The following is a 135,761-nucleotide window of genomic DNA, read 5'->3' on the forward strand; positions in this document are numbered from 1 at the left end:
CTTATAGCAACAAATTAGATGGAATTTGGCTAGCATTCTGCACGTGCACAGTCCAATCATCTCCATGTTTCCAGTTTTGAGTATTTATCTTGTGTCTTTATTAGTGTTTGAAAAAGCCCTAATCAGTGCGCTAATTCAATTCCCAAGAGGCAGTTGATGAAAATCCCAGGTGATCCCAAGTTTGGACATACTAGAGGCAGAAGTGAGTGCAGAGAAATAATGTGTAGGGTGCTAGGGAAATAATACACATTAGCAAATATAACATTGGAAATTCAAACTGCTGGCTAATACATCTAGGGAAAAATAACTAAAATACACTTATTCCAGAGGACAACAAAAAAAAAGCCTCACAAAGACTAATCAACAACTGCTGTTTTCAACCCTTTATTTTCTGCAGCCCCCAAAGTTTTCCACTACGGCTTCAGCCTCCTGTAGACCAGTTGTCAGCAGGCATCAATACATTTGCTTTTCTTAGTGGCATGTCCCCTTGAAGCCACCCACCAATGTGGAGGTCCGCGGTCCTCTGGCTGAGAACCATGGATCACTCTGGCAGCAGGGAAGGGATTTTTCTGAAGAACTGAAGCCACGATTCTTCAGATTCTCCATACCACCTACACCAACCTAAGGAGCAGATGTGGTGACAGCAGCCCTCAGCCCTCATCACACTGCTCCAGGCACAGGGTCACCCTTGAAAGGACCCTCAAAAGTCCAAAATCCCCCGCTGCTAAGACCGCCAGGCTGTAACACAGGATTATAGTTCTCGCATTGTGGAGACAAATCCCCATCACAGACAAGGTAGATAACAGTACTCCTCTACAAAAGTCCGAAGGGACTATTCGTGATATATTATATTAATTTCAGAGTACTTTGGTGCTTGAATGATGTATATCTAGTGGAGACAGTTTAAGAAAAGAACGACAGAAATGATTAAGGGTTTAAAGCTGACTTGCGAGCTCAGATTGGATGGATCTGATATATGTGTACCTTGGCTGAAAGTGACAGCTGAAGTGGAGCACGAAATAGCTGTACAAGTATCAGTGTGTTAAGCACAAAGAAGATGATGTATTTATTGCATTTAAAAAGCAATTCACTAAAAGCAGTAAGAGAGATTTTTTTTTTTTTCCCGAAAGGAAGGGTTAGATTAAATACTAAGCAAATCCTGCTGGCCCGGAAGTTTTTTACTGTGCTGAATAGTGTACCAAGGGACTAGGGGCATTTTAGAAATAGTATAAGATGGATCATTTTGTATAAGATGGAGTTACTTTCTAATGTAACTCTGGGATCAGAAAGATTAGGCAACCAAGTAAGATGCCCTCTGCCTCCAATGCCCAGCTAATGACTTTCCTCACTGCAAGAAATCCCCTACAAAAGGGGATTTTTTAAGATGCTTTGGAAGGCTCCTCTGCAAGGTTTTTCACGTCAGATGCCCTCCCAGATATTGTCCTGTTGGAAAGGGGCCATGTTTGCTTCTCACTTGCAGAAAGTCCACTTCAAATTTGGCAGAAACAAGAGGGCCCACAGGGAAATCACAGTAATTCACACGCAGCTCCCAACTCCTGGCAGCATGCCTCCATTGAAACCGTGCAGCAAAGACTCCCTCCTGCCAGACACATCAGATCCCGGGAATGTGCAAAAGCAATTCTTAAGCTTAGATCTTTTAAAGAGATTAAAATACAAGGTGCATTTGGGTGTGAAACGATCCAGGAGATGGCAAAGGTAGTCGACCTCTTCCACATTGAGACCTGCTGTGGAAATGCCTGAGCATTCTCAGCTACATTTTCAAGTAGATTCAACTTCATCATCTTCATCCTGTAACGACTGGATTGCAAAAGCCAGTTAATGTTTATAGGTCCACATGTTTTTGTCTTCCCGCCTGCTCTAGTAGAGTGACAAAACTGTTACAACCTATAATTAATTCCAGAGGTTTCATTTATTATCTCTGATTAAATTAATGCCTGTGTAATAAAGAAGATATAAGAAGACATATACACTATCAGGAGCAAGTGCAATTAAGCTACAGGCAACACTGTAAAAACACGTTAGAGGTTGACGCACAGTTTTATGCAATAATATTTCATGGCTTTTTCCCTGTCAACAATATTGTAATGTGCATTTTTATATTTCAACTGGCTGAACTCATTCAAATACTAGGTCTTTTGATGAACTATTTAGGATAGAAATGTCCAAAATGTTTTTGCTGCTGATTCCACTTCTTGTTTTACTTCCAGCATCGCTCCCTGGCTTCCAGTTGCAAAACTCACTTCTGCAATTCAGGACTGCCAAACCTCTTCTGGGAACCACACAGTTACTGTGACACTGGAGGGGCTATCACATTTCAATGTGTTTGACAAACATTTCCTAAGAAGACAGCCCCTCTCAGGACATGTAGTTAAAATAATACATGCACGTGGTTTAAGGCAGTAATTCTCCAACTTTTTTCTTGTCCCCTTCTTGTCAACTTCCAGTTCTGCAAAACACTGGAGGGAAAACCAGTCCCTTAGCCCTATACTCACATACAGCAAATCCCTGCAGAGCACGCAGGTGCTAAGAGGGGAAACCAAGGCAGGGGCTTCATGGCCACTGCTTGCAAAGGACAGCAGAGGAGTGTGACCACGACTTGGCCTGCCAATCACTTGACACCCTCCTCCAGTGCTTAATAATTCTCCTGCACTCTACCAGAGTTGGGTCACGCCTGCTTTCCTCTCCACCTTCGGTAGGTGCAGAAGACCTCTCTTCATCACAGCTTGCCCAGCCCCACTGGTAATGACCCCAGGAAGCCGAGAGGAGATGCTGTTGGTGACTGCTGGCATGATGGAAAGAAGAAGGTACTTCTCATATTACCGCCCAGGACACCATCAGGGGCCTGACCCCTTGTCTCACAGGCATTTTCATTCTCAAAGACATAGACGTGGATAGACCCCATCTTCTCAGAACTTTTATATATGACCCAGTTTGACATTGAAATAAGACACTAAAATTATTCTGGTACAAAAGGAGAGGAATGCCGAGCCCTGTATAAGAAACCGCATTTCAAGAATACCATTTATTTTTGGCATGGCATAGTTGCCATAGTGTAGTGGGAACGGAAGAGTTGGCCTCCTAAAATGCATTGGCACTCTTTAAGGAGAATGAAGCAAGCAGCCAGTGATTTTGATACCTTTTGGAATGTAATGAATTAAACTCGGTGATACAGGATCTTGAACAACAGAGCAAATTAGCAGTGCCAAGAACAAAGGTGGCAGAATCAGAGGTAAAGGTGCAAAGGCTCCGCAACCTGTGACAAGGTGAAGAGCAGAGAGGACAAAACTTCCTAAACAGAGGTTCTGACCTGCCCATTTTCTAATTGCAATTTTCTGTAGAGCAGTGGTATTTCAGCAGAGAAAGCAAATGACCTTGATAGGAAAAAGGTATTGCTGCACTAACGCACTACTGAAAGCGTAGCTGCTGGCATTCGCTCGTGCTAGGCAGTCTCAAAGGAAGCCTGAAGTGGAGTGGCCAGTGTTAGCAGCGACTTCCTCCAGGGCTGTTTCCTGATCCAAAATCCCCATTCTAATTCATCTTCCAAGATCAAAAAGTCTTCAGGAGTTCAGCAACACTTAGGTGATTTTGGAGGCGGGGGAGGGGAACCCAAACCACCTCCAAATTTAAGCCAGCATTGTTTATAGTGCCCCATCTTGTTTCTGTATGAAGATGGGCAGTGGTATTTCTACTGTAGCTGTCTTTTCCTGGATCTGGGTACAATCTGCCTTTGCTGAAAGCATGGCCTAGAAAGCTGGCAGAATTTCCACTTTGCTTTGCTGCGCTTGGAGCCAGAGGTTCTTTTTATTTTAAAGATTTCCTTTAGGTGCTTACCCTGTTTTTCCTTTGAACACCTATCCCCTGGAATATCGTCTGTGTAGAGAGTAAAACCTTTTTGAAATCATGCAATAACTGTGCCTTTTTCTCAGTCAGAGATGACTCAAGGCACACAAGAGTTGCAGAACAGAAAGACATGAAAGTATGTTGTCTCATTAAAGTTATGATGGTCTCCATCCTGCCTATACGCAGCAGGGTCTGATGCCATACTCCTGTTCCATGGGATTTCTCATAACCCTGCGCACGCAGGGACCCTACAACCAGCTTGAAGCCACATAAAACTCTACTGCTTTCCATTTTTTCAAATCCTGCCCACCTGTTTGGTAGCTGTGGAGGAGTCAGCATCTCCAACCATAGAGCTTGCCACCGCATTACCACCCGAGCCGCGTCGGGGTGAGCGTGCCAGTGGTGCCGGGGCTGCCGGTGGTGCCGGGGCTGGGCAGAGCGGTGCGGCAGAAGGCATAGGGAGGAATCACCGCTCCTGCTCACCTCCTGAGGATTTGAAACCACCCACGGGGAGCTGCAGCTGCAAGTGTGGCAAAACTGTGTCACAGCACAAACCTGATTGTCACAGCAGTGTCAGTGCTTTGAGACAAGTTTTAAAATGTGTATGTGAGTGCCTTTGAGGTACCCTTTAAGATAATTTTTTCTGGCAATTTTTTATTCATTTTTATGCACTGGGGATCCCCAAAGGAGGATTTCTGTTGTGATTCTTACATCTTCCCACTGATCTGCTATGACACTCAGGGTTATGCTGAGACTGTACTCAGGACATCATTGCTGATATTGCTGGGTAGGAACTGTGCTGCACATGCCTAGGACTGGGTTTGAAACTGCTCTCCTTGATCAGTACTGCATTTCTCCTTCTACCTGACTGCTACATTCTGTGTGAAAGCTCTGTGATTTCCTCCTGTTTTGGCTGCTGGCTAATTTAAATGTGACACCCTCCATTTCTACAGAATTTAGAGGCTTTTTCACCACCCGTGTTTTTGCAGGTAGGCAAACAAGATGTTAGTCTCTGAAAAAAACATGGCCACAGAACAATTAAAATTGGGAATGCATCATTCCAAAGAAAATAACTATAACTCTCTCTTCCTTTTTTTATTATACTGCTATAAACAAAATATATTTTTTTTCTTCTCTAGACTACCAATTCATATGGTTTCTAATAAAGTCCTGCGTTATTCCTCCCTCACTTCAGCGAAGCTAGTGACTACATACACGTCCATGATTTCTATTTGTTTCAGGAATAAAATATTCATCACACACTTATAGAAATGCACCCAAGCCATCCACCTAGTCTTTACAGGAGATGTAGAAAGATTTGGAAACATGCTCTGCTTTCCTTCCCATTTGCACAGATGAATGGGTTTACTTGAAGTCTTTTCTTTTAATCTTTGTTTTACTTTGCCCTTTTTGTGTCTTAAGCCCTCAAAGTCTTTGTTTCCATTCTTGTTGTGGTGCAATAGTAACAAATAAAAATGTTTTTACATATCTATTTCTCTCATAAACCAGTCTTTCTTTTACATGCTTTGGGAAAACCCAACCAGCCAACAGAGCCTGAATTTTCAGAAGCTAGTGCTGCTTTTGAATGTGCAGTTTTAGACCTAGCTTTGCGGGAGTACTCAGCATACAGCTGACAATGATGGCAACTGTGAAATCAATCCCTTTGGAGTTCTGGTGCTGAGCATCAAGAGGAGCTCTTAAAAGTAGTTTCTGCTTTTGAAAACTTTGGACTTAAGCCAGAGCTTTCATCTCCTTATCTATGAAAATGGAATACAGCTTAAATACCTCTCCAACAGCTCATGAAGGTTCATTAATGTTTATAAAACACTTGGAACTGAAAAGCACCAAGTATTACTGGTTATTTATTAATTCCCGCTGTCTTGCACTTTCACATTCCTTTCACATGTCAAATAAGAGAATTCTGTGGGCAGCAGAACCAGCAAAACCTGTAACAGCCTTCCCTCACTGTAAGTCTCCCTGTAGCCCCATCCCCAGCTCCCCATGTTGCCTTTACATCTTCAACGCCCCCCTCCCCGCAAGGCCTCCTGTCTCCCCTCCTTCCAGAGTGGCCCGGGACTCCCTCCCAAGGCCTCCGTGCTGGGGCCGGCTGGTCTGACACATCCGCAGGGTGGCCAAGAGCTGAGAGCATGAAAATTGGTAAGACTTGAGAGACCGAAGAGCAAAAATGAGGGCAGACTCCACGGTAGAGCCCTTCCCCCTGCCCCAAGCTTCACGCTACTGGAGCTTGTACGGCTCCATCTCTTCCAGGCCTCTGCCCCTCTCTCTCCTTTGGCTGAAATTAGCCACAGGTTTAAGAGTTACTGGGAATGGCGAGGCTGGTATAAGACTGTGTAAATACAGAGTTGGTTTCTTCCTTTGTTGATCAAGTAGACGTTTGAAATGCTCTGAATATTCAGATCGTAAATAAACCGCACTGAGCAAACTCACTTTTTCCTGTTGAAACCATTTATCTAAGTACAGTATTGACATTTGTCCGGTGCTTTTTACAAGGTTGTACTCACAGTGGTGGTTGTATGTGAGTTGATCAATTCGTGGTACAGATTAAGTCTTCTGAGGGACACAGTGGCTTGTCTCAGAAGTGCTTATGTTCTCCAGGAACAAGACTCAGGTCCTTAACAAAAAAACATTTTCAGAAGCATTTTCGTGCTGTCAGACTACAGTAGCTCTCAGCCTAACTGCCCTGTGCCAATGTGACATAAAGTTTACTCTGCCCCGGCACGGCCTGTGGAAGCTGCAGTAACTCCTTCTGGCCAGAGGAAGGATGTTGTAAACCGAGGAGCTTGCTGGGGCATGCCATCTTCTAAAGACAAAGAACATATCTGCAAAAATACAGGAACATGTACATCCGTATAGGCACTTTGTATACCTACGTGGAGAAAACCGTGAACTAACAGGGGAACCGAAATTAAGCTAGTCGTGTTAGTTCCTTGCCCTTTTTTTGACTGAGAAGCAGCCCTAGGACTCGGAGGACCTGACGCTTTCAGTTCTGCCCCACACTTAGAGCTCTGGCAAGTTAGACCTCTGCCCGCTTCTCGCTATAGGATTTACCCTGGCTTACATATGTGGGTGTGGATACCCAGGCAAACCAAACTTGCCTGAAAGCACACATTTGATTCACAGTTCTATATGCAAGTCCACGTGAGGAGTTTTGGGAGGGTGGCTAGGACTTCAAAGCACCACCGGTATAAACTACCTAAGGAACTGCGTGCTGCAAAAAGACGTGTTCGTCTCTCCTCAACCCCTGCTCACAGACGTTCCTAGTCCATTTTTAAACTACCAAAAATAAAATACCTCTGATTCAGCATTTTCTCCCTTGTGTCCTCTCCAGCTGCTGCCCAGGCATGGATCCTGCACCAGTGAATGAGCTGTTCCTGTTTTGGATGGTGATGTTATTTCAGAAGGATGCACACAGAAGGCTCTGGCCATGAAGGGCATTTCAGCAGGGTCTTTTTTAACCCTTACTTGACGGTGATAGTTCCTGGCAAAGAAATGGTGCTGCTGACGCACTAGAAGGGAGACAGCTGTTGTTTGCCTCAGCCCTCGCCAGCTGAGGTCTCTGGTGCCACAGGGTTGTGAAATTGCATCAAGATCTAGAGTAGGGGTGATGAGCAGCAGCTACAAAGTTATTGGGTAGGGAAAGCCCTGTGAAGAGCTTGCTCTGACCCACACGTGCTGTAATAAACCAGGGAGGGGGGGCAGTGGATGAATGGGTCATCACTAGTAACCGGGAGATGGCTGTACCAGGCTTAGGGAACCTTTTTCGTGTTGATTAGACAACTTCTAATGCTGTGATAGTAAGATGTTTGTGCTGTGGTTGCTGATGCCAAACCACAGGCTCCGGTGGCTGATACACGTGAAATAGAAGCTGGCTGAAGGAGAGTGCACTTTTCCAACTACACTGACTGCATGCGTGTGTCCTTGGTGTGATCTCTGCAAGAAATGCAGGAATGATTGGCAGTCAGGGACACAGAGCTGCAGATGGTGGCTGGTCATAGGGAAACATTTATGGACACGAGCATGGGATGCATAGTGCATGAAGCAAGGATCCCAGGCAAAGCTAGGTTTCCCCTTTGGAGAAGGGACTCAGTTTATTTCCAGTAATATACTTACAAGTAGAATGTTTCTGCCCATTATTACATTATTTGACCCACCTCACCATCTTCTGTCCTGGCATGCAAAGTTATATGCTGAGGTCACATCACCTGATGGGAAAAGAAAGTTTAATTATATATAAAATGCCTGCAGAATGGTTTCAGTTGCTGAAGGCAAAATGGCCCAGGCTTCAAACTTGCTTGGATGCCAGTGTGCTCCATGCCATTTGGGTTAACACAGCACTCTGCACCTTCACAGCTTCTGTGAGGGTGTCAGTTAAGGATGCCAGTCTTCTGTGATAGGCAGGGACAGCAAGAGGAATCAGGGGTGCCACATGGTCTCGTATCTCTGTACTGCAAGTGGCATGCTTGTGTGCTTGTGTGCATCACAGTTTGTGTATGTGAGTATGAAGAGTTTCATGCTGTAGGTACTTCTTGACTCTTCTTCTGTCCTCATGCACTCCAAGGCCAACCACATTCAAAATAATTTAGGTCTGTGTCCAAGATCACTAAGCATTTTCAAGAGATGGGGAACCTTTATTCCCCTCCCAACAGATTCCTGCCCTGTCATCTTATCTAAGGAGAGAACTGTATTCTACTCCCTCTACTAAGAAAGCTTCTTTTTTTTGTTAAGGGCGGGCGGGGAATTTTCTTATTTACATAGTTCATCACAACAGGGTCACTGCTTTTTTGGTATCTCTTTTCTCTCATCTCCACCAATTAGCCTGTTCCGAATCCCCTGCAAGACAGTCGTTTCCACTCAGATACAGATTTAGGCTTGAAAGAATTTGGGAAACAAGTAGCGCAGGTTTGATGAGGAAGGGTAGGGCAACTGAAGAAAAGGCATGTCACCAATACTGGTTTACATACATTTTTAGGGTACTGACTTGTTGGAATTCCCAGAGCTGTGACAAGAGACCTTATCTCTTTGCTAAAAAGATGTTTAAGCATTATCTGCTGACCAGCATATTAGTGAATTGGGAAGAACTAAAGAAAGCTTAGTCTCTTAAATAATCTTACCAATTTCTCCATTAAAAAAATCCTCAAACATCACAATAAGGATGTCAGGAGGGCATTAGCAGATGTCAGACTCAGTTGGAGAAGCTGTCTGAACACCAAAACTGCTTCTGCTTTTAGCTGTGTGCCCTCCTCCCATAATGTGGCATCATGCTACATCTCTCCAAGGTGTTTACGCACTTCCGTTGCCACTGAGACTTAAAATACAGGTCACTGGGGACAATGTTGTGATGCTGAAATATAAGAGAATAAATCTGTGTCACAGTAGAAACGTGAACTCATGTTCACTAGGCTTATAATATTAGCTTTCTCTTAAGACTATTTTCCAGGCATCTGGACTATTTTCCAGACAGCACTGCAAACACAGGTAGAGTAGATAAATAATTATGCTACATACTTCCCTCCAACACAGAAACACACACGCTGCTCAGGACCGTACCTTACAGTGGAAAAGGCAGGTGGTCAGGCAGCTGGGGACAGGCTGGGCTTCTCCCTTGGCCTGAACCTTGGTACATTCGGTAGGTAAAAGTTTCCCACCGGTGACACTGGAAAAACTCAGAGACTGCCCACAACTTTTAATATGTGGGCAAATCTGCACTCTCCATTTGAGGCAGCACACGCACTTGCAAAGGGTTTATCAAATGACTCGTTAGATGTGAACTTGTCCCTGTTTCTCCAGTGCATAATTATTCTCCATGACAGGAATTACCTGGGGAATATCTGTCAGGTAACGGCAAGGACAGTGTTGACCACTACTCTAGCACTGGCTTTGCATTTCTTTTCCACCCTGTTCCCTGAGCCACCACTGAGAAGCTCCCCAGAACATGACCTCAAAATTCAGTCCCTTTGGGATATAAAGAAAAACCCCAAGCGTGCTCTGACCCCTGCCTCCCACATGTGCAACAACCCCGCTCCTTCCCTTCCCCTGTGCCACCTCTCTCTCCCCGCCCCCCAAAATGCTGCCAAGTACCCAGGAGAGCCCCTCTAGAAGTACCTCTGAAATGCCACCCCAGTCCCTTTTGTTCTTCCACCTTCGGGAGACAACATGCATCATGGCAGTGTTACAGCCACGCACAAGGTGACTTGCCAGCGTGTCGCTGCCTACCCGCTGAATTCAACCACTACTTAATTCTCCAGTGAGGAAACTGGTCAGGTCTCTCCTCTGGCCCAGCAACTGATTTTCATAAAACTCCTGTGCATTTAACACTTTTGAAAGAATTTTGCCTCTCTGTCAGATCTGGCTGGAAAGATTAATGGTCAGAAGTTGATGGGGGAAGGGAAGGGGGGAAGGGGGCTGATTTGATAGACAGACAAATAGACAATGTGATTGCATCAGTCTCATTTCCTTAGGAAACTGGGCTAAAAATAAAAGGCTTTATTTGCCCCTGGGAATAAAGCAGAATGTCTCTCACATCTTTACAAAACATTTGTTTCTATGTATACTTATAAATAGTCAGGATGGGAGAGGAAGTTTGCACTGGACTTTGAGCAGAGAATTAAAAGGAAGAGCAGGAGGTGCGTGAATTTCAAAACCTGGGATCCTTTTAGACATTCGACAGCACAGCAATGAATGCAGGGTCTTGTACACCAACGCCACGTTACCCACGTCTGTACATTGTTGGCCTGCAAAGCAACTGCCCGTTGGGCAGTTTTTCACACCACCACAGAATGAAGGCACTTCTGCACCGATGATGGATGATGTGCTTTAGACCGAATCCTTCGTGCACTTTGAAGTCAGCAGACTCTCACAGGTATAACTGAGCAACATGGAAATTGCTATATTTGATCAGATTTATGGTCTAGAGATTCCTGTCTGATCGTGATCAAGACTAGCTACTTCAGAGGAAATACTCCCCAAAAAGGTCTCATCCATCATTAATAGATTGTGTAAGCTGAAGAAGCACTTATACTAGATATTTCCATTATCTTTGAAAATGTCGTATGCCTCCTTACAACCTTGGCCTCGGTGATGGTCTGTGGCAGTAAGTTCTTTTTATGCACACTGTGTATAAAATGCTTTTTGAAGATTTGAATTTACTGCCTTTTGGTTTCATTGAACTGGCAGCATTGTGGACTTGGACTTTTATAGTCATACCTAACAGGAGAACGGTTCATACCGAGGAGCCGAGGGGGACTTCCCTCATAGCGGGTTGGCAGAACAGAAGCGGTTGTATCGTCCATCTCCTTTGCTTTTGCACTACCGTTTAGTTTTTGCTTCAATGGCCTATGCAGAGAAGCCCCTTCATGTCGCTAGAAGCAGTCCTTGTCCTGAAGAATTTAAGTTTAAAATACGGAAGACAGCACAGTCTGGGAAAAAGGGATGCAATACACCGTTGGAAGACAAGAAAAGGAACATATATCTTGCCTGCAGGTATAACTGGGGCTCTCACCAGGACTTAGCCGCAACTCAGCTCCAGACTTGATCTCGCTTCCCCCAGGGATTCAGCACGACTTTAGGGATGGGATTGATCTGTCCTAACTTAGAGGTCAAAAATGAGACATCTGAGCTGATCATTCTACAATCCCTCCGCGGTCAGCCAAGAGAATTAGGTACTTTCAGGAGACTGTTCATGTATCCTATCTTAAATAAAATGATAACAGCCATTTCTTCTGTCTACAATGATATGCATCTGAGATTTCTTCTCAGACTGGTTTAAAACCCATGCTCCACTCTACTGCTTTCAGCAGAGTTATTCATTACTACCACCATCTATTCAAGATAGATAGACTATATTTTTCCCATTTCCAAATTTGTCAACCAAATGAAGATGGTCTTCTTGATCTTCTCTGTCACTAGTTAGAAGTCAGTGTCTCTGGTGTGGGAAGAAATAGAACTCCACTTACATTTTAATCACAAAAGATGTGCCTATGCCTGTCTTAGGTACCTCTATTGTTAAATAGTTCTGAATTTCTTAGGTAACCTCTGAGAATAGTGTGTCTTAATTTTAGCCTAACTTGCACACTGGGAACTACTACTAACTCAAAAAGCATCTTAGACTTAAAAATCACTTACATATTCTCAGAAATATTCTCATGATCTTGAAAGCAAAGCACAGAGATTGGAAAAAATATGAACAAAATGGTAATCAAAGCAGCTGGGGTTTTTTTTAAGCTCAAAACCAGAAACCCTGTCTAATTATACTCAACTGCAATAAAGTCTGAGTCATGACTCGTCAGATGATCCTCTTGGTTGATGTGGTTACAAACCAACATCTGCACATTGGGAAAACAAGCGAACTGAAGACCTTACAAAAGCATAAGTCTTCCTTGTTTCCCTGGTCCTTTGCTTTTCTCTCTCTCTGTATTACCTTATGTTCAATCTACCCACAGGGCAGAAACTGTATTTCCTAATATCTTGATAGCATCATGCACATTTATGTTGCTGTACAGATAACTGATGTGTAAAGGATATGAGTGATGCTGTGAAAAGCCAGAAGGGTAAGTAAGGTTAATACTTGATGTAAACTTGACTTGTATTTGTTTGTTATAAACACTCCCTGAAAAAAAACATGTCACAGCACTGGAAAAAGAAGGTCTTTACTTTTAACGCAAGGAAAATATATGGCTGGTGCATCCTGGCAAGGCTGATCTTAGTTTTATGTCCAAGTAGCCACACATGTAGGCTAGACAGGGCACTGTATGGCTGCTTCGCATCTTGCTCATTGCCTTCTCAGAAACCTCTCCTGAAAACAGTACTCTCCATAGGATGCAACTACTGAGTCATCAGAAGGGAACTGTTATCTCATTTTACGTTGACGTGTATGTTTGTGGGTTTCATTTTTCTTTTTTGTGTTTCTTAGTCCACCCACTTAGCATGAGTGAGGGTGTCCCATAACTCAGCTGTCTCCTATCTAGAGGGCATCCTTGGGCAGTTTACTTCCCTACGGAACTAACAGGTTGCATTCTCTGACAGCACTGACTGGATCTGGATCATTAATATCTCCATCGTGACCAGAGCAGAAAAGCACAGCTGTGTCTGGATACAGCGATTTCGTGGTTTTCCCTTTTATTTCCTTGTACCAAGGATTATGGCTTGCTTGTTTTAAGACACTGAAAATTATGCGCTTCTAATGTGGCTGATCGCAACAAACAGATTGCAGGCAAGGTGGGGAGACATTCAGTAGATGGAGATTGTGGAGTTTTTTTAGTATACAGATATTGTGTTGCATTTGCCTTGTCTTTGAATCACATTAAATATACACACTGTTAAAAGGCTATTGAAATGTTCAAATGTCAGTGTTTCAAATGAAAATCAATAGCATGCTATTAGGCTCATTATATTGCTGTTATGCATCATTAAAATGTATTTAAAAGCTTTCAGCATAAAACAGGAGATGGGATGAATAACAAGACTCTTTGAGCATGTGCAGTGTACTTAGAAGGCAATAAAGAGTCAGGCACAAGAGAAACTTCGTAGGCAGTCGGAAAGCAAAGAGCTCACTGGGTGTTTGAAACATATGGGAACAGGAGAAAACGAATGACGCAGAACTCTGAGGAGACAAATCAGCGGAGCTGCACCACTGCTGGAGGAAAACAAAATCGTCAAACATTTTTAAAGATATTTTTAAAAATGGGACTTTGCAGTGTGAGGTTCTCTCTTTGCCTGGTCTATATATTATCACTATACCGCAATGCTCAGTAATGCCCCTAAAAATACTACTGACGTTTTGCGTTCTTGCACAAAAGGATTCTATCAGGTCCTAAAAGCACATTTAAAAATTAGCTTTTCCAAGCATCTTTCTGGTCAAATGTCATGTGGAAAAGTGTCACGTCAACAGATACTCTAACCTACTTCTTCCATATCTGAAATAGATTTCTAATGAGAAACTTTTGGTTTAATATTTAAATATGAGTGTGTATGTTTATACATGAATAAGTACATACATATACGATTATATACATAGGAGAGAAAGAGAACTTCCTTACTAAATTTCTGAAATTTCCTTTCTAAAGGGAAAGAATGGGAAGAAGTGACTCTCCCAATGGCTGGGAGTTTAAATGGGCAAGAGGGACACAGATTTCCAGTCCCTACACACATGTATTTTTATGCTTTTCTACCCGATTGTCATTGAGCACATGCTTGCCTTGTTCCCGGAGCAGGACTAGAACACGGGCTGCCGTCCTGCACCTCACCAAGCACACTCTCACTAAAACCATCAGACCCCGCTTTTGCTCCCTTTCCCTTGCAGCGAATCTTTAATCCCTGTAAACACAGCAAAGCAACTTCAGCCAGAGGAGATGAACGCTCCCCTCTGCTCCTAACAGCCATAGCCTGGGCTGGAGTTTAAAACTCTGCGGGCAGAGGAAGAAAGACAACCTGAATCTCCCATTTCCTGGACAAGAGCTCTCTAATCAGCTCTGAATTATTGAATGCTCTTTCAGAAGGTGGATTTCAAATTTGTAGCTTAAGCATAAAGTCCTTCCTCCTGCAATTTTATCTGCATAGGTAAAGATTCAGCTGAAATTGATTTTGGATGAAAACAGAAACATAAAGCATAAATCAAGTCATCGAGCCAGGGAACGGAAATAGTGCCATTTGAGTCAGATGTGCAATTGCATAGCTCAAATTATGAATGCTGAGTGCTCAAATTAAAGTTCACAGTGAAGAGTTCCCGAGCAATGCATATACTGAATGTTTTCACACAAAACACGTGCTCAGCTATTTTAGAATTACAGATGGATTTAAAAAAAATCCCTGTCTGATTAAATGGTAAGAAAAAAGGACAAATGAAGGTATCATTTTGCTTCAAATCATTTTTTGAGGAAAAAATATTTCTGAGTTATCAGGGAAGGGTTTCCTAGTCAGAAGAAGGGTCTACGTAAAGACATATATGCAAATAGCCATACTGTATGCTGCTTTTACAGCCAACATGGCCCTGCTGGAGCTTCACCATTGATTTTATTTGGGACCAAAGCGCCATCTCTTCCGGAAGTGTCTTAACACTCAAGAAACCAAGTGAGTGGATTTAACATTAATTTACATGTATGAGCATCCGCCATTTGAAAACTGGCTTAAAATGCAGAGGTATCACTAAAATTCACAGCAGTTAAAGAATTCAGCAACAAATGTTTATTTCTAAGCCAACCAGTGTTCAGCACTTACGAAGCCGTTCATGCTATGATATTTTTGGTGTTTCTTAAGTGCTCTTCAAGCTGTATCCAAGAATCCCTTGGCATCATTGAGGTCTGCCTAACAAGTGAAGATGTGTTCTCATACAGTTACTCAGGAAGGCTTTTAGGCATTGTTAGTGTGCCAATATTGTTGATTACTCCAGCAATAACAAAATCTGTTTCTGCATTGGTGGTCCCATCTTGTGTTTTGAATTGAAGAGATGAACTAGGAAGAAAAACATGCAACGGTCACTAGAAAGATACACGTGAAGAGATGCGTACAAAACACACCTACTCCTTCCTCTTTCTGATATGTTGCTATTTAAAATACACTGTAGATGGGATGGGTCACTTAAGTTATTATGGAAAGGAATTTGTGTACAAGAGAGACGTCTCATGAGAATAAACAGAACAATCTGGAATTGCTTTAATTTCCCCTTTGACTTTAAGGTGTGATTTAATTCCTTCCCACTGTGTCCTTCCCAAATGAAATGTGGGATAAAAGATACGCTGGTGGGAGTTGTTTCCTAAGTATTCAGCCTCTTTGCTAGAAGAAACTCACTTGCTGCAGAGCAAGTCAATTCCATACATCTTCTTTGCCACTTTTTCTTTCTCCTTCCAAATGCTGTCTTTTTCTATGGCTCCTTCATCAGTAGTTGTTTTCCTAGTGCCCACAATGCAGTTTGTGTTCCTTGGCTGTCATCTAAAATACCACAGCAAACAATAAGATAATCAATTTTAATAAGGAAAGAAGGAAAAACAACTTCTACAGTTAAATTACACGGCCTTTCCCTTAGCTCAGGAAATCAAATCAAATCAAACTGAATGTGCTCCTTTGGTCGTGGATCTCATTTTCCAGTAACAATTACAATTTCTCAAAAGCTGGTGTTCATGTAAATACTAAACCAATTGCACACAAACAGTCAAATCATTTGTAAAGGTTTATTTGTATTTGCAAGGGGTTACCTGCCAAGCTAGATTGTCTGTGTCACTTTTAGTTTGGAATCTGTGCATCTGTCTCAGCATATATGAGCCAACAGGACAGAGTTAGGCAAGGAGACTGAGAGTCGGTAATTTAAGTATAGCCCCAATCCCCTTATCCCTCTTTAGGAACTCAGAGGATGATTTTTACTGAGGTTCTTACTCAAACCCGAACATAAAGAATGATGGGTATATTTTATGCTTTTATTGACCATTTGATAGCTATTCTATAAGCTATCTGAAAGAAATGGGATATGCTCAGCCTGGTCCCAGAGGAGCTGTTCTGCAAAGGCAGAAAACTCAGCCCTTCCCTTTACGCCGCGAGACTGCGCTGCGGTGATCTATCTCCTGCGGAATCCGACCCCCCCAGACCCACTGAGGTAGCTGGGGCCCCAGCCTTCCTCCTCGAGTGTAATGTGATCCATTTCAGAAATCAAATCTGGCTGAGAACTCGTGTATTTGAGTCTGCACTAGTATCGCATACTCTCGCTTCTTCATTATGCAAGTTTTGAGCCCAACAATATCCAACACACTCACATGCCCACAAAATACAGCACCCTGTGCAGTTACAGAAACCCTCTTTTGCAGCACATTTCCTGCACTTTCTGCCCCAGGAGTATTTTACCCCCATCTTTTTCTTAGATTAAGTTTTTTGCTACCCTGAAACGGCGATCTGTTTTAAAATCATTGTGACTTCCGAATCCCCTTTGTCAACTGATGCTTGTGCCCATCCCACTTCCTATAAAGTACTCCATCTTCTCAACTGTTAGCTTTCCTGCTCTTACCAGAAACATTTCAATTTGGATAGAATAATTTCAGAGGGCTGCATTAGCCATATATGAGTCACACAATTTTTTTGCCATCTCAGTCATCGGGGAAAGTTTTTATTGCTCTGAAGTCCATTTCTGCAATTCGACATCCATTATTCCAGTAAGTACATCATCCAAGAGTGGTTTACATTTCTGAAAGTTATAGGAAAAGAAAAGGCAGCTTCTAACCATGTTTCTTCTTTTTGCTCTGCTGTCTTCAGCAGACTTTGTTATTAGGAGCAGGCTGTATGAAAAAGACCACCTGGACAGAAGCACCACAGGTCTATTTGACTGCGGGTTAGCACCCAGCAAACCATCCCTCAATTTAAGGCACAATTTTAGACGTGATCATTTCTAACCATAAACTTCATCCCAAAAACGAACAAATACAACTTTTGCCAGTACACCAGAAAATCTGCTCGTCAGTCTGAGGTCAATAGATGAGCACACCATACAAAAGCCTCAAGGAAGGAGGCTATAGGAGAAAGCTAAATGAATTCTTTGCATCTCTACATGGGATCTTGGAGACGTTCCCAGACAAGAACCTTTACTGGTGGGGTACAAGGGAAGAGCACTGTCTCACAGTGAAGTGTTAGTAGGAGATGTGAAATGAAATGCATAAAATGAGTCACTATTCATCACCAGGATCAGATGGGATTCACCCAAGAGATTCTTATCAGCTGAAGGATGAAGATGCTAAACTGTGAACTGCGACGTGCAACCTGCTCATCAAAATGGTCTCAGTATCAAAGAAATAAGGATGGCAAGTCTGATACCAATCTTTAAAAAGGCCATGGAGATAATCCAACAAACTATAAACCACCAAGTCCAATTTCTGTACTGAAAAAATTGCATGAAACTACAGCAATGACCAGAACTTGTGTGCACAAACGTGAGACTGAGGAGTAACCCCCCTGTGTGGGCGTAAAGGGACAGAGGAACCAGTCTTCCAGGGTACATCCTAAGTTTCCTGCTGAGAAAAAGTCATCCAGGACTGTAAAAACAAAAACTGGCAGGAAGGCGCTGCAGGAGATGTTCATAATATTAAATGACTGAATTAAATGGCAGTGAAAGCAAATAGTTGATACCTGCAAAGTAAAATACTGCAATGAGGGTGGGGTGGAAAGGGAAGGAATCCTTCCCTTTTGTAGTCGTGGGTGCTACCTATCTATTCCTGCCGAGGAAGCTGTCGAGGACAGTTCTGTTACAGTGTCAGGTTCACGACTCAAAAGAGCAAACAACATGAAAAAGGAAAAGAGAAATAAACAGGACTCATACGATACAGGTGTATAAATCTATGGGACACTCACGGCTTGAACACGGGATGCAAGTTTGGTCCCTCCTTCTCAAAAAGGATACGGCAGAAGTAGGAAAGAAAGAGAAGGGCAACAAGGATGGCAGAACGAGGATGCCACAGAAGGGGACATGACCTTAGAGACGAACAACCGAGGTAAGACATGATAAGAGATGCACAGAATGATGAGCACTGAGCAGAGTGGAGAAGGAAGTACTGGTTTGCACAGTACCGTTCTTAAACTGCAGAACTCACTGCACACCAAACATATAAATGGGTTCATAGAGCACTTGAGTTGAGCTCAAGGAAGAAAATTTCATCGGGGCTGGGAAACACAACAATGAGCATTCAACCTTCGACTCGGGAAGCACCCAAATGGCAGATGGCCAGAAGCACACAGTCATGGACAAGGCGCTGAGCTAGATGGAGATCACCCTATGCTTTTGTGTACAGTTACAGACGTTTATAGCCACAGCTACTCACATGAGTTTCTTTCGTTTAGACCAGACACTCCTATCAGGAAAACGTAGTTTCACTTCAATACGCTATCACTCTCTCAAGTCTTTTACACACTTGCATTAAACCGTATCTCCTAGCAGGTTTAAAAGAGACCCAGAAAACAGCCACTTGGGCTTCTTCCACTCTGCAGACCACTGACATGGTTTCACCTTCCCAGTCTATTGCAATGGTTCTTCAACCCCACAGAACCAAGCCTCTTTCTCTGACAGGAACAGAGAACTACAATTTCGCTACAGGTCAGCAAGACAGAGGGGAAGACAAAGTTGGCCTGTTCTCTATATCCTCAGCTCCTCTGTAAACTGAAGTGTCTTCTCATAGACTGAGTGTTCAAGTCAGCTGATAAAAGTTCATCTTTCTACCTATTTACACAGAAATCCATATAAGTTATGAGGAACCTTCTCCCACAAAGTCTTCCTCTCTAAACTACTGAGCTGTCACATTATTTAACTGAAGATATTCAACTTCTCTCTATGTATCACAAGTAAGGGTGGAAAGCTCTTGTTCACGTCCATGCTTTCCCAAGTTCTCCAGCTAGCCCTACTGCACACCTACACAGATTACTTCGTCCACCTCCAGATTTGATCTTCCTCCTAAATCTTACAGTTAAAGTCCTTTCTGCAGCTGTTAGTAAATTCTAAATTGGCCCAAACTTCCAAGGACTGCTTTGTTTCCTTGAATCCACTGGCCGCAGCAGGAAGCTCACTGGCATCCTCTTCCATCTGCTTTGCTATCCTAGCTGTGTATCTTGCAAGCAGACTCTCACTGTGATCCAGTCAGCTGGTGACTCGCTGCTCCGTCAACGAGGCTTTCAGATCACACCTCACATGTCTGCAGACCCTGTTTTTTTTCCCAGAGTCATCATTTTTTAACATCAGTATATGGATGTGAAGCCTTTACGCCTCTCAGATCCTGGTTTCTTTCCCATCAATAATGTGAATTAAAGAACACATCTATTATTTGGTCTATATTCAGAACACTAGCTTTCAGTTTATATTATGTTATTGTATTATTTTTATATGACTTATATAATTTATTCAGTTTCTAATTGAATCCCATCGCTTACACCAGCATGGCTAACTAGAAAGCCAGGGTCTTCTGGGCCGGGTGACTCGGGAGGAGTACTGACACGAGAGGAACTGGCCAGCAGCAGCAGTGTCTGCTCTCAGGACTTTCCAAGCCCTTCTTCTCTCAGCAGGTACCACAGAAAGCTCTTGCTCCAGGCCATGCCCTCAGCACTTCGTCAGGCTGTGCCCGATGTGCCCGTGAGCCGCTGTCCCTCAGGACGCGCTTCCACAAGACAGGCTGCTGAAACAGACGGTGGCACCGGACGGGGATGCTCTTCCACCCCCGACCCCCAGCCACACGCTCCTGCGGCTCGCTGTCCTTCAGCTCTGCCGAGAACCCCACCAGCGAAGCGGACAGCTCTCGGCTGGCTCACGGTAGAAGCAGGCGAACGCTGCCCTCCAGGCCGCCCTTTGAGCAGGGCGGGGGCGGCAGCGGCAACGAGAGGAGGCGGGCAGCCCCCTTCTTCCCTGCCCTGCCCTGCCCTGCCCTGCCCTGCCCTGCCCTTCCCTGCCCTTTTCCCTTCCCTTTTCCCTTCCCTTCCCTTCCCTTTTCCCTTCCCTTCCCTTCCCTTCCCTTCCGTCACCAGAGGCGAGGCGAGGCGAGGCGGCCCCGGCTGCCGACTGAAGCGCGGCCTGGCCGCCTCCCCTCCTGCCCGTGGCTCCCAGGGAGGAGGCCCGGCCCCCGCCACCCCGGGCCCCGCCGCCGCGGGCGCCACCGCTGCCTCCGCGGGCCACCGGGCTCCCCCTGCCGGCCCCAACGGCCGCCGCGGAGCCGCCCGGCGGCGGCAGCCAATCGCCCGCGCCCGCCCCGCCCCCGCCGGCCGGCCGGGGCCAATCCCGTTCCGCCAGGCGAGAGCGCGGACCGGACGGCAGCTCCCCGCCGCGCGACCAATCGCGCGCGCGCCTCCGCGTCGCCCCGGCGCCGAGCCGGAACGCTCCTGTCGCCTTACGGCCGCGCCGTAAAGCGGGGCCGGCGCGACAGCGGGCGCGCGCGCGCGCGGCGTTACGGCAGCGGGGAGCGGCGGGGCCGGGCCGGGGCGGATGCCCGGGGGCGGGGGGAGCCCGGCGCCCGGCACGCAGGTGGGAGCGGAGGCGGGCGAGGCGGGCGGAGCGGCGGGCGGCGGCGGGGGGCCGGCGGGCGGCAGGATGAGCCTGTCGCCGAAGGAGCTGTCGAGCCTGCTGAGCATCGTGTCGGAGGAGGCGGGCGGCAGCACCTTCGAGGGCCTCTCCAGCGCCTTCCACCACTACTTCGGCAAGGCCGAGCACTTCCGCCTGGGCTCCGTCCTCGTCCTCCTGCTGCAGCAGCCCGACCTGCTGCCCAGCCCCGCCCAGCGCCTCACCGCCCTCTACCTCCTCTGGGAGATGTACCGCACCGAGCCGCTGGCCGCCAACCCCTTCGCCGCCGTCTTCGCCCACCTCCTCAACCCCGCGCCCGAGCGCGGCGGCGACGAGGCGGAGCGCACCCCGCTCTCAGGTGCGTCCCGCCGCCGGGCCGGGGCAGAGCCCGGCCGGGGAGACGCCGCCCCGCCGCGTCGGGGCCGCTGCCCCTGCCCGCTCCCGGCTTCCCGCCGGTGCCTTTGCGCTTCCCGCGCTTGGCAGAGGCGGTGGGAGTTGTTCATGGCGAGCGGCTCGAGGCTTGATGCCAGACAGGCCGCTTGGCGGGAGCGGAACGCGGGACGGTGTTTGGGGGAGAGAGCCGTTGCGAGAACCTGGAGGTGATCGGAGGCTTTCGGCAGCTGTAGAGCTGTGAAACAAGCCTCTTAAACAGCTACATGAGAGTGAAACGCTTTTTCCCGCTTCAGTAAATGCAAGCGTGACAGCGATGGGTGAAAACATTTTTTAAAAGGTTTCTAAAAAACCCATTTTTAAAAAAAGTTTAAAAAAAAAAAACATTTAAAAAGTTTCTTAAAAAATTACTTTTATAACTTACAATATGAATTGCAATGTCTGGCCATATCTGATAGCTCACTAGTTGTCTAAATTAGAAAGCATGTAGATAAACCGCTGTGACTGACTGATGTTGCATGTCGAGATGCATGGTACCCAGCAGTATAATGCTGTATTTCACATCACTTTAGGAGCTGAGGAGGTGGCCGTTTTGTGTGCGCTCACAAAGACTCTTCAGTTGCACTGCTCTTGCCATAAATAACACATTAGTCTGCGTTTTATTTTTGCTTGTTCTACGTGAAGCATATGGAAACCATTAATGCTACTGCCTTAAAAAATCGGGGATTGTTTTCCATTGTGTCTCCACAGGCTTCTTACCTCCCATAACTCCTCCAGAAAAATTCTTTCTGTCTCAACTGATGTTGGCCCCCCCTAGAGAACTGTTCAAGAAGACTCCTCGGCAGATTGCTTCAATGGACGTGGGGAACATGGCCCAGTCAGTGGATATAAGTGGGCTTCAGCTGGCATTAGCAGGTAAGGAAGATTTGTGGCTGTGGTTCAGTTATGAATGGAAACGCTAATTGTAATGTGGCTGTGAGTTACCCGAGAAACACTCTTGTCTATCCTAATTATGAAAAAGGTTGAACTGTGCCTTAGGGTCTTCAAGCCCATGTTCAAGCACATAAAGAAACTTCAAGCAGAGATTAGGCCTTAACTGTTTTATCCTACTTAACAAGCAGCTTTTTAAGCATATACATCACTACCTTCAACATGAGAACATTTTGCAAGTATAGGAAGATTTTCATCTAAAGCTTTGTGTTGGTTTTTTTTTTTCTTTTTTCGGGTGGGTTGTGGGTTTTGTGTATTTTTATCCCTTTTCACTCTTTGCAGTATTTCTGGTATGAGAGAACATAGCATAACTGTCATGCTGTCACGTACCAGTACTTCAGCTGCACCTGGCAAATTGGCTATTACAATTATATCTTCAGTTTTATAAAACAAAGTCGGATCTTACAGCATTAGCTCAAGAGTGGGCAGGTGGTCTACTTTTCCTGGATTGAAAAGAAAAGCCATGTGATGCTTATCCTTTGACAGGAGAAAAGGAGCAGGAACATGATTGTTCTGATCACATTGACTGATGAGTCACATCTGGAGCTAATCTGAAATAGAAAATATTGTTGGCCACAAGAAGCCAGTTTGGACAGCAAAAAATAGTGGTTTTTTTCCTAGGTACGTGCAAATTGAGCTGCTCGCTTGAAAATGGACCATCCCACTTCTATATCTGTACAATGTGGTTTACTGCTCTGAGGTCAGGCACTAACTGGGCTTTCTCCGTCCCGCGGCTGTATCTTGGTATCATCATTTTTTCTGTAGAACCTGTCACTGGCTTGTTTACAGTGTACAAACGTCCTCTGTTGTCCCCCTCAGCTACTGTTTCCACACTGCGGGATCTTTTGAAAATGCAATTTGAGTACCCTAACACCCTTTCAAGGGGGAAACAAACCCTTCTGGTTCATCCTGTCTGTGTTTTCTAGAATACTTCTTTGAATTCAGATTTTGTGAAACTTCAGGTAACTTGTGATTTTTAGCATGAGGCGTACGTGATGCCCTAAAGAAGCCTGGAGTTTTTTCATTTGTTTTTATTTGTTTTCCCCTTGGTACTGTGTTTGTTTTCTGAACAGTTTGTTCTCATTAAAACTAAAACACGTAGAGAACCTCAAAACTGTAGTTGTATGGATGGGTACTCTAGGCCATGCATTTTAATTTGTCCTTTATTTAAAATAGAAGACACTGGTGGCTTAAAGTACAGTCTAAAGTCATTAATGGGGCTTTGCAAAATTAAGCCCTGTAAGATGTGCTTGTATCATTATTTACATAATACAGTAAACATGCATAATTGATTGCTTATGAGCAGTTGTCGGAGTTATGTAACAAAACAAGCTGCATCTGAAAAAGCTTCATGCTGTCTTTCTCAGGCTTCTTGCTGTAGCTCCCTCGAATAAACGTCTGCTTTCTGTTCACTTTCTTAGAAGATAAATCTTTTGCCGGTTTTAATATTGTGATGCTTCTTGACTGTCTATTTGTCATGTTTCAGAAAGTCTGTCAATTTTTCAGACGTTTTCAGTGTATTTCTCCTAATGATTTGGTATGCGGGATGAAGCTGTGCCGCTGGCAGTGCATAAATACTTGTATTATGATGCTTAGATACAGTGTTTAAGGGGTGCATTTACACCCTTTCCCCCCCACATTTCATAGAACATAGCAGTTGTGAGACTTGGTGGCCCTTCAAAATTGTGGTCCCTGAGGTCAATTCAGGGCTATTTAGAGCAGGATGATTTTGACTTGCTTTAGAATACATGTGCAAAATCAACTTAAATAATTTAGAAAGAATTAATTTTTTTCAATCAGTGTATCTATACCAATCTTTCTTTTGTAAAGGGAGGAAAAAGTGCTTGGCTTGTCTTCTGAACTTGAGCTCATTGTGGCAATTCACTTGCAACTGTATGGTGCTTTCTCTGGGTGTGTTTTTTTTGTTGGTTTTTTTTTTTTTCCCACCCCCGTTTGTTTGGTTTGTTGTTTGGTTTGGTTTTTTTCCCCCCCAAAAGTAGAGTGTTGAAATAGAGCATCTTGGGAATGAGTATTAAAACTTGCTTTGTTCTCTTCTCCCTTTGGTCTACACAATGTTCATTCAAGCCTCGGTCTCTCCCTATAACTTGGTTTTGTTCATCTGGTGTGTTAACGTATAAAAAAAAAAAAGTCACTTTCTCCTAGTTGCAGGGATGGGTCTTCTGGGAAAGTGCTTGTAACTGTCTGCTAACCCTTATTAGATTTAGGAGTAACTGACCTGTATTAAAGTTTGTAATACATTGTAGAGCTTTCCTTTAAGAATCAAAGAAAGTTTCTTTTTCCCTGTAAAAAGAAAAAAAATGAGCTCCATAAAGGAACCTAAGTGATTGTTTTCAGATTAATTTTTCTGAATTTAAATGTCTTGGTTCAAGATGCTATGTTCTTTCCTGTTAAATCAGCATGTTCTAATTCTCGCTTCTGCTTACCTGAAACTGTTGATCCAGCCCTAATTCTTGAAACAGTGAGGGTGAGCTTTTGAGCGTCAGTGCATGTAACTGAGGGCTCATGCAGGCTTCTAAAATCAGTGACTTGAAGGACTGTATCTTAAACTTTTATATTTCTAATTAAGCATCCTTAATCATTTGAGATTATGGGGATACAAACACATCAGTGATTTTACCAACGGATAGATTTAAGTTCTAGACTATAAATAAAAAGACTGAAAAAAGATGCCCAATATTTTTTTTTTTCTGTAGAACTTCGTTTGTTAAACCAACCCTTCTGTTCAGTGGCTAAATAAAAGGACTCACAAACTGGAGTTTGAAATAGTTTATAAACTCAAAGACATGTTTTATAAACCAGCTCATTTGGACTTTGACTTTAAAATTGTTTGGCCTTTTTTTTTGTTTTGTTTTGTTTTAAAACAACTGAAAGGTATGCTAGTTGTTGCCTTTAACAGAAAAACATGCCCTGCTGTGCTGCTTCAGTGAGCATATATGCAAACGTTTGCATGATCTGAAATAATTGGATGAAGTAGGAGAGAAAGCCAAAAAAGGAATTAGCAATGGGTGCTGCTTTGTTTTGATGCTTCTTTTGTCACTCACAGTTTCAGCGTCTCTCGTGGATTTGGTTGGAGTCATATGAAATAGTTCATACCCATGGGAAGCCAGGAAGGGCCAGCGTACTTGCACAAAAATGAGCAAGCACACTTTGCTTGGAAGTGATAGGGACAGTACACTAAATCTGACAGCACTACAGTTAATTAATGAGAAAAAGAAGCAGTGTTTAGTTTCACGTGGAACTTGAAAAAGGGATTCCTTGTGTGGTACCAACAATTTTGGACTTCAGATTACTTAAGGCTTAATCTGCTGCTTAATGCACTGTGTGGAGGAGGGGAGGAGTGTAAGGTGGTGTTCCGTAGCGGGTTTTTCCTCTGTTTTTTGTCAGCTGGGGTTTGTTTTGGGTTTTTTTGCCAAAGGATGGAAAACATGATCTCTCAAAATAATACAGAGAATATAGAAGATCAGCCATTAAGTCCTCAGATACAAAAGAGTGATAGATTGTGACAGAAGAACACCTAAAACTCTGACAATGCAAGTATTGAGCCCCATAGTCTTCAAGTCTTCAGCTGTATGTACTAAATTTAATATTATTTTAATGTAACCTTTTTATGTTCTGTAATTTGGGCTTTAAAGGGACACTTTCAGCTCTTCTCAGGTTTGCTTTAATGACAACATATATAGAATCACGTAACAATTAAACTCCCATCTTTTTCCACACAAGCTCTTGCTGTAGCTTGACAGCGAATGCAAAAGCAGCTTACGCAACGCCACTGAAATGTGTTGGATAAATTTGAATAGCTGACTTCAGGTCTAGCGTGACCATTATTGTGGTGGAGCCTGTAAATGTATCTGTCTGGATTTTTCACTCCCCGGCTCCGAGAAGTGATTGCAAAACTAGATATAGCATGTGAACTCTTTCAGGAGTACCATGTGAACCTACTAATCTGCTTTTAGATGCAGATTACATCAGTTGCTTACCTTTTCTAAAGCCAAGACTGCATTTCAGATTCATTTCTATTTCTTCTCTATCCTTGCTGCATACCTCTGTCCCTTGCCTGTCAGCTGGCACTCTGAGTACTAGCTGCCTGATACAGTACTAAATTTCATGTTGATGTTATCTGTTTTTTTTAAGCTAGTTCTTCTCTAAAGCTGCTTGTTTCTCGTTACTTTTAGTATTCCAGGCATCTCTGTTTCAATTTTATGCTTTAATATTATGGACTGTCCCTCTTTCAGAACGTCAGTCCGAGTTGCCAACACAGAGCAAGGCCAGCTTCCCCAGCATTCTCAGCGATCCTGACCCAGATTCTTCCAACTCTGGTTTTGACAGCTCCGTTGCCTCCCAGATCACGGAAGCCTTAGTGAGCGGACCAAAACCTCCTATAGAAAGTATGTGCATTTTCACATCTTTGTTTCTGTAATTCATGATATGCTATGTTGTTATACTTCTCCAGATGAAATGTAATGTAATTCAGAAGTATTTTCAAGGTATGAAATGGGAATGAAAATGAATGAAACAGTGCAAAACTGTGTCAGGCTGTTTCCAGATCAGACTCCACAGTGTTCACGTTTCCAGACTTTTAAAAAGTCTGGAGCCTGTCTTCAAGCTGTTACCTGTGTCATCTGTTGGCTAAAACACTGGGTCTGATGCCCCTCAGATCTTAGTCCCCTACAGTAAGGTCTGGACTGACTGTTAACGCCTTCCAAGGAAGCAGTTACCGTGGAAGGAAAAAAGACCATAGAACCAGTAACCTAGTGGTCTGAATCAAGAGGAAAAACGGGCTGATATAACAGCATCACTAAAAATCGGAAATAAATGTTTTTCTGGGAGGCAAATAAGATCGTAATGCTGTTCTCAGTGTTAAAATAGCTTGAAGAAATGGGGGCTTCGGGGGTCTTCTTTTTGTACTGATGTAAAACTGAATACCTGAAGCTTAAACAGCTGTTCCCATTGTTGCCATGTTAGGTCACTTTCGACCAGAGTTTATTCGACCACCGCCTCCACTCCATATATGTGAGGATGAATTGGCATGGTTAAATCCAATAGAGCCAGATCACACAATTCAGTGGGATAAGTCAATGTGTGTTAAGAACAGCACTGGAGTTGAGATAAAAAGAATCATGGCAAAAGCTTTTAAAAGTCCCTTGACTTCCCCACAGCAAACACAGGTAAGTATCACGCACTTTTCTGTCTAAAATGACTTTCTAACAAGCTGTCTATTAACTCATTTATTTTAGAAAACTTGGGTCACTTTAATTGATCTGTGTTTGGATCCAGGAAACTCCAAGGACTTTAAACTGTAAAAACCCAAGAGTTTTGACTTGGGTTTGCATGAAGAAGGAAGAAATCATTAAATTTCATAGCATTGACTGGATATATTTACAGTTGATCAATAAGTGGCACCAATATTTTTCTACATGGAAAAATCTTCTTTATAACAAAGTTGTTCATGCTTCTGTGGAAGCTTTTGACCAGTAATTATTTCAGAAATGCAAACACCGATTTCCCCCCCCCCCCCCCCCCCATTTGATAGTATTACCCCTGATTTCAGGGTGCTTTTTTGATAATCATTATGCTAGCACTATAAAATATCCTTTTTTTGCAGAACTTTTTTTGACAACAATGAACGTGAAATTGAGGTTTCTTTCTGCTGGACAGGAAACTAAAGAAGGCTGAAACTTTTCATGGTTTTTTTTTTCCTCCCTTCCTTGCCAGCCATTGATGAAAGACTACTAAATGCCTTATTAAAGGTTTTATGGCACAGTTGCCTTTACATGGAAATTTTAAAGTATACCTCCCGTGTCTTTATGCCTAAATCTAAAGGGTTATCATTCTCCTGTAGCTTAGATGTATTATAGCAGTTTCTTCAAGCAGTAATGTGGATAGTTAAGAAAAAAAAACCTGAATCTTTTTTTTTTTTTTTTCTTTACAGCTCCTTGGAGAACTTGAAAAGGACCCCAAGCTTGTTTACCATATTGGTCTCACTCCTGCCAAATTGCCAGACCTGGTTGAAAACAATCCCTTAGTAGCTATAGAAATGTTGCTGAAACTGATGCAGTCTAGTCAGATAACAGAGTATTTTTCTGTCTTGGTTAACATGGACATGTCCTTACATTCAATGGAAGTTGTAAATCGGTGAGTACTATTTCAAATCGAAGAAGGTTCCCTTAAGTATGTAAAGTAAATAACTGAAGAGTTAAGTGATTGTGAGGCTGGCCGCAGGGCTGTATTTGGATACATTCCAAAGACTACCAAAAGTAAATGTAACTGAAGAAATGACTAGTTGGATTACAGTGAAGGAAGAGTATCAAACTGTCATTCCCTTTTCACTTTTTCTCCATGCTGTTTGTGGTGGTGTGTTTTTTTTTTTTAATACTCTTCTAATCAATAAGACTTAGTGTGCTCTGATTAATCCTGCAGAGGAAGAGAGTGCTGTGGATTTGTTGCTTTCTACAACTGCTGGACTGTCTGTTTCTTTCATAAAGGCTTTACTTGCTTTTTAGGTAGTTCCTTATTGGTGGTGCCTGTAGTTAAAGAAAAAAACTGTTATTTTAGTCCAGACTAAGTTTGTAAAGTTAGCTGTGGGTTGGTAATAAAGAATGGAAGCTCTCGAACATCTTCAGTGCCAAGTTCAGAGAACGCTGCCAATTTGTAAGTTCCTTTTTGCAGCAGTGCTATTTTAAAATATTACTGTAATGTTAACAGCTTCGTATTAGCAGTAGCAAACCTGCAACTTAACAGGAAAAAACCCACAATTTCCCAGCAGAAAGATGTGATGGTGGAGGCATAGATATTACATTTTATATTAATTGTTTATAATTTATATAATAATTAAATATTTTGTTTTAATTGAAACTAACATAACTTTAATTATTTATAACATGCCATATTTTAACATATTAGGTATGGTAAAAAGCACATCTCTTGTGCAGGTGCTATGCTAGTTAATCTTTCAGTCCCTGCTGCAAGAATGGAGAGGCTTATTCAAAGAAAACACTGTGTTACTCTTTAATATTAGCAAAGTGTTTCTACTTTGAGAAGAATGGGGAAATACATATTGTGTTGTGGATAACTTCAATTGGAGTTGATAATTACTAGAAAATCATTTTATCAAACTGTTAGATATGTTCAGCTCAAAGTTATTTAAAATGGTTATCACTTAAGGGAGTCTGTCACTGCAATCTATAGTATGCCTAAAGTTTTATTCAGACATCAGGTTCCTGGTTAATACGTACATTTCACTAGCAAGTACGTGTCCTATGTCCCAGGAAGCTGCAAGTTTAGTTACTGACTTGCAAAAGGACCAGTTACTGGATGTGTATGGTTTTGTCACTGCGGTGACTGTCGCCCGCTCTAACGGGTCACAATCCAGTCATTCCTGATGAAGAATTCACATTCTTTTATCGTATCTTAAAAATTAGTCTCATCTCCAGCGTCTGTCTTCTCTTTCAACTGAGGTAGCAGTTTTGTTTTAATAGGACATCTGGAAATGTTAATTTTGATCCTTCTTGAGAAATGCTTGTGTGAAAGATAGAAGACTACAGTGGGACAAAGGGCAGTTATTGCGAGAATCCTCCACAAAACGTTAATGCCACACAGCTAATCTGCTTAAACGCAACTTGCGTTCTTGATGTGGCTTAAGCAAACAAAAGGTAGCATTGTTAAATAGCCATCCTGCTTTACGTTCATGCCCTGTCTTCATTGGGAATAACTTCTGCATATAGGTACAACCCATTTTCTTAACAGAATGCTAGCCCCTTCAATGGGAAAACTTCTCAGACAGCTAATCCCCACAAGCTACAAGAGTACATCTCTCCCCTTACTTTCTTCCATTTCTTGGCAATTACTGAATGGGAACTACCAAATCAGCCTTGTTCAGCAGTCTCTTTGCAGCAGAGTTGCACCTTAAATATCACTTGAGGAAAGAAACATTGCTGGAATAAATCCCTCCCTACTGGTGCAGACTCACAGCAGTTACTGCCCTGAAGTTGGGCTGATGGTCACAACATGGAGAAATAGTGGTAAGAAAAGAGCTCTTACTCCTCTCCAGGATAGCTACACCACCAGTCAGGCATGCTGGTTGTCCCACAGCGTAACTACCATAGGAACAACTTTTCTCAAACTGCAAAATGACTGTTAGTGCAAACAGGGAGACACTGATTTTTAAGTGAAATAAGACAAAAACTTGAAACTGAAATGTCTAAAACGTGCACTGTTTGCCCTATTCCCCCCCCGCCTTCACTACTTGAGATAGGACTGTGATTAAGAGTTACTTTGGTCAAATTCTGTTGTAATTTCATGGCAGTTTGGCATTTAGTGTATGCTGTTATCTTGAGAGCTGTATTGCTTTTTCAATTAAGAAACAGTGGCAGCTCAAATACTTTAGTAGTCAGTACTGTTAAACCACAAATAGGTGTGCTTTGCTGTTAACCCTTAAAAAATACACTAATGCCATTCTTTGATGCAATAGTTCTCCAGTTCTTCTGTAGTAAGAAGCTTCTGAGATTATCGTGCGTCATTAATCTCTAGTTAACATTTTCATCTAGTCAGGGTCTCTTATTTGAGCTGTAGATAGTCATGTTATTTCGGTTCCTGGGACTAAAATTTGGATCTGAAGGAACTAAGAAAACTGATCTCTTGCCCTAACAAAGGAGTTATTCCGGTTGTGTACTTAAGGAAGGAGCTCAGCATCTAGATTCAGTACCTGAAATTCAAATATGAATAAGCAAAATTGTATTGCAGTGCTTACTGCAGAAGAATCTTGGTGCTCGGACAGCTTGGGGGCTTCATCATAAATTGGAAACTAGTATCGTTTGTGTAATACATAGCAAATATTTGTAGGTGTGTCAAATATACTAGAAAGCAATCTAACTCAGCTTCTATACTGTGTCAGAGTTAAAAAAGTGTTTGACTCTTAATGAAGAAATTTAAATGATTAGAAATAGGTCTGTGGAAGCTGTCAGAAATTGGCTCTGTATGACATGACTAATATCACAGGTCTAACTCATTCGTTTTGCAACGGAATCACTGGATTTATGGCTTCATAAACCACTGGATATTTTTAATTCGAACAGGCTTACTACTGCAGTTGATCTTCCACCTGAATTTATTCATCTTTATATCTCCAATTGTATCTCCACCTGTGAACAGATTAAAGACAAATATATGCAGGTGAGTACTTTAGTAAATTGGTTAGGAAAAAGGGTCCCATATATTGCTCTGTGTAATATGCGCTGAGATTTTATAAGGCTGATGATAGCATTACGTTATTCTGTCTCACTGCTTCTTTATTTCAAAGGCACATTTTTTTTTTCCTAACGCACTATGCAGTTCTTTATAGTGTTTAACAGATGTTTCTTCACCTTTTTACAAGACTTCACAGGTAATTACTGTTTCCTGTTTTTTCTGTAGACATAATACTCTTCTCCCTGGCAAAACTGCAGTTTTATGAGACTCAGGTCCTTACACGCAAAAGGTTTATCTGTCACGCAGTGTGCCTTTTCTTCACCTTCAGTATTAGTTGTTTGCCTTCTGCTTAGTTGTAAGCTTCAAGTTTCTTTTTTGTACAAGTGTGCCCACCGCTTCCAGACCTTTGAGGTAATGTTACAAAACTCATGTGGAAGTCTTGCCTTTCAATCATGACTATTGCCAACCCACAATAGCTTGCAGGTCTCCTCAGAGACCTAAAAACCCGCTTTCTGTTTTTCTACCACCATACGCTCTGCTTCCCAAGCCTGTCATACTTCTCCAGTACCAGCACGCACGTTGTAGCCACTTCAAGGATCTTTACCCCCTGGGGAGGTTTCCACACCTTTGGCACACAAGGTTGTCTACATGCTGTGTGAGGTACCTCCTTCTGTACTAAACTGATCTGCTGCTTTCACCAAGTGCCCAGTAGAACTTGTTTTCTTGTTGCTACGTCATTGGTGAAAAACAGTTCCGTGTTCAGTTTACCCGAGGCTTTGTGAATCTTGACCAAGTCCTGCTTCAGCTTTTTCCTCTCAATACTGAAGACTGCAACCTCTTTAGTCTCTCGCAACAAGGCAGCTGTTCCTTTCCCTTAAGCTTTTTCTGGTGTCCTTCTCTAGCTCTACTACATCCTTAAGCTGCAGAGATGAGAATTGTGTGCAGTACACAGGGTATGGGTGCAGCGTGGTTTTAGATAGCAGCAAAAACTCTGTCTTTTCTCGGTACCCTTCCAGATGATGACTAACCATTTGTTATCTTTTGGTGGCCACTGAGGCTTCCCTGCTTTAGGACTCGGCCAGATACACGTGGGTGGCTTGATCTGTGACCTGCTGAATAGCCGTGCCTATTGCATTTGGCAGCAGAATAGGAAAATAGCAGCAGACCTGGGCTGCAGCTGAGAATATGCCCACAGAGGGGGGCACTGTGCTCAAAGGGGCTGCTGAGAGCATATAGCAGCTGTGCTTCAGGCACACGGGGGACAAAAAACAACAGCGTCAGGAACACTTACTGATCGCCAAGTAGCGTGCGAAGCTTGTGGGATCTAACATTTGTTAATACTGCATATGAGGCCTCACAGCAACTGAGACACAAGACGTTGTGTTTGAAAAGCATGGTACAAAACCACTCCTATTGGAAGTGAAAGAGGCACGATCCTCAGAGTGGGAGTCAGCCAGCATCTTGCATTTGTACTTTTGTTCTGTTCCATGTTCCTCAGTTATTACTCTTGTAACTTATTTTGTGTTGCAGAGAAAACGTGGTGCCTTTTGATTGCAGTGAAGGAAATAACTTGTTCAGTTTCTGAATTTTCTTGGTATAGGTAGCAAATTTTGCAGCAGTAAGCTCAGTTCCTGTAAAAATAGTTGGTAAGCTTATTGTCAGTGTCAATCTAATCTAAACTACTTTGGACACTTAATCTATCAAGTCCCCATAGTTCTCTCTGATAAACATCGTTCGTGTACATAGTTGCTTTTAGATAAAGGTTTTGGTTCACCTCTTTCTCACAATGTGAACTATGAGACCACTTCAATGATAAAGATCTGCTTTCGTCCTTGAGAAAAAATGTATAAAGCAGACAGTTAGTGACTGGATCCGTGTATGACAAATTGCAGGTGCCAGTTGCTAGGTCTCCATTTCACAAATCCCAGCTGTTCTACAAGGTGTTACCTAAGCAGCCCTTAGGAAGGAGAAACACTTCCATGATCCCATCTTTTCACTGGAGCAGGTGGAAGATCACAGCTCACAGCCATGAGCTCTGAAGTGTCGTCTTGGATTAGGTGTCCCTGCTACTGTCTTTCCTTCTAAGATAGAGCAAGAGGGTCGCCTGCTCATTTGGCGAGAGAGCACTCCCCACAAAGCAAGTTTGGGATCAGTTCTGCTGCTGTCACTTCCCAGCTGGAGTGCCTTAATCGGTGACTGGGGAATTTTGAGATGTGAAGCTTGTTCATTTTGCTTCATGGTGGTGGTGTAGTAAATAAGACTAAGCAAGAGGGGTGACTCCAGTGATGACATCATCTTGGGCTATGATCTCTTCTCTCTGACTTTAATCAGAGATTACATAATAAAGACATTAAGTACAGTGCATATGTAGATCTGGTGCTTCATTTGTGCATGGGATTGATCTTAAGCAAGCTCCTGTATCCAGAAGTACTGTAAAGCAGAGGAGTCAATTTTTTTAAATACAGTAGCAGTGTGGGAGGTAGAACAGTAGGGGCAGCAGGTACAAAGCTCGGGAACAAGATTACTGCTGAAGCTAAATTGATTTTGAAATGCCTCAGTTGTACTGCTGAGGGCCAACAGTCCTTTAACTGACTTGGTTGCAAGCATCTATTTGGATTATGAAACCATATCTCTTCTGTTTCAGAACCGCCTGGTACGTCTTGTTTGTGTCTTTCTTCAGTCTTTAATCAGAAACAAAATTATTAATGTACAGGACTTGTTTATAGAAGTGCAAGCTTTCTGTATTGAGTTCAGTCGGATACGAGAAGCAGCTGGCCTTTTCAGATTGCTGAAGACGCTGGACACTGGGGAAAATCCATCAGAGACAAAAACATCAAAATAAAACCACTGCGTCACTGGCAAAAAGAAGAAAAACCCTGCCAGTGTTCTATACCAATCACTTGTATATTTTAAACTTAAATCACTGGATTAATGATGTAATACACTATAAATAGCAGTTTATGCATTTAAACAATAAATAATGCTTTTTCTGATACACATGCTTGAGTTTGTGAAATGTGTTAGGCCTTACACTTCTGCTATTTTTGACTATGGGTTAAGCTCTGGATGTCGTATGCATATCCTGAACTGCAGGCTCTAATTCCAGAAGGGATGTAAATGATACTTGCCACTTCACAAGAGATTTAAATATTAATCTGGCACTCACTGTCTTTGCGTCCAAAAGTCAACTTGCATCAAAGTAAGTAACTTTGGTTCCTGCTTGCCCTTTCTTTCCTGTTTAAGACCTTCTAGAAGCTGGATATGACTTCTAATAATGCGTGCTGGTTTTGGTGAGTGAGGGCAAGTCTGTCTTGATGTCTAGAAAAAGCTTAAAGGCTTATCTTGACATGGCAGAAATGAAGTGTTGGGTGCTGTAGGCTCAGAGCGGTACTTTCTCTTCTCAAGATCACTGAATTTTTCCAGAATACTGGCCTCGTACCATCAGTAGTTGAAGTACTGCACCTATGTTGTGCTTGTGAGTGTTTCACTGAGGAAAGATGGTCCCATTCCATAAAAAGCTGTCATGAGCCTCTTCTCACTTCAGAACTTGCATAGGCAGTTGCTCTGTGGCTACCCAAATTAAAGCAGCCTCTTCCTTCCAAAGCATACAGTCAGAGTACCGCTCTGGTGCTAGATGCCAGGTGTTGGGGAAACTGAGGAAGGAGTCTGCTAAAGTATTATTTTAAGCTGATGGTAGAACAGCTGCTGTTATTTAAGCCCTGAGACTAAAAAGGAAAAGAACTTGAAATGCTAGCTAGTTCTCATTTAATGCTGCTTTAATAAATGAAAGCTGGTTTAAATCTGCACCTGCTTCTCAAATTTTTATGAAGCGCAAGATCAATAATCCAAGGTCAAGACTGTCTTTTACCACCTTCTTTCCAAGTAATTTAAGTTGCTAAATCACTTGGATTGAAAATCCCATTGATCTCTCATCTCATGCAGCATCATCTGTTGCTAAGAAGTCCTGTGAGAAGTGTCCTGCAGTCATCAGGGGTTAGACTTGCATAGCTTCCCAGAGTTAAGATGTATTAGGCCAACTAAAGGAGCATTTATTTAAGGTCTGTTCCAATTCTAGACATTCTGTCTAAAACCGAAGACGCTTGCTCTAAGTCATTGTTAGCAGCAACAGTTAACCTAGCTTGTGCGCTAAATTTGTACCTTAATGCTTTACATCTACTAAAGTTGGAGTACAATTTGACTATTATCTTCTATGTCCTAGTACCCCTCTTCAAAAACATGGTTTAAAAAAAATACTTTATATAGGTTTTAGGCTTTTTTTTGGAACTTACCTAGTACTACAGCTTATAACAAAGTAACAGGCTCCAGCAGAAACCTGAGTACTGCTGCTTCAAGGCATTGCAATCTAGCTTATGATTTACAGAGTTACTTTAAAAGAATTTAAGCCTTGCCAAAAAAAGAAGTAGGCTGCTACTATGATGCCATAAGCAAAAGCCTAGCTGTTCTGCCTCTTCATAGTACTTGCTTGAGTTGTACTGACATACGTAAATCCCCACTCCCTGGATTTGTCCTCTAACTAGAAAAATTATCAGTTATCAGGAAACAGTCTTATGATTTTTATCACAGGCACTTCTGTAATGTATTTCTATACTTGGGAAATAGGCACAGCCTGTTTATTTTGGAGCCCTGTGCATTGATGAAAACATTCAAACTTGTTACTGCATTTGCTGTATGCTGCTGCAGTGCTTGCTTGTTCGGAGGAAGCTTCCCGCATTCCCTGCTGTGCTGGGCTGACACGGCAAGGCTGTGGTAGTGGCGGGGCTGTACGGTGGCCTCTGTGAGGAGAGGCCAGGGCTACCCTGCGCCAGACCCAGCTGGGACGGGTGAGCCCCTCAGCCAGGCTGGGGGCACCTCTGGTAACTCCATGGAGAGGATCCATGTTGGTGGAGCAGTTCTTTAACTGCAGCCCACAGGAGGGACCCTGCACTGGAGCAGGGGAACAGCAGAGACCAAGTGTTATGTGCTGACCACAACCCTCCTTCCCCTGCCACTGCTCACAGGGGGAAGAGTCAGGAGCAGAGGAGTAAAGGTGAGCCTGGGAAAACCAGGGGGAAAGAAAGGTGAGTTTAGTTTTCTCCTTGTTTCTCCCTATCCTACTCCATTTTTAAATGGCAATAAATTAATCTTCATCAAGTCAAGTCTGTTTTGCCTGTGATGGTAACTGTATCTTGACCCATGAGTTCTTTCTTCCCCTGTCCTACTGAGGAGCTGGGTGGGCATCCAGCAGCCAGCCAAGGTTAATGCACCAGACCCAGGTATCAGTTACATGGGGAAAACCTCTACAACACACAAAGGATCTCCCCCATAGCTACCCAGCATGAAGTTAAGCTTGGTTTGTTGCTGTGCTACTTGAGTTGCTCAGATCTATTTACATACATGTAGCAAAGAAAACAAAACCCTCAAGCTTCTCGGACAGTGCTTTTTAAAAGGTCTGTATAATTTATTATGGAATTTGAGCTTTTAGCCATTAAGTTACAACAACAATGCATAACTTGACATTCTTACAGTTGTACATACACAATGGAAAAGACATAGCCCAGTGCTTAATCCAAACAATGCAACCAAGTTAGTACAAGGTTACCATAAAAGACAGTTGACTGTGAATAGTTGTTGACAGACTAGCAAGTTCAAATGGTTCTCTGCAGTTATGTCTATAGTAGAAGTAACTGGCTTCAAAGTTTTGGACTTCAGCTTCAGACTAACAAAACAAAGTCAAATTATTTTGCTCTTCTGAATTAAGTAGGATATGCTCATTTAAAAATGCAGTATCATTACCATGTATCAGATGGCAAAAAGTAGCTTCAGGCCCAATGGAAGTATAGTGGACATTTTCCAGGCAATGCATTCTTCACACAAACACATGCAATTATAGAGACATTCTACTTTTAAAACTTTCTCAAATCAAGTTTTGCAATACAGCAGGATATCTGAGGAGAGAGATCAGGACCCATACTGAACAAAAGCAAAAGCCTTCAGCTTGATTTGTGCATGTTTAATCTACAATTCCAATTCCCAAATCTTCACATATCACCTATGAGAGAAAAGAACACATCTAGTAAAGATCAGTCTCAAGGACAGAACACGTTATAATTTTTACAGCCACCCTGGTTAAAAAAAAAAAAAAATGCTGCTGCCATCTTCCATTTCAGGAATTGTGATTCACTGAGGCCCTATTATAAAACTGAACCCCCAACTTACCCAAGGGGAGAATCTTGCTCTTCCCTCCTCCGCCCCAACTCCTCATCCTCTTAGCCCAGCTCTAAAACCCAGTCAATTGCACAGCAAGGACATTCCGTTTCCTAGCTTGTCAGAATACAGCTTTGATAGATTTAATTTAAGCTGAGTTAGTTTATCACATACTCTTCATCTGAATGCGAGACAGAGCAAACTAAATGGAGCAGAAAAGGAAACCAGAAAGGACTGCTCCATCTCTCCTTGTAACAGCAAGCTTTTACGTTGGTCCAAGCCATTGTGCAAAGTCTCACCCAGCCTGGTGGCTGAAGGGAGACCTACAGAAGAGAAGGGTCTCTTGTTAAGCTGCCAGCACAATTTCATTCACCCTGCAGCCAACACCCAGAACTCCACTCCCTCCAGGTTAACCCAACGAGATATTGCCAGCTGACTCCTCCACCAGATTTCAGTACATTCTTATTGATCTCAGTATCTTTGTCCAGCACAGAAACACTGCATTCAATGCCAAGTGCTGAAAATCAAAACCATGCAACCTCTCCACTAAAAAAAAAAAAAACCCAAACCAAACAAACCTAACAACAAACAACCCCAACAACAAAACCAAAGCAAACAAATAAAACACACACACACACACACACACACAAAACGCAAAACAAAACCCAAAAAGCAAACAAAAGCCCCAAACACCCAGTTAACCATCCCCACAATATCATCATTACTGGTTTGATTCAGGGTGCTAAAGGCTCTGTTGAGCATGAATTCCCAGTTTTACTGAACACTTGGGATGTTGATGTGTAACAAAGAGATACCTTTATTACACATTGTGGCAACAACTGAAAAAATATTCCACAAGTTCAGAATGTCATTGTCAACCCACTGGTGTATACTTCAAAGTACAGTTGGCATTGCTGACAGCAGTTGCATGTCTAGACAGGAGAAATCTGCTTTTATGGGGCAGCTAAATAATTGGCCCAACCTGTTGTGTCATATCTGTTGCCATCATAATGTGAACCCAACACCTTTCACTTCTGATCGAGCTCATCAAAACCTGGAAGTGTAGATACTGCCTCTGCCTCAGGCATCCTCTGAACCATAGGGCCTAAGAAGTGGGGTAACCATCGCTACACACTTGCTGGGCTCATCTCTGCACAACTGCTACTGCCTAGTCTTAGAGAAAGCCTAGCAGGCCAGGCAGAAAACCAGGACAACCACTCCTGAATCAAGAAATGTTTAAAAAAAAAGTCTTTGCATGTTTCACAAAGTTGCTGCAATGGTGTTTCTCTGTGCCAGTTACACCCTGGCAGAAGACTGGAATTCCCAAAGTATAACAGCCCAGCTTTGGCAGGAATAATACCAGTGCCCAATTTATTAAGTCGGCATGGATTAAAAGTATTCTCACGGTAGTTAACTTATCCTACCAGTCCTCTGGCATACCTCCAGAATCTAGCACTGATTACTGGCAACAGGTTACTGGACTACACTGACATACTCAGAGGGGTGAGGGGCGGGGGAAGGAGCTCCTGCTCTCTAATCCAACTTCCCTAGTACATGCAAAGGATCTCCTCCAAGCATCGCTTAGAGCCAAAGAAGAATCCAGACTAGGGGTAGTTAGTGAAAGAAAATCCAAATTTTCTAGTTAAATTGGTACTTCAGGTAATTAAACTGTTAACATGCATTTAGATCTGAAATGTCTACCGTTCATTTTTGCCTGGTGTCAAGTCTGAAAGCTGAAGCTAGTTTAAACAGTTATTTACTGTCAAACATATTCTTCAATTTGGCATTTGTAGACTATTATTAATAAACTAAGATTTCTGAGCAAAGACGGCTTCTGGTCTCACTTTAAACACCAGTCCACTTTGACATGTTCATAGCTCCTTTTTAAGATCACTTGAACTTCACAAGTTTTCTCCATAACAGTAACACCAGAACTAACAAAGCCATACCCATGAACATGATACCAATAAAACTCATCCTATAACAACATCCCCTAGTCCTGGCTAGAGATTTTCCCCAACTGATTTATTCAACATCACCACTGGAGGGCTGTCCACTTCATGTGGGCACTGTGCTTTAGCTTTGTATAATCATACCACATGAATGCCTCTAGTAAGAAACCCTCTGCCTGATTTCAGCAAAATCTGACAAAGAGACAGAGGTCTCAGACAAGTTCCTGCATGTTTTATGAAACATGCACAGCTAGGAACAGGGAGAGATTGGGCCAGAGGGGCTCAGAGGAACCCACAACACATACAGCATCAGCTCCCACATTAGGCAGGACATAGCCTAAGAGGAGGCAGATTAAAGATTCTCCAAATGGTAGGGAAGGGAGTCACAAGGCACCCATCCTGCAAAAACATTCATAGCAGGGAGAGACTCATTAGTTCTGACCTTCATATAAACTTTTGGTAGTTAAGTGCTAGAAACTAGACATACCAGTTTCATCCAATATAGTTGGTCTAGAAGTCTGGGAACCCATATTTATCTATAGCTGCTTACACTTGTTTACTCTAAAAGTAATTGATTTGAGTTATAACAGTAGGTGGTAAGCTTAACGTTTCTAATCCTCTCCTGCTACTGTTTTAAGCTCCATAGATCATCTCTTTCCTGTCCTGTACTTTTTAACCTACCGCTGCTTGCTAATGCATGTCAGCTTTTTGACTGAGGTCAGACTAATGATTCGCTTCGGAAGATTTTTGTCATTGTGCTTCCCAGGAGAGCAAACTGCTTGCTGGAGGCACTGCAATTCGGCCTTTTATTGTCATCATTCCTCAGCAGCACAGCTGGCCCTACGAGACCTAACTGTATCAACGATGAAGAACGCACCAACCAATTCGACTGAAACAACTGTAGCCACGCTTGTAAAAGGCTGAAACGAAACTGATATAGTGCCAGCATCAGAAACATATTCCAGGAGTCTTCATGCTCAGATATTTTTCTAAGCAGTAGTTTAGTTACACTTCAGATTTTATAAGCACACTTTTCTATTCACAGGTTCTTTAGCTTTTCTTCCAGCTTTCTGCCAGATCTCAGCTTTGATTCTTAAGAAAGGCTTTTGGTTTCATAGGTATTACATAAAAGCTGAAGTACTTACCACATTTCTCCCCTCCAGCATGAATATTGCGCTGCAGGTATCAGCAAGACACAATCCACAGACTGACAAGACTTCTCTTGGTAACGCCTTTTGGTTCCTCCTTGAGCTAGAGTTTAAACCCTCTCAACATTTACTACATCAATGTTCAGTTTTGTGTTAAGGAAGAGGGAGAAGACTTAGATTTTAATATTGAAGAGACAGTTAAAAAGGCAGTTCTGGAAATGTTGATAAGCTGCTTTTGGAGACATAAATGTCCCTATACATTGTTTGGTTTAGTTGTGGGTTGTTTTTTTATTTGTTCAATTTTGGAGATGGTTGGTCAGTCATACTCCATTCTCGTGTGCTTCTTGTAAGATAAAGGCATCACAAAAACTTGCACCTGCTGGTGACATCAGAACTACAACCTGACAATTTTCCAGTAAACCTGTAAGTTACACTCCTACAGGGAAGAGGCAGATTTATGTTTGTTTTTGTTTTTTTTTTTTTAAAGTAGGCATTAATAGGAATATTTTGAAGGAAATTTAGGGTGAAACATCTGCTCTGCAAAGTAGAAGTTCCCATTATATTTCCCCAGCTGAAACCTCTCATTTCTGGAACATTCATTCTAAAATTAAAAAAAGTTATTGCTTCTATTGAAGCTCAATATAAGTTAGAAAAAGAATTGCATATTTTCTTAAAAACATTCCAAATATACATTTTAAAAACAAAATGCACTCTAAAACAAATGTCTAGTAAAAGACACTGCTTTAAGCAACCTGTAGTAACAGCTTTACAAAAGAAAATTGAGGAATGTAGCATATTATTTATAACATGACAATGCTAAAATCCTAAACAATTCACTTAACACTCTTAATAAGTAGTGTTTTAAATATACATATTTCTTTACAAAACAGTTTAGCAATTCCTTATACCACTTACAGTATATAAATATTTGAATAAGAGGTCATAATGGGAGATGCCAGGGTTTATATTTACTCTCAGATGCTTCAGGTTTCTTAAGTGTTTTACTATAAGGCACAATACTGCTAATCTAAAAGAACGGAATAAAAGCTAATGGCAAACCCAGTCAAAACTCCTAATGTGGAATATCCAAGAGAAGAATTCCAGCATCTCTATGCAAAGGAAAAGAAAAACACAAAACAAACCCAAACTTTGTAGATCCTAAGAAACAGTTTCAATTTGTACATAATGAAGTGGGACAGGATGGGAGCAAGAATAAGAAGGAATTAAGTAAATTCTTATAAATAGACTAATAAATATATTTTAGCCATAATTAGCCCTTTACCTCTGTTCTACTGAGTTTAAGATTGGAAGAGGTAACCAGTGTGCATATACCTAAATAAGTCTACATGCTGAGCACGTGAAGACCACCTAGCACAACCTACTACTGCCAAATTCAGTATAAAAGCTAGCAAGATGGAGAAAGTCTCCTGTTCTCTCAGCATCCACTCTGAGCAGAACACATTACAAGATCAAATTAGTATTTGTTACATGTAAGGAAAGTTGCAACTAGCAGTTTTTTTAATCACAAAAAAGGATATGCAACATATCCATGAAGTTATTTGATTCTTTCAAGGTTAGATTATGTCTTTTCTAAGAATATCCACCTCCAATTACAACAGATCAGAACCTTCAGAACATTTTAATAGTTGTAGTCTTGTAAGTGTTCTTCATGTGTACATACTGAATGTAAATAGTGCATCCAAAATATTTATCTGTTACACATTCTACATTGTTTTCACTGCCTAGTCTTCGTCTTTGTTACAGCCCTCTGGAACACAATGACATTGTAACAATGCTTACAGAAAAAGGGTTATTGCATCTTTTTTTTAGGATGAGACATCCAGAGGAGATTTTATAAAATCCTCCTGTGTACAAAATTCTTAGTTATTAGCCCTTTTGGAACACCAGCTAGAAAAGTTTGAAAGGTAAAATAATTTACACTGTTATTTTTTCCATTAACTAGACAAAAGTCCATACTAATTAAATAAAAAATAATAGTTCTTCAACAGTCTATCCAAGGTATCTTCCATGAAGCAGTTCAGTGGGCATTTCCATTAGATAGATGTTCTCCATGCCGGTTATTACTGACATCCACATCTAGAAGCCAGGAATTAGAAGAAAAATTGTTTGTTGATTTACCATTTTAATACATTTTATCTGTTACAACATTAATCCAAGCTCTGGCAACAAATTTCATATTCCTATATACCTAAGGTTCTCAAGGTTCTCTGTGAAAGTAATCCTCCTAAGGCACCGTTTACATCTCAAGACCAATTTTCTCCAGCTCAATAGAATTTTCTCAAAATGTATCTGCTTGTATTTTCTGAACATCAATAGTAAGTGACACCACTCAGTCTGGTCCACAGTGCAATACTACCACTACTAACATCACTTGGAGAATGGCTTCTTCTAATGCAATGAATGGCATTAAGGATTGTCAAGTGATAAACTAAATTATTACTTACCAAGTAATGCTGTGGTTTCACCTGCGTCCTCTTTTAAACTGGTACATTGCAATACAGATTCATTAGTGGAGGAAGCCGACAATTCGCTTACTTCATTTCTGTCATCATCTTGTAAAGCAATACTCAGACTTCCAACTGAAACACTGCCACTTATTGATTCAGGTATTGGAACTTCAAGTACATCTTCAGGGTCCCCCTTTAAAAATTAAATATATTTAACCGACACTTTTGTCTACCATTAGGCATCAACATTCCTCCACGTTACTGCTTTGTAACCTCACCTTATTGGAAAAAAGACCATTTTTTTGGCCTATTACCTATGCGCTCATGGGTACAGTGTTGAGCAGTGTCTACTTTCAACGTTACTGTCTGACTGCAAAGAAACAAAGCTAAGCAAAAGAAAAGCCACTTTCTGAAAGACGCTCCAAAGCCAAGAGCAGCAATGGCAGGAGTCAACCCAGCCAGCCTTTTGGATGGAATATTTCAACACTGTAGCAACAGTATTCCTGCAGTCTGGTTAGGAGCAGACTCAGCACATACAGAGTCTGTGCTGAGCAAACCTATTGATCCTTTACGAGTTTATGGAAGCCGCTGCTTTTCATGATAGAGTTGGGCAAGCTTGGAGTTTTTTTTTTTTTACTGGGATGAGCAAACATTTGACATCAGAACAAACTTCCCTCCTCCTCTACCTCCAGCCTAACTTTATTCTGTTCCAAAAATGCAAATATGCTGGCTTGTCACTTTGCAGGAACAAAACATCTGCAGCACAGGGAAAGGAATTTATTTCACCTATTGTATAGCATGAGCTATTTCTGATCCATTCTGAAAGTTAATTACAAGTCCTACATGCACGATTCTGTTCCTAAAATTAAACAGACTACCTTCATTACGCTATTGCTATTGATATACTGGCATTATTTATACATAAGCAAGTATACTGCAGTATAAGTGTGGGCTTCAGTGAGTATTTTTCCCCTCCTCAAACAATTAGCAAAGGCCCATCTTAAGATTTAAGAAATTCTAGGCTGATCCTTTCTTTAGCACCAGAGCAACGTATTTAAAAATGTACTGAATTTTAATAAGCTATAGCACTGCTACCATTGAACACAAGACGCATGTGATATTAATCTCTAGGTGGGGGGCATTAATGATTTTGGTTTCCAAAACTTAGGCAGTTAAATAAGCACTAAAACTACAAGACTCAACAATGCTCTAAATCAGTCAGACATGTTGAACTCCAGTTTTCTTGTAAGAAACAGCATAATGCAGAATTAGACTGCTGAAGTCTGCTCTTTACAAAACAAAAGCCAGGTAATAGGACTTAGTGCCTTCTTTCTACTTTGAGCCTTTAAAAAATTTACGGAAAACAAATACTTCAGATGCTTCAAAACTGAATTGAGCCTTCAGCCTCTTTGCAGAAGGTTTAGTAGATTTCTATAATAAGGCTGCACATTCTTGTCTGCAGTTATGTCACTCAGCAAGCACACTGCTGAACGAAGCTGCCTTGCTCTTCGCACTTTTTTTTTTCTCCTCACATCAGTAAAAAATTCACACAATCACTCTACAAACTAGATTGGGCAACCTGGATCAGGCTGAAAACTAAGCCAGAAAAAAAATACTGAATGATTTCCCACATTACCAGCTTCAGTGGGACTTGAATGATCGATGCATAAGGAAGACACATTTCCCCCATTCTATTAGAAAAAAAGAACTGGGCTTCTGTATTTAATATAATCCCATTCAACCTGATTTCCAACATTCATTTTGCCTAACAAGTAGAGGAGGTATTACTCCTCCTGATTAGGCTTGGTATCAGTATCCTCTGCAACAGCATGCATTCAGGGAATAAAAGTGTTCTGAAGGTTCTAATATTTCAGTTTTCAGACTGTATACAAAAGGATATATCCTTCTGCAAGTTACATCAACTCCAGGAATTGAAAGGGAGCAAGAAATAAGCTGCTAACATAACAATATTACAGTAATAATAGCTATTTCACATGACAAAGATTGCAACCCTTGGGTGAAGTCTGACTTAATACACAGAAGTGCCACAATCTGGTGTATATATACATACATATAACATAGGCAAGAGTATTGTCACCTTTGACAAAACAAGAAAGTAATTTATGAAAGTCTTCCACAGATCTGCTAAGTTTCTGCAACAAAATAAGACGAAAGCTAGTCAAAACGCAGACCTAGTCTATGAAAGGAAGGTCCCTGCAACCAAGGAACACCCCTATTTTCTAAATATCTCTACAGATCAGTAGAAGAGAACTACATTCACGCCTATGGCATTTTAGTGGAACTCAAAACTATTTATCAACAGTGACCGAGTAACCTACCGCATGTGTCTTCATCTCTCTTTTCTGGTGCTGTCAGAAAGAAATGAGAGCACATCATTTTCTCCACTTAACCAATTTCTGGTGAATGTCTTTAGGAAGGTTCTAAGTACTGGCTCATTTACAGGGATAAAACACTGGGCATATGTGGAAGTACACAAACACTTGATACAGAAAAAATTAACATCTTCCTTTGAATCGCAGTTCTCAACAAGATCAAATATATGCTCTAGATCTACTGAATTAAGTTATATTTTTGCAGGTTGGGCAAACTGCCTCACCTCTGCTTCAACTGCCTTACTATCAACAGCTGGAGATAGAAAAAATTGGTTGTCACAGAAGAGTATACAGACGACTCGTAAGCTGCTCGATACACTGTTTAAGCTCTTACTCATAGAATTCCTTTAATTTTTCTGGTTCTCACTCAATTACTCTTGCATCTTTGCCCAGCTTCTTCAGTCTTGTCAAGTAACAACTGCTCTCATTCTGAACAGTACATGAGGTCTTGCCTCCTGCACTGTACTTCTACCTTGAAGATTAAAGTAAGTGTGCAACATACCCAGTATCCCAAAGCTTTGATAACATCTAGTTTACACATTGGACAAGTTCGGTGGTCCAAAAGCCAAGGGTCAATGCACGTTCTATGGAAGATGTGCCTAAAGAAAAGAAATGCCCTTTAGAACATATCATGAAAGCCACATGCTACTCCTTCAAACAAGGTGCAAGTTACTAGAGTAAAAAATAAACCCATTCCTTTGTAACCTTGACAATTAGGTACTGCTTAATTTACTAGGACAGACATAGTTCTGGAAGCATCTTCTTTCATGCTAGCTTTCTGAAATAAGAGATTTTACTAACCACAAGGTGACCACAGAGCTACTAGGTCCACAGTGTACAGTTCTAACTTAATACTAAGAAAGCTCTACTTCACTCCTACACTTCTCCCAATTGCTCCGTCTTCCTGCATAGATATGAAGTGCTACAAGGTCTTCCAGCGCCCTTCAACATGTAACAGGCCATACAAATGGCACAGCTTCAGCTCTGCCACCAGAGTTTCAGAAGAGATTCTAGAAAGCTCATCGCTTATTTCTTAGGGAAGACACGCTAAAGAGGAAACAATAATTATGGCAACTTACTTGCACGGCAGAATTCGGACAGTGTCTTTCAGTTTATAGTTCTCAATGCACACAGCACAGTTTTCCACATCCACATCTAAACCCTAAAGATGACAACACATTTAAATGCATTACATCCATATTTCATTACAGAACAAGCTTTGTGTAATAGCTAGCATCACGGAATGTAACACATATAAAATGGTTTAGCAAATAGCATCTCCCTCATTTAATTCAAGATTCCATCAAGAGGTGATTTGATCATGTGATACCAAATATTGAAAGCAGCCAAACTCTGATTTTCTAAATTAAATAGCTACATATGGTACCTTAAGTAATTTGTTAAGTCTCAAACATTGGCTTTGCTCACAGGAACACAGTAAAATTTCAGTTTAAATTAACTATAGAATAAAGAAATTTTAAAAGACCTCGGCTTAGATGAAAGTGCACAATCTAATTCTTAACTGATGGTCCCGAACACTTGCAAGCGCTTAAGTAGGATGAGACTCTTGGGGTTGAATACTGCAAATCTCTTCTTCCCCAATTTTTTTCTTTTTTCTACCACATCCTAGCAGATATCCCTTGGTAGCTAGAAGAGAACTGAAGCATGCAATTTGAGATGGTTTTTAGAACTCCTCTCCAAGCTCACACCAGAGAGACAGTCAAAACACAGTATTTCCCCACTTGAATTTGTTTCTTTCTAAGGCTTAAATATCTTTCCTAACAGGTCTTACTGCCTTCTTGAAGCCGTGCTTATAGTTGCAGTACAATTATGATGCATATCTCCAGATACAAGAGAAATAACTCAATGTTAATTGGGTTGTGTAAAACATAAGTATCAGAAGAACAGACAGTGGGCCAACTTCTTCCCTTTCATCCCCCACAAAGTATTTTGTGTTTACTGCTTACTGAAGCACTTCAATTTCATTACCACAAACACTGAAATGAATTAGTACTGCAAGCAAACTTTCAAGTTCAAGGCAAGTTTTTCCCTCCTATACATGCTATCAATTTACATAATTAATAATTTGATTTACTTGGAAATTTAAGGTAAGACTTTTTTTACATAAGCAAAGTTAAGACAAGTATTTATTCTATAAGAAATATTTTTTATTCTGTACAAGAGGCAAAGTCCAAGCATACCATATGTAGCACATACTCAAATGAGTGTCCATTTTACAATAATCCCATAAGCTTCTCAGGAAAGATCTACACGATAGCAAATACACTTTTAAAATATTGACCTATTTTTAGTGAAATACCTCAACCCCAAGTGAAGTGATAATGAAAGACTGTACCGTGTCACAATAAAAGAAATTACTCTTTTAATCATAATGGCTGAATGGAAATATTTAAAGAAAAAAAATGTACATTTACAGAGTAGAGGGGACTGTATTTCCAGCTAAATTTACATTAGTTCGTCGAAGTACCTCTGCATCATTAAGTTACATAAATTTGCTGATAGGAGGCTGATTCAAATCAAATTAGAAGACATGTTTTACCAAGCAGAAAACCTCTATTTTAATAGAGATATTTTAATCTAATCTCATTCTACTTTGCTTAATATGGCATTCATAGTTATAACCAGCATGCTACATAACAGCTTAACTAAATTCGCCCATTTTATTTATTTTAGTCAAGGGTATATTGATGGGAAGGAACTAACTGCTCCACTGCAAAAATCCCATCATACAAATCCCTTCTAGAGGTTTAGTGAACATCAACTTAAAAGCAGTTAACAGCTTTCTTGTGGTGGTCACCATAGGTTTCATCATGACCCCTTTTACATCCATTTCTTCCTATGCTGATGTTATGTTTTGATACTGCTTTACACAAGTTTTGGTTCAATTTCATCTTTCTTGATCTCTGATCTCACCATTGCATGAACAGAAGTATGAACATCCCTCTGTTCACAGCTTGAAATAGATTACTTTTTGATGGAATTCAGAATATAATTAAAAGTAACAAACACTCGTAAAATGCTACTTAAACATGCTGAATGCATAAGAGGAAAAGAGGCAAGTTCAAAGACAGCTGGGTTTTTTTCATTTCATAACTGATTTACCAAATGAAGGACATATTCTCTGTAGCATGTGACCTGAGCTGAACAGCTTCTGTTGAACCACAGCTTTTAAAGTTCTTACACATAAATGTCCTTTCTCACCTTAATTTTATTCATGGATTAAAAAACTAATCCTTGTTTTTCATCTCTTAGCAAATCAATCCTTAAGTAAAAAATAATCAAATAAGACAAATAAGGGTGGGGAAAAAATGTCTAGTAGTAGAAGTCTAGTCAAAGTAATTTAGCATCTAGGATCAGAGCTGCCTGAAACTGACTAAAATATTTTCTTCCAAAAGCTTGGCTTTTTCTACTGCAGTTATTCTAATACAGCTATGAGTTTAGGCCGCATGCTGTCAGAGCTAACTTTTTGAAAGCTGTTTTAAAATAAAGTTATTCTAAAAATTAATACATAGAAATGTACTTCTAAAAAATTTATGCTTCAAGTAAGTCTATACAGCTCCATAATGTATTTATGTCAAAAGATGAAACAAGCGTTTCATTTTTCAAAGCTTTAGATTTCTAAGGCCTTCTGATCAATAAGAAGATGGATGTTCTTTTAAGAAAACAAAACATTACATCATCTGTAAGAACTGTGCAATCAATAGGTCCTAGGTAGTATTTCGCAATCCACCTGATGTTTTCAAGTGCTGATGAGATATTAGTGTTTCCTCATCTTTACAGTATCAGCCCTGTAGTCTCCTGCAACATCCTGTATAACCAGATATTATTTGCAGGAAAACAGCCTTACATTTCAGAAGCAGTTCAATTCAAGATTCTTCAATTACATTGCGAGAATTTTAGTTTAAATTCTATACAGGCATTACAACAGTTTTTAAATTATACAGCAATAACCAGAGCCACTGAATTACCTTTTCTCCACGTTTCACAGTATGCAGCTGAAGCTGGCTGATTGCTTTCTTGGTTTCTTTCCTATGTCCCTTGAATAAAGATTTTAAATATTAATACAGAAGTTAGTTTTAAGAGTTACATTTCAAAGTTTTTAAATACTTCCCATGTGGATTACCAAGTCTCCTGAACGCATTTAAAGATTCATCTCTGGCTAGCCAATTTGTTTACAAAATACCTCCAACCAGCAGATGTTGAAGAACTGCAAGTTTTGCATTCTCAGGGCACAGCAACAAACATTACCTATAAGCATAGTGCTCTTAAAATGAACTCAACCAGTGCAGAACTACGTGGACCAGGTTAACATACATACATAGCATCGCATTGTGAGTGCCTGCATCAAGGGCCTAACCCCGCACAGGAAAATTGACACTAATTTAGGCCTCAGAGGCATCAGAGCTGAAACAACAGCCCTATAACCAGACCTTCTCGTTAGGCAAGCCCATGAGCAAGCATACCGTACGTTTTGCACAAGCTTGAGAGAAGGCGGAATCCTGCCGGGCAGCCTACAGCTGCCACCAGGTCAAAAGGCTGCTTGTAGCTATTAATGCTTCCCCTCAGTTAAACACTGTCTCACACATTATACAAAGCTTTGCACTGAAAGGACACATTATGCAAAGGAGATGACAAGAAAGGCTTAACAGACATGAGACACCATACTGGACTTCTATACAGTAACAGTCCTAATTATGCTTAGAGGGGAAGCAAGAAAGCAGTACTGTATTCCAAGACAAAGTGCTAGCTACTGCTAGAAATTGAGAAACTGAACGCTCCCAATTAACAGATGTTGATCTGTCTAGCAGCAGCCCTCACTGATGAAATACCATAAAGGAATCAATAAAACATAGCGGCAGCTTTTCTCTGTAATGATAATTACAATGATTTATATAATTTTACAAACTTATGGTATTAAAATTGGGATTTTTTAATTTTTTTTAGGGTGTTAAAGAATTAGTCTGAAAGTTCCCTCAGAAATGGACAGACAACCAGCAGCAGCAGTCTATTCCACTTGCTGTATCAGCTCAGGCTTTTCTGCGCAGTCCTGTTTCATCTTCAATAGCAAGGAGGTCTTCCAAAGATTTACTGCTACTGATGTTAGAATAAATCTTAAGACACCTGGCTTCACCTTCACTTAGCAGCTACACAGTAACTTGCTTTAAACCCTGGCATACTTAACTCCAAGTTTTAATTATACTGGAGTCAATAAGCCAACCAAAATAGCATCTGGGTTAGAATAGTGGCTTTTTGTTTCCAAAATTCTTTTAAGACTTCTAATAATCTATCTTGACCAAGATATTCAGAACATTTTCAAACTTTGCATAGTTTTATAAATTTTTTGTTTCAATGGCCATTTTAAAAGGAGGAGAATTGAGGAAAGTGGCATAACCTACTAATGCTACACTATTTCATTTAAGCAGCATTTATACGACAAGCCCAATGGCAAAATCTATTAAGAGCTTGTGGTACATATTTCTGGGAAACATCACATTCAACCTAAAAAACACTCTTAAAACTACTTATGAAGCATCTGAACTTCCCTTTGTGTGAACTATCCTAAAGCCAACATAACAGGAAGAAGCAACTTTCTTCATCAGACAACTGTTACAACACAAAAACACACCCCTTTTTCTATAAATACTTCAAAACTTTTGTTTTCTTGGAAGTATTCTCAGAATGTAAGTTCTAAGACTTAAAGCTTCGTAAAAAAGGCTCTAGGGAACCAACATTTCAAGTAGACCGCAATTTTAACCAATACAGAAGTCCCATGTGTTATCCTCAGTTACTGAAAAGAAATAAAGCATTTTCCTAGAAAAGTCCTGTAGGTCCTAATCAGAGCTCAGACTCCTGAAGGCAAACAAAAATTCCCTTCCCTCCTCCCCCAAAGCTAGAATCTGTGTGTTGAAACAGAAGGCAGGGAAAGTCCACATGATAAGCAGTCATTTGAAACAATTTTTTTTTTTATTCTGAACTGAGGATAGGAAAAAAACCCCACCAAAACAGAGAACTGCTTGCAAAGAAAAACAAGTGCAACTTTCTTTTTTACTGTTAGTGGAGAACTGTGGTAGAGCTCCTGACGACCATGGAAGGAACCTAACCTATTTGCAAGAGTTGAAGAGCACAGGGAAGTGCCATCCTAAGATATTTCAAAAACTCAGCTGAACTAGATCCTCAACAGCTCCATGTAAGTTGCTCTCTTGAGCGCGGGGGTTTGAACCAGAGGTCCATTCCAACCTATATTATTCTATGATTAATTACTTCCCTCATGGGGAAAAAAGTAAAGCTGACTTTTTTTTTTTAAGCTTATCAAAGAAGAATAGGGATTTGGTAGGGGGAAATTAAGGAGCAAAGTTATTCCTTCCTGATCTTCCTAGTACTCCCACCACTCTCAGCACTTCAGATAGCCCAGAAGAGCTGCATCTCACCATAGATGCTCTTTCTAGTCTGCTGCCATTCAGTACTCTACAGTGGAGTAGTAGGATTACAAGTATCAAAAGCAGTTTTCATAAAGCTTGAGAACCAAAATTTTAGCCCTAATTACTCGTGCGTCTTAAGAAAAAGAAATTAACCTGGTCCCCCCCCTCCATTGTAAAAAAAAAAAATCTAGTTCGGAAAATTAGTACTTTCAGAATGAAAATTACTGAGGAATGAAAATAATTTTTAATGTCAAAAGGAAGGAAGTTAAGTTAGGTGACAAATCACAGAAGCAGCTGCCTTTACTCAGTTGTTGACAAGTGGCTAAATATATTTCCCACAACTTCATACAGGTATCTAATAATTACAACTAGCCAAACTTGTGATGCCAATTAGCACACTGCTTATTAGCCTCACTAACCATTACTGAGTAGCATTCACAGCTAGTAAAGTAGCAAGAAGGCACAGATCTTCAAGAATGCTTCAATAAACAGGCAAAGTTAGGCACCTGATTTGACATGAGAAGATGGTAAATACTCTAAAGCATCATCATCTCCAATTACCTGGTTTCCAAACTGTGATCCTGTATACAGGAAACGTTGTATATAGTAAAATATGAGCCAAGCGAGCGATATAATCATCATGGTGATGAAGGCAATGGCTACAAACACAACTGACTGACCACTAATATATTCCTGCACGTGTCGTGTGCCAACAACAATAGTCATTTTTACTGGAATCCCTCTTCGTACTGGCTCCAATATCTCTATTCCTTTTGGATAGCCAACCATTATCACCACTGTATTTCCTGTTCCTGTTGGAGGGGGAAAAAGAAAACAAAAAAGTCAGTCATCACAGTAAGAATTTAGGCATTCTGGCTTGATGGTAATTTGGGCCTTTTCAGTTAAGATCAGTGAGCAAAGTTATAGGAAAACCGCAGGTTTTTTCCAGGCATAGCAGACGATATCAAGTTTACTAGTAAAGAACCCTTTATTTACTTGATGAAACTCTCAAACACAAGACAAACTTCAACAGATGCTTCTTTACTGTTCGAGGTCCTACACTCCTCATTCCACACAGTGAGGCAGGATGTGGATGCCGTGCAAAAAACACAGGCAAGTTATACACATCTCATCTTGAAGTTGCTGAAGCTCTAACATGCAACTCAGGAACAGCTGGTCTTTTATTTGTCAGTGTGGGAATTTTAGCTGCAGCTGGAGATAGTATGTGAATACCATGGAGAGACACATTCAATTAAGTTTGAATCTGAATCCATAGCATAATTACACTGGATATGTGAACAAAAAGAGAAAAAAATATTCAGATATTTAATATTAAATTACATTAACATTGAAATACTTAAAGATTCTTCAATACTAAATATTCAAAGTGTAATGAGACTTCACGACAAGAACTTGTGAAGAAATACTTCGGGACTCTCTTGGGAGCATAGAGCCAAAGGATTTTTCTATTATATTAGAACTAAAAAGCACTCAATCCATGAGAAAAAGCACCTAATTAAAAAAACCAAACCTTTAAGCACCATACTGCCACCAAAACCAATAAGATACTGTCAAGACCAACTAGCAGAAACCAAAAGATCTTCTGTGACTAGAGTTTTACTCCATTTTGTCTGGAAGCATCTCCAGTATTGTCTCAGAAACACCTAACCTAAGTATTACAAAATAAATTACAAACAAATGTACTTGTAAAAAATGTCACCTTTTCACTGGTCTATGCTATTTTTATTTGAATAGTTCTTACTTCGTGCGTACCAACGCTGCTATACACCCTTGATAAGTCACAACTTTATAGCTTACTTTGCACTCCTACCTCTGAGAAAAAGTGAAACTAAGCTTGATTCAGAGAGAAAGCAGAACAAGAGAGGGGGTTTCTGAGCCAGAAAGCTAAAGCTGTAATGTCATAGCTATCTTTTTAGATTCACGAGATTACCTACCTGCAACAAGACCTCCCACTAAAGACTTAAAGCCTTTTTCCCTCCCGGCTGTGTCAGATTCACTACTGAGAAGCTATGTCAAAAGAAATGGTCGCCTAATACATGACATTACATCAAGTGGGGATTTTCAAAACTCAAAGCAGCATTCCGGACTCACTCACCTCTCTGCCTACCAAAAGAAAGAGTTGTTTGCCTGAAATATTTAAAACAAACTCCTTCAGTTGAGACAGTTCTGGCTGTGACACCTCGTCAACCTGGCCACCTCGCTACCATGCCAAGGGGAATTTGCAGACATTTCACTTCTGTACATTGCAGCTCCTCCCCCCGTGAGGTGCAGACGGTCTGCTGTGCATGAAACACTAAAGGTTCCAATTATTAGCTGAATCTCCTATCTCAATGCCAGTTACCCTTTTTCAGCTTCCCCTTACGCAATCATCCCACTTCTGGTCACCTACTGTAAGAACCATTATACCTGTCTGCCAGATCCAGGCCCAGCAAGATAGACGATTTTCCAAACAGGGCTACATTTCTGGAAGTTTTGAGGATGGTGCGGAGAGACAAAGATGCTATGGGGAAAGGCCCTACTTGTGCCTCCCCCCCAGGCAGGCAGCAGCACCCACCCGGCTCCCGGCACGCGTTGCCTCGCCTGGTGGGTGCATTAGGAGACACGACGCAATGAAGCTGAAGACCAACAGGACAAATCCACAAGCAACTAGGCTCCGCTAATTAGTTCTACTCACCAACAACGTGCCGACCCACATGATACCACAAGTCCAAGCATACTAAGAATTGGTTAATTAATATTATTCTCCTCTCTGAACCAGCACGAAAGCTTTACCAGAAGGACTCATGCATCTTGTAGAGAAGAGTGCGTGAAACACTCCTTGCTTTCTGACCCTGCGCAACCCCACAGGGAGTTAACAAGAAGAGAACGTATGAAGGAAGAAATTTAACTCACATTGCTGGGAACTGTTATCCACATACCTAAAACAGGAGATTAGGTCCTACGTCCTTCATCAACCGTAAGAGTTACAAATAACAGAAGGGGTGACTAAGGATGGCTAGTGAACAGTACAGGAGTACTGGAAAGATTTATGTGGTTTCACTCAGGCTTGGGGAAGAAAAGAAAGTTTCAAGATTAGAGGCAGCCTGGATTTTTCAATCAATAAAGGTGGTCTCCTCAATCCCAAAATCTTATTTCAGTTTAATCCTGCTATCTAGTTCTCTGCATGATTTCTAATAAAGAAGTATTTGAAAACCCCACAACAATCGTAATGCCTTTCTCTGTTTTGTCACTAGCACGTCCAACTATCAGCAGTTATTTCCTTGAAATGGAAGTCAGGATACTTTTGTGCAATGGCTGCTAGACACTGTGACACCTTCTAGTTTTAGAACTAACATAAGTGTGCCATACATTTTTAAATAAATGCCCATTAAACGCATTTTAACAGTTTTAAAGACTTGGTGATGAACCTGCTATTAAAAATACATGCAAGTAAACACGATGGCCTTGAAGGTCATGAGACAGAAGGAGGGGGGGGGGGAAATAATTACGATCCACTATTACAAAAGGAACAAGAGTAGCCTCAGAGAAGCAGTTGCCCTGAGCAGCCTGTAAGACTAAGGGCTTTAACTCATTCCTCACTAATTTTAGACTTCTGTTCTGAAACACATTATTCAAAGACTGAAATGCTGTTGAGTCATTCCATCAGCTTCTTCAACTGCAACACAACTCAGAGACCTCAAATCACATTTATAAAAGAACTCCAAGTGTCACATGCACATATCTACCGAGAGCATATTTTCTTGGCTTTACCTTTCTATAACTGTCTAATTTCGCAATAAATAACCACGTTTTCACTCTGCTAGAGTAAATTTGCTGGCAGATCCTTAGGATACGTGGAAAGGAGGGCAAGTTTGGAACTCTGAAGATGAAGGTTTGTTTCCTGCCAGTGTGCCAAGCTCAGTTTTACTGCGAGTATTGCTAGTCTTCTCTCAAAAGGAAAACAGCACTCTCCTGATGAGGAAAAAGTAGTACAGATACAGATCTTGATTCCAGGCATCCCAAATTATCACATTTATTTCCATTCATGCCTACAGATAACAAAGATAATTTGCTATCATCTGGAAACCAACTGCAGATATAGTCTAGCTTTCGTCCCCATGAGAAACACCAGAAAGCTCCCAGAGTTTGAGCACCTTGGTAAAAATGTTTTAGGTCAGTCCTTAGATCTATTTACGCATAGTCACCCTACTAATATTGCCACAATTAACACTGAATGTTCTCTTTAGCTCCTGGTCCAAACGACTGTCTCTGATCTTTACCAAGCGGATAACAGTACACCAACAATCTGACAACAAGCTTTGTCTCGACCATCTACCCCAGCCTCATCTCACCAAATCCCTGGTGCCTGTTGTGTTTTCACCTGCCTCAAGAAGGGGGATGCGTAACCAGAAGAGTCAAGTAGTCAAGCAATCAACACTGGTACACATTCCTCTTTCCACATGGGTTTCCGACACGTATGCACTCTTACATATAAAATAGGTATAAGCATTTCGAAGTTACTCCTGCTTCTTCAGAACAACAGAGCAGCTCGACATCATACAGTCACTGTCTGAGTTAAGCAAGCCACTGATTTCAGTTCTGTCCCTTCAGCAGTATAGTACCAGAAGCTTTAGGTAGAAAGGATCAGTAATACAGAAGTTATGCACCACTTGAGAATCCTGAGTAGTGCTGAAAGCAACGTAGCAAAGAGCTGAAGTACATGCCAAAATAACCCTAAACTCTGCTGCTTTGGAGCTAGCACAAGCTTTTAAAATCATGAGTACAGAGTCATTCGCATCTGTTTTGTTCAATATGCCTGCATAAAAACCCATGACAATGAAGCAAAAGAACTAGTTGGGTGTATTTTGGCAAATCAAACACCATATTTACACCAAATCAAAGACCATTTTCTTTACGTAGCCGAAGTCATATATTCAAGCTAAGTCCCAAGCTTCCCTTAAACCCACAAGCCATGCACCAAAGCTCCACTCCAGATCTATCTTCAAATTACTATGGCCAGTTGCCCTTCCCCCACAACACTGCATGGCTGATCACGCACAATCATATGTTATTCCATAGTCTTCAAGGTATCAAACTGTGGTCTTGGATCAGGATCACCAAATCCTAGCATGAGAGAGGATTCCAAGATGGCTGGATGCCCAGCATGAAGTATAACAGAAAAATACAGCATCAGAAGACCCTTTTTTTCTTTCCACTGCACCAGCTCTAAGCCTCTAACTCTCCTTAGTCTGCTCTCCACAATAATCCACACCTTGCTTCTCCAGACTCCTCTCCAGCCCACTCCCAGCTAATATTTACATACAATATTTATTTTGGTTTTGGAAAGGAATTTGAAGCCTCTATATTATATTAAGTTTACCACCACCACCAAAAATGAACAGAATTAAGACTGCCTCCAAAGTCTATATTTGTGTAAAACTGAAGTTTGAGTTTATACTGTTCAGATTCAATAACTGAAGTACAACTCCTTGAGCCATTTGGGTAAAATTAATATCTTCCACTGGAAAAAAACCTCCTCAGCCACACGTGAAGTTGTTTCACTATTACTTCCCTCGAGGAGGGAAGTTATCACCATTTGGAAGAACGTAATTCAGGCAGAGAGCAAAGGCCTGAAAAACACGAGACACATCAGTAAAGTCATATTTGAAGAACCTTCCTTTGGAAGGAGGGACAGGATTGCAAGGCTACATATTCAAACCCTGGGCTCTGCTGTTCCAAAACTTTAATTAAAATCCTACTTGCTGCACTCATGAAGCACACAAGGTATCCATGAAACGAAAAACTGAACTGCAGAATATTTGGAATATTCGTCCATTATCAAATGCTTTAACACCAGCTAGAGCAAATCACTTCTTTGCCTAATCAACAATCTATCTCTTTACTCAAATTGGAATAAGTCTAAAAACAACAACAAAAGGACACACACATCACACACACCAGGAAGTTCAAAGGCCAGTTTTTTTAGTAGGATGAAAAGATGAAACTTGGAGATCAGAAAAGTTACCCATTTATCACCCTCACATAATTCAGGCTGCGCCTGTCAGCCATAACCATTGTTCCGTCTCACATCATTTTCAGTGCCACTAACTGCAAATCCATTAAGTGGATGTTCCTTATGCATATAACTCCACTCCTTAGTTACAGCACCACACATTTCCCAGAGTATTTGTTCTCAGCACTCCTCCCAGAAGCAGGGTTTGTTTCCTCGTCTGTCAATCCACAAATCCCTTCACAGCAATGGCAAACTTGGATCCTGTAAAATACAGCTCTACATTCTGTGTTTTCCCTTGCCTGTCTTCCACAGACTTCCCTCCCCCCCCCGCTTCAAAAAATCCAAGATTTAAAACACTAATTCTTCCCTATATTCCCAAAGTGCACTGAAAAATTTAAACATTTACATGTTTGAAAGTTCCAACCATGAAACAAAGATTTGTTACTCCAGCAGAGCTAGTGATTATATTGTGATATATAATTATATTTCTGCCCCATCCAAACCATCATGCGGTCCAACCTGCATCTGTGAAGTCAGTATGAATAACTACAAATATATTATTGTATATATGCACTATACTAAATCATGCTCTTTACATAGGCAGAGCTTTTATCAGCAACATTCTGCCAGTTTAAGAAGGAAAAAACAATCAGCAGTCAGGGAGCACTTCTCTTTCTACCACTGACAGATGTAACTATACCAGCAAGTCCAAACACAGGCATAAGCCCAAGAAGGTCTTCCGCAGCATAGAGATGACAGCAGAAAAGAGAAAAATAATAAAAAATTGATAAAATAAGCAAGATGAGAAAAGGAGGAAGAGACTCCACAAAAGAGCAAGTAATATTTATGAGAGGCTATGACATGGCATGGAGAGGAACGTGAGGTAATTCCCACAGGGAGGAACGAAAATTTTGTACTGATTGGCCAATACTGAGTGACAGCCACAAAAAGCAACTGAGAGCTGGTAAGGAGGAAAGAGTTATTACCCAACAAAGTCCCTTAATTCCCGTATCGGATCAAAATCAAAGGTGCATCTTACCTAGCATCCCACCTCCACTTTCACAGCAGATTAAGAACACAAGAGACGGGCCAGGCTGATCTACCCAAGCAAGCAGCAGGCTAAGAGGAACGGTAATCACACCTCCAACCCCCAAGTCGGTGCCACTTGGTATTCCAAGACAAGAGACTTGTTTTCTGCCTGATATATCATACGTGCTATGAAGCAACAGCTCCCTAACTGAGATTTTTGGCTCACCATATTCAAGAAAGTAAGATTGTTTTCTTTAGAAATGCATTATGGTTCTACTTCAACCAATTCCCTGGTTTTCTGCCTCCTCACCACCAGGAAGGATGGCCTGGGCATCAACAAACTCACTGTACCAGGACTATGTGAAACACACATTTGCAGTATTTTTCACTCAGTTTCATTTGTCTTTATATCCTCCTGTGAAGACCTTCCAATTCCTCAGAAGTCTACAAATGCAAACAGATTTTACAGCACAGCTTTGAGGGTTTTTTCCCCTTTGATTTAAGCATTCGATGTTTGTCATCTTCATAAAAATCCAGCAAGACTTGAGTGTCATAGCTTGAGCAGAGACTGCAGCGACAGAACATCTGGGTTCTTATCTCAGCAAAAATCACAGGTCCCTTCTGTAGGCTACAGACCATCAGCACGCTCAGACAAGCCAAGTCAACATCCTTCTCTGAGCTTCGGTTTTCCTACCGCATTCGCGTTTAAGAATTACCTGATGCTTGTATCTCTCTCTCCTGTCCCCTGCAGACCTGCGCAGGAGAGGACGATGAAGCTATTACAATAAAGCCTGTACCAACATCTAGCTTCAAATCGCTACGGCTCTGCCTTCAAAGGCACCAGAAGGCATCTTCAGGATACCTGGCGCGTTTCCTTCTGCATGGCCTGCGGAAAGCAGCCTACCCGTCACCCCTGCAGCCCTTCTGCCAGGGGGTGCAAAGCAAAAAGGCAGCTCGAAACGAAACCGTGCCCCCCGGTCCGCCACGGGGCTGCCCGCGGCCATGGCCTCGCCGCAGCTTCTCCCGACCCCCGGGCTGTAACTCGGCGGACAGAAGCTGCTCCCGGCGTTTCCCCCGCGCCGTTCCAAGGAAGGGGGAAGAGGCCACCAACACCCGGCTCTCTGCACCGTTTTTGGGGGGATTCCGCCCCCCAGCCCCGGCCGCGCTCCCGCGCCGCCCAGGCGGGCCGGCCCGGACAAAGCCGCCACCCCTCGCCCCCCCCCCGGTCCCTCCGCAGGCGCGGGGAGCGCCCGGCCCGGCCCCGCTCACCCAGGTGGGACATGGAGACGGTGCTGTTGCCGAAGCGGGCCTCGTTGTAGATGACCACGGCGGCCGCCCGCTTCCGCGCCGCGTTGGTGACCTTGTCCTTGAAGGTGCAGCCGCCGCGGGCCACCAGCGCGATCCAGGGCGGCGGGTCGCCCTCGGGGGGCCCGCGGCCGCCGGGCGGCAGCGGCACGTCGTAGTCGGTGTCGGTGGCGCAGCCCTCCATGTGCCGGGGCGAGGCGCCGCGGGGGATGCCCACCAGGCCCTGGGCGCTCTCCTTGGGCGAGCTGTCCCCGTAGCGGCCGCTCTCCGTGTTGCCCCGCACCGTGCGGTTGCTGAGGGGCTCCACGTAGGCCGTGCTCACCCACGCCGTGTACCACTCCAGGGCCCGGGCGCCCTGGCCCACCGGCGCCCCCAGCGCCACCAGCGCCGCCGCCACCAGCGCCAGCCGGGCGCGCCGCACCATGGCCCGGCCGCCGCCGCGACGCGGCCCGCCGCGACCAGGAGGAGCGGGAGGAGACCGCTCCGCCGCCGCCTCCGCGCCTCAGCTCTGCCCCGCGGCCGCGCCGCGCAGGTAAGCCCGCACCGCCCGCTGCCCGCCCCGGGCGGAGCCGCCGCCGCCGCGGCTAATGGCGAAGCGGAGGCCGGGCCGCCCCGCCCCGCCCGAGCGGCCGCGCACGCGCGGCTCCGCCCCCGCCCCCTCGCTCAGCCTCCGCGCCGGCGGGGGGGGCGGGGAGGGGGGGGGCGCCGGGCCGGGCCGGGGGGCGCAGGCTGAGGGGAGGGGACCGGTGCCCGCGGGGGATCGACCTAAAGCGCCTCCTGCGCGGAGGGTGGCCCTGGCGGCTTTCCCCGCAGCCGCCTCGCCCCGCAGGCGAGGCCTTGGACGTGGCTTGGCCTGTCACCCCCGCGGTGGGGCGCGGTTTGGGGTGCAGGCCGCCCGCCCGGCCGCTGCCACGGGCCTGCGTTTGCGTCCGTCGCTGCTCCGCCCTGCCGGGCACGCCGCGCCCGCGCGCGAGGCTGAGGGGCGTCCTCCCGAGGGGCGGGCGGCCGGGGCGCGGGAAGCCGGAGGGGACGGCGAGCAGGGGTGGCCGGCAGCCGGCCCGGGGCGGCGAGCAGGGGTGGCCGGCAGCCGGCCGGGGACGGAGCCGCGTGGGCAGCGCAGGGGAGAGGGGGCAAAGCCGCTCAAAGCTCGGATGCGAAAGGTGCCTGTGCTGTTGTACTGAGGGGAGCTCCTTTCAGAAGGGTGAAGAATGGTAAGAGGGTCAGTACCATGTAAAAACAAATGGGGAGAAATGTATTGACATAAGAGATGAAGGTGCTGAATAAACGCGATCCTTTTATGGATTCATTTTGCGTTAAATAGAAATATTTGATACTTACCTCTTCTCAAATAAACACATTTAAAGTCTCACCTGTTTTTCCATACAAGACACCTGCACCTTTTTCCAGCTTCTGAAACAGATCGCTTGTTTTCACCAGCCACCCGTCTTTTTTGAATGGTCTCATACACCCCTGTTTCCTTCCGAAGTCAACAGTTGTGTCATCATACATTGTTAGCCCAAACAACGTTGTCAAACTTAGGTAACGTCCTCTTCTTCCTAACTGTGATTATATGTTGCGGCTGCTGACGCAGGCAGGGTCTAGTAGAGCCTGGAATAGGTTGTGCGGAAGGTGAACTGCCCTACTCTGTGTCGGCACCAAGGCCATTATGTTCCCATTCCTGTTCCAGAGTCAGTGTTTAAGTAAATACATACATACATACATACATAAACTTACTTCAAACTGAAAGTATTCTTTAAAGTAACTCTCTAGCATTCTCCCAAAATACTTGGCAGCGTTAGGACTCGAGCATTTTGAGGACAAGATTAAAGTAGCAAAATCAAGAAGACAGCTAAGACCGAGCAGACAAAGTAACGTGGAAGGCGCTGTGGAGAAGGAATTAGAAGTTGAGGGAAGAACACAGAAAAACGAGAGTTAATGAAGAAAAAAGATTAGGAAAAAGAGGGTAAGGCAACAGAGGAGGAGGAGAATGTTAGATGGGAGAGGGCACATGGAGGTGGTGGCAGACTAGAGGCAGCTAAAGGGTGGGCGAGCCGTGTTGAAGGACAGCAAGTGACAGACAATTCGGAAGGAGCACAAATCCAGTGCTTGGCAAAAAGCAGATCAAAAAAAAGTGGCAGTACTTTAGCGAGTCCAAAAATGTTGTTCAAACGAGAATTCCTTGGTAAAAAAGTGAAAGACACTTAGGGCAATCAGAATAGACATCACTCCGGAAAGGCGAGAAAAGTAAAAAGAGTCAGTATGAAGGGAAAGAACAGCTGCAGGAAATGTTCTTTTAAGAATATGGAGTTACTGGAAATAGGAAACTGATGTTGACTGTGGTTTGTACAGGTTAGGAAACTGTTGTTACGGTCCTCGCAGCGAAGGCAGTCCAACCAGTGGCAAGACAAAGACTGTAAGGCGTAAATAGGCTGTTTCCTATAACCTTTATCAGATGTGAAGTGGGAATTTTAGTGGGAGAGTTTGAATTTCGTTGAAAGGAGATGGTGCGGGGAAGCAAGATGAAAAGGTAAATTGTCAGCCTTGCCTTAAGAAAACGTGCCAGAGGGAAGCAGGCAGCGGAGAACAAGCTGTAGCAAGAACTTGTAAGAGCAAGGCTAGCAAGGGAAGAAATAGCACCGAGGAGATGTCCAAAACACCATTAACGCACACCTGAGAGGTGAGTGCTCAGTCCCCACGTGCAGAAAAGAAGAGAAAACGTTGTTGAGAGTGACATTTAACTGCCATGGTGAAAGCAAAGCTGACAGTAATGAGAAGACGAAGAAAAGATGAAAGGTGCTTGGCTAGACTTTTCTCCCCAGAGAAAAGTGAGGCTGTACCAACGCAGATCTGAGTCTCAATTCCCAGAAGTATTTTGAGAGAAATTAGACTGGCTCACGAAAACTGGCGAAAAAAAAAAAAGCAGATGTTCAGATCAGATAGAAAGCCTAACGGCTGTCAGCAAAAGGTCAGTTACTCTGGCTAACGCTGTACTGCAGACTCAAGAATATTCTAACTGCACTTTCCACTTTGCAATTTGTTTTATTTGCATTTCTTCTCGATAGGCATTTTGTTAACAACATTCAGTATCTTTAGAAATCAAAATACATTGCAAATTGCAACACACATCCAGAAACGAGACAGGTTGCATTCCATCCACCGAAGTGATCAAAATTTCATCAGAAACGGAGCATTCTTTGGTTAAATAAGAACAGCCGTTCAAACTAGCTGTGCTTCAATCCTGTACATGCATTACGTTTGCACGAATGACCAAAAAGTGAGAACCCAAGTTTAGAACTTTGTCTTCCTTTTTTCAGCAAGTATACAGACATGACTAAATGCATCTCTTAAATATTGCAAAACCACAGTTAAAGTTTTAAATAATACACATTGCACAACAAGCTTTTTGGGGGAAGCTACAGAAATAACTAAAATACAGAACACATGGAAATAAATTACACATCAGCTAGCTGAAATGCTTAATAAATTCATAAGGGCTTATCAAGACCTTTTATAAAATCCTTATTTGACCTAGTAATTAAAGCACAACAAATAAATATGATTTTTGCTATTGACTTGAACTGAAGCAAGATCAGACCCTTTACAGTCTCAAGGAACTATGATTTTATTATGGTATCTCAATAACTCTCTTCGGGTTAAAAGCTTTAACAAACATCACTTACCACGTGATGCCCAATATCACTTGAGACATTTATCAGTTTAAACAAAAATTGGAACTAGTGTATAATTAATAATGTAAAGCCCAATTCAGCAAACCACCATCTGCTCCCCTTTTTCTGCTCCAGAAAATTCCATTCAAAACCTGCAGGTCATATTTTTGAGTAATTTCTACAGACTTTCAAGGACTTTTATGGTAGCTGTTCCTTGGGAGAAGGAAGCGTGACATGAGAACAGGTGATTTAAGACGGTATTTCTTCATGATGCCCTTTTTGTCACTTTACATGCTATTGCCGTTTCATGTTCTGAGGTTCTGTCAAGAGCCTCACTGCAGGTCCATATAGAAAAGCTTCTTGATGAATGTGTCAATTTACAATACAAAAGCTACTCCGATTAATCTAGGTGTGCAGGGAGTCAGCCTATAGCAAGTAGGGTATTGTAAATTCAACCCCTTTCTTAGCACACGCTAACTTCTTACACAGTTAAAGCTCTACTGAACATCGTTGATACAATCCCTTACTGCTTTAAGGCAAGAGTGTTAATCAGTTAAGGGATAGGACATAGGACCGTGTCACTGTTACCCGGCTGTCTAAGGATGTAAGTGAAATTAAGAGTATAGTAACAGCAGCATTTCTAAAATTGTTCTTCTCTTCTTCAGCTTGTTTAAACATTAAGCTTGTACACTGGATTTGCTTAATCTGTGTGCGTGTGTGTGTTTAGGGCCGGGGAGAGAATAGGCAGTTCAGGTTTCTCTGGGCATAGTAGTGAACTGAGATAACGAAACATGTAATTGAAGTTGCACAGAAATGTTAGACCTGTGGAGATGCCCTTACAGGGTCTAGTGCTCTGCCTGTTGAACTCAGTTTTGAAAGTCCCATTAATCCTAACGGGCAAAGTATCAAATCCATAATGGACAAAGCTCTCCGTGGCAAAATGATAAGAATCAAGGAGGATTTTACTTGGTGGTATTCTATAAATCTGCACAGGATGGGCCATTTTGCTTCAGTACTACACAGTGCAAGATTTGGGGGCAAACTCAAATGGGAAAATGCTGCTTGTCTGCCAAGAAAAAAAAAGGAAATGGCTTCAGGCAGGACACTTCTTTTGCAAAACTACCTCTGCAAAAGATCTGCGCTGCTAACAGAGTCTCTGGCAATGAGACAAGGAAAAAAAAATGCTTCTAAGTGTCTAAACAAAGTTTTTCCCCTGTGTCTGTCTTTGATTTTTACGGAATATCAGGAATGGTAGTCATGCCTGGAGCCTTGAACTTGCCCAAGGGCTAAGTGGCCCCTGGTAGTTAAACCAGCATGGCGCCCAGCTCTGCTCCGGGAATGACTCCCTCTCTCCATGCCTGAACCAAAATAAGCTCAGCTACACTTAATTGGCTTCCAGCTGGTCATAGCTCACGCAGCTGCCTCTGAGCTCTGCCTGGGGATTCAGCGGTACAAGCTCAGGTCGCTCGCCCAGGGACCCCGGCTCCTCCTCAGCCCAGCCATGGTGCGGGCTGCTGTCCAGAGCTCGGGTGTCCCCCCAGGGGTGCTGGAAGACCTGCCCCGCAGGCACAGAAACCCCATCTCAATCTGTCTCTTTCTTAATGTACGAGGGAGAACAGCCGTATAATTTGCAAACTGTGTAATGACTTGGCTGGTTAGCCGTAGGACGTTTCTTTCTGTGATACCCTTAGGAACTGCCGAATAAGTTTACCAGGACATCTAGAGAAAGGGTTCAAGGTGAATAAAATACCTTTGAACTCTTTTAGTATTATCACATGAGATGCCTATTCATAATGTGTTTGCAACAAAGTTTCCACTTTCCGTCCTAGGAAAATGAGTTTTTCATGGCCTGAAATATCTACCTATCTTTAGGCTTCTTTGAAAAATAAATTAATGAGCAAGCCCTTTAAAACGTGGTGAGGAAACAGAGTTAAGGGATTGGCTCCACCCCTCGGTGAGTTAGTGATGGTTTACAAAAATCAGTTGCACAAATGAGTTAAAGCAGGGGCTGGAGAAGGGATGCAAAAAAATTGGGACTACAAGCTATTAAAAATACTTCTCCTGTCTCATAACAGGGACAGGCTAGCTCAGCTAGTAACATTTACTTAAATTCTTCTTATGAGAATGCTTATACTTGTATTGGGATAATCCTTGTGGGGCTCATTTGGTTTGGGCCCTTAACGTGTTTAACCAGCTTTGTGTCAGTGAGAGACAAGTTATGCCACGTTGTCTGAGGTGCTTGCATTTTTTCTACTAAAAGAGACAATTTCTTGCTTGCATTTTTTCTACTGAAAGAGAGAATTTCTACTCAATTTCCAAGTGAAATATCAAATTAGATAACTAGGGAAAAGCACATGTAGAAAATGTAAGTTAGCAAATGAAGACAGCTTTAGCAAAATATTTTTTTTAAAACTTAAGTATCTACATTTGCAGCTTTTATCTTAGAGTACTTACAAATCAAGGGAGACCAAGCAGCAGTAATACCTCCACAATGCACAGAGGGTTCTGAGTAGGCAATTTGCTTTTTCTGTAAATCAGAACATTATATTTAGCACACACTGTAGTCTCCCTGTGGGTGCACAGCAATAAAAGTCAAAACAAACAGATACAAAGCATTTTTAAACAGCAGTCAAGATGATGCATTGCCTGTTTGAAATGACACATTTGTACATTGCAGGGCAGGGCTAGTATCCACCTCTCCTTTATAATTTGAAAGTCTGTGTTAGTTTATTTTCACTCTGCTCTATTTTGAAGCCTTTTGGGGAAAAAAAAACACCACTGTAAAGTAACCATCCAGCATAAAATTTTAAAAGTGTTTGGAAAGGAAACTCAGAAGATCTCTATCTCGAAGCCCATTCAATCATCCTTTACTTGGAACTGCTTTTAAATACTCTTCTACTGCAATGGCAGAAACTTCTCCATACCAGCTTTGAAGCCAGATGTGCTCAATGTTCATTTTCATGAAGAACCACTCATAGCTGCGAGGCCACTTTCTTACCACCGGGTGCCTGGAAGGACAAATAAAAGAAAAAGAAATTTAAAAGATCTGCCAAAGCATACGCATACTCTGCTTTTTCATTCAGCCTAGTGTGCTGAGCCAGAGTGAAACCTGAGCTCTGAAAACCACCACCATTCACCTTTTCTGCCCTCCCTTGCAGTGAGGTTTATGACCATCCACACCCCAGTCTGCTGAGAACTGCAATGAAGGCAGCCAGCAAACATCACCTTCCCCCACTGCAGAGCCCCATCTCTAAAGGCAGATGTTGTTTGGTCTCTAAGTAAGTGAAAAATAGTTAGATGAGATTCTCTGAATGTGTGTCAGGGTTGTGCTTGTATCTGTTCAAAGGAAACCGTGTTCTGAAAATACTGTCTTTGGTAGCACTTGTTGTGGTATGGCAGGAGAGCTAATAAAACTGGCTAGCAGGCAGAGCACAGCCTCTTGGAGCTGTTGCCTGCTAGAGCCTTCTCATCCTCTATTACTGTCTCATTTCTTGGGCCTGCCCTTACAGCTAGCTCGAACAGACCCTCCCCGCCAGCAATCCTGGGTGCGGACGTCTGGTCCCCAAGCCCCTGCGAGAGCATCTGCAGAGGATGCTGGGGGACGCTCGGCAGCAGTGCACAGAGCGGCTACAACAGCTCGAGCCGCAGCGTTCACGGGAGCATGGGGGGAAGCGGTGCAAGTCGGGGCAGGGTTGGCCCTGGTGCCCCTCTGCCCCCGCAGAGGACCCTGCAGAGGAGATGGTTGGTTTGGCAACCTCTGGGTTGAGCTGGGGTTTCCACCATTTTCTGAGTTGTCCCTTTGAGCACCCACAACTGTGGCATTGGGAAGTGGCTCCAGCTGCTGCCGGCGTTGGATGGGGTGAGCCCTGGCAGCCCTCACCGTGTCGGTCTGGCTTTTGCTCCCTGACAGCGGAGCATCTGCTGCCACGGTGCTCATGGACTCTGGCTCGCGTAGGAATCCGATTTCTGCAAAGTTTGTAAAAAAGGCTTGTGTGCCAATATAGCCCCCGTCTGCCCCTGGTCCCATTTTTGCTATTGATGGGACACCTGCTGACAGGGTCCTGCCCTAACCCCTTCCAGCGGGGCAGAGAGAATGTCACCTCTGGGCTGTTTTGGATCCCAGCTTATCCCAGTTTCCCAGCAGTATTTGACTGACCAGGCAGGGCATGCCTGGAGGACCATCCCTGGCAGCCTGTGTGGGAGGTGCACGCCCCAGCTAAGGTTCAGGCTTGTCACACCTGTTATTCTGAAGACCCAGTGGAGGGCACAGGGGCACACCCTGGTATGTGTGTATGTGTCAGGGTTGTGCTTACATCTGGTCAAAGGACGCTGTTCTCTCAGTATTACGGCTTTGGCAGCAGTTGTCATGGTATGTCAGGAGATGTAATAAAACCCATAAGCTCCACTCTGCAAACAGGCTCGAGCCCAAAGGCACCAGAGCTCTGCTCCGCCTCTGAGTAGGGGGCTGCGGCTGAAGAGCACTACCTGTCCTAAGGTGGGGAGGAATCATTAAAGGTAACAAATACACCCTGGATTGATGGAATCTCTCCTTGGAGCCAAGTGAGATATTTTCATAATCCCCAGATTATAAACCACGTGCCCTACCAAAGTCCAACACTGACTAATTGCATTTCCATATTTCGTTACCTCAAGAGTTAAAAGGTCACACAGCTCTGCCTGTCATTCCAAGCCACACAGGAGCCAACGTGCTTCGTGGCCCCAAAGTAAAGATCAGGCTTGTTACTTCTCAGATTTTCCGTACCAAACGGCCACATCAGTATATTTGTCTCAAACCTGTGGGTTGCACTCTACTATGTGCTGTTACTTACAGACCTGGAAAACATTGCTTGCTTGGCAAATTCCACTTCCTCTGGAGGCACCGTGACCATCTGTCCCGTGAGAGTCAGCCTGGCGCACCTTGGATCCTCTGGATCAATTACATTTTTTCTGTGCACAGAGAAAAATGCTTATGTGTAACAGCTTGGTTTCTTTGTTAAGGGTTTTGGAGAAATATGAATTCCTGCTCGCATATAAAAAGCTTTCGTCATGGCATGATATTTCGTCAAGCCTTGCAGGTCTTTTCTATACCCAGCTGTAACATTTGGGGAGGGGCTCTTGAAGGAATAGTCACCTGAAAGAGATCTCTGCTGTAGAAGTTTACTTAACCTTAATTTATGCTCTTAAAAACTGGATTAATATATGTTAGATTGTACAAAATGTGAAAATGGCAGTTTTGAAGAGACCTAGTGAGATGGTTAGTCTGTGCCTATGCCTATAAAATAAGCATGCAGATGTGTATTTGTGTGTAAAACGTAATGTCTTTTCCCTGTGCCTATTCTAGAAACTCAATCCTTGTTCCTTTTTACCCATTTTTCAACGCTTTACACCAAAGAGACAAGTAAGATCTATCAAAAAAAATTCTCCAACTGTCTTCATCCTTCAGGCCGGGACAGGAAAGGTACTTACTTGTTGCTTTTTGGCTCTTTCTATACAGTAATAATAAATAACTCCCATTAGTAGCTGCAGGACAATTGCTGACTGACGTATACAATACAAGGATATAAATCATAAGTAACTTGACCAATCGCAAAAAAAAAGTTGCATGAAATGACAGCAAAGGCCTGATTCTGGCAAGTGCTGAGCAGCCCCAAGTCCCACTGCCAGCACTTTGAGACCGCTCAGCATCTCACAGGAATGTCTCCCCACATAACAACATAAGCCTGAAAAACTACATTAGGAAACGAAGACTGCATTTCTTCTTCTCTGTGTTTTAATCGGAAGCAGCAAATCACAGTAAATTACATCTCATCTGTGTGTGATTTTACTTAAAGATCTTGGCTTGAGCCCTTTAGCCTTAACTGCGTGCAATCTGCAGTGTTGGGTTTTTTTGGTTATAATTCTCAATATGTGCCTATTGCATGCAGGAAACATATGGGCATCATCCTGCAGCTAATTTAACACCTGCAGATTCCCCGCAGATGGTTATGAAAGACCGTGTAGCTCACTGGATAAGATATCTGCTGTTATAGATAGGGCCATGAACAGAGATAGGAAAGGCAGTATAGCGGGCTGATTGATACTCAGCTATGCCCAGTAAGCACTTGGCACCGTCTGTAGCCTGAGCTCCAAAGAGCCATTTGCAGTCACGTCATCTCTGGGATGTTTTTTCAGCATCCTCTTCAGTCTGGAGCAGCAGTTGTCTGAAGGGGGTGTTCAGCTTAATGACCTCTGGACAAACTCTACGCGTACTCTTTTTCCTCCGCTGTGCTTTCTGCACGGGATGAAGGGCAGCTGCCAAAGATCAAGCTCAAACTTTCTGTTCACATCAATAAATAATGGTCTAATTTTCTCTAGTACATTTTTTTTTTTAATTATGAAGTAATAAATGAATGGTGTTCTGAGTACCTGAAAATCTGCATTCCCTACCCTGGCACTGGGTTTATTTCTGTCAGAGTACAAACGTGTCTCCATGGTCACCTTGGCATGCCGTAGATCCTCAGCGCTAACTCCTGCGGCATGCTGAAGGTGCCGTTTCCCAGCTGGCTTACAGCGGCCTGAGAGCATCCTCAACAGCACAGCTCCATGCCCTGGGAGCACCTGTAGCTCTTGGCATTTCTTTCGCATAGCCTTCAGGTGTTGTGTGGCCGTTCAGCGTCCAGGGTCCAACGAGAAGCTCGCCCACCAAAACAGGAATAAATGTAGGCGAATACAGTGTATCCAGCTGTAGGGAGAGGAGCTGAATCCCACCGACAGAAGGTGTCAGCCGAGGGCCTGCGTGTCCCGCAGCCAGGGCGGTGCAGATCCACGCTCTTCCAACCGCTGGCCCTGGATAGCAGAGTCTTGAAGTCCATTTGAAGTGATCTCCTGATCCGTTGTTATTTTTTGCACTTAATCTCAGTACTGTATCAACACCCTCTACATACCTGTATATATTTAACTAGATGATCCTTAAAGATATGGAAGGGAAGGCACTTGTCACTAGCAAAATTTCAGTTCAGAAGATTGCTTTACACTAGTAACTGCACCTGTGCGTATGAAACCATTTCCTCCACAGCCGAACGGTATCGTAAAACAACTGAAGAGCTGGGAAAAGCACGCGTATTTGCAAGTGCCTTTCTTGGGTATAGCTCCTAGGTAAGACGCTGTTAATTACTTTCAGAGAGGAATTAGAAGGGGAGATTGTTATTAAAGGATGTCTGCATTTCACAGAGTGGATCAAGGTGATAGATTTGGGCAGGAGCAGGAGCAGGAGCAGTGAGAGGTTTTGGTCTGACACCTCAGATTATAATTTCTTATTATTTCTTACAATATATATTATTTCTTATAATTGTATATTATATATATAATTTCTTCTTTTTATGCAAGTACATGTTTATTCTAAAAGTGTACTTGCTGATTATGAGTAGGCAACAGACCTGACGTTGCTGTGGTTAAGCAGTGAATCCTGCCTGCCTTTGCTGAGATGGTTTTGCCTGGTAGGACTAGCGTCAGATGTGACTCTTCCCCGATTTACAGGAAAAAAAACTGCTCTCCATATATTTGGCTGACAACAAAACCCACACACTGTACATCCATATCTGGAATGGTTTTAGTTCTGTTTTTTTCCCTGGCTCCTTCTTCTGTTTGCAGTTTTCTCTATGTTCTTGTGAGCCAGGGTGTTACACTGATCAACACACACAATACTATCTTCCCAGTAAAAGTTACTCAAACTGCATTTTGCACATTGGAATAATATTCTGGAGGGTCAGTTTGTTTTTCTGGGAAATGACACAAACAAATTATTTGTTGAGATTATGTTAGATGAAGTTTTGGAAGAGCCGAACAGGACAATGATACATTTGAGTTCAGTACACTGTGTTATTACTTTGTTGGCTTTGCTTTTAGCACTGCCTCTTATCATAGGTTTTCTGTTTCAGAATAGGAACCTTGTATTCTAATCTTACCTTAGCATTAGTATTTTCTTTATCAAAGGAGCCCTTCATATTCTGAAGTAAATCTGTTTCTGCATCGTTTTTGGCATAGTATTTCCCTAATAATGTGTGATTACTTTTATACTTTTTAAACCATCAAAAATCCCTAAACTTACAGCTACCGCTTCTAACTCCATTGTGAACAGGTCTTGCATTTTCAGTGGTGTTACCAGTGCAACTAATGTAAATGCAGGCTTTGCTTCCTAGGAGTCAAGGGATATATCCAGGGATATATCTCATCTTTTTACTGAAGATAATAAAGGGATATGAGGGATAAATAGGTATATTTACTAAAATATTCCTCCCTCACATCTATAGAGGTCTAATCATGCATTCACTAGTCACTTCTTGCCTTCTGTATAAACAAACACCTATTCAGGCCTCAGTCCTTGGGTTCCTTTTATCTTTGTTGGCACAAGAACAAGTAGGTGCGGAGGAGCGGCTCTGTGTAACGTTTGTGCGCTGCTGACTGGGGGTGAGGGGGAGGCAGAGCCAGGGGGACAGGCGGCATGCTGGTGACACTGTCTCGCTGTCGAGGAAACCCGAGGTGGCTTCGCAGGCTCTGTCTTTACCAGAATCAGGTCCTCTGTCTCCCTGGACAGGATTTCATGAAGGCTATGATAAAATATGAACTGAAGAGAAGAGAAAGCAGGGAACTGTGGAAGGAGACCAAGCAATAGGGAAGATATTTATTTTTTTATGCTTATGTAAAATACATACACCTTGTTGCAGAAATTGAGGGAAGCCAGATTAAAATGGACGAAGATTCAGTTTATGCATTTTATAAGAACACAGTGCGTTAAGAGAGATTATCTTAATTATTCATCTGATTTGTGGAGAGAAAAGAATTTATTGTCTCTGTTCTTCTGCGTACCGTGAGCAAGCTAGGTATGCAGAGTTTGAGCCGGTCCAGGCAGTTGTCTCTTCCAAGCATGTGAGATGAGCCATGAGCTGCATCCACTTACAAAGGTGCCAGCTTTACTGAGCTTAAGGAGAAGTCTGTGTCCAAGTGAAATCTGTTTCCCAACAATGATGCAATGCTGCGAAGCGCACTGCTGATGAACACGTCCCACTTATTTTACTGCGTACCACTAACGCGCTTTCTGGGTCACGGTTCAAGAGTGGTTCAGAGTAAAGAGTGCCACCTACTCATTAAACTGTTTACTACACTAGCCATCTCTTGGATTTTAATTAGAAGGTTCCAATACAACAGCTAGCTAAGTCCAGATCTGATGAACCCATAGTTCTGGCTGATGCGGTTATATGGGCACACAAGGGGATGAGGTCGGGACTTTGTTAGGATTCCCTTTTGCAGTTGAGATCTCTGCTTCGACTGACGATGCTCTGTCTCCTGGTTTTTGACCAAAAGTATCCCCGAGTATTATCCTCATTCTCAGCCCCTGCAGTCCGTTAGTGAGGTGAAACAGATCTGGCACAGATCAGCAGTAAAGGCAAAACAGGAGTTTGGGAGGCACTTGGGCAGGAGAGCCGGGTGACCCCCAGAAGGAATCGGTAGGAGGAAGGTGGCAGGGTTCAGTAATGCTCCAGGGACTGGTGGAGGAAGCAGGGGTCTATGGAGGGGAATCTCTCTTTTTCTTCTTCCCCAGCCTCCTTTTCCCACAGAGGAGCTGCCCTCCTTCTCCTCCACGCCCCTGAGGAGACAGGACCTTCCATCCTCCCTGTCAGGATCCATAAATCCTCCCCATCTGCCCTGCACGCAGTTCTCCCTGCCCTGTGAGAAAGCACTGCTTTTACGCCTCTATTTCTTGAGCAGAATGGAAGAGAAAAGAAGTTGGGAAAGAGCTTTCTCCTGTTGCAGAAAAGGAGAGCCAGAGAGCCAAGAAGAAAGACCCAGAGAACAGTTTTCCTACATTTTTTTCCACTTCAGAGCATGCAGCTCATGTGTGGCACAAGGGCAATGACTGTCTCCACACATCCTAACCTCCCTATAGCCGCAGCAGCAGCAGCCATACAAACCCATGCAATTAGGAGGTGGGGACCAGCTGCTGGCACAGCGCATCCCTGTCCCCTCCCAGGGACACAAGGTAGGCACCCTCTCACCCTGCGCAGGGCTCCTGCTTGCCTAGCCCCAAACTGGGCACAAGGAGTTATTTTCTAGTATATACAATACATCATAGGAATTTTTGTCCCCTAAAATCTACAGAAAGGAAGGGAGGAAATGCTGTGTCCTCAGAGAATTATTGTAAAGTGCTTATAATTTTTAGTCATAAATGTGATTAATTTTGAAAAGCAAGTTATCCTCCTCATACATTTCATTTGCTTACCACTAACTACCCAGAGTCTCTGAAGCAGAAACAATGTATTGGTGCTGTTAATCTGCGTGGCATGAACGTCAAACAAAATCTCTGCTGAAAGCAATTTCATAATCTGAAAAGCTGTTGCTGGCCTTCAGCTGGATATGGCTGGGCAGTTTTGCTCTGCCCTGCTCTGATTTTGACAAGATTTTCTTTATCAGCCATGTCTGAGAGCCAGCAAAGACATCTTTTTTGCTTTTGGAAGAGCAGTCTTCTGTTCTGAATCTGAAGTGAGGCTTGGGAGCTGAAGAGTATTGGTACAATGGCTATTTTGCATCTAAGTGAGCCTGTATTCATAGTATCCCTGTTCTCATCTTTTAAATAATTTCACTCTTCCTAGAAGATAATCCTTCCTAAAATGTTTTAATTAGAATTTGTTAAGTGAAGTCAGTCTGTTTGTCTGTCTTCATTGACAATAACAACTCATTTCTTTCGCTGAACTCTTATGTTTCAGACAGGAAACTTTTATATAGTTCAACCATAGACAATTCACAGGGAAAAAAAAAAGAATCACAGCATCAACTATTTCTGTAAACGGAGTCAGAGAAACACACATTACTTCACTAGAAAGGGATTTTGGGAAGTTGGTTATTTAAGAATACAGGAAAAAAAATAGTAATTTAGAGCTATATTGTGTGCATTGGGTCATGATGATAGTAGGTTTTGTATTTGACTTTCTAATTTGGTATCTTCCTGATTTTTTTTAAATACAGATTTTTCAGGAACAGCTACTGACATAATTATTTGCATATGACTAAAAAAGGCCAATATAAATACCAGAACTGGAAATGTGTCCGTGCCACAGAACCAGGAGGTGGATCTCAAAAATTGAGGGATGTCTGGATTCAGCCTTTGTCTTCTGCGTGTGTCGTTTCTCTTTGTGCGCAGGCGCGGTGCCAAATTTCTTTGCTACATTCATCCTCGTATTAACAGACAGTGACTCTAGAAACCCAGAGGCAGCTATATGTTGGATGGCCAACTGACACCTCAAGAGTTGGGTCTGCCACCCCTGGCAGGCCTATCGTCTCTCGGGATTGCCCAGGAATGAAGTCAGCAGTTTATGCATGGTGCTGATCCACCATGCAGCAGGGCCCATAACCCATCGAATCACTCTCCTCTTCCCGTGGCCTGGTGGTATCCAGAAGTGCTGGAGATGCTCAGCGCTTCCCGTCAGCCTTTTCAATGCGGAGTTTAGGAAACCTACGGAGCCAGCTTATATCCACTGAAGATGTCTGCCCGGTCTTGCCAATCTGCTACCTCAAGCAGTAGATGAGCATGGTGGGTAAAATGGCTCTGATGGAGCTACCCCTGATGCAGGTCGTAAACCAGGAGAGGAATCCGAGTCCCTCAAAATCACTCGCAGTCTGCAGTGTGGATTTGAAACACCATCCTCCAAACTAACAGCAAAGGAAAACCAACTGGTGGGCTGACCCCAAAGCTCGTTGCTTTTCTTTCTTTTTCCCTTGTGTGAAAACTAGTTCATGGCAGCCACGTAACCGCTCCTTCTCTAAGAAAGCTGCCGTTGGTCCCTACGAATGTGCTGAACCTGATGTCAAGGAGGCGACACGTGTTTAAAATTAATTGCCTGTTTTCCAGACTGCAGCTGTAACGAGGCAGGCCCAGGAGCTTACTTGGAAAGGGAGATCCTCTGAGCAGCCTGTGTGCTGGGAGATGCGTTCAGAACAATAGCTGCTCTATTCTCTGATGTCGGGCTCGGTCTTGCTCCCTCTGAAAGCTATAAGAAGGGGACTCAATCTTTTCAGCTTGTCTGTGGCATAGACATGCCAGCTTAGTCTATTTATAGCCCTGAACCATTTAATTTTTCTTGCCTCTATTACCCATTTATCAGCCTTCAGATAGGATGCAGTGTAGCTACTAACGAATGCTTTCTGTAGCCTGGCCATCAGAGAGCCTTCTCAGAGAAGCGCAGCCCGCCTCCCTCTGGGAAATGGCAATCTCTGGGTCAGAGATGAGGAATCCAGACTGTAGCTGCAACATTGTAATGTCTTGCAATTAGTGCCTATTCAGATGCATCGCAGCTCGCTTTCTTTCATTATTAAATGTTATTTCTCTTATTAGTTTAGGCTTTTCAAATTTTCCCTCCAGCTGATTAAATATTAAGGCTGGAGCACCAAAAAGGCCACTCTGTATTCCTCACATCCCTGAAAGTGAAAATATTTATTGTCAAGGTTTGAAACTTGAGTCTGTTCAGAAACAAATTAAATTTGCTACTAAATAAATTTAATATCAAACTGATGTACACACACACAAGTCACTTGAAACTCATTAGATACAAGAAGACTACTGAAATGTCAGCTATGTTTTCTTTCTAAAGGCCAGAGATTTCTTTTGCGTGCAGTAGGTCAGAAGCATTTTTCAGAAGAGTGCCAAATACTCCCAGGAGCATTGACTACAGGCATCGACCATCTTTCACATTTATTTTAATTCTTACACCTCAGAGTAGTTTAATAATGAAATTCTAATAAAATTCCACATGAAAACAAGCTACAGATCTCTGCTGGCGTGCAAGGGCATGAACTTTCTCGTGTAGAGCATTATTCATTTAGCTATTTTGTATAATTATTTTGAAGCCAAAACAATTAATGATGCCCTTGACCGAGAGAACTTCTGGTGTTAAAACCATCTATAAATGACACCTTCCTTTGCAAAGAAAACCTCACAGATACCGTTTTAATACTAGCAGGACCTGAGGTTTCTCAGAGTAAAAGGTCTTGCCTCTCATACAGCGTGAGTAAAGCAGTGGAAGAAACCTGCCATGCAAAGCCTGAGCTGCCCCATAAAGCTCTGCACGAAGGATGCGATGCGCCGTTTGCATGGCACGGCCTGGCTATCTCAGCAGGGAGAGCGCACCCCGAAAGGGACGCTTGGGCTGCCCGCGGCAGAGCTCGCACGCTGGCTGTGTTACCGGCAGCCCCGGGGACAGGCAGCCCCCAGCACTGGCAGGGGGGCCTGGACACGCTTCTTGTTTTCTTCACTGTTGCACTGCCCACAGAAGCCCTTTCTCCGGAGTAATGGTACGATGCTGTACAGGGCTGCAGTTTAAGATGTTGCTAGTTTAAAATGTAAAAATCACTGACGGATTGCTAGTTTAAAATGTAAATTCATTTCTGACCCTGGTTACAGAGGGAAGGGAAAGAAGAAAGTTAAAGTCTCAGTGCCCACATGCGTCCTGGCTGTGAGACAGCCCCAAAGCTTGCTCACATTTTCCTAGCTATCATCAAAAGCACAAACTGCAGCTCAACAAATGCCCCGGCTTTTCATTCTCCCTATCGCTTGTTCTTTGCGCTAATGCCAGCCAACATCTGTTCCAGATGAGAACTCCAGAAATAATGAAAAACAAAGTGAATGTAAGAACAAAATAAATAATGTAAGGAGCAGTGATCAGACTCTGAATCTGTGTACTCAGTTCAGTAGTAAGCTCAATATTTAGAGTATGGTTACATGCTAAAATGAGGATGTCCTATTTTCCTCCACCTTCTCCTTTCCCCTCCTCTGGCTCTTGGGGAGCTGATTCAACTTACTAACCCAGTAGAAATCTAATCCAGCAAAAAAAAGGGAAGCGGTTTCTGCTCGGTTACTGAGCTAAAATAGGTCCACCATATGGTCAGCTGAAGGGAGGGGGTGGGATTGCATGGCCAGGAGCGGCAGCGGCCACAGGAAGAAAAGAAGGACTGGCAGAAAACCTTATTCTCATCGTCAGGTTAATTTTCTTCAGATTTATGTTTCAACTTGGGGTAAGGCAAAGCCGAAAGCTGACGTGAGAGAGAGGGACGGGGGGACACTATGCGACTGGTGGTATGGAGGGAGAGTACCAATGTGGCCACTGGTAATTAGTTCTCCCTAAGCTGTCTTGGAAATCCAGGTTTAGCTCCTTGGCGGTGCCCAGAGTGCTCTTCTCGCCAGAGAGCACGGTCTCAGGCTGCGGAGGGAACTAGAGAGTCAAGTGGCAGAATCCAGGTTGCCCTGGCTGCAAGACAAAGAGGAGCACATGCTGGCACACGGAACAAAAGGGTTTGGGTTGGAAATTAACAGTTACTTAACAGAAAGAGAGTAAATAAATATTCTTGAAGGGTTGTGATGTATATGAATTCCGTATTTCTATAAATCATGCAGCATTTCTCTTTTGTTGGTGGATTGGCACTTTCCAAACAGGTAAATCGGGCGGTGATGTTGCTAAAACATAAAAGGCAAAGACTTTCAAGAGTGGATGTTTAAAGTCGGGGATGAAAGGCCACACTTAAGTGCCTAAACGGGTGTGTAGTTTTCAGAAGTGCTCAACACCAGCATTTATCATCAATGGAAGCTGCTCTGAGTCTCAAGCCTCTGAAAATAGGGCATTGGGTAGGTGCTAGGACATCAGGCTTAACATACATTTTTAAGCACTTGGTCTAGATATTCAGCTCACTATTTGATTGAATGAAAACACTTAGAAAGCTGCAGTCAGTTCCATTAGCCTGTTACGAAATAACTGGTACATTTACTTAAATTTGAAATTATTAATTTAAAATATTTAATGAAATAATTTTAAGGAACAAGCAGAACCATTCTGGTCTTAACTTCACCACTCTGTTGACCTTCTCAAGCATTCAAAGCTGAATTACCTTAACAAATGTTGTGATAGAAGGTTCCTATTAGGTGTTTGACGTTGCAAGCAGAAGCCATGATTTCCATTCCTTGGGAATGGGATGTCAGCCTGAAACCACTTGCACTGCTTAGGACTAAGAAACATTTCATTTTGCCACCATATAACTCTTAAGAAAACAGGCATGTTCTGGAGGCAAATACAGACAAGTGCAACAGTAACGTGCTTCGTATTTGCCATTCACTGCTTTTTCCAGTGTTGGTTCTCAGCTGGTGGGCTTGAGAGGTGGGATGATACCCAAGGCAATCCCCAGCTGGGGAAATCTGGGATCCAGTTCTTAAGATAAACCTCTCCTCCCCCAAAAAGGACCTTAAGTTGGGGTAAAAACTTTCAATCCTGTTTCTTTCTGAAGCAGCCTGTAATTTTCAGTTCTCTCTCTCTCCTTGGAATATCAGCTAAGATCTGCTTTGGTAACGGAGTCCTGTCTGACACAATTTTGGTGTCATGTACCTCGTCACGTAAAGAGGCCTTTGGAAATAACACTTCACACACAGGTGACCCAGCCAAGTTTGCCACATGTTTGACTATAAACAAACATATGGCAGAGATACGTCTTTTTCAAGGAGACAAGCATGGAGGGGAAACCGGAATCATCTTTGAGTTTACCGACATACATTTTACACACCTAAAGCTTCAGTGATCTGGAGTTATTCATTGTACGCATGATTAGGAAGGAAGAAGTCAACTCACCGCTCTCTCTGGAAAGACGAACCTGGGGCCAGCTGTCGATCGGTAAATCTCAGACCTGGCTTCCTTTATGTGGGGGATCATTTGCCAAATGTCCATGATACACAAAGCGCGAAAAATTGGCGACGATATCATATTCAATCGTACCCTCTGAAGAGGTGGAAATTAGACTGAGTGGCATGGTCCTGAGTGTGTAACTTGTGAACTAAGAGCTTGAGATCCCCTTGCAGACCCCGGAGAGCTAGAGCCCCGTCAACACAATCAATCAGCAAGGCCTCCAGAGCTGTTCAGAAGAGCAGGGGTGTCTGCTTTACTGTGACTTGGATAGCCCTCGAAACTCTATGGACTTTATTGACTAGATCACCATGGCCTATAATGGGATCTTGAACACCTAGATTTTATCTAGCACCTCCAAGAAGAGATTAAAATTTAGGAATGTTAAGGTGCGAGCTGAGAGCCACTGCAGCTGTTGATGCTACACTATAGTTCAATGACACTTCTGCTTTTCTTTACCATGCTTTACTGGGGCAACTTACTGCAAAACAAAGCTAAGGAGGAGCTTGTAGCGGATGGTGAGAGCCAAAAATAAATGCGGGACACTGAAGGTGGGAACCTAGCATTTTGTTCTAATGTCTCTGTTCCCACTGAAGGTAGTAGTAGGCGGATAAACTTCTGTTACCTGCAGAAATTTCCATCTGCCTCTGGCAGGGTCAGAGAAGCCACGGGATTCTTCAGGAGATCTGCCACAGTGTTATCCTTCGGCGTCACATAAAAGAAAGGGATTCCAGTGCTGTTATTGACGGGACCGTCACTGAGAAGTAAACAGTTCCCATAGGGCATACCTTGGATCTGCAAAATCCAAATAAGCGTCTGGTTACATCTTTGCACATAGACGGCTTACAATGTCGGGGATTCCCTCAAGGGCTCTAGCAGAGAGGAGAGCAACCCCCAATTGCTCAGTCTCCCACTCTCTCATCGTGAGACAGACCTTCTAAACTAGATCTGTCATGCTTCTATGAAAACAGATCTCTCCTCTATTTCTTCTTTCCTGTCCTGTCCATGACACTATAGAGAACATTTTCTCTTCCACTGAGCTTAAAGGAACTACCAAATTAAAAATGTTTAAGTGCATTAAAATCAATGCTATCAGCGTCAAGAAATGTTTACTCTAAAACAGTGCTGATACCTTTTCTCAAACCCAAAAGGATATAGAGCCTAATTTAGCCTTGATTCAGCCTCCTTTTTACGCTAATTTTGCCTCCCCTTTCAGCCTTGATTTGCAACGTGATTGCATCCTTTTGCCAAGAGAGAGGGAAAGGCGTTTTAGCTGGAGTTGTCTTTAGAGTCAAGCTGGACGTCAGCGCAGCTGCCTGGGCCGCAACCTCAGCTATGGGGGGGTCCCCAGCCCGCAGCCAGCCAGAGCAAACCCTCCGCCCGTGGCAGAGGAGGGGCACCAGGGAGCCAAGTTTTCAAAAAGTTTTCTCCCACACACTGACCTGCGCACACACAGCGGATATAACGCATGCAAAAATATCCTTGCCCAGTAGTGACACACGTTAATATTCTCCATAATGATTCATACTCCTACTATGCTTTTCATCCCATTATAAATTGCAATGACAGACACTTAATGAATTACTATTTTTTCATGTCTCCAGATATTTCTCTCCTCATGGTCAATTAGATGTTAAATGGTAAAATTATCAGTCAACACATTAATTCAATGTAACTGGTAAATCCTTCACAGCAAAATCAAATTAAGTTTGAACAGTTAATAAGAAAACCCCGGATGATGTTATTACCTGGACTGCATGCTTTCTGATTTTTAATGTTTATATGCCTTTAAAATTTTAATGCTTATAGTGCTTATAAATGGTCCTTGTTAGCATTCCTTAGAAGGAATGCTTTAATGAAGCTACATAACTTAGAAACTAAAAATACTTGTTTATTATTAAGAGTTACAATGTAAAAAAACCAGTAGCTGTCAGTAATATTGCAGGACATGTTTCCACTGCGTAAAATGCTCTTTCTGTCATGCATGGTTAACGTTACAGTGGATTCTCAAAAAGAATTGGGATCACAGGCAGCGTAACTCAGCATTCAGAGCAGCAACACCCCCCTCATCAATTCCAAATTTTATTATGAATCCAATTTTTCTGTATTACTTCTGTGTTGTAACTAGAGACAGCTAACTGCAGCCTATATTACGGCTGTAATTCCACCGAGGGTTTCTAGCGAGACCATAAACCAGAAGAGTTAAGATCATATGATTTAATAGGATTTCTGACAAACTGATGTAGAATTACAGGCCTCTCGTGTGTACGTATATATTTATTTAATGGTACCTTTTTTTAACCTGTTGCTTTGTATTTCACAGTAACATAAACTGCTGCTAACTCAGCCAAGCTTTCTGAAGATTAACGTGCTTCTAACTTTGTTGTTTAAACTGTATGTTAATCAATCTGTGGATACTTACAAGAAAAAGTTAAAGCTCTCTTTTCCTTTTTTTTTTTTTTTTTTTTTTTTCTTTTGCCTGAGCGGTATTGGATGCTGTGTCTAACTCCAACCTTTAAAAAAGGGAAATAATTTAAAGCTGGAAAAAATAATGACCCCGGTTCTCCGGTGCAGCCCAGCTATTTTGCTTAACGCTCCCGACAGCGAAATCGCCCTTGAAGCTGGTGTAGCTGGACCCCTGCCGGACGGACAGATTTTGTGGTAGCCCAGCAGGCTCCCCTCCTCCTCCTCCTCCTCCTCCCCCTCCTCCTCCTCCTCCCCCCCCCTCCCTCCTGCTCGCCGGGCGACAGCCGGAGCCCCGGGGCGGCGGAGGGGCCGGGGCCGGGGCCGGGGCCGGGCTGAGGGTGCTGCCGGGAAGGACAAAGCCCCTCTCCGCACCCAGCGTTGCAGCTCTGCTTCTGGCTTAAAGACTGTGTTTCTCCTGTGCCGCTCCGGTTCGGTTTTTCGGCCTGCCGCCCTGGCTGTGCTCCAAACGTGATTCCTCTTCCCGGGAAGAGCTGTCACTGTTTTCTCCGCGCGTGTGGTGGCTGCTGGCACCGGGGGGCACCGTACCTTGCCTTGGGCGGCCCGCGTAGCCACGAAGCCCCAGGTGTTGTAGCGGGCGAGGAAGCGGGCGGTCCCGGCGCGGCCCGCCGCCCCGCCGCCCTCCCGTCGGTAGGAGAACATCCTGGAGGGGGCGGCCCCCTGCCCCGGCCGCCGCGCCGCCGGCCCGGGGCCCAGGCCCGCGTCCTCCCGGTAAGCCGAGGCCGGGTAGCTCTGCTTCCAGAGGCCGCCCGCCTCCTCCAGCAGCGCGGGGAGGGCCTCCTCGGTGGAGGAGCTGTGCAGCTCGTCCGCCGCCGCCCCCGCCTCGGGCAGCGGCCAGGAGACCGAGCTGACCACCACGTAGCCCCCCGCGCCGCCCCACAGCAGCGCCGGCAGCCACCACCACCACCACCGCCACCAGCGCCGCCGGGCCGGCAGCCACCGCCCCGCCGACATCTTCTGCGGCAGCGCCCGCTCCCGCAGCACCCTCCCGCGGCCGCCGCCCGCCCCGCAGCGCCCCCCCGCCCCCCTCCGCCCCAATATTTGCAGCAGCAGCAGCCGCCGCCGTTCGGCCGGGCGCCAGGCGTCCCGGTCCCCCCTCCCCGCCCGCCTGCGGCGAGGGTCACGGTAGCGGTGGCTCTGCCCACGCCTGCCGCTGACACCCGTGCGACAGCCGCCCCGCGGCGTGGGCTCCCGGAGGGCGGAACCCGGCCCCTCTGGGCTCGCCGGCCAGGCAGGGCAGAGCCCGCGACGTGGGGCTTTTCCCTGCGTTCTCACGTCACTTGCCGCGGACTCGCGAGGCTGCGGGACCGTGGGGGGCAGGCGCGCAGCCGGGCCGGTGTCCGGGAGGGAATTCCCTCTCCGCGCTTCGTGTGCGAAACCCGGCGTGAGGCCGCCTGGGCCGCGATCCCGGTGCCATCCCATCTCTCCCTTCGTTAGGAAAGAGAGAACCCGCGGCCCCGTGAACGCTGCCGCCGCAGGGACGGCGGGGTCAAGCAACAGCACGACCCCACGTCCGAGGAAGGCAGGCGTCATTAGTTGCGGTGCTCGTGAAATTCGTTCTGACGTGGAAGTACCCGGAGCTGCTATTAAATTGTATGTTTCCCGGGCAAGGTCTTAATTAGGCAAAGATTTGAATGTGTATTTGGGTTTATATCAATGGCCTCATTTAGTAAAGGCGCTTTTGCATCCTGCTCCTTTTCTGTTCTTGGCAGTAGGCCCTTTCAATACGGCAGTGCAAGCTTACAAGTCATTTAAATATATGCTTGTAAACTTGCGTTGCATTCGTGCAAATTATTTAAGGAGTACAGGCTCAATAGGAGACAGGGAGAAATGAATCTCACGGGAGCCCTTGCCTTTCAGAAGGTTCTCAGATACGTCTGGTAGACCTTTCCTTTCCATAGCTGTGAAGAACAGATCACAAGGTCGGCCTGCTGTTACAACTTCTGCTTAATTGCTCCATGAGAATGTGCTGCGTATCTAATCTAGAACATAAACTTTTATAAATAAAAATGGACTGAAAGACTGAGTACTTTTAGCTTATATTTTTCCTAGACCCTCTGTTCTGTTTTTTATCTTCATGGTAAAAAACCTGAAAGAATGGTGAAAATGGGTGTAATGGGACTTAGGGCCCAAATAAATTTCTCAGACTGTGAAGATGCTTCCCCAGAGTATGTAATTTCGCCACTGAACTCCTAATCTTATCAGCAAAATCAAATACACGACTACCTTTTCCTTTAGCACATGGCCCTGTCTACATCTGCTGCAATACCGCCCTTTTGAATATTAATTCCCACTTCACTACTTGAGCTGACAGAAGAATGTAGATGCAAGTGGAAAATAAATGTAGATTTCCAAAACCAAAATGAGTGAAAGGTTGCTAAGCTCCTGACAAGTTCCTTTCTCTAGTTCAGGAAATGTCCCTTCTTAAAATAACGAAGCAGTTGCCGCTTCTTGAAATAATGACCAGGCCCAGCCAACTCCCTGCAGACAAGCTCTTCACAAATATTTAAAAACCCAGTTCCCTGGTGTTTCAGGGAATTTCCTCATGCAATCTGATGCATGCGAGATTCAAATTTCATACTCTGCATTTACTATTTAATACAAGATTTATTCCAGGGTGGCTCTTTATAGAGTCTTTGCTTGTACTTTGCTTATAGAACAAGTTCAAACAACCTAGTTTCTGACATAAACAAACCAATAACATTATATACGACCTATTATATTTCAGTTAATAGAATTATATGTGAGATATTTGAGTTTTGTATCCTGCAGAAATGGGAAACAAAGCAGGACTTTTTCAAGATATAGGAATTAGTGCTAAGTTCTATATGCAATAAATACCAATGTTAAATTACACACCGTCGACACAAAGCAGCATTAACACAGAGTCATTCATCCATTCTGCAGCTTCTGGATGAATTTACCACAATGACTTCAGGTAGGTCTTCAGCTTTACTGATGACAAAAAAGACAAGAAATAGATAAAAACAAGCCACAAAGATTTCACCTTTTTGTTCTGAAGATTTATTCAAATAAAGTCAAACAACCAAATCACATGAGAACTTAAAATAACTGTGTTGCTAGCACAGTTTTGCATTTAGTATTTCCAGAAAAAGATCTTAAAATTTAAGAGAATGAAACCAGTATTTCTTAAAGTTGTATCAAAAAGTAAGAATAGTCTAGCGTAATGAATTTTCAAGTCAGGCTGGTTTGCTCTGAAGATTTGCTGTTCATCAGAGGCAAAAGTAAAGCGTGTCTGTCCATCTTTTTGAGTAAGAAGTGCTTCCCTTCCAAAGATCCAACTTAGTAAAAGTTTTGGTAATTCCCTCTTCCAAAATGACCTGGATGAGCTGAAAATTAGAAAAGAAACATGGCAATGTTTTGACTGTAGGGACTGCAAATCATTGTTTCTCCCTTCATTGAATAAAAAAAGTATTCTCTGTTCTTTCCTGCTGAACCCGAGGTATTTTGCAGATACCCAACCTTATTTTACATCAATTAACCCAACAAGAGGAGCGACACATTGGGTTTCTTCATAGGGTGGCAAAGGTCTGATAGAAGGCCCCATGTGCTTTTTAATACATCATTCACACTTCATGTGTCTGCTGTAAACCCTTCTGTTCTTTTTCAAAACAAATAGTCTCAGTCCTCTCTCTCCCCTTGACGGGGACTGCTTTTTCATGCTGAAATCCTGACTTTCTTAAAATCAGCAGAAGTTTTGCCACTGAATTTAAGCTGGGTCAAGATTTTACTCTCATTTTTTGATCATTTTAGTTAACGATTTCACTTGATCTCTGTATCCTGGATTATACAGACCACTCAGATGAACACTCATCGTTCCTTCAAGTGAAGTAGTTAGAACTATGTCCTTATTTTTTCTCCCTTTTTAACAAATCAAAGTGTTTGATTTGCTCTCTGCCAACAGAGCTACGAACAGCATAACCTCCGTCTCTCCGCACCCTGATTTGCAGTATATTGTGTGTTACAGAGGTGTGGAATTGGATTAAAAGCTACAGCACGGTGCTCTGCAGATAAACGCACTGCAGGTGTGCAGTTTAATAGGATTTTAATTTGGTAACGAGTGAAAAAAGAGAGGAAGCCTAGAATGGGATTTTCTAGATGAAAAGATGCTATTCGTGCTGAGAGAAAGCAACTGCAAGCTCTGTGATAAGGAATAAAGATCGGGCCAATGCTCTCTGAGCTGCACTATTATAGATTATGGCTCACTCAGAGCATCTTCGTTCCTGCCACCGGTTTCAACAATTCTTAGTTCATACTACGTGCGTTTGGCTATATAGCATTTCATCTGCCACACTCCCCGTTAAGCCAGTGTGTTCAAATCTTGTATTGTCTCACTCCCCGCCCTCTACATTTTTTCATATAAAAATAATGTTCTCCTTGGGAGATGTCACCAACTTGGAATGTATTCTGTTTTCAAGATTATTATTAACAATTATTTCCATGCTTCAAATTAGATATAAAAAAAAAGATTCAGAAATGTGCTGCGCTGTTCAAAATAAATGGGAAAACATGGTCTCTTTGCCGAGGAGTGTAATTTATATTCAGCATGAACTGGGAATGGAGAACCAAAAACAGATGGGGAAGGAAGAAGAAGAATGAAGGTGACAACTAAAAGATCATGAAGGGATCTGCTAAGCCACAGATTGATGCTGCTGATATCAGGGCAAGGTTCGGAGATTCTTTTCTGATTTTTGTTACCAGTCCTCCCTCTCGTTTTTCCAGGGTTTCATAGCAAAACTGAGTTTTTAGCACTAATTTCAATGAGATGAGGGTGGAGGTGCGATGAACAGATTTTTTTCCCGAGTATAACAGGCTGTAGAGAAGGCATAGAAATGCCTTGTGGGACAAGATGAAAAAGATACGGAGGTTGGTGTTGTTGGCAGAGGACGGAGTGGAGGATGGGAACTGACGAAAGACACTGGGTCGCAGAGAGCTGCCGAGGCTGCACGAGGTAAAGGCGTTAAAAGGAAAAATTATGAAATATACCTGTGATGCACAGAGCGATATGTCAGGCAGCAGAAATACAGTGAAGGAAACGGCAGCATGGCTGGTGGATGCCGCTAAGGCTGCTGAGGGTTTAGATACCCCGCAGAACGGGTTGTGGCCAAAGGGGGATTAGTCAGGAGCAGGGACAGATGGTTGCTTGGGAACAGGATGATGATTTCTGGTGATCAAAAGTCACTGAACACAAATCCTTATGCAATGGGAATCTATTCAGAGGATCTACAGAGATGGCGATACAAAGTGATGGGTGATGGAGATGCTTTTGGCAGCTGTGTTTTTCAGCAACCTGTGGAAGTAGTATTGACACCCAAAAAGAAGGAGCCTGCGATGGCTGAGGTGGGAGCTACCACCCGTTTGAAGGACACAAGTAGGCAGAAGTGCTTACTGACTCTGTCACAGCTCCTGAAACTCTTCTGAGCTGCAGGTTCAAGTGTTTCAGCTCCCGCACAAACTGCAAACACTTGAACCACAGCATCAGCAGGCTCTTACTAGAATCTCTTTTTCATCCCACCATTATCAGCGTCTTGCATGTGGACTGGTAGAATCCATCAGCTGTTGGGATCTTTAATCTCTAAGCTCTTTCTACACTCTCCCAATCCTTCATTCAATTCCTTCCTCCATACCTTCTCTCAAGTCATCATACTCCCCATTTCACGTTTTATACCCTTCCTCTCTGACACCCCTCGTCCCTCACTCTAATCAGCCTTGCTCTGTTCTTGAGATCATGGACAAAATATGCAAAACTGAGAGACATATTTGTAGGCATATCACTTACACAGACAAAACCTGGGTCAAAGCCTTGCCTGCTGACACCCGCATAAGAGCATTGCAATGGGCATAGTGGGCCATCCAAAAGCCCATAAGGGCAGCACAGTGAAAGAGCATAGGAAGCAGGGCAGATATTGAATAAGATTTCTACTGGCTTATCTCCTAATTTCTGGCCATCAGTGGTTTAGAGATTTCTTGCTTGTAGCCTGCACCCAGCTCAGTTTGGTTTTTGACATTAAGGTGGTATGGCAGGATGGGTCATTATATTACATTTGAAAAATAATGAAAGCTGTCGAACATGTCCATCACATGTATAAATCATTCTTGGTTTGTTACCTTTGTGCCTTCTTTCCCCCCTTCAATTTTCATTGCTGAGCTAGTTTTAGCATATTTTATATTTAAAAAACAAAGGTCCACCAAGAGTCTTTGTAACTAGTAAAGATGTTTTTAAAATAGTCCATTTCCAGTCCCGCTCCTAGTTTACGGAAGCTGAATACATCTTGGGAGTAAAATAACTATAGCAGGATCACCCCAAAAATGTAATTTTGGTCGTGAATCTCGGTGCCATTAACATTTGTTCAGCACTGTTTTCTGGAAAACACAATGTTCTCTGAGATTTAAGACAAGTGCTGTTACTGCATGGAAGAGAAATCTGAAAACAGCTGAATGTCTAGTTCATCACTTGTATTAAGTACAGAGGCTTGATCCATGTTCCCGTATGTCCTTATATATTTAGCCTTGTTTCCTAGGAAGACTTAGAGTCTATCTCATTTTCTACCTGTATGTCATCCCTTATGCTAGTAATTTTGAAGCAGTGGACTGACTGCAAGAAAGTCTGGTGGAGCAGAAAGGTCTCAAGGATTTCATACTTCTGCATCTTTTGGTAAAACTCACAGGTAGGTGGAGTAACGAGAGCCTCTCAGTGCTTCCAGCAGCGAGAAAAGACCACACCTTGTGCTCTCTCTTCTGATCAGTAAATACCTGCAGCCTGTTTGTCAGCTAGCCCACAGGCTGCTCCCAACCCACCAGAACAACGCTGCTCTTGCTTAGACAACACTCGGCAGATCTGAAGGAGTGCCAAAGGTCTGCTGGAAACCTAAGGAAAGAGTCAGGGAGCTGCAGTGATGGGGAGGCGGGTGGTGTGGAGACTGCAATCCCTTGGTAGGATCGTGGGGTGGGGGTGGGACGTGGGGGATGCTTTGTGGCTTGAGGTTTCAGTGACACTGGACGCAGCTCCATGCAAACCTAGATTTCATTAGTTCTACTGTACACACATAAAAACCCCAACCAACCACACCCCTCCCGATCCCTCCCAATTTACACAATTTATAACTTGGGGGGAGGGGGGGTAGGGGCATTTTCTTTAAAGTTAATGTTTACTTCACCTTGCTGCCAGTGGCTGTGTCCACCGAACAACTCAGAACTCTGGAAAAACGTTGCTTAATCCGAAGTTACTCTGGCTCTGCATCAAAGTTATGAGAGCTGTCTGTGGAGCATTGGCTTGAAGTTGCTCCTCTGCAAAATAGCCCCAGAGATGGCTGGGCTCGTAAACCCACAGAACAGGGGACTCATTTTGCTTTGCGACCCAGAAACTTTCATCTCCCTCCTCCTCTATATAGGACAGGAAAATGTGAGCCACAAAATCCATGAGTAGCAAATTAAACAAATGCCAGGATCCTAGGTTTAAAGAAAAACAAAAATCATTTTAACAACATCTTTATTTGCTTATCTTCATGATGTGTTCTTTTTTGAAGTGCTTCGTTATAGTAATCATAGAACCATCGACTCACAGAATGGTTTGGGTTGGAAGGGACCTTAAAGATCATCTGGTTCCAACCCCCTGCCATGGGCAGGGACACCTTCCAGTAGACCAGGTTGCTCAAAGCCCCATCCAGCCTGGCCTTGAACACTACCAGGGAGGGGGCATCCACAGCTTCTCTGGGCAACCTGTTCCAGTGCCTCACCACCCTCATGGTGAAGAAAATGGGCTAGACAAAGTAACAGACTAGCACTCATCAAATAGTACTTACAAAATCATGTACTTCCAAATACACAACAAAATAGTCGCCAACTGCAGATTTTAAACATAAGCAAAAGCCTTTTCCCCTTATTTTAGCTGGAGAGGAAAGTATGCTTGTCTTTATTTGCTTTCCTGTTCAAGTTCTTCCCCCACATTCACTGCTACTACAAGGGTTATCAACAACCACATATCATCCCCATTCTCCCCTTGGACAGATAAATCATTCCACCTCTTCCCAAGCAAACCCTCTTACAGACGTCTGTATGTCTTGTATCTATGATATTCAATGGCCTACCTTGCAGCTTGGGGCATAACTGCTAAAAGCCAAGTGAGACTCACTGAGGCCATTGACTTTTGAATCATACCTTGGTTGAAAGCCTGTACAGTAAAGGGCAGGTCTTATTCCATGCCATAAATCTGCATAGGAATTCATCAAGCAATTCATAACCTCTGCATCCCACAAACATGTTCATACGGACATCAACAAGGAGATACCATGATTTATATGAACTACCAAGGTTTACAGAGCTTTAAAAATGAAAAATACTGCCTCTTTTGATGTTATGTGTGTTTGAGAAGCCGCTGCTTCTGTTGTTTGTCCCTTTGCGCATCTTTACATTATAGCAAAGTGGAAGTACTTGTTTATCTACGGGACGAGGAATGGGACTTTTATACTTGGAGTTCAAACTGTACAGACCTGACACTAGTAGTCCATGAGTGTTTCAAACAGTCTTACAGGTGTTTTCAATATATTCAATAAGAGTAAGCGTGCAACAAAAGCTACCACTCCAGTTGCCCCTTGGGATAATACAGAGGGACACAGTTTTGAAGGGGAGTAGGTTGAAGCAGCTTGCTTGCAGAAGAGGAATGCACAGGTCAGTGTCCAGCCAGCATGGCTCAGCAATACATCCCTGAATGCCTCGGAAGGGAGACCGGTAAGGAAACGGAGGTGTACCAGCTGACGTGAAGCTCGGTGATGGAGATATGTAGAGGCACATTTGCTGGAGAGGAGGTGAAGCTGAAAGAGCTGTAGAGGTCCCATTAGCCCTGCTGCTGTAGCACGCTTGCTCCTTGCTGCCTTACAGCAGGGGTAACTGCACAGTTCCTCCGATCACACCTGGGCATCACCCATGTGGAGGCTGGGCTGGAAAAGGGTAGAAGTCAATCCTAAATTCAGAGGTGTGAGTGCGCCAGTATATTACGTGTGCCAGATGTGCCAAGCTCCGAGGCAAGAGCCCCAGACAGAAGTAAGTTTGGTTTTGGTTACTGGTATGTGGTTTATTTTGGGGGGAGGCACACTGCATTAACATGACACTCACACATTTCCCTAAGTAATTGTGTTTCCTCAGTGTGGATGCTACATATTTCGACTTGCAGGATGCCCTCCATTCCTGCAAGAAATGCTGAGATTTAAGAAATTTCTGAAAAGCAATGACCCTGAGTACAGAACTTTTACACCAGATGGCTTGTTAACATAACAGCTTCAGCCTTGTCCACTAAAACTTGAAATCCTACTGGAATAGAAACATGGGAAAGAAGGGACATTGATAGGTCATGTAGCTCAACATCTTAAAGAACCAAGGGTATTAAGAAAGAAAATAATAATGATGAAATTAATTGGAGCATCACAGAGAAAGATTAAAAGACATTTTTAAACTCTCTCATATGTGAGAATAAATTCAATCTTAGCATTACTGAAGTATAGTAGGAAGACTGTCATAAGGGGGATGAAAATATCATTTGTAACTAGTTTAGGGAAGGCTCAGCAGAGGAAGGGATGCTCTCCATCAGTTGCGCCCCCAGCCACTGGCAACTGCAGAACAGGGAGGCAATTCATTAAACTCTTCTTGTGGTGGAGCGAGGGAAGAAGATTTCATCATTGTGGGGTATTTCAATAAACATTATGCTTCCAGTGCTGTTCTTGGAATTCATTCCTAATTTCCTCATTGCCCAAAATATTGCATGTAACATTGGAGAGTTTTGTGCAGTACTCCTCTGGAGAGAGAGAAAGGAATGATTAGTTTATTATTACTGTAATGCAGCAGCTGATGGACAAGGGACCCTACTGTGCTATGTTCCCCGCAGACACAGAACAAAACTGTGATCCTGCTCCAGAGAGTTTGCAATCTAAATATAAGGCAAAAGGTAGCAGCTAGATGTGGCAAAGGGGTGCACGCATACACACACAGCCATTAGCGGGGGAAGAATACTAAAGAATACAAAAGGCAACAACCTTAACATACCCCTTTGTTATGTCTTCGTAGGAAACACATGAAAGTACTGTTTTGAAGGGGAATTTCAAAGAAGATAATGCGGTTTTCTTTGGCTATTTGTGTGAAGCCCCATCCAACAGAACAGGAAAAAATACGAAGGTGATCCTTTGAAAATCTAAAAAGCGGTTCATACAGTTTGGGATCAGATGCTGCTCACAGGAGATGGTGCATTTCTGCAGAATGAATAACAGAGAGAGCGCCTCTGAAATGAAAGGCAGGTGGGGTTGATGCAATATAGGAATGGAAGAGACTGAACTGATTCAAGACACGGTTGTACCACTTCAAGCCACTTGGAGTGAATGTGACTCCACAGTCCCTTCGCTTCTCTTGCCTTGCACTGGTGTGGGATGGATTGGATGCTTGACAGCTCAGAGCCCTAAAACAGATAGAAAACTAAGCCAGCTAAAGGAGTGGCTAGTTTTCAGTCAGTTTAACACCTTAAACAGGCTTGCTGCTGGCTAGGCAAGCACTTACGTCAGTGTAAGGCATAAGGAAAAGGAGCATATAGCTGTTGTCAGAGGAACTAACTGCCTTTTTGGCAAGTAGTTATCGCAGTGGCTCTGCCCTGGCTGTGTTATACGGAAAGAACCTGAAGGACTGGGAGCTGTCACCTGAGAGATCTGGAGTTTTTATGGTTTGGGATATTAGTGGCCCCAGCTCTCCATCACACCCTTCTGCTGGGGTGTGCAGCTCTTGTAGGGAGGGAGAGCAGAGGCTCACACCTCAGGCTGCTGTTCCCCATCCTTCCACAGACAAATGATGGCTTCTGCAGAAAGAGAGAGTCCTGCCCTTCCCACCATCACCAGCTGCATGCTCCTACTTTCCTCCTTCTGCTCATCCTAGAGTTTAGATCAGAAAACAAATCTGGTTGAAAATTAACCGTTTCATTTCCCTGACCTGGCTAGCTACACCACCAGGTGAATGGTGCTGCTTGATGCAAGGAAGGGAGTAGGAAGAAGTGATGCCCCTATTGACTGCAGTGTGAATTTATGTCAGTTAAAATGATCTGGTGCCTCTCCCATCTCAGGGCAGAAAGGGGCGTATCAGATGAGAGTCACAAAGGTCCTACTTACCAAAACTGTCTGCATAGTTGAGGGTCATAGCCTTGCTTACTGCACTCAGTAGGAAGTTCCATCTCAACTGGAAATCTGATGCCAGTTTTCTAAACTCCTCTTTACTCCTGCTTGGCTGCAGATAGAGTAAAAAATTGCTTTATGATAAAGTTGGTTGAAATAATTCCTTATTGCATTGCAGAGTCTTTCCCTGTACAAACTGCACACAAAGGTGGAACAAGCAGGTTTTTTGTTAGGATCCTAAAATAACTTAGGTTGAAAGGGATCTTTAGACATCATCTAATCCAGTCTCTTGCTCAAAGCATGGCCAGTTTAGTTCAGGCCTTGTCCAGCCAAGTTCTGAATATCTTCAGGATGGAGATTCCACAGCATTTGTAACTCTTCCCATGCTTAACTCCTCTCATGGTAATTTTTTTTTCTTTTTATCTATTGGAAATTTTCTTTGCTGCAACTTGTGTCTATTGCCTTATGCCCTATAACTGTCAACCCCCAGGAGAAGTTCTGCTCCATCTTCTCTATACCACCCCATGAGGTAGCTGAGGGTTCTATGAGATGAATGCACCAAAGAACTGCAAAGTACTAGTCTTAATGGAAAAAAAAAAAAAGGAAATAATCAAGCTAAAGAAGGACAGTTTACCCTGCTTCTTCAGAAAGGGGAAGAAAAAAAAAAAGACTTTAACCACTGCCCAGAGCGAAATTAATTGATCCGGCAACCAACCAAATGCAGTGGTGCTGTCAAGCTACTGCTAATTCTGACTCAGTGATGGAACAGGGACGGTAGAGTTGGTAACCTCTGGGAAGGTGCATATGCGAGGATGATCATACTTGAATCTTTCACAAGAGCTAGAGACATTGTACTAGAAATTATCACTCTCCTACCACCTGCTAAAAGTCGACAGTTTCATGAATCAATGATTTCAGGAATCATTAAGTGTTCTCTTCATTTTTACTAACATTTTTCTTTTGAATTTTGGTTTATTAGGGACTGTTACAATATGTGTCTACAAAAAGAGAGCAGATACTGAAACCGCCCGAGTGGATATATGCGCAGAAATATGCTTGTAGTTGTTTGCACAGATTGAATTTTTGTATGACAATTAATTCTCTCTTTTTCTGCAGCATGCATACATTGTATTTATGCAAATCTGCAGTCTGGTCAGGTTGCTAGTGTACAATGTAGCTCCTGCAGACTAGTGACAGTCAGCATGTAGCAGGATAAATGATGTGATCGCTCTTTCTTTTCTGAAATTATTAAATTAATTTTATACCTGAATGACAAAAGCCTCAAGATTTGAAGACATACAGTTCAGGAGAACCCGAATATCTGTGGAAGGTGCCAGCAAAGACATTAAGTCGTTCAAGCCTATGAAATATAGAAGGAAGATCATTACTTGAAGTGATTGGCTTGCTTTCTGGTTTGTTTCTTCAGTTTTTAGCTTTTTTTCTTTTCTCTTTAGCTTAAAATATATTAAGACATCTGTTTATAGCATTATGATTAATAATTCCTCCTTTAGTGGGGAATAGTACCCTACTTTGAAATCAGCCAGAGTTCATATTTATGTCCATTTCCACCAGATCTACACTGACCTAGTCATCATGGCGAGAATAAACACTTCAAATGCGAATGCTGGAACTTGGTTATATGCAATACCAACTTACTTATCTGAGATTTCATGTGGTTGAGAAAAAAAAATCGTTTTATCTGTTGAGGGGGAGAAAACAGTTTTAAAACAATAACAGAAAATACAGAATATTCTGTAGACCATCAGAAATGTAAATTATATTGCCAAATACCAATGCAGCTGTTCCCCTAAAAGCTTGGAACCTACCACCCAGTGCCAGACGGTACAACACTATTGCACATCTCTGAATTTATACCCTTCCAACTGAGACGTCTTCCTTCAAGAATGCATATCGACAGGATCTGTGAAACCTTGCTTATTATAAATAACAATTTGGAACAGCAACAAAAACAGAGAATGCAATAAATCCCCCTTGGAAAGAATACGACCATCATTAATATAACGAGCAAATGTAATAAAAGCATTCTGCGCAGTGTTTTTGATTTTAAGCTGTATATAAATATTATTTAAATGGTTCTCCTGATGGTTCTGTGAAGAAGGCAAATTATTATTCCTACTGAAAGCAGTCACGGAAAGGCTGTGGTGCATCCCTTGTCAGCGAGCGAGTCGGTGGCAGGCCAGGAACAAAGAGCTGAGGTTTCCCCCCGTCAGTTCTATGCACAGCCTTGTCCAACTTGCCCGTCTCTTGCTAATAATTTAAATGGCAGCCCATTAATCTAAAAATTAAGTTGCCATTATGTTCCCATCCTTTTTCATTAAGCTGGCAAATGCATTATGTCATGGCTGCATACAAACTGTGTATTTTATTGGTTGCAGCAGCACATCGATCCCACAGGCCGCCATACAGTGAAAGGGCATGAAAGCTGAAAGGCCAATAGTCCTCATCCACTTCAGCATACAATATTTTAAAATCTGGCCACAAGAAATGATTTTGTGTACTTCGATTCATAACAGAGGAAAATGAGAAATACAACTCTTGGAAACTTCTTCTTGTCCAAGAAAACAATAAAAAATTAATATCCTTGCTTGTCAACCTTCTTCTAGAAGATACATCATTTACTAACAAACCCCACTCCTGCTGCCACAGAAAGCTTTAAGAGAGAGTCAGAATGGAAAGCCTTTCATTCTTAACGTTTAAAGTTAAAAGGATAATATTACATGCTGCATTCTCATTTTTATTGGCACTTTTCCAGTACTTTGGGTTACAGCAAGACTGTAATTCCCCTTAGTGCAGATGCCATGAATAAACAAGAGGAAATGCTGGAGCTTTAACAATGGCAAGCAAGAGCTTCAGTGGATAGACAAAATATAGCAAAAAAATATTACATTTGAGCTCTATGTCATTCTGCAGCTCCTCCGGATTCCTAAACTTCTTTTGAAAGAGGTTTCCAGGCACATCCAGAAATCCCTGATCGATGACAGCATGCAAGTCTGATCGCAGAACAGTGACTTTGCTGTTGCTGTTCAAGACTGTTCTCATTGTCTATAGAGAATAAGAAAACAGTTAATGCCTTTCATTTTCTCAAGCCCTTAACTCAGTCAAAAAGCTTCCCTTATTCAATACTAGACTTTATATAACCAGTCTCCAAACTGGGTGTGTGTGTGTGTGTGTGTGTGTGAAATCAAAGGAGATGAATCTTAAGTTGTCTTCAAGAGTTTTTTGTTCTGGGAGATATTCTTTTCAATGACACTCTGTGTTGTTGTCTGTGATGGAGCAGACAAGGCATTACATGCTTGAAGTATCTGGGCAATTGCCTGGGCAATTGGTTTTTCCTAGAGTTATTATAGTTACGCCAAATAATGGTATTTTGTCTCAAACATGGAATGGTGTATCAGGGCCGACTTTCCCTCAATGTTACCTGTCCTTAGTACATGTTTCAATTAAATTCAAAGGCAAGTTTTCTCAAGTTGCCCAAACCTTTGAGAAGGTAAAAATAACATTAGAAATATGGTATTAGTTAAAATAATATTAGCTGGGATTTTATCCCATTTATCTGCTTATGAGTCATTTGTGAATGAATCTGGCTTCATATTTGTCCCAAAAAGTATTACTCACATAGATATTGCAAACAATTTTCAGCATAACATTTGATCCTTATCTCTTCACTTTTTTTTTTTTAATTAATTGCTAATATCACAGAGTATTGCTTCAGATTCTTGATGAAATGATGAAAACAGTGAAGGAAATTAAACCTGAATCTGTTAAAATTTGTTAATCCATACATTTACTCTCTCACTTCTGTACTGAAATCAGTAAGATCCTAAAACCTTTGTTGAATTTTGGGCTTCTATATGAATAATCCATGTCCAGTTGGGCCTTCCAGAGGAAAAATATTTTTTCAGAAAAACTTTAGGATTCCTAAACGTTTTAACAAATCCCATTCACCAGGTGCTTACCATGACCCCGCAAGCAGCAGTGGATGCAGCTGACCATTTGTTTGCAAACATCATTCCCAATCTAGCAATTTTTCTTTCTCATCATTCTGCTAGCTTTACTGAAATACCAAAGGCAGTCTGCTTCTCACTCGGTAATCCCCTTCATCTAAGTCAAAGACAAAGTCTTTTTTCTTATTTTACTTGGAGTTTCCAGTGTCAGAAGAAGAGCTGCTGCTTGCAACAAGAACACACAACCCAAAGGCTGGGAATTACCAGGGGCAGTATCTTCAGTGCGCTGCTAGCACCCGACTCCATGCCCCAGTGTTTTAGACTGGTCCGTTTAGCCATTGCACTTCACTATACTAAATATAATTCTCTAAATGACTGAGAGCCAGCTCTGACAACACTTAAACACAGCTTACCAGAGGCAGGAATCAGCCCCAGGAAATGACAAGCATCATATTCACATTCTTTTCTCGAGGGAATTTGCAGCTTTTTATGCTCTAATTACTTCTGCATGTCCAGGTAGTAGCAGCTGTCAGCCTGCTTTATCTACACATGATGGGAAAGTTACTTTTTTTTTTCTTTTGAATGCTGACCCTGCCAAAATTGTTCCTGTTTTCTCACCAGGTGGTTAAATTATTGCAAAGTAGTCTACAAGGGATGGTGTGGTTACACCGTTCAGAGGCTGCAGCTGCACAGCTCCTCCCTAGTACTTCTCATTAGGACTGCTCTCACCTGCTTTGACCATCAGTCTCTAGTTGAAATTCCAGGTGCATTTTAGACAGAGAAAACTGAGAAGGATGATTAGAAATATCAAATAACTCCTATGTGAGAAGATGAGATAAACTTCAGCTTCAGATAGAAATAACTGAGGAAGGATGTGATGGAGGTTTGTAGGGAGAACTGCATGAAGAAGGGTAGAAATTTTAGAATAATAAAAGAAAACATTTTTTCACACAACAAATAATCAAACCCTGGAACTCACTGCCCCAAGAAGTTGTGGATGCCAAAATCAAGCTATTAAACACCAAGATGCAGATATAACCTTCATCTCAGATTGCTGGAAGCCAGGAGAGTACAATGGAGGAGGAGCAAGGTATCACTTGCTCTGCTCATACCCACTTTGCATGAGCATCTGATGAGGCCCACCAGGGAAAATGGGATATGAGTCCACACAAGCCTAGGATCGGGTCTGACTGACTAAACCACTCAGTGGTCCTTTCTGAGGGACGTCCACCTCCCCATGAAGCATCTGCATGTTTCTCACAAGCCGAAAATCTTAAACACCCGTGGTGTTCAGCTAACTATTTTCTGGTGTGCGTTGGACATTTATTTCCTACGCTGTTTTGCTGGAGCCCAGTAGCCATGGCTTTGGCAAGATCTCTAACAGAAGCTGTAATAGAGGCTATGTAACTGCTGAAAGACTATGGGGATGCTCTTTTACAAGACTTACATAATTTCACTTCTTGAAACTATTGTTTTTAAATTGTGCGGGACTAACCATCAGGTACACTGGAACACCTTTGCCCTTCCCTTGTATTTTAAAGAGGCTCTAGAGAAGGTGGAAACATCATTCACTTGTGAGAACAGTGCCAAGAGCTCATTAGCATGAAGAAAAACCAGGCTCAGAATGTGCTCGGCTGTAAGTGCAGATCTGACCCAGCTCCTCAGGTCTGTGAGGTTCACTTTGTGCTGGTTAAACAGCGTAAAGGGGACATAGAGCAGCCAGAGGCTGCCACTAGAAAATTCCCCCCAACTAGGCTGAAATTCTCTTGCCCTCAATCTTGAGGGTGTAAATTCAATGTTGACTCTGCAGCTTTTCTGTACATTAGGAATAGGCAGGGAAGAAGCAAAAAGCTACAACCAGCCCCTTGACATCATGGCTCAAGCACAAGAAGAATGATGGTAAAGTCTGAGTGCGCAAATCAAATGCAAATGACTGGGAATAGCTGGCACTTGCAGTCTTGCTGGATCACATTCTTCGATGCATAAGAAGCACTGTTTAGAAGCACATGAAGCTGAGCTTTTCAAGTGTTTAGTATCTCCAAGGGCTGCTGCAGTAAATGGGATCTGCAAGTGCTCAGCACCTCAGAGAAGTCAACCTTTTGCCTGTGTTAGTGCACCTATGCATGTTTGTGCATTATTATTATTTTTAAAAACTTTTTAAAGTAAGTGAGGTGTGTCTTTTGTATGTTGCTGGTGACGAAGTTTTCCCATAAAGAAAAGCTACATTTACTAAGGAAGAACATGACACTGCTGTGCAGTCCAAGAAGCCCCAGTTCCCTTCCTTCCTCCCCTTTACTTTGGGGACACAGCGTAGTGATTTAAGCCAGGCGGCATGTTGGGAAAACCTTGTACTTGCTGGTTGAAGAAGAGGAGACAACATATCACCTGTTCTCTTCTGCTTTGTTCTCCATTCGTGACCTATCTGTTCTGTCATGGCCCAGACCACCTCAAAACCCAAGGTTTTGGAAACATCCAAGGAGACCAACAGAAGGAAGGCTGCAGGGAGGGTACAGCCCTTCATAATAACGCAGCACTGAATAAGTGCAGGCTAATGAAACAATTTACTTTGTGGTGTTCAAAGGGTTAAAAATGCAGCTCCTGGATGCATCTCCTTTGTCACTGTAGCTGAGAAGAATGATACTGTAGAGCAAAAAGCAGGCAGAGATATTAATTGTTATAGAGATTTTTGTCTCTTTCTTCCTGAGGAAAAAAGCCAGTCTGAGTGATGACCCTGAGGAGGAAAGTTCAGAGGAAAGTTCCCTACAGCACTCCTTCCAACACTGTCTGGTCAGAGGATGGAGAAGATTTTGCCAGCTGATCCCTGGGATCCATGAAAAAGGTGAGGGTCTTGTGCCCTTACAGACCTCACACCCTGCTCCCTGACCATGCAGCTTCTCTGCAGCCGGCATATTAGTGATTGCCCTTGTGCAGGCTGCTGCAGTGCTCGTCAGAGAGGGTGGTCAGGACGCTGCATAAAACCAATTTTAGAATAACTCCAGCATGTGCTATCTGACTGGCTTTGGCATGGCTGAGCGAAGATACTGGAAACTGTCGTCTGAATCCTTCTAGCTACTATGTTCTCCTCTCCACGAGGGACCATTGACCATATGTCAGAGGCTTTCACGAATCCATAGGGAGGACAAGGCCCCCTCAGCATACTTACAGTGTGGGAAGAGATGGGTAGGAGGGTGAGCATGATTTGGACCATGGTCAGTATGCAGCTAAGAACACCTGTGCTGCTGCTGTTGTCCTACAGTGAAGCAATAGTCCAAACTGCAGATGGGCTTCTTGAGTGAATGAGATGCCCAGTTTTTTTGTTTCATGGATTCTGGAACATACCTTGGCCATGTTAGAAAGGTCTGTCTTTCTCCTGAGTCTTTTTATAAACACTGCAACTTCTGTTAAAGAAAAAGAGGCGGGTGTTTCGTATCATTAATATTTTACAGTCTAAAAGAAGTTAATGAAGACAGATCTTTTAAGTTAGACAGTAGATCCCTAGGGGAGCAACAGGTGAACGGAGGGCACAGCGGGGGCATGGAGCCAGCATTATGGGCTGGACTGGGCTGGGGACCCTCGCAGTTTAAAGCTTGAAAGCAGAAGCTGATTCGTAGTTACAGGAAAATCGAGTATAAAGCAACTTACAAACTTCTGTAGACAGGCAATGGTTTTCAAGGGAAAATTTCCGTTTCTCTGAAGTTTGTACAAACCAGAAAGACCAGGATGCATATACAAAGGGTCACAGCTGAATAATTACATATACTTCCATGCACACACATGTTAAAAACACATTACTAAGTTTGCTCTGTCAAGCATTCAAATGTAAGAAATGCCAGAATTAAGACTGTCTGCAAGCCTTCCTTGAGCATATGAATGCTAATACAATTTTTTGTCTATGCAGGAGCCCTGCTTTGCCACTGAGGAGTTGTTCTTCACTCAATGAGCAACTGAGCAACATTATGTTTTAGCCAGAATCTTCAGCATCCTATATAAATATATGCATGTATGTACATATTTACAAACACACACATACACACACACCTTTGTGTAGTACAGATTTTTTCAAATCCTCCTCTAATGACAGAGTCATAGTTTCCCTATGGGACTATGGCTTTTTTTCCTTTTATATTGAACTGTGCTATAGCCTTTAATTAATTTATCTGCATAAAACAACTTGCAAGGTGAAGAGACAGAGCAATACCTAAATTTCAGAGGGGAGACTGCATATTATTCAGTCATCTGCACAGCCAAAGCAATCATGGCAAGAGACAGATCTTTAAAAAGATTCAGGTACACTTTAATTTACCATGAATTGGGAACAATTTTGGCTTAAATTTGTTCTTACACATTATCGGAGACTATTTTTAACTGTATCCCAACTAACTCTATTCCTCACTACTATCGAAGTTACATCAGCTAAAAAAGCTTTTAAAATAATTTCTTTAGAAGTCAACGTAACACAATCTTCTCTGCAGTTTAAGCAAAGATTGTTTTATGAAAATCTCTCTATTACTCAAACATACCTTTAGATTTGGATGTTTGCAGCAGTAAGGGAAACTCTTGCAAAGCATTAAGCAGCCAAAGTTCAACATTTTTACTGAACAATCTGATTGACTTCATGTGTTGCACAGGCACTTCCTCCAGGAAATCGTGAAGTAGGATGTTCTCCATTTCCTAGAATACAAATTCATGGAGCTGCACATGATTGGTGTACTACGGGTATTTACAGCAGCATGAAACAAAATTGTATTGACAGTTTAAGTGTAAAGGTAAAGAAGCCCATTTTTTTCTTCCAATTAAGCAATAGCTAAGCTACATTTATTAGCAGAAGGAAAAAGATGCTAACAATGAATGTAGTTTCCTGAATTAATTACTAGACACTACTTAATGACCTGCTGTAAATAAGAAGCAAATTATTTTGATCAGAAAACTCCATATTTCTATGTGGAATGTCACCGAGAAACGCAGTAGTGTTCTCAAAGAAAAATAATTCTCGTAATTTGGAAAACAGTTATGAGTCGAAATTTCAGTCACATAACCTCATGCCAGAACCACAGACCGCATTTATAACAGCATACGCTATTGATATTAGGGACTTTCAAAGGAATATATAGCAGCAAAATGGAAGTTATCTCAAATTCCACTGGCTCCTTTCAAAATCCATACTGTGCTGTCTCAGAAGAAGCCAAAGAACAGACTTGAGGTACAAACAAAAATCCCATTGTACAGCACAGAAGAAACAGCTGTCCCTTCTCCTCAGGTAGAACTACCAAAAAGGCACAAACACATAATAACATAATTACAACAACAAGTGTGCCTACAGTACCTTGAATAGCTGCCTATCATAGCTTTTGAACAGCTGGCATACATCTGGCAAGGACATAAGTGCTATTCTTTCAGGCTGCAGAGACCTCCAGAATGACATGATACAGTCTTCCACCTGTCGCACAAAGTCCTTTGTGAATTTTCACTGATTTTACACTTGTGAAATGTGAAGCGTAATTCCGTAAAACAACACACGTAAGCGCAGAAGCAGAAGAATGACTGTGGAGCTGGGCTCCTTGCCTGGCCCCGTCCTGGCCGGGCTCCAACATAAAGTGGAAGCATCCTGGGGCAAGAAGCTGAACCTCCCAAGGCAGCGTAAGAAAGAGGAAAGAATTGTCCCATGGATATACGGATATAATGAAAGATATGGGTCCATGGCCTTGTGTTTTGTGCTGGGCTCAGACCTGTTGATATGCCAGGAGTGCTTAGGATATGCCTACAAACTCAGATTGTCGGAGCATAGCATGTTCATTAAGAACTCCTGAATAATTTGACTGAATGCTCCTTTTGTCTATAAGTGATATCTACCTTAGATCAAACCATCACGTAAATAAGCTACACAGAAACACTTTTATCCTCAGAGTTGTTTGCTGTCGTCAGAATGAGTGTTATTAAAGCAAAGGCATACCTTGTCAAGCTCGCTCTCTCTCACCATGTGTAAAATATCTCGACAATGGCTGTAGTACTCATTGGCAAGCAGTACAATCTGGAGAAGGTGACCAAAAAGAGGGTACAAAAAGATCACACAGGCAAAGAGCTAACTCATTTGATGACCGAATACTTGAACGTACCATTTCGTAGGGGTATTTCTTCCCTAGCTCTTGCTCCCAAAGATAGAATCTGCTGAATTCTGGCCAAGGGTACTGAAATCTCTCTTGTTCAGTCTTCAGATAAATGACAGATGGAGAACAGTGCAAATTCTTGCTCTCAATGCATCAGAATTTATTTTGAACAATATAAAAAAAAAGATCACAATTATCTTGTCAGTTCTGTTAAAGGTATTAAGCACTTTCTTGAAATTGTATAACATGATTTTTTAATACAATGTATTTTTTCAGAGGAATGCTTGTCCTTTTTTTTAGAAAGTAGGGGTGGATGAAAGAAACAAGCATGACTGACTAAATATTTAAATCCTAAACAGTACATGAATTTCTTTTCAAAACCAGTGAATATGTAATGCTATACATATCTTCCACATATATTTTCTATAGCACTCATGTCACAGTTGTAACCTTCTAAATAAGGGTGCAGATAGTCGGCTCTGCTGCCGGGGTGACAGCACATTTCTCATCAGCCGTCATTACATCCACTTCAGAGCACTCATTACTGCACCCGAGTGCTGTGTAAAAATAAGGCAGACATCCAGTCTCTCCTTTTTTTCCTCGCTTTGGTCCGTATAAGTTTGCTGCTCATGCTCTGCTGGCTGGCTTCCAACAACGCCAGTGTCAAGCCGTCCCATGACAGCACGTTCATGGGAGAACTGCCACAGGTTAGCCTCGCATCTGCCCTTTTCAGCGAGCAGGGGTTGCGCTCTTTTTCCTTAATCATTTCCTAGTATTTAAACACTTATCATGCCAATAAACTCTGAGCACATTGAAAAGACACCGGCTCAGCAGCATGAGGGTCTGTTACTGTGGGCCTCAGGCAAGGAAGGTTGTGCCCTGCTAACTCCCTTAATATTCAAAACCTGGGCTGTCAGCCACAATTTCCACTCTCAGCACAGATAAAATTATTTGAGCTGACATTAAGACAACAAAAATATTTAGCTACCAGGTGAAATAGATACCAGCTACCAGGAGTGGGGGAAGTAAGCATTTAGTGAGATTACACAAAGATTATTTTGAAGAAGATGATGGGTTAACTGTATTTCGTCAGAACATATTATATAGCAGTTCTAATTAAACACACAGATAGACATTTTCTTATAAGTCTAATGCATCCGAAACTCACTGTTCTTTTTTTTTGGCTATTGCTCTTGTAACCAGCTGCATTTCCATAACTGCAGGCGTTTCCACTGTGGTAAAATATACAACAGAAAAAAACCTTTTAAAAAGCTCACCAATTTATTCTGTATTTAGTAAGAAAATGAGCTCAGACTGGATAGAGTGCACTAGGTTGGAGCATTGTGTCTGGGAAACAAACCCTGCTCTCTTTCCTGTCATCCAGTAGCCCCATGATTTTCTAATGAGTCTGAAGACCGATTTCTTAGTTTTAAGATAAAACCGAACCGTTCATTACAATGACGGCAAGGTGTTAGCCATTTAACCGTGCAATGTCTTCCAACTGCTTGCACCAAAATTGTGGGTTTGTATTTGTAGTTGGAGTTCATTCAGAATGATAACAGTAATTATAAACATGCAAATAATGAAAGCACAATCAGCCTTGTGCTTTGATTTCACAGTAATTACATTTTCTGCACCCTATATCTGTCTAGATGGCATTTTGTTTCTGGCTTTCCCCCATTTACTTTGCCAGCCTGCTGTGATGGTCCACACAGTCAGAATTCACCTGGACCTGCGAAGGCTTGACCACCGGCTTTCGGCTGCAAAGCCAGCGATGCAGGCACAACAGGCTACTTGCTTTCTTTACCATCTCCTACCTCTCTCCCTGCCTGTTTTGCTGAGGCTAATCCTACAGGAGGGAGAGGCAATGTTGCTAGTGAAAGGGACGTGCTGTGAGAGTTGGATTCCTCCAGTCAAGCCCCCATCTGCTGCTGACACCTGCTCACTGTCTGTGAAGGCATTTCAAACTCCAGGGTCCTTTTGGCCTCGGCTATTTTGAAGGGTGACAGGCAGGGGCTTTGTAGAAAATGTGCTTCCACTGGTGACTGCCAACACTCAGGCTATCTAATCAGATCCTGGCTGCTGGCTTTCACTGCTGTGATGTATTATAAACCAGGGTACCACTGTACGTCCTGAAGGGACAGAGGACAAAATGTAAGAGTTTATCTGCTTGGAAACTCACGCCATGGAAAATGCCTCCTCTCGCTTCACTGCTGACCACAGGACTGACCCTTGCCACCTGAAAAATTACCTTTCCCTCTGCCACTGCTCTCTGCCATGAAGGCGGTGCTCCAGTGAAACAACCAAACCGGCTGCTGAAGACAGGGCACAACATTCATGTTGGGTATGTTTGGTAACGCTATTGACTCTTTCTCCCAGACATTTTAGAGTTGGTGGCTGGACAAAGGGAAGAATGTGCAAGTAAAGATGTTTCATAACACTTTTCTCAAACGTGTCCTTCCTGCAGATTTCTAAAGACTGTGAAACAAAATTAATGAATATTTTCCAGCTCCTGCTCTTTCTGAGAAGGCGGTCAGCTGTATCTTCTGCTGCTGCTGCTATGGCAACGCATATCAGCATTGCTCTCCTCCGGTGGGCTGCCTCCCTGGCAGGCTGGCTCCCCGCTCCCCCCACGCAGGGAGGGCGAGGTGCGACAAGGGGGGCTGCGTGGGTCCTCCCGCGCCCCAGCAGCCAGCCGGGAGGGACCTCCGTGACGATTAAGTGCAACTACCTACGGAAAGCTAACATCTATGTGCTCCCGCTGTTAGCAAAGGGGGTTCAGACTCACCCGGTGCCCGCAGAGGTGCTTGGCTGCCAGGCAGAGCTGCTCGCTTCCCCTGGAAAGTGGTGCCTGGGTAAAGACAGGACACACAAAAAGAGGAGGTGGGTGGGAGAAGGGGAAAACGGGTGACAGCAAAATCACAAGGAGTTTCGCCATGTCTCTTGCAGAGTTTGCATGATGCTATGGGGTGGGAACTAGAGCTAAAATGGGAAATACAATGGTGGGGATGACAAAAAGACTAGCAGAGGAGGCGAACGGGAAGGACAAAGGAGAAATGAAAGGAGGGAGGGTGGTGAATGTGTGTGCTGTTGATTGTCAGATTACACTGAGATTAGAAAAGCTAATTTGCTAGAATCATATCAGATTTTTTTTTATTAAAAAATCATGGGTTTGCTTCACTAGAAAGTCAGAAGCCCAAACCTTCCCTATTACTAGAACCATAAAGTAACTCTTATGAAGCCAGAACTCACCGGCATTTTTTTAACGCTGCTGTACTCCAGTACTTGATCTGCCAGAGCAAGTACCATTGTAGGAAGAGCTTGTCCTCAAAGCTCCCATTCCTAGAGGTTACCTTATTGTAACACAAATCAGTAAAATACCAGATTCACTTAAATCTCCGTAATATATTTGGAGACCTCACTGGGTGCAGTTGTGTTTATTTTTGCTACTGCCACACCACCATCATCAGAGTTGCAGTACACATATCTTCAAAAAATCCAAGATTTCTAAACGAACCAACTCACAGGTGCTGTATAAGAGCATCCTCATCACTCCAACTCAGCCAACAGACACATCTGAGGCCCTGCTAACTATCAAAATGCAAATGCCTTCTTTGTAGTCAAAGGCAAACCGTTAAAATCTTACTGCCATTTCTATTGCACCAGCAAGCAAAGCTCCCAACCTGCCAGAGCCTTCACGGGTCCAGTTCCTCACTACCAGCGCCATGTCAACTGCCGACTACCTTAATATGGTGAAGAGATAGTCTTTTCAGTAATTAGAGAGAGGGGCATTGTAGTTTTGAAACCGTCCCTTTCTTCACCAGCCCGCAGGTTGGGTGGATGTGTTGGTCTCTCAGCTGGGCTCCCGGCTCCATCTTCCCCTCAAGTAGATGCACCAGAAGAAGCATCTGCCTGTTGGACTCTGTTCAGGCATGGGAGGGAGCAATAGTTATTTAGGACACATTCCCTACTCGAACAGACATCCCCTGTCTCTGCCAGAGGGAAGTGGCAACAAGCCAGAGAGAAGTATATCCCATTAGCTGGGTCTGGTCCACAGACCAGTATTTGGACTGCATTGAAATGGTATATTAAAAATCTTCTTTGCTATAATTTGGAAATTTCCACACCAACACACTCTCAAAAATTGAGATGTTATGGGTCAAATACCCCTGCTGCAATTATACGATTACCTCTGCAAGACCAAAATTTGTTCTTGCAGGCAGAAAAGTCTTCAAGTTTTCATTACTCTTTCTAAATTTCAATTTTCTATTTAACAAATAAATCTAGAATTTGCCATTTCTGGTTTTATCAACTTCATTGGATGATGAAAAACTAGTTCTGATTTCAAAAAATACTGAAGCCTACTGAGAAGACAGTAAAGATGAGGTATTTCCTTGATGTGTTCCTATTTATTTGCAAAGAATGTACAAAACTCTGAAAACAGATGGAAACAAACTCGCTTATTTGGTCAAAGCTGCTGCTTATTTTGTATATGTGGCCTAATTATTTTTTTTAGAGTTGTGCTACTCATGCTTCTCTGGCTTTGTTTTGTGCTTTTTTACTGCTTTCTCTCCATTTTTTGCTGCTGTCCTTTATCAGACACTAAGAAGCAACTGTGACACCCGGCCGCCCAGGTGTTGCGGGTGTGCACGTTGGCTCGGGACAGGGACGTGTGGCTGCATTTAGAGTGGAAGCTGTTCTAATTTCAGCTGTCGGTCTTCACACAACAGCTTAGTGACTTCTTATAACTGTCTTAAATGAAGGAAGCATCAGACAAGATAATTTTGTAGTTGAGACTTTTCTGTTGCAACTAGAAAGATGATCTTTGTCTTAACATGATCTTTATATTTTGATTTTTTTTTTAAATCTGAAAAGTTATCCCAAGAAACTATATCAAGATCACTAGATGGTTGGTTGATGTCAGCCCTTTCCCTGGAATACACCTCCTTTTCCTTGGTTTGACCAAATTAAATATAGTTTTCTAAAAGTAGGTGTCTGAACAGGCACCTCTGGCAGCTGGTGGAGAAGGAGAGGGAGGCTTGCAGCCAGTGCAGTGGCTCCCCTACGGTTAAGCATGGGCTGTAGTGTGTTCCCGAACCGGTCAGGGAACATGGCTTGTTTCCATGAAATGGGCTGAGGACACAAGCTATGCTGGCCTACGTGGTGCTCCTGGCTCCTAGCAGTGGCTAAAGGCTTTGTTTCTGCACCTGGCCTGGACTTAGCCAACATCGCTTCTTTGGTTCCTCCTACTTCTTGTAATTTTTCAGCATGTTTCTACACTGGGAGGAAAAAGAGCAACTGTTCAAATTGTCCTGTTCTCTCTCTTATCCCTTCCATGACCAGGACTAGCAGCTCTCCTACTATGCCCAGTGAGGCTGCTCTTTTCAAGTGATGCTGCAGGGAAACACCTTTCTTTCCCTGAAGAAGAAATACCAGCAGAGAGGCAGCCACAGACCTGCAATGTGCCTTGAACAGTGTCCAAGACCTTTCCTCGTTACAGATGTCAAATCTTAGGCCTCTTCTGGTTATACTGGGTGCACAGGTAGTGAGGGATATCACTTCAGTAAGGGTCTTATGGGAAACGAGCCTCAAGTTGCCTATGAATAATTTCTTTGGTCTCACAGCAACTGATTGCCACTTGATCATCTGCAGAACCTGATCCTCTGCCCTGTCCCATTCTTTACTGGTGTCACTCTATGGCCTTCTGCAGCATTACTCTGCTGTAAAACCTGTGGAGAAGGGCAATAAACCTATGGGTATAATCTTCCCGTTCTCTCACAGAGCATGCATTCAATTAAGTAACTATCATCATGTGAAATATCACAGGCACTGAAACAGCTTTCGTCATCACCAGAATACCTGGAGGCTTTATAGGCTGACTTGCATCCCTCTAACATTCATGCTATAGAAAAATTCTGTATCTCCATTTTAAAGAATGAAAACCAAAGTACAGAATTTATCCATATACACCTTAAAGTCATGTACAAGTCTGTAAGAGAGTGAGGATGTGAGCTTGGTCTCCAAAGTCCAAGGCATAGGCTGCCCCTATTTTTCTTCTGTGCATTTAAAAGGAGTGTAAAACTGCTCAGGGGTGGCAGCATTTCCCTTCCTTTTTTCTGGGGAGAAAGGCAAGCCTGTGGTTTGTTTATCTCAACCATGAGCTTAACCACGAGAACTCTTCCTCGCCTGCCTCCAGCTGGAACGTGCTCATGTCTACAGTTTAGTCTGCCAAAGTATCTTACATTCGTCAATTATTTTCAGACTTTTAATTTTTGCAATCAACTTATACTCGTCTTACACATTTTCTCATTGTTGTTTCCGTACAAGAGGTGATTTTAAAAACTGAAATTTTAAAACAAAGTGAAGGCAGTATTTTCAAAGTAACATGCCTCATTGTTTCAAGTAGTAAAAAAACCCAGATAACATGATTGCGTGTAGGACTCTTCAAAACAGTGCATTTATACTTTAATACATATCTCTTCAGCCTACTGTTTAACACGGAAGGTGCTATGATGGCATGAAGCAATTGTCAATATGTTTATTTGAGCTCCCATTTAGGGTCTCAGTATATTAAGCTCCTCTTTTAGCTTTGGCACGAGTTCCTACTCTTAAGATCTACGTGGCTAAAACGTCCAATTCAAGGAAGTCTGATTAGGCAGGGCATGTTTTCAAAATGGAGCTTCTCTATTAGGGCACAGCACTTAAGGACACAGCACTTTTACAGTGTGTATAATAATAAGAAAAATATAATACTGTTGTCAATGTTCAACAGATGATTTACAGACTTTTAGATGCAGAAAATATATAGACTGTCATGTGACATTTTATGATTAAAACATTTAAAAAAACAAACCTGTGATAATTTTTTTCAGACAGAAGAGAGTAATAACGTGCATAAAAGGAAGAGTTCTTCTTGATAGCTATTCCATCATAATGATACCTAGAAAATAAAAAAAAAATGAACCAACAAACATGATTTTCAACAAGTCAGCAAATAATTCATATTCCTCCTTTGAAAGCAGATGATCATCCTATATAAACAAGAAAAGACCAAGTAAAATAGCTACATTGTTTTTTTTAAATTCTGTTGAAAATGTATTTTTCCCAACAGAAAACAATTGAACAAACTGTTTATTAACTCTTTTTAACAGTTTTTGCAGTGGAATGATACCTTCTTCTAAACAAACACACATAAGCTAGTGCATGGAGTGCAACAGATTTGTACAGGACCCTTAGTGAAGTCAGGGACCAGAGTCCCAGCTGACAGAGGACCCCATATCCCCATGGTAGTTGAAAGATTTAGTGCAGTTGTTCCGCAGCCATTCATGGTAGTTTAGGGACCGGGTGGTCCATCGGTGGTCATGGCAAGCTAAAACCCAAGAAACCCACCAGACCTCCTCTAAGGTTTATCCCAACCTTGGTGAGCAGCAGAGTCGCCATCCCTGCTACCCAGGTGCTACCAGCTGGCTCTTCCCCAGGTCACTGGGAAGCCAGGGGAGCAGCGCAGTGGTTTTGGGCCACCAGCTGCCAGCAGAGAGAGCCATCATCTCTTTTGCTGATGGGAAGAGAGAGCATGGAGGCTGGGGGCTATCACGCACCCATCCCAAATCCTGCCAGCTATGAGGAGAAGCCTGGGAGTGTCTGCGGTAAGGCACTCCCAAAATAAAGAATCTCACTGGATCAAACTGATAGCAAGTCCAGACTAGTGGAGAAAAGTCGTAGATCAAGTAAGGGCATGTCAGCCTCAAAGCCAGTACTTGACAGCTATTCAAAATGTTTGTAAAATTGCTGTGTCTCAATGCCCTTAAAACATCCCTTTTTCCAGTCTGGATGTTCAGAGTGTGATTATAAGTTTGGACATTGAATCGATGAAAGAGTATCAGACTCTCTGTGCTCTAGAAGAGAGGGAAGGGAAAAGAAAGGACATGCAGGAGGAGGATCTGAAGTGGTCCAATTTAAGTGGTTTCAAACTGTTTACAACATTTCCATTGACCACCAGTACATGCTGGGTCACTCCACAGATATGTACAGGGATGAAAAGCACAACACAGACATTAATCACAGCTGCCACCCCCGTGCATCCCGGAGCCAGGCTTTCCTGACCCAGTGTCTCAAGAGCTCTGAGTAAGATTGTGATGTCTGGCAGATGCCTCATGCAAGCCATGCTGTAAAAGGTATTACAACTCAAAGCACTGATTTTTTAAAAACCAGTCTGATCTGGAATTCATGCGCTACCAAAGCAGCTCTGATGTGGTGATTTTCATGGAATTAACTCTATTTTAATGTACTTGGTGACATCACGAATCACTCTGGATCTTGCGATGTGTTACAGACTTGCAACCAACAATTCAGCTGCTGTATTACAGTGCTGGAGCTGAACATTCAGCCATTTTAAAATTTTATTAGAACAGTTACAAATAACATTTTCAAACAAAGGTAGCAACACCAATACCTGGTATTCCCTCTTGTGCCCAGCCTTCTCGTCCCCAGACCTGGGAAAACTAACCGAATAAGCTAAAAAAACAAACAGAAAATTAGAGATATTTGGTAAATTAATTCTAAAACGCAAAAACATATCTGCCACATTTTTTTCTCCTTAATCACTTCTTTTGCTTTCCATCATTTGCAAGCTAATACCTGTTCTTACATACCTCTCAAAGGGTAACTGTTGAAATGAACTCAATCAGGCTTTTGCGGATCGAAATCTAAGTACTTTAAGGGATTACTTCCCTCAGGTAGGAAATTTTAGACTAGTCTGGTTTACCTTGCACTGACACACAGTCAGTGCACACAGCAAGAGACCACCCGCAGTCAGGTGGGGTATATCTGCTCGGGGAACTCAAAGGTGCCGTGATTCTCCAGTACTCTGCCAGACCTGCAAGCCTTACTTGTTTGCGCAGGACTTACACAAGGGACTTTGCCTACCCACTCACTCTTGCAAGGAGTTCTTGCAGGATAGGGCCTGACTTACCGTTTTTAAAGGGACCTGAATTATCAAGCTGCAAACAACCTTTTGACCACCATGGTGGTAAATGTGAACTGAGGTCACGCAGCATCTGTCAGGGTTAGGTCCTACAGAGTAATAAGATACTGTCAGGGTAATAATCCACTTCACTCTGATTATTCTGCATGAGCTGTCCTGTGAAGACAGAGACTAACCCAGGACAGCTGGAGCTGACATTCCCTATATAGCAGGAACAGAGGATCGAGTACTCAACATTAGTGAGGAGTGAGGAGAGCCTCCACTCAGCAGTGCAAAGTTTGGAGTCTGCAAAGTGCGGTTTGCCGGTCCAAAGGCCTGCTCAAGGACAAATTTCCCCAACTCACACTAACATGCACCTCCAGTTTTAACAGTGTTAGAGTGGTCCTGTTCTTTGCACGTTTCTGCGTGCACCCACCCCAGCTGCTCCCTTTCTCAAGCTGGTATTTTACCATAATCCCATTTTCCTAAAAGAACAGCCTATGAAACTGGGGCTTCTGTGGCATGAGACACATCATTACTTCTTCCCACTGCCTCTTCTACAGGGACAGCAGTGTATTTGGGCAGAGGGATAGGGCAGATGAGATTAGTAGTGTCTTAAATCATCAGTTTGATTCACACGGGGCTTAACTCCGAAAGTCCTTACAGTCCACACACATGTAGTGCATCCAGGCTACTACAGCTTGATGAATTATTAATAGCTCAGCCCATTAGCTAGGCTGTGGTAACCAATTACATGTGCACCTTTAGTTTAAACCAGGTTGCTGCAGTTCCTGCCCTCCTCAGCCTCTTGCTGCACAGTCCCGCCTCCTGCTGCAGAAGGACAGACCATTTCAAGCCACTGGGGAGCTGCACCCCAGCTTGCTCACTTGGGATGTGTTAACTTGCACCGTAATGCACTGGGTCGGTTAAGGCTGTGAGCAAACAGTCGCAAGCACCAACCTATAGCAGCTATGGCTCATCAGTTAAGCTCTTCTGCGTGACCAGACTCATGCTTCATCCACGCCTGTCCCAGCTTAAAAGTCAAATGCATTAACTTAAACCTCAGGAAGGCTTAGCTTACAGGTGGTAACTCGGTCATGCTGGAGCACCTGAAAGTGTGCAGACAGGATGGGATTCATCTTACCTACATGGTTACAAGGTAGAGATGTCTAAGCCAGTCACTGCAGACTCTGTAGTCAATGGAGAAAAACAGGCAGTTCCGAGGCACATTTCATCTGAGGCGCCTGAGATGACTCATTTAGGGTGAGAGGAATCATATGTAACTACTTATTTCTCTCCATTGACCACCAAGAGATTTTAAGGTGACTAGCTTCATGGCAGACATCTAACGTGAGCCAGGCAAATTCTACCTATGGGCTTGGCTGATGGGTGATGATCCATTAAGCTATGGTAATAAATCACACTGGATCACTCACTCAAATCTTAATTGTAAGTAAAAGTGATTTAACTTACCCAGTAAAAAAAATTAGATTCAACTGAATTGAGAGAAATGATTCGTAAAACGAGGTTATCCGCACAAATGAAATTGATTTCAGACATAACTTTTGCTTAAATTATTTTGGGTTTGTGTTAAAAAAATGCTTAGTAGCTCCTACCATGGGCATTAATAGAATAACATTAGCAATAAAAATAGGAAATACTGAACAAAAAGTCTTCAGCAACAAATAATCACAAGGTGTTCTATCTTCCTTAATTTGTTAAATGAAGTTGAATAGCTATGAGTGTTTGTTGCAATTGGGATTTCTAAGCGGTAATTGCTCTGTAGGTTGTATCAACCTCCATATATTAGAAGAGTGGAACTGTTTAAAGGAGATTGGGTTTCACATCTGCATTTGTTTTGCTTGGATGGTTCTATGACAACTTTTTTAGGGTGTGTTTGGAGCAAAATCTTCCCAAGTATACTTAAAAAGGGAAGTATAAAACTATGTAACAACCAAAAGGATCTTTTAAGGACAGAAGAATCAGGTCCTCAGCATGAGGTCATTAACCTTGCGCCGTTTACCCTGATAAAGCTTTCTAAAATATATTGGCAAAACAAATCTTTGCTAGTATAACATACACCAGTTCCCTGAAGAAAATAAACTGCATCACAGACAACACTCTTTTCTCCAGCGTAACTGCGTCTACATGAGGGCTTACCAGAAATATATTAGAAAAGACACAAGCATAATACGTTACATATTCATTCTTCTCTGTTATTTAATCTCTTTTGATATGCAGCGTGTACATTTGATCATCAGATTTTCTGTTTACGTATCTCTGCTTCTAATCTTATATACCCTATCTACTCTGTACCTTTCCAAAGGTGGCTGAATTTACTTGATACTTGGAATTTGGACTGCAGCTTTCCATATACAATTCATATACGAGCCAACGGGGTACAGTGCATCCTTCACACAAAGAGAAATTATCAGCTATCCTTTAAAACAAGAACATCAATTGGTTTCTGTCAGAATTAGAAGAAAGAATTGTTAGTTTGTGATTTTAATAGCTCATCAGGTTTACCGTGAACTCCGTAATAGTTACTCCAACTTCATAGAAGCGTAAAATCAAAAAGAGAGCTACTACTATTACGTTAATCTGTATTCTGGGAAAAAAATGATGTATCTTCATATATATACATATATATATTCTGTGTTTGCTTTTTACTTTTTTAGTTCTACTTTCCTTGTTTCCAAAGTATATGAGAGGTCATGTGAGACTCTGCTAAGAAATTAACTAGATCTCATTGTTTTTAATAAAAAAATGCAACTTAGTAATATCGTTATAGCATTACCAATACAGAAAGTATTAGCATCTCTCATATGGTAACTGTTGTTACATCAAAGGATGTAACTTCAAACTTCTAATTATAAAGGTCTCCACTATACCAAAGGTGGTAATATGAGCATTTTTCCATCTAAAATGTGCAATACAGTGTTTTGGGATGGAGAGTGCACAAACTATGAAGGACTAAATTCTGTTCTTATACAACCTCACTGAATTTAGCACAAGTTTAGTAAGAGAATGGAATTTTAATTTACAGTTACTATGTGACAGAACTGCCAGGACTGAAACTGGTTAAGGTGTTTAAATCCTCATTCTTTGGCCAACTCCCTTACTCATCCTACTTATCAGAGTGGTCATAGCCAAGTAAATGCAACTACTTGTGTGAATAAGGTGAGGAAGACGTAGACTTAGTTACTTATTAGCCTAAAGTATTACCTTCACCAGAAAAAAAAAGACCTTTAATTATGAGATAATGCCAATGGTTTCGATGTCAGAAGATAATAGCCTCCTGCAGTACAAACACAGGAGCGAAGCTGGAGCAAAGAAGCAGAGAGATTAATTTTCAAAGCATGACACACTGATCATATGACAGTGTTTTCTCACTGCTTCCGTTATACCAAATGATTTATGCATATTTAATGAAGTTATCAGCTGAACGCTAGTGCAGCACAGTGCCAGTTACTCACTGTGCCTTTACCGATAATCAGGTTGGTTGGGAAAGCAGGCTTTTCATAATCACCAGGTGAGATAAGCCAGCTGGATTTTAAATCAGCTTCCTCTCTTTTATTAGTAGCCTGGTTTCAGGTGACCCAGTGTTTATCTTTCTGTATTAGCTGCATTGGCAGTAGGTAGTGAAGAAGGTCTTCAGCAAACAGGCTTGCTAGAACAGACAGAGCAAGATGATTGCTGTGCAGTCTGACCATGTCTACCTCACCTTTCATTCACGCCTCCTCCCCTTTCTCCCGGGAAGAAGGCTGCCTGCCTCCCCCAGCTTTCCCTTTCCCTAGCAAAAGGCCCCAAAATGCCTGGCTTTTACCTCCTCGGAGCCCATCTTCTCACCGACCAACCCAAGAGGCTGGGGCTGCCAGGCGCCGGGGCTGAGCTGTGCTGGGCTCCCTGCCAGCTCCTCACCACCTCCAGCCCCACCACCCGACAGCAAACGCTTCACAGCTAGAAGTGAGCAGGAACTTGCACCGAAGATAGGGGATCTGCTGCGTTAATGGGGTATTTCCCATCATGGGGCTGAAAGGTAAATGAAATTTATTCTAGGTAAGAGTCCTGACTGAGCTCTGCCTCTCAGCAGGCAGAAATGCTTGTTTCTTCCAGAGCAACCATCTCAAAACCCTTCGTAATTGAGCAGTCCCAGAGGAGATTAAACCCAAGTCCAAATTCATCCTTAATATAATGCCACAAGAGTCATTGGAAGTGCAGCAGAAATTAATTCATGCTTCAGTAGCTGGTTTCTGCCAATAGTTCTGCCTCAGCATTTAACTATTTAGTGACAAAATATTTGGGAACTTCATTTTGTGAATTTATCATCTATTAAACTGCCAGCCTTTTTCAAATAACAAGTCAAACATGTTCTTAGTGCTGACACATAATAAAAAAATACTGTCTATCAGGCAAAAAAAAAACCACAAAGAGCACTGCGCTCCTCTTCTTGCCTGTTAGCCCCGAGGTTCTCAAAACCCGAGCATTTATGGCATGCATCAAAACAAAACCATTAATGAAGACAACAAAATCAAAAGGAAAGAGTGGCAAGGGAGGAAGATGGAGGATAAAGAAAAAGCACAGGGGGAAAGACGTCCTCCACGCATCTACTACTTTCTGTCCACACTTTCCGTTGGGTTCGTTATCTGAATGGTTCTAGGACCTCAAATTGCCTCCAGGTTTTGGGGTTTGCCACCTGATATATGTGAACCCTTGGCAGCCAGGCCATTATACAGGTGTGCAAGTCTGCTGTTAAACCATCTCTGGACCAAAATCTCGTTTACTATTGTCAATGCACCAACCATAAAATGAAGCTAAATATTTAAAAATTTTCAAAACTTGAAAAGGTGATTCAGAAGGTTGTTGCGATGAAAAAAATCCTTTCAAGGATTGTTTATGACTCAGTTTTTTGCAGTGCCTCAAACTTGTTGGATGACCTTGGATGAATCTCTTCCTTCAGTCCTTGTAAAATGGGACTAGTGGTATCTATATCACAGCAAAAGAGACAAACGCCCGCTGCTCAGGTGTTACTGAGAGGGAGAATAAAAAGATTGAAGATTAGTTGCTGTCAAGTTAGAAGTTCACTTGTATGTGTTGTTACTGTTCCACACAAATTTTCAACACTGTTTACTAGCTGGACACAGCTGTGCCTGGGGAAAGAAGGGCAGTAACCCGCGTTTCTCTCTCACTGTCACACGGCAGATGATGCTCTTCTCAAAGCACAAGAAACTGACGGTGACAGCCTTGCTCCACCACAGAAAGCATCTCAGTGAGGTGTTCAACCGTTACCTTCACCTCAAGGACACATAACCTCGGAGAACGTCAGCCACTCAGCATCACCCCGAATGCCAGCGTGCCACCGGCTGTGCAGCCTCGCAGCCGCCCACGGCGCGGGGTAAAAGCGGGCCAGCCACGAGTGGTCCAGCCAGGGACGGTCCTCGCCATCTGCACTGCAGCATCACGTCAAGTGGATGGCAGCCCGGCGGCCAGATCCCCGTGAGTGGGTAAGCTGAGACACAATCCCATTTCCCCCATGTCAAACCACCTCCACGTCAGTAAGACTTGCGGGAGATGGAAATTTCCCTGCTTTCATGGCGCCGTTTATGCGCCGCCATGATGATGGGGCCTCTGCAGCAAACCAGACTTCTGTCCTATGAACTGCGGCAGGTGTTAAGAGTCGGATTCCTGCCCTCCCCGCACCGAGCCCACCGGCCGGGTCCTGCGAGACCCGCGGCGAGGCGGGGGAGACCAGCCCCGCCACCCCCCCCCCCCCGCCGCCGGCCCTCCCCCCGGCCGCCCCGCCGCTGGGCGCCCGGGGCAGCACGCACCAGCGGATGATGGAGAGGTGCAGGAGGGAGGTGGGGCTGCCCTCGGCCATCCCGGCCGCCGCCGGCCGCTGCCGGGCCGTTGGGTACCGGCCGGCGGGGCGGCGGGTGGCCGCGCGCCGCCTCCGCCCTCGGAGCCCGTTGCCGGTGCGAGGCTCCCGGGCGCGGCCTCACCGGCTCCTCACCGGTTCCCGGGCGCGGCCTCACCGCCTCCCGCTGCCGGGCTGCAGAGGGGCCGGCGGGGCCCGGCGGCCTGGGTCGGGAGCCCGCCCGCCCACGCGTGGGCGCCCGGCTGAGCGCCGGGGGCGGCCCGGGGCCGGCTGCGGCTCGGGGGCGAGCGGCAGGCGCGATGCAGCCCTGCCCGGCACCGGGTCCTCGGCGGCCAGGCGGGAATTGTGTGGGCACTGCAGGTGAGAAAATGAACTGTATGTAAATCGGGAGGGACACAGAGGCGTAAATGAACACTTGCGTAGCCTAAGCGCTGTCATAATAGCTTTTGCACCTGTCGTAGAATCATTTCGGTTGGAGAAGACCCATCTCTAAAACGTTATTTTCAGAGTTTTCGACAAGAATGCTGTAAACTCTCCTAATTGTTTAATTTCTCTTTGATATAGGTAGATGAAAGGGCTGTCTGCTCCACTGAAACCCTGGAAGCGCTTTTCCATTGCAAGTGGCCATTATGCAAAATGAGCTTTACTGCCATGTGACTGGCAAAAATAAATTATGCATGGCTGGAGCCTCGGAAAGCTTCCTAGTGGATGGCATTGGGTTACATCAGAGCTCAGCTTATCAGTAACTCCCATGGCTGCCTCATGTTAGTTAGCTGCTGGAAGCCCACCTATGACACAGGCGGGCTTGCTTGCTTTGTTATGGCAAGGTGACCAAAGCTAAGGTGTCGGTAGACGGCAATAAGAAAGGCGGGGGGAGACAGGGGACCAGGAAAGAGGGATTTGTGGTGGAAGGCTGCTGGTTTTCTAGTCCCTCAATGTAGCTCGCTTTTGAGGAGCAGTGCACACAGATGTCATGTATAATACATGTAAGCTGTAAAGCCTCGTGCTGTGTTGAGACCCCCAGGGGAAGATGCTATTCACTCACAGGGCCCCAAACCAAAGCCTTGAAAATGATGTCTGCCCAAAACGCAGGTTAGTATACACATTGTAACCAGTACAATCTGCCGTCAATAATTGTACTTAATAACCTGTTGCAGAAGCTTCCCTCAGTTACAGTTCTTGGTTCATGTCTGATTTTGTGTCTCCATAGCCTACTGACCTCCAGCTTACACAGCAAATACTCCTGCAAATACCGCGGAGTGAAAGCTTATTCGAGTTGCTTTAAAACAGCTGTCATAAGAACCATCAGCAATCGTATTGCAGCAACCATAAGACCTGTGTGGTTTTGCCGTGTAAGTACTTGCAGAGCTTCTGAGGTGGGTTTTCCAGCAGATGCTGAAGTCTGCGCTGTCCCTGCCAGACTGCAGCTGTGCCCGTGCCGGGCGCAGTCACTGCTGGCTCGGGCGTGCCTGTCCACACCGCAGCCATGGCTCTGCCTTCCACTTGATGTACCTGGGGAAGAGGAAACCTCATCTCCAGTTTCCAACAACTGGCTTGCTTACATGTCTGCATGTGCCTCAGTCTTGGTCGTAGTTCTCAAGGTTCATGGCCAACAGCTGGCTTTCTGGGCCTGTCTGAAACTGCACAAAGTTCGTGTAGGTCCATAGGCCCAAAGATGCCTTAGCAGGAAAAAAACATTTGCAACTTATCTAAAACTGAAAAATGATAAATGGACTATTTCTGTGGTGACAGACTGAAAGCAAAGGGAGTCACACAGATCAGAAAGTCCCTGGACAACACCTACTACTCAGAAAAGTTTTGATGAGGGGAAGCAAATGCTGCCCAAAGAAACTGTCCAGGTACTGTCCATAGCTTGAGAAATATGAAGTAGGTCACAGAATTTCTCTTGCCCAATTTCCAGATCACGATAACGAGATAGACGGATCTGTGTGCTGTTCAGATCTTGACACTACTACTATTCGATTAGGGTTTTTCCAGTTTTTCAGAAAATGTCTATTTAAATGTCTATTTAACCTTTCTAATAATAATAAATCTAACACTTTTAGGGGGGTGGGAGAGAAGGGGGATTCTGATTTTAAATACCAGGCTGCTAGTAGAATTTGACTGAAAACCTGAAATCTGCTCCTTCAATTTAATCCAGTCAGAGAGGACTGGGTGGATGTACACTAGGTCAAGCTGTAGTAAGTCTTTATTCTTGCATAAGCTGAAAGTTGCAAAGCTGTTTATTGCTGTCATGGACATCCTCCTTGCATAAAATGAAAGAGTATTTAATGAACATGCACTTTGACTGAACAAAATTTTGACCAAAAATTAGGAGGGGCATCTATGGTATTTATTTCATTCGTTCTCCTGTAGAAAGAGATGGGTAAAAGAGGTTGAAAAGTAAAAACAAAACCCCAAATCCCTCCCTGCCACCCACCAAACCAAGGCCCTGGAGCAACATACTATCAAATTTTCAATATGAAAAGTTAAAAGAATTTGGTCAGTGTTGGAGTAAGAGTCCTGGTGGACAACGGTAAATATCCTGCTTTGAGAAATCAATCGGTACATTGTGTTGGTTTTTTTACCTCTACTAGTTGACCTACCAGGGACGAAATGACATCTGTGCAAAAATTTACTGAATTTTCCTTTGATATCTGAATAATGCCAATGATCAGGCATTACCTCAATCTGATCAGTTTACTGTGAAGGGAGATCTTCCGACTCGTAGCTACCTTTCAAACTTAGTTTAAAATAAATCAACTTGACAGAATTCAGAAAATACAAAAGATTATATCTGGTTGTGTCATGAGATTTGGAGCAGCAGCAAAACCAAAACAGGATTGCAACCACCTTCTCCTTGAATATAATGCTTTGACGTTGTAGAAAACTCTGTGACCTTCACAAGGCACACACTTCAACATGAATGCAAATGAGGAAGGCTCCTCTCCTAAGTGCCTATGGCAAGCGAACTCTTGTGCATGAAAACCCAGTTCAGCAAAGCATGTCAGCATGTCTGTAAGACCGCTTAATTTCAGCAAAGCATTTAAGAATGTGCTTAACTTTAAATACGTACTTAGCTGAATCGTTTTGCTGAGTGGGGATTGATGGCTGAATTAAGGCGTTAAACATTAATGACAGAGCTGGGAACACAAAATAGTATGTAAATCAGGATGTGTTGGGACTAGAATGAACTGATTCAAACAATGCAATCATGGCATGATTATGATCTCTTGAAAGATGTGAAGACATTAGAAAGCCTCAGGGTCTGGTGACTTGAGTTGGGGGACAATCACTGGCAATCGCTCCAGTCCTTACACCATTTCAGATCACCCAGTTTTGGAGTGTCTGGTGGGGAGACTGGGTGGAAATCTCTTCCACACAGTAACTGAAGCACTTAAGTCTCTGTTGGTGCAATGTTAATCCTAGATGTTGCCCAGGGCAGTGTAGGCTACTGATCTACTTTTGACTAGGATGAAGAACGAGGGTACCATGACAGCATTTTCAGGTGTCTCCATGTTCTTTGACTGCTTTTGGTCCTGCCACGAGTGGTAGCAGGGTCTATCTGAGCAGCTCTGTCCCTCTCGTCCTGAGGGACTCTGGTGTGAATGCTTCCCATAGGGCTCTGCCCTTTGTGCTCCCTGTATACGCAGTGCTTCTGGAGGGGTGACTATGGAGCTGAGGACTGTGGTTTCCACCATGTGCTGGTGACACCTGCTCTTTATACTTCTCCCTCTTTAGACCCGCTCAGGGCAGCCAAACAATTTATACAGTGACTCATGAAGATGGAGATACGGATAAAAGCCTATCTGTCCAGAAGTGGCTGAGGTAATGCTTGCAGGAGAAAGCAACTGCTTCATTTCTGCTTGGCAGAAGATGCTGTGTTTGCTCCTCCAAGTCTAAGTAGTATTTTATTGTGCTTCCCACATTCATTCTTTTTGTGCTTTTTGTTTTGGTTTCTACATCCTGGATGTATACTGGAGTTAACTTTCTGTTTAATAGGGCAATCTATTATTAATGGCTGTGCTGTAAACTCTGAAATAGTGATGCTGGTTTTGCATGTTACAGTAATTTGAACAGAAACAAAATATTTTTTTCTTTATGGTAAAAGCAGTGGTGAGTCATACAGAAAAGCTTAATCCATCTCAGAGGCTGGTGGATCAAACAGCAGCTCTGACATTAGCTCCTGTGCCTGATTTGCAGAGCACAGGCAAACGACCCTTGACTGTCTTTGTGCATCAGGAATGTTTATACAGTGAATCAATTAGTTTTGAAAGAAGGAATGGCATTAAGGGCAGCTTTGAAATATGCTCAAGGTAAAGCCCAGCTACAAAAGTTTTGAAAAGAGAGAAAATATCTCCCTCCTCCACCAGAATAAATACAGACTTTACTGTGAAGAGAGATGCTTGCTTTTTTTTTTTTTTAAATTAAAAATGACAGGTAAAAGTGTTTCACTTAAATAGCTAGATTAAGTAATAATTTTCTTGAAAGTGTTTGTTAAAAGCTTCAACATAATAAGTTTGACATAATTAAATGACGATGCAGTTAACAGTTAATCTCCTCTAAGAATGACTTTTATTATAACAAATAAAACCCCTGCCTCAATAGTTCTTTGAAGGTAAAGCATGTATTACATGAGTGATGTAGTTTTATCTTCCCACCTTTTGAATGTCTTAGACCAAAGTGGCACATCAAAGAAATATTATGTGCATGTAGCGTCAGTGGTGATATGATTAAAACTGTATACAGTTGTATAACTGTTCTCCAAATTTCACATTTGCAAGCCCTATATTCCTATTATTCTTTTAGAAATCTTGTTTTATCCTTCAGACTAGAAAATGTAGCAGGAGATATAGCATGATTTATGCCTTGCTTATAGTTACATAAATGATATTTTCATTTAATACTTGTATCTACCAATAAATTTGAGAGAGAGAGAAAACACCCTAACAGACTTAATAAGCATTACCACATAGCCACTGTAGGAATAACGAAACCTGTAAGTCCCAGGACCCGAGTTGTTCAGATCCACCAGGACCCCGCTTTGGGCAGGGAGGTGAACTAGAAAACCTCCAGACCTCTCTGGCAATCTAAATTATTCCATGATTGCTGCATGGTCTCTTTCTTAATTGCATCCGAAGCATTTGTGACTTGCCTATGTTTGGCTTTTGTTCAAATAAGCAGAACATTCATTTACGTTGCTAGTAGCAGCATTGCTGTAGCTGCAGCAGTGTAAAGATATAGCCAAGATAAACTTTATAAAGAGAAATAGTATCTTTTCCTTAGGCCGGTTGAAGCAGCTAGAATAGATATAGATAGTGTGGGCCCACGCACATCGTGTTGGATCTGAAGCAAACAGCAAACATGAAGTTGAATAAAGGTTGGGAACCATTGCTCTGGTAGAGTAAGAGTATGCCTCTTTTTCCCAATTTAGCAAATTAGAGTAGACTGATATGGATTAGGATGAGAAGATGCCTTCTATATTAATTTATACTTTCTGTTTCCATTGGAATAAATTACAAAATCAGCCTTCGTGAAACATTTGATACGAAATCTCCCTTTGAGCAGCTTGTATGTTTATGCTCTGACTCCATAGCTTTTTCTACAGTTGTGCACCGACATGAAGGAGCTCTGGGAGGGGCTGGAGTATGAGCAGCCGTGGTGGGTCTCTGGACCGGTTGACATCCTTGATTTATGGGCCTGATTTGTGGTCCTGATCTTGAGCTACACTCCATCATTCCTGACACTTACAAATACATTCCTTAGTGTTAAGCATTTCTCAGATGGCTTACCTAAAACATTTCCACCACTGCAAACTTCTTATTTCAACTATGTGCTATTTCTGACATGGAACTGGCCCTCTGATTAGTACTGATGGAGTTTTGCATGAGCAAGGACTAGAGTGTATTCACTTGAGTGAATACGTACCCTAAATATTCATTTGCATTCAAAAGGGAACTTATATTTAACTGTGGTTGTAATCCTTTCATATTTATTTTCTATGAATATGTGACCATGCGAGATTTACTAGCATAATACTTGTCTGTGAGAATTCCCATGTGACTTACTCATGGGAAGCAAGCATTTAATTCAACTGTTGGGTCACCAAAAGGCAGTTCAGAACTTTCTATTGACTCTGTTTTCATTACTTATTCCAATTAATATTACGATCCTTGCGGATAAAGCAAAGCAAAACTTGGCAATATTACAATCAGTGGGACAATTAACATTCACACTCTACTTGTTAATTTAAAAAACTGCATCAATGTAGATCAAAAGATGTATGGGGCATAAATTAACATTTCCTGATTTACTGCAGAAGATACATTCCCATTTGAAAATTTCAATCATCTGGATTACAAAATTCAGACCTACAATTATTCACTGAAGTAATTCATTCACAATTTTATAACAAGCACATTTCAGACATGAACTGCAGATCTACAAGTGATTCAAGGTAAAATTTGCCGAAGAAAATCCTGTGGTGAGATCAGTGCAATGTGAGTTAGAGATGCAGGATGGGGTTGCTTAGTTACTAAGCAGGAGTCCATCTGGAGAGCACAGTGCCTCTGCACTTCAAAGTGTGGAGATGGGTTTTGCCCTTTACTTTTGAATGACAATACTGCTGAATGTTAAAATCTAAAATATGGAACCAGACAACTTTAACGAACAGTCACTCTGCTCCAGCAGCCTCATTGCAATGGCAGCCAGTGGTAGTGTGACCATCCTTCCAGCATGGAAGATAGAATCAGAGTAGTAATAATAGACAAAACTTCATTTTAAGAGGCATTTTAGAAAATGTACCTCATATTTTTCTCTCAAATGTACTCCTACTGCCCTCAGATAGACAATTCACAGTGCTTTATTATCTGTGTAGCATTAACAAGTTTCTGCAATTTGCCATGATTTGTTTGTAAAAAAAATATACTTTCTACTGCTGCTTTTGAGTTCAGACGAGGTTTAGTAACTGTGAAACTGGGAAAAAGCTGGGATGTGAGGATGGGACTTCAGACTATTCTTAATAAAATACTTTCTGGGAATGTGGGATGGCTCTTCAGAATTTTTTGGTCTACAGTATTCCTCATGCAAGCGATAGAGGTTCAGCCTTTCAACATGTTTCAGACCCACAGTAATGTTTACTGTTTCCCCCAAAGGCAACCTTTTTCTATTGAGAAAATAACTGAATCATGTTTGGTGAAATAAAATTGTGGAGGTTGTTGAAACCTGCCTGGAAATTTCCAGGGACCTCCAGTAAGGGTTCTCCTGAGCAACTTCTGTAAGCGGTGGGCTACCCTGCTCAGTCGGGACACTGAAGAATCACAACAAAACACACACAAAAGACATTGGCAATGCTTTGTAGGGTTCTTCCTTGTACATCATTTCTTTAGTTGGGTTAAAAGTGTACAAGTGATGGCTGGAATAACGTCATATTTTAACAGGCAAAAACCAAAGCCACATCTACAGCTTTGATTCAAGGTGAGCAATTTAGTGCAGTCTTAGAACTACATAAAAAGACAAGTTGTTTTTTTAATGCTGTGATTAATTATTATTGAAATGCTAACTTTCTTTGGGCTGAATTCTACTTTGAAAACGAGATTTAATCAAGAGTTACTGTGGGTAGTGTTGCTCTGCACAGGTTTGATTGATTGATTCAGTTTTGTTCTTGCTCATGCAAAAATGAATGCAGTAAGACATGACTCTTAAATTAAAGAGTGGATTATCACCTTCAGGGAGAAATCAAAGGAATTAGGAAGAACCTCAAATAAGGGATGGATGAACACATTAATGACAGAGGGGTTAGTATTCACTGTCTGCTAGTTTGAAAGAAAGGAAGATCGTTTGAGCGTGTGTATGACAAAGCTTTTTCAGTCTCCCGAAGCCCAATTTGTTAACTATTAGTGCATGCTAAAAACCCTTAGCTCTTTGATAAAAGGTTGGGAAATAAGCTGTGCATGGTTAAAGCTAAAGTAATTTTTCATTATTAGTAATGTTATTAAATGCGGCATTTTGCACTGTCTGTTTTTGTTGGGTAGGTAGCCGCTCATGTTCTGCAAGTTAATCCTGTTCTTTTGTGTATTTTAATTATAAAACACCTAATAATGTAGATGACTGCTTCTAAGAAATTAAAAATATCTGGATAAATAGAGAGGTGGTGTTGTCTATTAGGTGCAATATCCAGGTTTGGTTAACAACAGGAAAGTCTGCTTGAGCTCTTAAAGCAGAAAGACTTTTCTGCAGCTTAACACAGATGTAAAAGACTTGCTCTCAACTCTAGCAGAGATGTCTGAAGCATAAGGGCCTGGAAAGTTTTGTTCAAGGACAGAAATAATCAGTGCACACATCAGGTTTTGTCTGTTCGGCCCTCCTCGTAAATACTGTTGCTAATTCTACATGTGACAGTGAAAAGCATTTTGCAGGCTTGTGAGATTTTTACATTTTCAGCTCAGTATGGTTTAACCACAAGCTTTGTAGCTTGGAGAAAAACAATGTATTTGTGCATTTCCCCGAAAGCAATGGTTCATATGCCTCTGAAGCAGAGAGGATAAAATGCCTGTGCTGTGGCCAGTTTCAATGCTTGCCTCATCAGTGCTGCTGCTAGTCCTCCTGCAAAGCCCATGTAGCTTTTAATCACAGCCGCTTACACTAACTTCTGATAGTCTAAAACAACTGGGACTTGCCTTGTTTTTTTAATCAGGCCCTTATAGTTGCCTGTCGCTTAGTACACAGAACTCGGCAACTCTTAGAGACTGTGTTTACCCAGCATTTCTGGGTGAGGTCTCGGCAAAATTGGGATTGTTTCATGTATGAGCCCATATGGAACCTGAGCTCTTTGGGAAGCCTCATCATCTCTAAGTGCGACTTTATCGTTCTACATCAGCGTAGGTACCTTTCTGGGGACCTCACCATGGGTGAAAGTACTGAGCTGAGGAGAAAAAAGGATCAGGAGAAAATGTACTTCAGTAACCCCTTTTTAATGAATGAATACATACTCATGCATACTTCAGCTATCTGCTTTGATATCCAAATACAATAGAGCTATAGACTAGGCCCAGAATTTGACCTTCAGTATCTTACCACCAGGGCATTTATTCGTCATCTGGTTTCTTTAGTCTTAGGTTGTTTTCCTAATCTGTGCTAAGTAGTGAAGAAGCCTGGTAACCCCTGCTGTGCCGGAGGAGATTGTCCCCGTCCAGTGATGGTAGGATAAGACTGGCAAACTTGAGCCCAACACGTAACGACATTTCCTGCCAATCCTTCTTCATCAACAGAATCCAAGCTTTACTAAACAGCTTTAGTGATGGGATAGTGTTTACTTCTGTCTGTCAAGGCCTCCTTTTCCATGGAGGTACAGGAGGGATCTGAATAAAATCTAGCCCCTCTTGGTCATGAAATATTATATTATGTAGTGAAGCACACACAGGCTGTACAGCTGAGAGCATAACAATTTGTGGACAGAACTACCCCTGGAAGAGCGATTTCTGCTGCTCTTCTGCATGTCTCTATCTGCCTTTTATGTCACTGTTTACCTTTTATATTATGAAATATATCTTTCTGCATGGTGGTCATAGTTCAAAGATTATTTGAAAAGAATGACGCTTGACTGCCGTTTTGCTTGCTCAGGCCTTTGGAGTTCTTGAAATGCAAAGATTTATGGTTTTGGCTCTGTTTGTCCTTCACATATATACATATCTATATAACTATATATCTATATATATCAAATGGGCTGATTAAAGTAACTAGTACGGAGGAATCCCCATCCTAAGAACAGTATCTTCAGCTACGCTCCTGGCTTCAGTCAACATTTGTCTTTTGACACCGTGGAGGAAAATTACACAATACAAACACAGAATCAAGGAGCAGGAAGCATTTTTTTTCTTTGATCAAAAATTATGCTGACCTTCATTCCTTTGCTACATATTGAAGGCCCACCCACCTTTAGGATGTGATACTACAGCTTTGAGTAGGGGAAATTAGTTCATCAAACACGGGGCCCTGATGACTCTATGATCACATCTCAGAACTGACCCTTTGCCTTTAATAGTAGGGATAATATGAGGATGTATTTTGGGAGTCTCCATAGGACTGGGCCAGATATCCAGGGTTTTAGAAAGAGAAAAGAGCACTTCCCTTTTAGGTAACAATCTAAAACTGTTTTAACATGCGTTCTCCTTCCTGCTCAAACAATTTTTAGATTGTAAGTAAGTGGTTACCTTTGCTTGTGCCTTTTGGTCACAGCTGCGTTGACGTATGCAGGAGCACATGTGAAAAAAGGTTTGTCACCACACTTCAACATTACAAGTATTTGAATCTGGATCAGAATATCCAGGATCTAAATCAGAAAGGTTGCTACCACTTGTGAAGAAAGGCAGTTAACACCACACTTTTACCTGCTTTTAATCCACTGAGAGGCTGCTGGATACTGGAGGTCTGCTGACTTCTGACTGCCTGAGCCCTGCTTGGAACAACACCGGCCGCTGCTAAGGTTCGCTTTCCACGTGGATAGGGCTGCTGTGCATTTACCTACAGCAGATGGGGGATGAGAGGACCCACCAAAATAATTGTTCGACCTTCAAGCATTCTCATATCAAGCTCATGAGAGACAATGTGATAACCACGAATGCTTATAAACAACAAAATCTAGGCTCTTATCAACAGCAAGGCATAGGCTGTGCGGGCACCCCCTGTGCTCTCTAGTGAGTTTTACTGAGCGAGCAGTTTGGTAGTTATGGGCTTTCCAGCCACACGCTGAACATCATGACAACCGTACCACGAGTGATGTGCTTTATCTCCTGTCCCTTCCCCAAGGTGCAAGTTACACCTGCAGTGCACTACTTTGTTTTGGCAGGAGTTTTGTTTTAAATGCACGTGCATTTGTGTACAGTAGAAAAAGTGAGGCTTAAAGCAGAGGTCTTGCACTTGGCACAAAAGATGCAGGCTTGTACGGTTCATAGTTTCTGGGGGAGCTCATTCCCCGTAAGATGAGGCTTGTCATTGCGGGAAGTTCTCTTTCAAGTGAGAGGCAAAGCTGGTCGTCAACAGTCTTCACACAGGAACTTTAGGTGAATTTGGGACCCAGGCCACTGAGTGCTTTGGAGACAAGAGGCTTGGACTGGTCTCAGGATTATGTGAAAACACTAAAAGAGGGTACTTGTCCTACTCTGTGCTGGTGAGAAGGAGTGTCGCAGCCTTCTGTACTTGCTGGAATTTCCTAAGGGCTCATGACTTCATGCTCATATACATGGCATTGCTTTAGTCTAGACCAGAGTTGACAAAAACTTGTATAATGGGGAACAGGTCATCATCTGTCAGAATAGGGAGGAAGTGTCCTGGAACTGGCAGCGGTGGGGTGTGGTAGGAAGCGAGAGCTTGGCATCTGTCAGGAGCCCCTGGAGCTCTTGCAAGCAGCTGACCCAGTGTGCCAGTTGTGGTTTCGTAACTTCAACCAAAGTCTACAGCGAACTCCCTGCAGTTCTTCCCTTCACACAACACCATAACGTCTTTCTGTTGTAGGACTCACTTGTAACTATCTCCATCTGCTCTTCTGAAGACTCAGGAATAAGCTGATGGCAATGACACTGTTGTAGAGAGTTAGAATTATTTTATGTAAACATGCTGCTGGCATACAAGTCCAGTTTGGTAGTATGCACATATGGAGCTGGATAAAGCTGTAAAGTGCACTGGCTTTTGGGGAAACGCAAAAAAATGGAGGGCCAAATGACAGAAGTGTGGTTTCACACCGATATGCAGTTGATGCATCTCACAGGGAACAGCATACACTGTTTTGGTGCAACCAGGACTCTTGCTGCTTCCCTAAGTTAGAGTAACAGCATCTCATTGCTGACAGTATCAGCATGGACTCCCAGAGGAGGGGGATGGATGTCTGCCTGAAAGGCACTGTTGGAAACCGATTTATCTAAGCCGGAGTGGCCAGCCTGTGACTCTTGTGAACGCCCTGACACTGTTCCCATGCTGGGCTATATCATATGACAGACCAACTCTGTGCCAGCGTAAGGCTGCTGAGTAATTGACTCCTCAGCTGCAGGAGGAATGGTGCTAGCTGAGGCTTCTTAGGTTATGCTGACTTAAAATCTAAGCTGTTTCTATCTTATGTCTTGTCCTGAATCCAGATTGGGACACAGTTAGGATCCAACTTCTATTAGATGAGCCTCTAGATGGCTTCTGACTAACTTCTTTAATTTGTTCAGCTGTGAAAATCTTGACGCTCTGCATTAGCTGGATAGAAAGGATGGACCCAGAGCTGACTACGCTACTATGTGCCTGAAGGGCAAAGGCAAGATTTCTTCTCCAATACCGCATTGCCAGTCCTGGTTGTCAGTAATGGCAGTTCTCCTTCACACATGGGAAGAAGAGACAGGGAGAAGGACCAAAGCTTTGCAAAACTGCCAGGCTGCACTACTCCTTCCAGTGGGGCTGGTGGTGTGCAAGGCTGGCTGGAATCAGTTCCCATAGCTCCAGTACCCCAGGGAGCAGGGGAAGAGAAAAGCTGGCCCTAAAAAGTGGTCACACAAAGAGAGCAAATCAGTAGGAACCACACAGTGCCTGCTACTGTGGAGTGAAAGCAAACTTCAGCAGGCTTGTTGTCCCTGGGAGCTATCCTTGAGGGAAAAAACACATTCACACATCATATTGGACATTTTCAAGCTGGATTTGTCACTGCACACATGAAGTGGCACTACTTGTCGAACATGTCCCTCCCCTTCCCCACACATAAGAAATAAAATGCATAAGCAATCAAAACTCATGCAGCATACAGAAAAGTGCATTAGTTAAGCCGTGCTTTCTGAAGGAATCAAATGATCATGTGGTTCACAACACGAGGGTGTAATCAAAGGGGTACAATGGTGGTACTGCTTACACAGCCATCTTCAAAGAGAGTTTTTTTGGCTGCGATTTCAACCTCAGTCTCCACTTGTTATTTCTTCCCAAAAGGGATGACAACTAGCAGCAGCACTGCAGGATGCTGAGTGATCTCCTGTGACCATTAGATGACATTATTTTTTCTGATAGTTATAATAAATAACATTTACTATTAAAACACATGACAAAAACTCTATTATATTTTTTGCTCTGTTTTGAAATAAATGCATTTCTATAATTCATGATCAAATCTGGCTAAAAGATTCTGGAATGGAGCTTTTGTGATCAGGCTGTTTTGCTGTAAATATTGGAAAAGAAAAAGAAGTATCATCTTCTTTGTCAAGGAGGTTTAAATTTGCCACAATCAAAAGTCAAAACTTCCACATAATCTGAAATGGCCAAGAATATTTTTACAATGTAATGTCTGGTGACAAAAACACTTCAGAAAAGTCATGTCACCAGACAATTCAAAAGGGATCACATCATCATTTTTCTTTTATTCTAGATGTCAGCATCTCTCATAAATAAACAAATATGTAACTTGCTGGATGAATAGACCAAGTCCTGCAGTTCTAAAAATAGGCAGTAATTCAATAAAGATTTTTTAAAAAGAAATACAATATTTGGCTGACACTGTGAAATTTGCCCCTCTGCTTCAGTCCTCACCTGCACCACCACACCTCAGCTCACCACCCTCTCGGGTGTGCCATCACACGTGCTTATTAAGATTGGCGCTGGTCACTGAAATGATCCAATTTAGCCCCCAAATCATGTAAGCAATTGCACTGGTGCAGAGGAGAGGGCGCTAACCTGCAAGGAAGGGATAAGAACTAGCCCTATGCATGTATATAACGCTGTATAACGTCCCAGCCCAGTGCACAGATGAGGCCGGTGTTTTGTGGAATTACCCCCTCCTCCTGTATTAATTAGACGGTGACAAGGACATTTGCAGCTGCTGGCCCCTGTTCGTCAACACTGCTCATTTGTTAAACAGTGCCTGATGTGGGGATTTGGCCTGGGGTGACGCTCTTCCAGTGGATTTGGGAGCTAGCACAGTCGAGGTCAGCTTCCCAGTAGATACCCTGTTTTAGAAGTAAAGGGAGTTGAATATAATGGGTGTGGGCTGCTCCATCTCAGCTGGCCTTACTGACAGAGAATGGTCTTGGGTGGTGCTCATTTGTGAGGATGCCTGCATACATACTTGTTCATCCATCTATTACCCATACCACATGATTTATAAAGGCAAAATTATTATCCACTGGCCCTCTGCAAATTCTCACTGGAGCTTAATCACCTCTGGAGGGGACATGGAGGCCCACAGCAGCCCTGCTAGGCTTAAGTTTGGTCAGTCTTCAGCATCAGGCTGAATTTGACCCTCAGTCATTGAATGCAATTGAAATGGAAGCTGCAAAATAATCGGTTCTGGGGCTGGGAAAAGATTTTCTGAGTAATGTTTCTGAATCGTCTGGATGTAGTACTGCCATCTTTCTTACTTAATACTGCTTTATGCAATGAAACTGCTTTGCTTTGGGTAGAACTCAGAACTTCTCTGCTTTCTTAGAAAAAAAAAATGTGCTGATTTGTGTTTTTTCCTTATGCAGGCTGCATTTGTTTGCACACAAGATGTGAGTAATGAAGGAGTCTACAAAATTCAGTTGGCGAAATTCTATCAGAGTTTGCAAGAAACAAAACAAACACAAAAACAGCCCATCAAGTAAAAATGGCTGATTGATGCAAAAGGCAACACAGATGGAGGTAATGGGGTTTCAAAAGAGGAATTAGAGAAGATCTGAACAGAGGCTCAGAAATCTGCAGCAATTCAGCTTTGCCAAGAATTGCTGTGGGAAATCCTCATTACAGGAGATATTTCTGCACTGTACTCACCCGTGAGAGCTTTGCTAGGGCAACCATGGGGAAAGCATGATCTAGTGGTGGCTGCAAGACCCGGCAATCAGCATTCCTGAGCCCTGCCAGGCTGCGCTGCTGACTCACGAGGCGGCCTTGAGTTAGTCACTCATTGCCAGATGCTTTGACCTGACCTTGTCAAGGCGCCGCAAACAAGGAAGCAAAACAGACCAACAGACCTACCTTTGGCAACTCTGCCAAACAGGTTTTATCGTGCCATACCTCAGCTTCCCCCATGCCCCCAGAAGAGCAGCGTGGCCAAGGAGGAAGCTTTGGGCCAAGCCAGGCCATTTTTGGGGCTGGGGGCTGTTGCCCTGGTGTGGCAGAGCCACAAAGGAGTTGTTTGTAGCAGAGGAGGATGAGGAAGGCTCTATGGTCGCAAAGGAAGCATGAGGGGTGGCGGAAAGCTCTTTGTACGTAGGAAGTGGAGAACCTGGTTGGTGGCAAGCTCTTTGTATGTAGGCAGCAGAGAAGCTGGTGGCTCAGCAGATCCCATGGGAAAGACCAGTGAGAGAGGAGGATGCAGAGCTCCAGGGATGGCGAGACGTGGATGTACGAAATAGCCTCGAAATAGCTCAGCCGAAGGACTTCTCTCCCTCTGGCTAGAGGCTGGCCTTAAGTCTTCCACCAAATGGGAAAAAGATCACCTGTCCCAACAGTGGGCTGATGAATCTGAGAGGGCTGCAAAATTTGGGGATTTTTCTGTCTTATTCCACCAGTTTCTCACCAGAGGGCACATCACATTGCTAGTCTGGGAAGGGCCATCCTTGGTGTGACAGCCTCTCTGTCTCGAGGCAGTTGCTGTGATATCTTCTTTCCCTGCTATGGGATCAGATGTGAGGTGTCTGATTATGTTAGAAAAAGATCATCAGGAGTTTCTGAAACACTTCACTCAGGGTTGGGTTTTTCCTGAGGGTTTCTCTCTGTAGTGCCTCTCTGTAGCACCTCTTGTACCACCACACCTGACTACTAACTCTGGGCTGGACTAACAGAGATTTGCCTTAAACCTGACTGGCAAAGCCTAAAAAAAGAGCTGAGACCTGACTGGTGCTTGGTCAGACCTGCAAGCTCAGGGGAGAAGGAGCTGTAATGGCCCTTCTCCCTGCCCGAGCTTCAGCTCCCCTCACCTCCCAGCGCTGGCTCTGGACCAAACTTTCCTGTTTCATCACAGAAGATAACTTTGTCATTAATCACATTGCTGCATCCAGTATTTATACATAGAAAATTCAACCTGTATTCCAGATTATTGAAAATCCCTCCTAAGTGCCAGCAGAGGGTTAGTTTTTGGCTGCAGCTGCCCGGATCCCATTACCAGGATTATTATCCCATTAACAATCCTTACCTGTTGGCTGCGGGGGAAGATTTTCAAGGAGGGGCAAATGAGAGGCTACGCTGCAGAGCTGTAGTCCGGGGTTTGGAGTCAGCCCACATCTCGTACAGAGCCATACATGAGTACCATTAAAGTCAGTCCAGGAGCTCCTGCTGCAGTAGGCAGCTTAGACACGAGCACAGGCGACAAGCCCCCCTGTCCTGAGCCCCCCTCCAGCTCCCCAGGGGCTCTGTGAGGGCTGTGAAATGCTGGAGGGTTTGGGGTTGGTCTCAGCTCTGCTCTTCTGGGCTGAGGAGGGTAAGCCATTGTGAGTAAGCCATATGGTCCCTATTTTCTGTTACTGTGACCCTTCAGTGACATCCGAAAAGCTTGAGGGAGTGATTCATAAAACCGCATTTACAACACGTTAGCTGTGCTAATGGGGCTGTAGGAAGAGGTGGTTAGAAATCTTTGTAGGTGCGGGCTAAGCCTGGCTACATACCCCAGGCAACGCAGAAAGCTGTCCTTGTACTAACCGACAAGTCGGGTTTTATTTTAGGAGGTAGGTCTCTACCAGACTGTAGGGCCGCCTCGGCACTCCGGCAGTCACCCAGCAAGGTGGTGGACATCCCAGTGCGTGAGGTCTCACCCTGGCACCACGAAGCGCTCTGTGAGGAGCAAGCCACCATTCAGGGAGGAAGACACTTCTGCAGTAAATGCCTCTTATGTCTGCTCTGTGACTCTGTTGGAAAGCCAGGCTAGTGAAACACGTTTGCCAATTTTAATCCCCGGATAGCACAGAGAAGTCTTATGTCCTTTGTGCTGCTTCCAGCTACAGCACTGCTTTGCTAAACATATTAAGTGTTAGAATTTTTGTACTCTCTTGGTAGAAACAGATAAAAATAATACTTAGGCTGGAGCTGGCCCATTGGAGTTAGTGAAATGTTGAAAACTCCCAGTTGTCTTTGAATAGATACATTTCAAAGTATTGCCCAAATACTTTGGAACAATATTAAAACCACGGTTTGTTTGTGAAATGTTTTATTTGACGTTTGCAAAATATTTGATATCTGCAAGCTATTGGATTTGACTCTCAGCTCATGTTGAGTGCTAGGCAACATGTTTCGCGACTGTAGGACTAAAGCTTCCCTGCCGACAAACGGTGACTTGTGCACCACTGTGCTGCTTTTTTGACTTTTCTGCAGGTAATTCATGCTAAATTCAGGAAGCATTTGCAGAATGGCTCCTAATCACCAATAGATAAGCCATTATGTTATCCTAGAAGTTGCGGTAAATGAAATTACACAGTTTTATTTGCTGTGCACCTAAATGTTTTATT

The 135,761-nt window shown here is 43.0% G+C and overlaps 4 protein-coding genes, 1 long non-coding RNA gene and 1 other non-coding gene across 8 annotated transcripts; 1 reads left to right on the plus strand and 5 right to left on the minus strand.

The window, feature by feature from the left end:
* Nucleotides 1–15,132: 15,132 nt before the first annotated feature.
* On the minus strand, nucleotides 15,133–20,491 carry LOC148055803 (uncharacterized). The gene is made up of 3 exons (XR_015704611.1): nucleotides 20,353–20,491; nucleotides 15,664–15,804; nucleotides 15,133–15,327 (listed from the first exon to the last, which is right to left on the minus strand). It is a non-coding gene; the product is annotated as an uncharacterized LOC148055803 (long non-coding RNA).
* Nucleotides 20,492–20,782: 291 nt separating this feature from the next.
* On the plus strand, nucleotides 20,783–34,465 carry CNOT11 (CCR4-NOT transcription complex subunit 11). Its single transcript, XM_087759048.1, has 7 exons — nucleotides 20,783–21,242; nucleotides 22,025–22,189; nucleotides 26,518–26,670; nucleotides 27,248–27,450; nucleotides 28,215–28,417; nucleotides 31,357–31,453; nucleotides 34,113–34,465. The coding sequence occupies exons 1-7, from the start codon at nucleotides 20,810–20,812 to the stop codon at nucleotides 34,308–34,310; spliced, it is 1,452 nt and encodes a 483-aa protein (XP_087615174.1). The 5' UTR covers nucleotides 20,783–20,809; the 3' UTR covers nucleotides 34,311–34,465.
* Nucleotides 34,466–36,902: 2,437 nt separating this feature from the next.
* RNF149 (ring finger protein 149) lies at nucleotides 36,903–61,022 on the minus strand. Of its 2 annotated transcripts, XM_087758321.1 has the most exons (9): nucleotides 60,385–61,022; nucleotides 52,635–52,885; nucleotides 49,623–49,691; nucleotides 46,713–46,795; nucleotides 46,136–46,232; nucleotides 45,580–45,609; nucleotides 43,238–43,433; nucleotides 40,770–42,869; nucleotides 36,903–37,517 (listed from the first exon to the last, which is right to left on the minus strand). In XM_087758321.1, the coding sequence occupies exons 1-8, from the start codon at nucleotides 60,842–60,844 to the stop codon at nucleotides 42,811–42,813; spliced, it is 1,245 nt and encodes a 414-aa protein (XP_087614447.1). In that variant the 5' UTR covers nucleotides 60,845–61,022; the 3' UTR covers nucleotides 36,903–37,517; nucleotides 40,770–42,810. The 2 variants fall into 2 exon arrangements, with proteins under 2 accessions (XP_087614447.1, XP_087614448.1); XM_087758322.1 differs by lacking the exon at nucleotides 45,580–45,609.
* LOC148055804 (small nucleolar RNA SNORD89) lies at nucleotides 40,336–40,451 on the minus strand. The gene has a single exon (XR_015705222.1). It is a non-coding gene; the product is annotated as a small nucleolar RNA SNORD89 (small nucleolar RNA).
* Nucleotides 61,023–63,445: 2,423 nt separating the features above from the next.
* On the minus strand, nucleotides 63,446–83,228 carry CREG2 (cellular repressor of E1A stimulated genes 2). 2 transcript variants are annotated; one of them, XM_087758771.1, is made up of 5 exons: nucleotides 82,790–83,228; nucleotides 80,403–80,572; nucleotides 68,922–69,035; nucleotides 67,013–67,096; nucleotides 63,446–66,615 (listed from the first exon to the last, which is right to left on the minus strand). In XM_087758771.1, coding segments are annotated over exons 1-5 (795 nt in total). In that variant the 5' UTR covers nucleotides 83,216–83,228; the 3' UTR covers nucleotides 63,446–66,614. The 2 variants fall into 2 exon arrangements, with proteins under 2 accessions (XP_087614897.1, XP_009470926.2); XM_009472651.2 differs by having other exon boundaries at nucleotides 63,446–67,096.
* Nucleotides 83,229–89,471: 6,243 nt separating this feature from the next.
* Nucleotides 89,472–118,332, minus strand: RFX8 (regulatory factor X8). The gene is made up of 15 exons (XM_087758648.1): nucleotides 118,283–118,332; nucleotides 114,771–114,894; nucleotides 111,945–112,006; nucleotides 110,346–110,432; nucleotides 106,281–106,343; nucleotides 104,661–104,724; nucleotides 103,502–103,636; nucleotides 103,339–103,416; nucleotides 102,712–102,825; nucleotides 101,909–102,059; nucleotides 100,728–100,786; nucleotides 96,330–96,486; nucleotides 94,689–94,783; nucleotides 93,421–93,535; nucleotides 89,472–89,731 (listed from the first exon to the last, which is right to left on the minus strand). Exons 1-15 carry the CDS (start codon nucleotides 118,330–118,332, stop codon nucleotides 89,472–89,474), a joined length of 1,614 nt encoding a protein of 537 aa, XP_087614774.1.
* Between the last annotated feature and the right edge of the window lie 17,429 nt (nucleotides 118,333–135,761).

Source organism: Nipponia nippon, unplaced genomic scaffold (genome assembly GCF_047370975.1).
Source record: "Nipponia nippon isolate SJK-2023a ecotype South Korea unplaced genomic scaffold, ASM4737097v1 scaffold_2, whole genome shotgun sequence".
NCBI lineage: Eukaryota > Metazoa > Chordata > Aves > Pelecaniformes > Threskiornithidae > Nipponia > Nipponia nippon.

Coding starts and splice junctions, on each gene's coding strand:
- CNOT11 (XM_087759048.1), top strand. CDS start 20,810: ATGCCCGGGGGCGGGGGGAGCCCGGCGCCCGGCACGCAGGTGGGAGCG. Junction 22,190..26,517: donor GCTTCAGCTGGCATTAGCAG/GTAAGGAAGATT, acceptor TCCCTCTTTCAG/AACGTCAGTCCGAGTTGCCA. Junction 27,451..28,214: donor CTTCCCCACAGCAAACACAG/GTAAGTATCACG, acceptor TTTTCTTTACAG/CTCCTTGGAGAACTTGAAAA.
- RNF149 (XM_087758321.1), bottom strand. CDS start 60,844: ATGGTGCGGCGCGCCCGGCTGGCGCTGGTGGCGGCGGCGCTGGTGGCG. Junction 52,886..60,384: donor CGTCTCCATGTCCCACCTGG/GTGAGCGGGGCC, acceptor CCCCTCCAACAG/GAACAGGAAATACAGTGGTG. Junction 45,610..46,135: donor TCAAAGCTTTGGGATACTGG/GTATGTTGCACA, acceptor TCTTTCTGACAG/CACCAGAAAAGAGAGATGAA.
- CREG2 (XM_009472651.2), bottom strand. CDS start 83,215: ATGTCGGCGGGGCGGTGGCTGCCGGCCCGGCGGCGCTGGTGGCGGTGG. Junction 80,573..82,789: donor CGCGGGCCGCCCAAGGCAAG/GTACGGTGCCCC, acceptor TGGATTTTGCAG/ATCCAAGGTATGCCCTATGG. Junction 67,097..68,921: donor AAGCAAGCAATGTTTTCCAG/GTCTGTAAGTAA, acceptor TTGTCCTTCCAG/GCACCCGGTGGTAAGAAAGT.
- RFX8 (XM_087758648.1), bottom strand. CDS start 118,332: ATGGCCGAGGGCAGCCCCACCTCCCTCCTGCACCTCTCCATCATCCGC. Junction 100,787..101,908: donor GCAAACATCCAAATCTAAAG/GTATGTTTGAGT, acceptor TTTCTTTAACAG/AAGTTGCAGTGTTTATAAAA. Junction 96,487..100,727: donor ACCTTTCTAACATGGCCAAG/GTATGTTCCAGA, acceptor TATTCTCTATAG/ACAATGAGAACAGTCTTGAA.